Raw genomic sequence first — 143,045 nt, forward strand, 5'->3', positions numbered from 1 at the left:
GTAGCAACGGGGTTCACATGAAGGGAGCACCTAGAGCTAGCTCTACCATCCACCCTTAACCCTCTGTCGCCCTGTCGCTTAGGTCTTAAACATGGCTACTCCAGCAGTCCTCCGAACCCCAGTTAAACCTCTCCTTCTTCCAGGGAACAGTTCTACCTACAGCTACAAGGCCGAAATGTATCAAACTATTGACATGGCTGTTGCTTAGGCTCCAGATAAGTGGATCTAGTGGTAGAATTTCAGATGCTCAGGTTCCAGGAGAGATCTGTAGCTGGATCCTAGAAGGAGCTTCAGAGAGCCAGTGCATTTCCAGTCCTGAGAGACACTTCTCCAGGCTAGACTCATGCTCTCTCCTAAATCTCCGAACGTGTGACAGGAGGGGAATACTCCCTTTTTAGGCAGGGTGCCTGTTGTTCCCTTCAGCCAGGGAGAGCAGCATGTACTGCTTCCTGACTAGAAGGGGCAGGAAGAAGGAAATCCAGAGAACATGACTCTGGCAGCTGCCACTGGGGTCCCAGCCAAGACCCTGAGAGCGCAGGGTACGTCCTGTGCAGGATTGGGTGGGGAGATAGGAGCGTTCCTTACCGTTTTGTGGGCACCTGATCAGGCTGAAGAGCGAGAATGCCTGATTTAAGCACTTGTCTTTCCCCCTTGGCCCGAGCATCTTGTTTGCCTCTCTGACCTGGCCAAGGGTGAGCCGGTGCCGGGTCAGTACCAGGAGAGGCTGGACCAGTGCGTCCCAGTCCCTGTTCGAGAAGACAGAAGTGGTTTGGGCCAGAGTTTCTTCCTCTGCTTTATTATTATTTTCAACCTTTTATTGAGCTTGTTCTCTTCTGCGCCTATGACAGGCATTCTGCTTTCCACGCCCTTCCTATCCTCTTTATTTATTTATTTATTTTAGCTTACTAAGTGGAGGGTTGCCATGACTGACTCTGGGTTTTCTCTTACTCTGTACTTACCTTGAAACAATTTCTAAAATGACATTTTGTTCAAAAGGAAGCCCATATTCTGTGGGGAATTTAGAAAAAAAAATTCTGTTTTATCAGTTTGGGACTAAAAAGAGAAATAGAACCACTTAAAGGTCTCTAGCTCTCCCTCTCTCTCTCTCTCTCTCTCTCTCTCTCTCTCTCTCTCTCTCTCTCTCCTTGTTGGGGTAGTGGGGCAAAGAGAGAGAGAGCACTGAACTGGAGATAGGCCTGACCTTTCACAGCCCTCTCTCACAGCTGCTGGCCTGCTTGGGAATCTCCGTGAAGCTGCTAGCTTGTGTCTAGTGCCTCAGGGAAGACAGCTGGAAAAGCAGATGAAAGAGGCGAAGGTCACTTGTAAGCTCCTGAGGACAGACAAGCTGGTGTCCGTGCCCATTGTTCCCTTCCTTGGTGCCAGTGTCCTGCAGGTGCTGTGGGGACTGAACCCAAGGCTGTGGGGACCGTGGGAAGCTGAGGGGAGATCAGGGGAAGGCAGAACTGTGGGTTCACCATTGCCCCACCCGCTGAGAAAGGCGAGCCCTCAGATGAGGGGCCACAAATCAGCTTCTGTTTCACATCCCTCTTCCAGGCCACACACAAGAAACCCCTTTTGACAAGTCCAACTAGAAATGGATTGCTGGGGATTTACTTGAACTTAGCTAAGCTGACACTTTCACACTTGTAAAGCCACACCTGCCTGTGATTTGGGCAGCGTCCTAAAGGAGTTAGTAAGCTCTGTGTTCTTACAATAGTCCCCGTTTTATACGTGAGGGGAACCAAACAGAGCCACTGCGGTGAGCATGGTGGAGTGGGGGTCTGGGGAGGCATACAGCCTCTTCCCATGGGGACCACATTCTGTGCAGTGTGTAAACCCGCCTACCATTAGTCAAAGTGACAAACACCCAGGCATGGCCAACCAGACACTCACCATCCTCTCAGTCACAACGGTTGGCCATGAAGTCACTCAGAAACTTCTCAAACTCTCTGACCTTCATCTTCTGGGAGCTGTGAGGGCTGGGACTTCTGGTCCTTAACCTGCCCCATAGAGCAGGCTTATTCTGAAAGGCAGAGAGAGCATGATATTTTGAGACCCTGGATTCAGCGTTACCCGAGGTTGTGTGACCCTATAAACCCCATGTTTGCTTAAGTGAGTTTGGGTTGGAATTGTAGGCTGCCACCAAAAGAAACCAATAAACAAATTGGTGTTGGAAGAATGTGTTGAGAGAACCTAGAATGTGGGTTTCTTATACGTGGAGAGCACACCCATTGAATATTACGTTTATATATCAATTTTCAATTTCACACCCATTGAATATTTACGTTTATATATCAATTTTCAATCTCTCTAAGAAAATGTGCTTGCAACCAAATGAGTTATGCCTAATAAAAGATCAAATGGCTTGCCTGAGGAGTTTCAGCTCATAGGAAGGTTCTAGAACTCGAGTCCAGGCCTGTCTGGTCCCGAGATGCAGGCCTTCTGCAAATTTTTCAGCCGTGATCATCTGCTGGGCAGGCCCCACGTCTATAGCTTCCAGGGCACATGGAGAGCCTGAAGGGAGTCTGAAGGCAGCCCTTCTAACTCCCCTTGGGAACACGAGAGAGTGTAGGGTGAGGCACTGAGTCTGACTCTGAGACTATTTAGGATCATACAACACAACATTTCATTTCAGCAACTCCAACAGAAGCCTCTGGAATTCACATGGCAGTCCTCACTTGTGTAATTTCCACGAAGGACTTGGACAGATCAAAGCAAGTTGGTAATTAGAGTCCTCTGTTCTAGTTAATCTCCTAATGCTAAATCACAAATATCAAGTTGCCGCCCTGTGGTGGTATAAAGGAGAATGGCCCTCATAGGCTCTTATGTTTGGATGCTCAGTTCCCAGTTTGTTGAAACCTTTGGTAAAAATTAGGGCAGGGCGTGGTGGCACATGCCTGTAATCACAGCGCTCAGGGAGGCAGAGGCAGGCGGATCTCTGTGAGTTCGGGGCCGGCCTGGTCTACAAAGCAAGAGGAGGACAGACAAGGCTACACAGAAAAACACTGTCTTGAAAAAAAAAAAAGACAAAAAAAAAAAAAGTAAAATTAGGAGGTGTAGCCTTGTTGAGGAGATGCTGTTGTGCACAGATCTGAGACCACCAGGAGCTGGACCACTATGCAAGAGCAAAGAGCTTTATTCGGGCTTAAGCTCTGTCTCTCCACCGTCACCAACGCAGTGGATCAGAGAGGACAGCCCTGAGCAGCTGCATGGCAGGGTTTTTATGTGGGGTTTGAGTAAGAACCCAGAATTCCCTGCTTAGCAGTTACAGGATTGGATGACATTCAGCAAGGGCAGGTTTGTTACAGAGTGACTGGTTAACTAATAACTAACATTGAGCGGCTATCTGTAGACCTCAGGTCTCTAAGACCATCAGTGGGCTGCCCAGCACAGGTGCCCCATGCTGAGATAAGATTCCTTCCCATTCTTGTTACCTCCAGGCTGTTCCTTGGGTAGGACATTTTATGGCCTTGTTTCTGGGGCTGATGACCTTTGGGGAGGAGTGTCAGGCCTGATCCTTTCAGTGTGTCACTGAGGGGAGGCTTGAGGTTCAAATGACTTGTGTGAGTCCTAGTTCTCTCTCTGTGTCTGTCTCTCTATCATTCTCTGTCTGTCTTTCTGTCTGTCTGTCTCTTTCTTTCTCTCTGCCTCATGGTTATAGATCCAGATGTGAACTTACTGCTCTCCTTTGTTCTACCATCATATATTCCAACAGGATGTCATAAGCCAAATTAAATGCTTTCTTTTACCAGTTGCCTTGGTCTTGATGTTCTATCACTGCAACAAAAAGTAACTAAGATAGAAATTGATACCAGGAGTGGGGTATTGCTGTGACAGACTTGACCCTATGGTCTTTGGAGGAATGTGGAAGACTCTGGGACTTTGGACTAAGAAAACAGTGTAACACTGTAAATGGGTCTTTTTTTCTCATTCTAGTAGGAGCCTGGAAGACAGTATTGCTCAGAGCAATGTGAGCGATGGAGGTCCAGATCAGGAGATTTCAGAGGGGAACAATATTACCAATGGGGTGGGTTAGAGACCTCCTTTTGGTGATATTTGGCAAAGAATGTGGCTGCTTTGGCCCAGTATTTCCTCACTATACCTCATTCCCCCCTTTTGTAATGGTCATGTATATTCCGTGCTATTGTATGTTGGAAGTTTATGATTTGGAAAGGTGGGTGGTTTGAGACACAATATCTCTGTGTAGCCCTGGCTTTCCTGGAACTTTCCCTGTAGACCAGGCTGTCCTCAAACTCAGTGATAGGCCTGCCTCTGTCACTTCAGCGCTGGGACTGAAGGCAGGCACCACCATACCTGGCAGGAATATGTAATTTGTTTTTTGATTTTACAGACGTTTACACAGCCTTGGGTCTGTGAAGACACTGTAGTATTACATTGTAAAAGACTATGAGGTCTTTTGAAATTGGACTAAATGTATTTTGCATTATGATATGGCCATGAACCTATGGAAGCCAGGGAGTAAAATGTGATGTTTTGAATAAAATGGCCCTCATAGGCTTATTAGTTTGAATATTCAGTCTCCAGTTGGTGGAAATGTTTGGTAAAGATTAGGAGGCGTGGCCTTGTTGGCGTAGGTGTGTCATTGAGGACGGACTGAGAGGCTTCAAAAGACTCCTGATTCCAGTTCTATGTCTCTGTCTCATGGTTGTGGATAAAGATGTGAGCTCTCTGTTCCTTTACCTCCATTATGGACTCTAACCCCCTAATACCATAAGCAAAATGAAACACCTTCTTTTATAAGTTGCCTTGATCATAGTGTTTTATCATAGCATTAGAAAAGTAACTAAGACATAACACTTTTTTAAAAACTTTGTCAGCAAGTATATTTAACAGTATTCTTTCCCTGTTTCAGTATAGTCATTCAGTACAGTACAATGAAAGGGTCTTTATAACCTACTTGTAAACTTCTGGCTTTATCTTTTCAGCAAATAGAAACCATCTATACTTTACCTAGATGTTATCATTGTTTTGTTTTGAGAAAGTCTTTCCATGTAGCCAAGGGTTGTTCCAGAACTGCCTATGTAGACCAGGCTGATCTTGAGATTGCAATCTTCCTGCCTCCAGAGTGCTGGAATTAGAGTGCATGCTGCCATGCCCAAAAGTTATCAAACATTCAACTCTAAAGCTATTCTTCAGCCTTTTCTAAGGTTAATGTTATGGTTTGAGTGTGACATGGCCTCCCTGACTCGTGTGTTTAAATAGCTGGTCCCTATGTGACACCCCAGCTGGTGACAGTGCTCTGGGAGGATGGTAATCCTTTGGACATGGAGCATGACCAGCATAGGTAGGACCATTAGAGCCTGAGGGTTCTATTGACCACACCTGAAATCTCCTCCTGCTTTTTCATCCTCAGAGGTCTAATAAGCTATGATGCCAGCTCGTGTTACCACAGACCCCGTCTGCCCCAGACCCTATGTCCTTCCTGCAATGATGGAGCGAAATTGTGAGCCATATTAACTCTTTCCTCTCTCCCTTAAGTTGATTTTGTCATGGTGGTAAGGAAGGTAACTACTAAACTTAGGTAAGCCCTGGGCCTCCTTCCAAGGTCCCATTCTCCAATGATCCTATGGACACTTCTGGAGACAGTTTGGGGCAGCACCATCCAATAAACTTTCCACAAAGATGGGACCCCACCAGCAGCCACGGGGGGGGGGAAGGGACATGGGGCTTGAAATTTGGCCATTGTGGGATTTAACTTTAAGAAAATCAATGTTACTGGATTTTACTCTGGCTTCCCCTGGCTCCCTGGTGCTTGTGATCTCTGACTGAGTTCAGATGAGACACAGAATTTAGTGTAAAAGACAGTTTATCACAACGTGAGGTACTCCAAAGGGTGAGAGTGGGCAATGCCCAGAGGGGCCACCGCGGAGGAATCCACTCTGTTGACACGAGAGTGACAATGGCTAGAGATACCATTGTGGAGAAAAACCCTCTCCCAAGGTAAGAAGGGGCAGTGGAAAATGGACATGAATCAGCCTTTGGGTTTAGATAGGGTGTAGTATTATTTCTGAAGTCTCTGGAATAAACAAGCGTGCTGAGGGGCATTTTCTCATCCAGGTGATTGACAGGCACATTTGGACATCTTTGGTAGGGCACAATAGTTCATCTTTGTTCTCTACCGGAAGCCTCCTGCTTTAGCCTCATGACCTTTCTTGTAGCTCAGAAAGCTGTGTCTCCACCAAGGCCAAAGAGAGAACTCAAACACCCTTCTGACTAGAAAATCTTTGGGTTTTTTTTTTTTTTTTTTTTTTTTTTTTTGTTTCTTTGTTTTTTGAGACAGGGTTTTTCTGTGTAGCCCTGGCTGTCCTATAAACTCCCTTTGTAGACTAGTCTACAAAAGCTGGCCTTGAACTCACAGAGCTCCACCTGCCCCTGCCACCCTAGTGCTGGGAGCACAGGTGTGTGCCATCATTGCCAGGCTGTTAAAACTCATGTAACAGAGCAGATTTAAAATAAGTGAAGGAAAAAAAGTATACAAAAATAATCACACTTTTCCAAGAGCTACCCTCTCTCTCTTTCAATTTGTGTGTGTGGTGAACGTACCCGGGGTGGGTGCCTGTGAGTACCTGAGTGGAAGACAAGTCAGTTTTAGGGATCCTCCTCTGTTATGCTCCACCTTATTTTTAAAATTACATGGGGTTGGGGCAGGAGTACCTGTGTGGAAGTCAGAGGGTGGCTTTTGGTCCTTGTGGTGATTTGAGTGATAATGGCCCCCATAGATGCATAGATTTGAACGCTTGGCCACCAGGGAGTGACACTATTGGAAAGTGAGGGGACCCTGCAGGTGTCAAGACAGGGAAGTAAATAAAAACTTGGTTCAGACTGACTTCATCAACCTGGATCAGAGTTGGGGAGTCTGACGCCAGGTGGTTCATTACAGCACATTTAGACACAGTGAAGTTGGGAAGAGGTTTCCAGGCAATGATCGTTCCAGTTCAGGGCACACAATAAAGCTTAAGGTGTGACCACAGAAACTCCTTTGCAAGGTACATGTGATCATGAAGATGGGCTCTCTAGCTCAAAGGCCAAGAACCTAGTATGGCCTCTGACTGAGACAGCATAGAGGTCAGCAAGCTGCAAAATAGATGTGACACCCCCCCCTGAAGGTAGGTTCTAGTCACTGGGAGCTAAAGATAAAGATCTAGGAAGAGTGTGGGATAAGCATTCTGGGTGAGGTCTGCCTCTGTGGCACAAGGTGAGTGAGGTAGCTTCCTCAGATAGCAGGAAGTCACAGAGTCCTAACACCCACTCCAGCCTCTGGGCGGAAGGCGTTTCCTCCTCTGAGGGAGGCCCCTGTGGGTTTAACATTCCTGGGTGTCTGGTGCTCTGTGGATGCAAGGACCTTTGTGTCCCCAACAGGAAAGGAGCAGGAGGTGTGGCCTTGTTGGAGGAAGTGTGTCACTGGAGGTGGTCTTTGAGGTTTCAAAAGCCCTTGCCAAGCCCACAGCATCTTTCTCAGCCGATGGATCAGGACTGTAGCTCTTGGGTACCTCTGCAACACCATTATTGCCTGTGTGCCACCATGCTTCCCGCCATGATGATAATGGACTAAACCTCGGACACTATAAGCCAGCCCCAACTAAATGCTGTCCTTTATAAGAGTTGCCCTGGTCATGGTGTCGATTACGCTCACTAAGACAGTTCTCCTTCCTCCGTGTAGGACTTAGAGATAGAACTCAGGTGCTGTGATGGGCCTTCTTGGTGGTCAACTTGACTATGTCTAAAACCTCCAGCAGGTGGCCACTCCTGTGGGGGATTTTCGGTTAATTGGATGATCTGAGGTAAAAGATCCACCTTAACTCTGGCAGCTAATATAAGGGCATGAGAGAAAGCAGCGTTTACTTTTTGCCTACTTGCCTTTACTCTCACCATTCATGTGTCCTGTTGCTGAGACATTCCTTCCCTGGCGTTAGAGCTGACTTTGGCATTCCGGTATATACTGAAGACCACCTGAGACTCCCAGCCTCATAAACTGAACAACTACTGGGTTCTTAGACTTTCCCTTGGAGACAGCCATTGTTGGACCATCCAGCATAATAAATCTCATATCTTACACACACTCACCATACTCACACAAACACACTTACACATGCACCACACGCATGCACACACATAGACACATTTGTTCTATCAGTTCTTTCCCTTAGAGAATCCTGACTAATATAGGTGGTCAGCATGGACACTGAACCATCTTGTGGTCTGTCCAGTTGTTGACAGGATCTTTCCATGAACTTAGGGCTCACTGTTTTGGTTAGGGTGGCTGTCCACTGAGCCTTTGAGACCTGCCTGTCTCTGCAGCATTCCCTAGTGGTGGGGTCTGGGCCGTCACACTTGGCTTTTATTCAGATCTGATTATCCAAGCCCAAGTCCTCATGCTTACAGGACAAGGGCTTTACTCACTGAGCCGTTTCCCCATCTCCAGATGACCCTCTCTCCATGGCCTCAACAAAGCTTCCTAACTCCAAACTCCTCCCTTTCTTGTAGCTTTTAAATAGATGCTTTCTCTCTTCTGTATGTATTTTAAATTCTAGAGAGGTGCTATCATGAAGCTTTACCCGTACCTTTATCCACAACTGTTTTTCACTTATGAAATTAATGTGTTATGTAGGGAAATAGAAAGTGGGGCCTGGAGGGGTCTATGCCCAGTGGCTTTCAAGCCTGCTAATTTCTAACAAGGTGGAGCCTGCAGCTAACTCCCACAGTGGAGAACCCATGCTCCAGTCTCATTTCTAGATTCTGTGTGTGTGTGTGTGTGTGTGTGTGTGTGTGTGTACAAAAGTGCAGGTATCTGAAGAGACCAGAAGAAGGCATCAAATCCTGTGGAGTTGGAGTTACAAGATGCTGTGTGTTGTATTTAAACAAAACCCCAAACTTTTGATTTTACCAATACAGACTCAGGAGCCAGATGACAGAGTGAAAGCCTACTAGCTCAGAGAGGCAGGGACAGCACCCACCTGACCTTCCTCCTCAGCTTTTTCCCAGAAGGAAAAAGCCCCTTCTCCAGGCTGTCTAAAAAAACCCTCAAACTGAATGTCCCTTCTTTCTGCCTCTTGTCCCTCTCTCTATCCTCTCTCTGGACTTCCTATCACTGTCTATGGTTTTCTTTCCCTACGTTCATTTCCTGTCAACTGGTTCCTTGCTCTGCCTTTTGACCCATGGTTGCCTTTATTTAATCCTGTTGGATTAAAGGTGTATGCTAAAACAGGTGTGGTGGTGCAGGCCTGTAATCCCAGCACTCAGGGAGGCCGAGACAGGTGTGGATCTCTGAGTTCAAGACCAGCCTGGTCTACAAAGGGAGTCCAGGACAGTCAAGGCTACACAGAAAAACCCAGTCTCAAAAAAAAAAAAAAAAAGTTAAAAAAAAGGTGTGTGCTAGGGCTAAACCTCACCACAACTACCTATTTACAATAAACACTAAGGTTTTGGATTAAAGGCGTGTGCTAGAGCCGAGCCACACCACAACTAGAAACACGCTTTTCCAGTAGACAGTTTTGGGGTTGGGTGGTGGTGGGTTTCACATGTGATCAAATATCCTGCAGCAGCTGTGGGTGACCTGCTGTGAGTGCTAGGAACTGGGAAGAGCAGTGTATGTTCCCTGCTCTTTACAGATGTGTTTAACGTGTGTGCGTGCGCGTGAATGTGCCCGCTGTACCATTTATCTTATGTAACTCTTTGTTCTTCTCACTGTCTGCATGACACACTGATGTTTTTTCTTGTCCCTGATTTACCACCCCTGAATCCCCTATTCACCTCTGCTTGTCACTCTGTTTGGACTGCTATGACTTTGCAAGGACGGCCATAGCACAGACCACTGAATGAGAGTGACATAGGACGCTTCAGACCAACAGAAGAAAGGATGAAAAGCGGCCACAATTTGCCTCAGTTACCCCAGGGGCTGCCTATTGCGGCAGATATCTGGAACTATGATGGGAATTCTGTGGTTTCCTAATTCCTTTCCTTGAAAAGTACTTCATGGATCTTTCTGCTTTGGGTACAATATCTTATTCCGCTGTCTGGAAAAGTCATATCAAAAACTGGATTTTGTGGTTCTCAGAGGCAAGTTAAAAATCTTCAAGTAGCGCCATGAAAAAGAAGCAGCAGAAAGTCTTTTTCAGCCTCTTCGTCATCACACCCCTTTCCCTTTCTATTTGTCCTTGGCCTATGCTTTTTGAAACAGAGACATGTGCTCCTTCTAACCACTTTGATGTTTAAAACAAGATGGGAAGAGTTGCTGAAAATGCTTGTGTATGCCTCCCTTCTCCCTGTCAGCGGTTGGTCCTCTGAAATATCCCCACCAACCCTAGACCCCCGTCCTCTGAGGGCCAGGGCCTTTGTGCCATCCCCAACAGGTCTGCATGAAATTAACCTACCGAGTTAATGCTTAATCTTGAATGTTGGAGTTTTTCTTTCTACATTGACTTTTAGTCGCCAAACCAATTGCTTCCCCAGATCCACTCCCAGATAATTAACATGGTTTAGTGTCCTGAAATGTGCCCCTGTTGGTTAAAACCTGTTGATTTGTGAAATTGTTCCAGAGTGCGGGTCGGAGCAGACATAGCGAAAAGGCTGAAATGCTCAGCAATGATCCTGCCAGCCTGGCCGGGGTACTCCAGAGCTGGAGAAACTGCAGGAAGAGGGGACTGGCGGGGCAGGACTCCCCCCGCCCCCCTGCCCCAGGACCATGATGGCCGTGGTGGAGAGCTGGGACCTGGAAATCATGGTCAAAATCAGTTTGGTTTTGGTACAGTATTGGAAATTTCTCAAGCTTTTCCTCTTGAACAGACTTTGGGCCAAGACTGAAATAAAACATTAATGCATTAGCCAGAGGAAAACAATTTTAAGAGCTGGCATTTGCCCTGCCTCTCTCCAGAGGCCTTCTGGTGAGACAGATGAAGCAGGAACGATTGTCTCTCATCAGGAAAGAGTAAGGGGGAAGTTTTTGCTTCCTCTCTGCTGCGCCAGACTCAGGAACAGCAGAGAGGAGACTTGCCCTGGCTGCGGACAGCACAGCACTCTTGGCTTCCTGCAGCCCTCATTACCAGGAGAATGAGCTTGGAGCAGGCTGGAAAAGAAGGTAGAGTTACCCAGAGAGGCAAAGTGGGAGCTGCTTGGGGTGGGGGTGGGACAGGGAGGATGCAGGGCCTCACTTTGGTGATAGTGGGGCACTGTAGCAATGAGCCTCTTACTGTTGTCACCACCAAGTTCAGCTTGGGATTCTGGAAGCAGGAACTGTGCCACCCTGCTTGGTCTGGCCCTCTTCTTCTCAGATACTGGAGAAATGCTCCTTGTATGTCACATCATACATGCACAGCATGCCTCACTCCTGGAAGCTCAGTCATTCTAACAATTGTATTATCCCCCAACAGTCATCGACAGACGGTGCAGCCGTTCTTCACATTTGCGGTAGTTCTGGAGACCAGAGGTCCCAAATGTGTGGGGAAATCGCTTAGGTGGCTGCTGCCTCCCCTCCTGGAGCTCCAAGGGAGAAACTACACAGGCAGAGAGCGCACGGCGCAGCCAGGTCAAGCCTGAGGCCTGTGCAAAGCCGTCCAGACTGCAGTGTGCTTTCCTGCTGGGTCAGGCTCTAAAGGAGTCACATTCCTTTGATCATGGTCACAGCTGGTGAGTCTTCCTCACCTCACTTTGTTTTGTCACCCACTCTCCCTCTCCCTCGTTTCAGACCCCTGTAATTGCCCAAATCAGCGACCTTTCATCTTCCCCGGCATTCCGCTTTGCCAGGTAACTTGACATATTCACAGGGTCTGGAGACTGGGATGTGGTATCTCTGGTGTATCATTACCTGGTTTACCACGATAACAAATGCTCGTCTTCCTCCAAGTCTTTTTACAGACTCCTATGACTCTAAAACTGCCTGTGAGGTAGGAGAAGGGAACTTGCTCAGGTCCTACCTACCCTAAGCTACTTTGAAATGGAAGGCAGAACATAGTTGAGATGGAACAGGATTGTGTGTGTGTATGCACGGACACACTAGTTTACACTGTTGGAGCCCTTGTTTATCTTCCAGTCAGCAATAGTAGGAGTGGACTGTTAAGCCAGGAGAGAAACTTGGAACTAACGATGTTTTCCATAGCAGGTTTAGCAGGAGCGGAGGCTGGCAGCGCTAACTGCCACCCCCACGCCGCCCCCAGGTGCCCCCAAGCAGCTTGGCCTCCAGGAGAACACATGAAATGAAGTACACTCGGGGCAGGTTTCTCTCAGGATGAGTGATGACTCTGAGTCTTCCTGCTCCAGCCCCTGAGCATTGCTGCCTCAAATGATCAAAATGACAGGGAGGAATGTTGTTGTTGGAGCGCGGGGCCTTGTTTCCAGCCCATTTTCCACTTGCATAACTTTGCTCTTGGCCCTGAGCAGAGCAGAGGTGGAGTGTTCTCTGCTGAAGTCATAAAAAATCTCTTTCCTGCCGTGTGTATTCAGATCTGCTCCCGATACCGCTTGTGTTATTAACTACAGTTCGGTTTGCTGTGAGCTGAACGTGTTTGTCTTTGGTGAATCTGTGATTGCTGCTCGCTTGACCCCCAAGGGTGGAGTGAGCATTGCTTCTGCTTTTGTTGGGCATTTTTTTTCTTTTTCTTTCTTTCTTCTTTTTTTTTTTTCCCTTTCACTTTTAAATCCATTTGTTGATTTGGGCTTATTTGTAAAAAGGTTTACTCTATCCAGGGGTCTGTTTTTGTAGCCTCACAGAGTGAAGTTTTCAAAATAAGTCTGACACACCTTTGGGGATGGTGAAAATTTGCACGCTACGGAGGCGTGCAGAAACACTAGTAAATGTATTAATGTGTTAACCTCATAAGCAAATATCAGAAACGAAGAGGAAAAGAAAACAAGTCAAGACTTGCTTTAAGATGCAGTTAAAGGATGGAGAGATGGTGGGCGCAGCGGGCAAGAGTGTGCGCTGTGCACTCCTGAAGAGCTGCGTTTAGCTTCCACACCCATAAAAAAGCCTGACGTGCACAGGGCCTGCTCCCCAGGCACTGTGCGGGACAGAGACAGGACAACCACCCAGGCATGCTAGGCCCTAACTGAGCTCTAGGTGGAGAGACCCTGTCTCTAAGGAATAAGGCAAGCAGGACAGCTGATGCCCTCCTATGGCCTTGCCAGGTAAACACAAGGTTCACCCCCCTGCACATGAACCATGGGTGTTCGTGTGCGTGCACACACACACACACACACACACACACACGTACTAAGCAGCCTGTACATTTGAGCTCCATGGTTTTCCAATCCATGAAATGCTGAATCAGTGAGCTTCTTGTTTCTCCAGGACCAAAGACAGATTTCAGAAAATATTTGTCTGGTATTTTGCAAAACTTTATCGTAGACACTGATGAAGACTGGAAGCCTCTCATCTAAGCTTTCCAAATGTAGAAACCCTGAGTCATGGCTTTGTAGGGCTGCGACAGAGCGAAGAAGCTATGAGTATGCGCTAAAACAACTCTCTTATTCTAAACGTCCCAATCCCGTCCTTTGCTGGAGATTTAGGGCGGTGTGTGGGCACCTGAGGTGGCTCAGAGCCGGCGAGGAACTGCTTTCTTCCTTCCCGCTGGCCTGGGCCCTCGTCTTCTCGGCTTGCACTAAGTCAGTGTACATCTGCCGGATTTCTGCTTTATAAAAACCAGCTTTCAGTTTTATTCCAAAGGAGAAGGCAGGTGTGCATGTCAGCTTATTTATTGCAAAAGCCCATCTGCTTCCCGGCTCCAGCAGTGGCCTCATGCTCCAGGCCTCTTGGCTGTTTGAAATAGAAAGAGGTTGGTCCAGGCAGCTCTGGAGTTCCCCACACCCAGCACTCTTCATTTGTTCTGCATTCCAGGTTTAGGCTCATGAGGGCATAAGCACCTTTCTCATCCTAGAATCTCCTGGGCCTGCCAGGGAGCAGGACCTCAATTCTTCTGTAGAACAGAGCTATAGGCAAGTCACTGAATGTCTCAGTTTGGATCCCAGTTCGAGTAGGAACGATGAGTCTTCTTAGGCCTCCCTCCCACTCAGTTTTCTCACTTGCAAAGCAGGAAGCAGCACTGTGATTACAACAGTGACATAACACAATACCGTCAGTCATGTGCTGCACAGTGGCACTCAGTCAGCGGCAGGCAAACACAAAAATCCTGACCGCAGCTGCTCGTGGGAGGGCAGGAGGGAGGGGTTTCAGGTTCTTGTCCTCAAGGACCTGAGCAGATACACAGTGGTAGCAGAAGCAGATAGTTTGTGAAGAGGTGGTGTGCTTCTAAGGAGGAAGTAGGCTAGAGCAGGGAAGAGGGTTGGCAGCACGCTACTGAGAGTGAAGGCTTTTGGGTCACACAGTGGGGGCTTTTTGGGTCATTTGCATAACATGGACTTCTCTGTCCATGCTCTGTCACCTATAATTCTACACATAGCTTCATTCGTATTTCTGACTGGCATCTTAAATCCCTACTCAGGGCTGTCTGTTTTGGAATTTAAAAACTTTTAAAGTTTGTGTGCATATGTGTGTCTATAGATGGGCATGTGGGCGTGTCTAAAGGTCCGAGGGCAACTTTTGTGGTTGGCTCTCACCGTCTACCTTGGTGAGGCAGTTTCTCTCTTTTTGGTTCTTCTACTTTGAAATGTACTGTGGGCTAGCTGTCCTGTGTGTTTCTGGCTGAGTTTCCTAACTCTACCTCTTATTTCACTGGGATTATTTGTGTGTGCCACCACATATAGCTTTTGGAGATTTCTGTGTCTGGAACTCAGGTCATCAGCCATTCTGCCCCCCTCCTGTCCTTCTCCCTGGCCTGTTTACTATTTTACTTTTTTTGTTTTTTTTTTTTTAAATAATACTTTTATATGTGTTTTGCCTACACAGCTGTCAGAGGAGGCCCCAGAGAGCATGTCAGAGCCCCAGAGCTGCAGTTACAGATGTGAGTTGCTGTGTGGGTTCTAGGAACTGAACCCACATTTTCTGCAAGAGCAGCAAGTGCTCTTAACTGCTGAACATCTGCCTCGCGAGCCCCCTGTTTAATATTTTAAAGAGCCATAGGTCACCTTTAGACATTCTGGAGCCCCTCTGTATTTGCCAATGGCTGCTTTTAGTCAGCCTTGCCAAGGATTTTCCAGCCTTCGTCTTTGCCAACTTTTTTAAAGTGCTCATTTTTTAATGCTTTGTGCAAGGCTTTCTGGACCCCTCTCTTCACCCTGTTCTTTCACCTCAGGACTTAAGGCTATATTACCTCGTGATGCTCCAGCTCTCTTGGCTTGATTGGTGTAGCCTATAGTGCCTGCATGCTTCCAAGGTCGCGTTTCTCGGGTATCTTCCCTTCTTGTAACAACCTGGAGCAGTAAATAAGGTTGATAAGAGAACTTAGCATTTCACAAGCACCTGCTTCAGCAAAGGGCAGTCCTTTTACTTAGTCTACCGAAGGGTTTTCCCATTGGCAAACATTAATCAAATATGCATCTCTTTAACTGCCAATCTCCTTTGATCAACATGCAATGGCCCAGGGCGATGCGCCGAGTCAGTGTAGTTCTAACCTAGAGCAAAGCACCCGAGAGTTTGGGTTTGCTTCCTCAGCGTTTGCTTAGGCAAATGTGTTATTAGATGAAAACTAGAGAAACCAACAATGGCGGTGGCTTGTGGACCCATTTTTAACTGCTTTCACTGACACTGGTCTGGGGTCAAGGCTCGTTTCAGTCTACCTGCTTTGGTTTCCGGACCGCATAGACCTACGCCAACCTAAATACATTCTGAGTGCATGTGTGGGGCCAGTGAGGAGGGCGGGGTCAAAGCCACACAGGGTGGCCTTAAATCTCCACTCCCATTTACTTCTGTGGGCCCCAGGCCCCAGTTTGGGCTTTAGAGAAACGGGAATGCCGTGAAAGTCCAGATGCTGAGTAAGTCCCAGCACAGCGTCGGCCGCACGACAGGGTCGGATTATATGGAGGCTGTTATTTATATTGGCATGGGGTACACCATCTACTTGGCATAAGAGGGGCCACTAGGCCTAATATGATGTTTCTTTTTTTATTCCATAGCAGATTCATATGTGAATTCAAGCCACTTGCTTATTCCTTATGCGCGTTCAGCCAGCATTATTAGTGCTTGGGTGTCAACATGACTGAGTGAATACTCTGTCTCCCATGCCAGGGACACCAGGCACTGCAGGGGAGATGGTGACTCAAACTTGCCTTCCGTTTCATCCATGGCCCGCCCTTCAGCGGACCACTCTCCTTTCTGCCCTCCAGTTCCCCATGGTTCTTTGCTCCAGCTGCTCTGTTGATAACCCCTGCACCCTCCATCTTGTTCTCTCTCATGGAATTCTCAATTTGGAATAACAATTGTCCCTCGTCTGAGGGTCCCCAGACCTCAGTTGCACAGCGTGGGGTCCTTGCCACATTCCCGCCCTCCAGCCTAGAGCTGCAATTCACTTCAGTAACTCTTTACCCATCCTTGCTCGCCCTCCCCTTCTCCACAGCTCACGGCCTGAGATGTGTCTCTTGAGCTCCATACTCCATTCTCTACCTATCGGCTCTTGAGCATAGCGTACCCTGCTGGGATCCTGGACACACACATTCCGGCCTTTCTGAAGTTTTCCATGATACTCCCTTGGTCCTAGGCACATTAGAGTCCTTCCTTCCTTCCTTCCTTCCTTCCTTCCTTCCTTCCTTCCTTCTTTCCTTCCTTCCTTCCTTCCTTCTTTTCATGTACATTGGTTTTATTACCTACATGTTTGTCTGTGTGAGGGTGTCAGATCTTGGAGTTACAGAGAGTTTTGAGCTGCCATGTGGGTGTATGGGATTTGAACCTGGGTCCTCAGGAAGAACAGTCAGTGTTCTTAACTGCTGTGCCATCTCTCCAGCCTCCTACAGCCAGTTTCTTAGCAGACACGTGTCTAGAGTAGAGGTGAGTGGCTCAGGTTCCCTTAGGTAGGTGGCAAGATTATCCACTTTACTAAGCAGCTTTAATGATTTTTAAAACTTTTGTCTTTTAAAGCAGACATCCTGCAGGAATGTGGGAAAGGTCATTGTGCTTTGGATTATAAACGGATACATTTGTATTTGGACTGCATATGGGTTAGGTTGTTGTTTTAACAAAAAACCTCAAATGTTTGCTTTTACCAATAAAGACTCAGGAGCCAGATGCTTGGGTGAAAATCTGCTACCTCAGTGAGGCAGAGCAAGTACCCAGCTGACCTTCCTCTTTAGCTGACATCCCAAAAGGCAATCAATTGCTCCTTCCCCATGCTAAAACCCCCAAACTGAATATCCCTCCCTTCTACTTCCTATGCCTCTCTCCATCTGTCTTCCTGACCTCCTCTCACTCTTAATGTTTTATTTTTCACATTCACTCCCTGTCAACTGGTTGCTTGCTCTGCCTCTTGATCTGTGACCCATAGTTGACTTTATTTAATCCTGTTTACAATGTTCAAGCCAAAAGCTCTTGGATTAAAGGTATGTGCTAGGGCTGAGCCACACCACAACTAGAAAGAGATTTTACCAATAAATAATACAATCTCCGTGTTCACAGTGTGATCAAATATCCTGCCACACTGGTCACTGCTGTCACTCCTATTGAGTCTATCGGACAAAACTGAGTTTCTGGAAAAGCTAAGAACCAAACTGTATTAAACCCATGTAGGCAAAGCTCAAAGTAATTAGCTGCCCCTGACATGTGTTCTCTCATGTTCTTCCCCACACGAGTAGTGAGTTCCCAAAGTTTCACACATATGAAGATCAAGACTTTCAAGAAAAAGGGTTAAACTTTGATGTGATAGATTCTAGAAGGAAATGTTCCTGGTGCTTATTTATTTATGTTTTAGCTTGTTAAAAACACCCCCACACCAAGACCTAATCTTGTTCTGCAGCTTCTGTTTTCCACAGTCGTGTCTTGGGATCACCAATGTCACCGTCAGGCACGCCCTTTGCCGTGTCCTCCACCAGCTGTAGCTGCTCTTTTGTAGAATGAGTCTCTAATAACCATTTTGGATGAACAGAATCGAAACCTGACTTAATCAAGCCTCAATCAAGCAAGTTTCTGAGCCCTAAGTGCTAAAGGTGAGTTGAAGGGCTTGGAAGGAAATGAATTGCGTGGAAAATCCAGGATATAAAATTAGAGTAAAAATATCATTTATGGGTGCGCACCGTTCCACGCTAACTCTGCCTTATCCCTGCAAAGCTGTGCTGGCACCCATCTTTAAGGATGAGGAAATTAAAGGTTTGATAATTTGGCCAGACTGATATTACTTGAAACTAGGTCTATCTGCTCCCGAGTCCATACACTGTAGCTCATTGTGGTGCAGTGATTCATTTTTAATAAAGTTCATTTACTCACTCCAAGTTTATCAGTTAAATTGTGTGTCAAGCACTGGAAATATAAGAATAAGTAAGACATTTGTCATGAAGGCCTTATAATTAACGAGTAGGAGTCTGTGGTAAAGAGGTAAAGCACAAGCATAGCAAGCTGTTACGGGTGTTTCATCACAGCTTATCGTAACAATGGTGTGGTCAGAGAAGGGGACGGGTAAGTTCAGGCGGGAAATAAAGAGGGGTTTTTCCAAAGGCTGCGTCAGTTGCCAGCTCTTATGGAAAAAGCAGCCTTACGGGGTGAAGAGGATTCTTTGATGTGGAAAGAGCAGTACAGAGAGAGAAAGTCTTGGGGGAAGGACTCAGAACATGGAGTTGAGCGAGGAGGACTGTGTCACATTGGAGGGGGATGACATCAAGATGACACCAGCTGGGCACAGAGGCCTCCTGAACCGTGCTGGGAATGTGTTCTTACCTCCGGGGAGCGAGCCTGACAGACTTCCAGGGAGTGGTCTCAGACCGGGTTTGACTTCAGCAGCTGATGCGCATGGCGCTGAAGAGACATTCCCAGTGAGACTGTCCACCGTTATCCAGTGCTCATACGTCTGTTAGTACATGCTTGTCATCTCCCCAAACTGCCCGGAGACTGCCCCAGCAGTGTGTGTGTGTGGGGGAGTCACAGAATCATGAAACAATAATGAACTATTTGAAAAACACATGTGTGGATATGTATGGAGGAGGAACATGTATGTTTATACATGCATGCATGTGCACGTTAAGTGTATTTGGACTTAGCAGTTCAGGCTTGTGTCAGTTCTGTGTGTGTGTGTGTGTGTGTGTGTGTGTGTGTGTGTGTGTGTGTGCGTGTGCGTGCGTGTGCACAGCATGCACGTACTGAGGGCCAGAGGTTAAACTCCAGTGTTTTCCTCTATTGCTCTCTTATATTTTGAGGCAGGGTCTCCCACTGAACTTGGAGCTTACTGGTTCAGCTAAACTGGCTGGCCAGCAAGCCAGGGAGCTCTCTGCCCTGACTCACAGCTTTGGGATTATAGGCTCACCCCAACTGTCTTTTACACAGGGCCTGGGGCTCTGAACTCAGGTCTTCACATTTGCACAGCAGGCGTTTTTCTGACCCAATCAACTCCTCAGCCATGAGATTCTTTTGAAATGTGATAATTTCATCTATCAAATCAGCTTTCCCTTGCAACTTTTATTTTCAAAGAGGTCATCAATGCTGTCTAATTCTGTTGAAATATAGGCTTACTGTCCACTGCTTTTGTCCAAATTATTATAGCATGCTGTACATATGACTAGTAACGTTTTGACGCCAATCTTTTGAGTTCATCTTAACCCTTCCTCATCTACATCACCTATGGAACTTTCACGGAATTCCTTTTGCTCTTGCTTTGGCTTTTTATTTTCAGAGGTCTGCTGTTTTGCTTCACTGGTCCTGAAGTCTGTCCTGTCCTGACTGACTTTTCACCCAGGTAATTACCAGAATATCGTAAACTCCAGGCATGAGGCTCTTCCCTGCAGCCCAGCACTGTGAAGGGTGAAGGGTCTCAAGTTTGGGAGTTCAAGGCCGCTCAATCCCGATTATGGTTTTAGTGCTGGTGTGTGACTATGGATACAATGGGACCAACCACGTGAGGTTTACTTTGCAGAACAAGGTTGTAGCTTAGTGAAAATACGAAGACTCCTTAGCAGAAGTGGCTTACTGAGCAGCAGCTAACATTCTACCCTACCTAGGATCACAGACCACTGCTCAACCTTACCTTCAGAAAAGATAAACCATGTTGATTTATTGACCTTTTGGGAGCAGTAATTGTAGAATAGCAAAAATCTTAATTTTGTTTTGTTTGTTTATTTGTTTTGAGAAAGGGACTTACTGTGTGGCCTGGGCTGGCTTGGAAATCTTATATCCCCCAGGTAGCCTTGTACTCACGACTTTTTCTGGATAGTGGAGAGTTTCAGCACAGTAAGCTCTTGTTCCTTTTAGAAAAACCGTTAAGCTCCTAAACATCCACTCCTGTGACCATTTTGGCGCTTTCGGCACTGATGAATCAAGAATCTGTACAATAATTATCAGCTGTGTGTGCACTGAGCGCTGAGCACTCTTCTCTTTGAGGCTGCACTGTTGAGCCGAGCATCTAGCCTCCTCCAATTAGAGTATAAATAACCCAAGACCAGGAACTAAAGAGCCTTTAAAGATGAATCGATAATATCACTCTCCTGTTAGCCGAATGCAGGGCTGTTGCCGTTCTGAAAAATTAAAGACAAGGGCCCTCGTGGCTGCCTGCTTTTAAACGGCTACACTTTTAATGTCTTTGAGTGCTAGCCTGGTGTCCGCCCGGTGCAGGAAGGACAGCGGGGACGTGAACCTGGTGACCGCGTGTGTCAGCGCTCAGCAGCCCCCCCAGACGAGGCTTCAGGGGTGGCGTGCTCGCTTTACATTGGGCATGCTGCAAAGAACAATTTCTTGTCTCTTCGGCTGTCACGGAATGTGTGTTCCAGGCTATCCTCTGGGTTTTATCCTTCTTCAAAGAGCCCTGTCCTTCCTTGACTTTGCTTTAGAACGATCACACACTGATGCCTAACCTCATTTTCAGGAAAACAGAAATCCATTTGTGCTTAACCGGTCTCCTAGGGCCTGAATATTTAAAATGCTTACAGTTGAGGGGTGTGTGGGGGTGTTTTGAAATAATTTTTATAATGCCCAGCATTTTTTTTTTAGGACATAAAGCCTCCAAATAAGAGTCTTTTAAACCTAGAATGAAGATTCACATCCACAACAAGTTAGAGTTAGATGAACTTGAACACAGCAGTGCAGTCTTCTCTGACCTGAGACCCTCACTTTGGGCTAACCTAGGGAGCACGGAGACTTCACAGGTGGCCACTGTTGGCTGTATCATCTCCATCTACTTGGCTATGCAAAAGCTTTATGTCAATTTGCTTTTTGAGCCGTTTAAGACCAAACCAAACATTCCTTCAGCACATTTTAAACAATCCCTTAAAGACCTCTTTTTCTTGGCTCTGTTTCCAATCTAGGCTTATCACAATAATATTTCATGCTCTGTGCTTCTGAAAAAATTCAATATTCAAGAACAAAGTAATCCAGAGCTTTGCTTCATTTCAGGCTTTCTATGTCCTAGGGCCGTCTCGACTCGATGACCCAGTTTTCATTGCCACATCTCACTGTCTGTTGCTGTGCCTGCTTGCCTAATCCTTTTCTCATCCCTTATCAGTTTCCCCTTAATTCAAAAATCTTTTTCTTTTTTAATTCTTTGCGTTTCTCTTTTCTCAGCTTTTAGATTTTCCCCTCCCCAGGAGACCCAGTATTCCTGTGCCAGATCCTCAACAGTACAAAAACAAACACATAACTAAAGTTCTTAAGTCTGTTGTCAAAATCTCATTTACTGTTTTTAAAATTGTGTGTGAATGATGGAAAGTAAACATTAGAAATTGATAACTGTAATGGTTTGTACCTATGGCAAAATGAGTCTAGAGTTAGCAATCTATCTATGAAAGATACAATGCAATATTTTGATGTAGATACATGTGCACCCACCCACCCACACCCACACACACACGGAAGTTGAAAGGGGACTTTTTGGTGGGAAGAGACCTGTGTGAAGAAATCATGGGAAAAATGTTTGAGGGACAAGTGCTAGCAAAGTTCAGGAATTTATATGTTTGAAGATACCAAAATGAAAGTATTATGTGGCAACTAAACAAACTGTTTAAAGAAGATATTTTAAAATGTGCATAATTCTGGAGAAAATAATATTGCTTTTGAGAATCTGGCCTATTAATTACAAAGAACGACCTAATATAAGTAAAAATCTGTTCAGGTAAGATGTTTGTTGTAAGGGTACACAAACACAAGAAAACAATATAAATGTCCAATAGTAGGAAAGAAATGCAATCACAGCCCACTTACTTGATGCAATAGTGTGTAATTATTGGAGGTGTTTGTGAAGTGACTTAGTAATGAGGGTTTCTACTTTTCAGAAGAACAGGGTGCAGGGTTATAAGCTCTTCTTAGTACAACTATTATTTTCCAAGTTAGCAGACGGTGTTTGTTTTTGTGAAAGTGTCTCCCAGGCTGGCTTAGAACTTTCAGTCCTGCTCTGTCTCCCCAATGCGATAGTTTGCAGGCATAACAACCTAGCTTACTTTCTTTTTATCTCTCGAGACAGGGTCTCACTGTATAGCCTGGAAGGCTGAAATTCACAGAGGCCCACCTGTCTCTGTTCTCCTGAGTGCTGGGATTGAAGGCATGCACCATGCTTTTAATCACTTTTATTCCCCCCTGATGTGGAGACTCTCCTCATAAAGCTCAGGTCCTGCAAAGTACTGCGATTGTAGTTACATGCTGCCATGCCTTCTTCACAACCACACTTTTAAATGAAAGAAATTTAAATTGCGTGTCTCTCTCTATCTCTCTCTTTCTCTCTCTGTCTCTGTCTGTCTCTGTGTCTGTGTGTCTGTGTATGTATGTTCCAATTTGTTTGTGACCAAGGCAGAGGACAATCTGGGGAGTCAGTTCGTCAGTTCTCCCCTTCCACCATGTAGGTCCCGGATCTCTCTCTCTCTCTCTCTCTCTCTCTCTCTCTCTCTCTCTCTCTCTCTCTCTCTCTCTCTCTCTCTCTTTCTCTCTCTGTCTCTCTCTCTCTCTCTCTGTCTCTCTCTCTCTGTGTGTGCGTGCGTGCGTGCGTGCGTGCGTGCGTGTGTAGGGCAGGACGTGGATCCTAGGGCTCAAACTCAGGTTGTCCGCCTCAGCTTTGTCTACTGAGTCATCTTTCCCACCCACAACTGCTTCAAAATAGCATTAAAAAACAAAACAAAACAAAAAACAAAACTCAAGGAAACAAGACATTTGGCAACATTTGCTATTTTAGGTTGGGAGAACTGTAGGTAAGTTTTCTTAATTCTCAAACTCTCACAACTCTAAGTTTTAGAAACTTATAGTCTTAAGTAATTCAAATAAGGGATCACTTGGGCGGAAGTTGGAGACAAGGACGCACGCCTCCTTCCTTCTGAATCCGTCCGGGGGCTGGAGGGTGACTTGGCCGCCGTGTGGACACCACCCACGTGTAGCACCACCCCGGAAGAAGACTGGGAGCCAGCTTCTCCTGGGAGTGGGAAGGGTGCCACCTTATAAGGTTGTTTGGGGGCGACTTAGGGTTCCATTGCTGAAAAGAGACACCGCGACCAAGCAACTCTCAGAGCGGAAAACATTCCACTGGGGCTGGCTTCCGGTTCCAGCGGAAGCGCGGCCACGTGCAGGCCAACGAGGCGCTGGAGAGGAGCTGAGGATCCTGATCCCGAGGCAGCCCAGAGGAGACTGTTTTACCTGATGCTCCTGTGGAGGACTGACGGGCAGGCAACTCCCAACCATCCCAGGGCTTCAGCTCCTTTCCGGCCGCCAGTGTGTTTCATCAGCTGCTGTCCGCCTGCCCTGTGTGCCCATGGACCTGCCATGGACCCCTCATCCCGCTGCTTCATCTAGATCTAGTGCGGACGTTCTGCTTCTCCAGCTGACCCGCAGCCGCAGCAGCCTTGCCTGCAGGCCCTCCACTCTCGGTGGCTGCTTTCCGGCTGTGGAGAATTATCAGTTACCTTCTTCCTTGTAGCTCAGTTCATTATTTTATCAACGGGGATTCTATTTGCATTATCATCAGCTTCTCTGGATTTCTTGAAACCTCTAAACCTCTGCCGTGGCTGCTTAACCCTTACAGGCGTAAGTAAACAGATATATTTGCTGTGATGTGAGAGCTGCTGTTAGTATTGTAAAGAGAGAGCCTGAGTTTGCTTTGGAGGGCACTGGGGCGTTTTCAGGGGAAGAGGGTGTGTTAGGCAAATTGCTGCCAGTGAAGCCACTGTATCCTGTGGGTTTATTGTTATTCAATAAATCCTGATTTTGTAGAACAATGTTAAAATGTTCATTTATATTTCTGACATAGTGTTCTCAGAGTGTAAAAGACCATAAAAGATAGAGTTCTCTTTAAATGTAACAACAGCGAGGACACAATACAGCAGTTTGCCATTTTGGTTATCATTGTCATCCTCTCTGAAAAGGTAAATTAGGGTATTATTTTTCTTGAGGCGATATGAACAAATGTCCATTCACCCAGACAGGGAACTCCAGTAAACCAAAGAAATAGTTCTACTCAAGTCCACCTTGGGGAACCAGTAAGCTTACGGGGCGTAGTTACAGGGGCATGGGTGAGGGGTATGAGCTTGTGTGCGTGCGTGCGTATGTGGTGTGAGAGTGTGTGTGCGCGTGTGTGTTGCTGAGGAGTAAACGTAGCATACGCTACCCTGCATTCAGATAACGCAACTCTCTGATGTGAACCACACCACTGCCTTAGTGGCTGGAAGCAGTCTCACCAGCTGAGGCCTGGAAATCAGTATGTAGCCTAGGCTGCTCTCAAATTCTCTGCCTTCCTATGGGTGCTGGGATTATAGCCCTGCACCACCATCCTGCCTTAACATAAAGTTTTAATTATCATTTTAAGATTTATTTATTAACTTTAGTTTTTGTATATGGGTATTTGCCACACTGTCTGCATGTGTAATACACACACGCACACACACAGTCACATACACACTCAGTCACAGACACACACAGTCACACACACACACACACACACAGTCACACACAGAGAATAAAAGCCCTCCAACTGTGTAAACTTTCCTTTATTTTCAAGTTTATTAGCACTTTCCAAGCTTCCCTATCCTGTGCCATTCCTCTTTCTTCCACCACGTTCATCAAACTGTGTCTACAGGCTCATAGGGCAAAGAGCAGAACGCAGGAGCCCCAACAGTCTAGGCTTGACTGCTTGTCCCAGGACCTACTGAGAAGATAAATGACCACGAGAAGCAGAGAGACGCAGTCAATGCAACCAAACCGAGAAGAGGAAGAGATGATGGGAGTTAGCCCATGAGGTACTGACATGGGTGTTGGGGTAAACAGAAGGCGACAGGTGTGCCCAGTGAAGCAGTCTTGGTGAGAGTGCCGTCTCTCCCATCACTGTCTCAGCTCATCTGCAAGGTGGTCCAAGACTCTGCTGCTGTTACTGAATTTAGATAAGTACTTGGAAGAGCCGCTCCTCCCTGAAATGACTGTAAATGCTTCATAGACGGACCCAAGAGCTATGGAATGCAAAAGACTTAGAATAGCTGTGGTTAAAAATGTGAAGGAGATCTAGCAATTGGCAAACAGTCTTAATTATTTTCATTTCACAGGGCACTTTAGATAATTATTATGATCGACAGCATGATGTCCAGACCATCAACCTGTCGTAGTTTTCTTTTCAAATAACAATTGATTTTTGTTTCAGCTTAAAGTATGAAGCAATTTGTCAGTGATGTGTTTATATACACATTCCCATTTAATTTTGTCTTTTAAAATAAGATGTTTTTTAAATAAAGCAGGATACACTTTTGTACATATGCTCCCTGGAAGAGTAATGTCTAATGCCTTTGAACTATTACTGAGGCACGCTTAGGTACCCCGTGTCCGGCATGTCTAATTATCTTTGTGTAAGATAAAAGGCCTGGGAAAGGTTAGGACCACTAACAACTCTAGTTTTGGAGAATAACAGCTTGGAGAAGTGGTTTTCCTAAGTTTTGTGTTTTAGTAGGCTTGTATACTTGAGGAACGTGACTATTTGAGGTATAAATGAGCCCACAACAATTAGTATTCAAGCTACACAGAAGGACTTTATGTATTAATTCAGCTTCTACCTTAGAAACAAAACAGAATCTTTGGCTTGGTAGGATGTTTGGTTACAGCACTACAAAAGAAAGAAAGAAAGAAAGAAAGAAAGAAAGAAAGAAAGAAAGAAAGAAGGAAGGAAAGAAGGAAAGAAGGAAAGAAAGAAAGAGTAATTAGGAAACCATACTAGGGAGGAGGTCCATATAGTGTCATCGCTTGCCAAAGCACGAAAGAAAAAGTAATTAGGAAACCATACTAGGGAGGAGGTCCATATAGTGTCATCGCTTGCCAAAGCACAACTACGTTTCAAGTGTATCACAAGATTCTTAACGAGATTTTAAATGTTGAAAATCCAGACGTAAGCCAGGTGTGGTGTGCTCCCCTTTAGTCCCAGCATTTGGCAGGCAGAGGCAGGCAGATCTCTGTGAATTCATGGCTAGCCTGGTCTACAAAGTGAGATCCTAGACAGCCAGGGTTACACAGAGAAACCCTGTCTCAAAACAAAATGAAGGAAAGGAAGGAAGGAAAGAAAGAAGAAAACCCGGATGTAGTATGAATAGTGAAAAGACAGCATTTACTGGCCACTTTGCATGTGGCTCACAGGCCACAATGAGGTTTTTAATAAGCCAGGTTTTTAATGAGCCAGTCTGACAGTCTGACAGGCTTCAAGATTTGGCTTCAGACTGAACAGGCCTGAGTTTCTGTTTCTCAGAACATGGAACTACAATCCTTGGAAACCAATATAATAATTCAATAATATCCCTGAAAACAAGAAACAGTAACTTTGTAAAGTCCCCCAGCACTTGACCAATCAAATTAAAGGTCAGTTAGAAACGCTTTGTCTCGCTAGTCAAAATGATTCTGTGTTACCTGCGCCCTCTTGTTAACTTTGCTACCTGGACACTAAAGTTTACCTAACTACACTGGGAAATCCCATCTTTAAACTGAGCCTGCCTGTTCACTTCAGGGTCACCATTCTATGGAATGGTGCCTCCTGCATGCTGGAAATTTTTGCAGAATAAACCCTACTTGCTTTTGCATACTACCTGAGTCTGAGGTCTTTCTTCAGCTTTTTCCAGTCCTAACAACATAAACAGATATGTAAATGAACCAGGACTAGATTTCCTTAGTAGTCACATGCATGAGAAAATCAGCAGGGAGTGTGAGAACCTATGTTAATAAGACAAAATCCTTGTCCATTAAGCCAGACTTCTTGTAAATGGTGCTTAGAGAGGACCAGGATTTGGAGAGAGAACTTGCTGCTTTATGTAGACCAGGCTGTCCTCAAACCTGAAAGATAAGATCTGCCTGCCTCTGCTAGGCTTAAAGACCTGTGCCACCATGCCAGCCTGACCTTTCTCCTTTAAACCTAAGAGCAAGGCTTAGAGACCTAAGCTCCAATTTTTCATCAGTGCATTCACTGTGGCATAAATTTACATTTGAAACACTGACAAAATATTTTTAGACAAAAGTATTTTTAAATAAAATACCTCAAAAATTTCCCCCTACAATCTTCTTTATCAGAGTCCCTTCAGATCTTTTATTTTTGTTGTAGCCCTGGCTAGCCTGGGATTTGCTGTGTGGAAGAGGCTGGCCTCAAACTCATAGAGAAGCAGGACCTGAGTTTGGGTTTCCAGAACTCACACAGAAAGCCAGGAATAGTGCTGAGTGCCTGTGACCCAGCCTTGGGGTGTAGGTAGAGACGGGTGGGTGCCTGAAGCTCGTTGGCCAGCCAGACTGGGCAAATGGGAGAGCTACAGGTTCAGTGAGAGAGCCTGTCCCCAAAAGCAGTGATAGAGCGTGATCAAGGATGTTGAATCAGGCCTCAAGCACTCACTTGCACCCGCCCTACACATACAGCAAAACAAAGATAAAACATAAATAACAAAGAAAAAAGAAGCAGTTGAAAGAAAGAAAAAGATAACGAACAGAAGGACTAGAAACTTAAATTCCAAAATGTCCTGCAAATGCTCACATTAGGGTACGCTTTAAGTTAAACACGTCAAAATTGAGAGGGCCAGAGAGATTCTGTTTTTTTGTGTCTAGACTCCATCTTAGACAGAGATAACCTTGGCCTGTAGATATGCCCTAGCTCCTGGAAAAGCCAGAGAAAGGTCCTGGCTGAAGCGTGGAGAGCATTGTTTGAGCTGGAGGGCCACCTGGCCCTGACCAACTTATGCCTCATGTAACTGCTCCTTAGCCGCCTCCCCGCTGCTCCCACCCCCATCAGAACAGGGCTCAGCTTATCACTTCTGGAGATTCTCAGTTCCCTGTAAAAGACCTTCGTGCCGTTGCCTTGGGTCACCATTTTCTAGGTTGACCCCTGCATGCCAGAATGAATCACCTAAAAATCTGCTCTGGTCTTTGTTTACTCCTAGAGTATGAGTCGCCTAAGTCATTTTCGGACCCTTCGAAAATAGCAGTTTTGCCACAAAATAAATTTCAGAAAATGTGAAAAATGAAGCTGCCCCAGATTTTATATTCAGTTATTTTCGAAGTTCTGTGTGCAGCTTTTCTTTGGCTATCTTAAGACACTAGTGATTAGAGACTTATCTTGAAGGCTGAAACACGAGTCAACGTTAGAGCGGTGTTTTGGGGTTAGCTCTGTGGCTGGCGTTAGCTACCCTGTGGGTTCTTCTTTCTTCCACCCTTCTCCACCTCTTTTCCCCTTCCCCTGCAACCCTCTAACTCTAGATAGGAGAGAAAAAAGGGGGTACTTTATTATTAGACTTCTTCCTGCTGATGACAGTCATTGAGCTCCTTGGGGCAAGTTTGCTCTTTTGCCATCAGGACAGCTAACTTCTTCTTGTTTCTTCTTTGTGTGTGACTCCTTAACAAGCCACACTCAACTGCAACCAACAATCCAACAACAACCCACCTGCCTCTGGAGCCCTAGCATTTATGCACCTTCTGAAGAATCTTCAGAATTCCAAACACCGCACAATCGCAGAAGCTATCTGCAGCTGGCAAAATCGTGCCTCTGCCAGAGCATGAGGCAAATCACAGTCAGCTGCTGAAGCACTGTCAACTCCCACACCTGGAATTAGAACAAAATATATTCTTACAACATTGCTGTGTTTATCTTTTCATTAATGTATTTATTTACCTTACATCTCAGTAGGAAGTTCCCTCCCCTCCTCTCCTCCCAGCCCTCCCTCTTACCTTCCCTCCCTTCCCCTGTAGGATAGACCTCCCATGAGTATCAGCACTCCTTGGCATATCAAATAGGAGTGGGCACATCTTCTACTGAGGCTAGACAAGGTTGTCTAGGTAAGGGATAGGGATCCAAAAGCAGTCAATGGAGCCAGAGACAGCCCCTGATCCTGTTGTTAAATATTTGGGGGTGGGGGGCTTGAACCATCCCACGGATCCTCTCTGGTTGGTGATTCAGTCTCTGTGTGGATTTAGGTTAGTTGTTTTTGTAGGTTTTCTTGTGGTGTCCCGACCTCTCTGGCTTTTTGAATCCTTCTTCCCACTCTTCCTTAAGATTCTTCAAGCTTTGCCTAATGTTTGGCTGTTGGTCTCTGCCTTTGTTTCCATCAGCTGCTGGGTGAAGCCTCTCGGATGACAGTTATGCTAGCCTCCTGTCTGCAAGTATAGCAGAGTATCATTAAAAGTGTTAGGGCTGGGTGCTCTCTCGTGGCAGTCGTTAACTGGTTGGGTCACAGGCTTTGTGTGTGGGTTGGTGTCCTCCTCCCTCTGCTGGAGGTCCCACCTGGCTACAGGAGGTGGCTACTTCAGGCTCCATGTCCCCCGCTGCTAGGAGTCTCAGCTAGGGTCACCCCATAGTCTCCGGGTGCTTCCCCTGTTCCAGAGATGCCTCCCCGTCCACTGATTTTAGTTTATTTCTTCTTCTGAATGAGGTTTAAGAGTCCTCCTTTGGTCCCTCCTTGTTACTTGGGTCTGTGGATCGTAGCCTGTCACCCTTCACTTTATGGCTAATATCTGCATAGAGCTGAGCACATACCAGGTATATCTTTTTGGGTCTGGGTTACCTCACTCAGGATGATTTTTTTTTTTCTAGTTCCATTCATTTGCCTGCAAATTTCATGATGCCCTTGTTTTTAATAGCTGACTTGTATTCCATTGTACCACATTTTTCTTATCCATTCTTTAGTGAAGGGACATCTGGGTTGTTTCCAGATTCTGTCTATTATGAATAAAGCTGCTACGAACATAGTTGAGCAAGTGTCCTTGTATGGTGGAGCATCTTTCGGTTATATGCCCAGGAGTGCTATATTGATTTCCAAAGTGATTGTACAAGTTTGCACTCCCACCAGAAATGGAAGATTGTTTCCTTTGCTCTGCATCCTTGACAGCATGTGCTGTCACTTGGGTTTTTGCTCTTAGCCTTTCTTATGGGTGTAAGATGGAATCTCAGAGTCATTTTGAATTCCCTGATGACTAATGATGTTGAACATTTCTTTCTCTCTCTCTCTCCCTTTCTTTCTTTCTTTCTTTCTTTCTTTCTTTCTTTCTTTCTTTCTTTCTTTCTTTCTTTTCTTTTTCTTTTTCTTTTTTTTTTTTTGAGATAGGGTTCCTCTGTGCAGTCTTGGCTGTTCTGGACTCCCTTTGTGGACCAGGCTGGCCTCAAACTCACAGAGATCCACCTGCCTCTGCCTCCCTGAGTGCTGGGATTAAAGGCATGAGTCACCATGTCTTGACTTGATGTTGAACATTTCTTTAAGTGCATCTGGGACATTAGAGATTCCTCTGTTGAGAATTCTGTTTAGCTCAGCACCCCATTTTTTAATTGGGCTATTTGGTTTGTTGGTGTTTAATTTCTTGAATTCTTCATATATTTCAGATATTAGCCCTCTGTCAGTTGTAGGGTTGGTGAAGAACTTTCCCCAGTCTGTGAACTGCTGTTTTGTCCTATTGACAGTGTCCTTTGCCTTGCAGAAACTTTTCAGTTTCATGAGATACCATTTTTTAATTGTTGATCTTAGTGCTTAAGCTGTTGGTGTTCTGTTCATGAAGTTGTCTCCTGTACCAACACATTCAAGGCTATTTTTCCTCACTTTCTCTTCTGTTAGATTTAGTGTATCCCAGTTTTATGTTGAGGTCTTTGATCCACTTGGGCTTGAGTTTTGTGCAGAGTGATAAATATGAATATATTCTACATGCAGACATCCAGTTAGATAAGAATCATTTTAGAAAATACTTTCTTCATTTCATTGTATGGTATTGGATTCTTGGTAAAAAATCATAGGAGAGTGGGTATATTTCTGGGTCTTCAATTCTATTTTATTAATCAACCTGTCTGTTTTTATGCCAACACCATGCTGTTTTTATTAATATCGCCCTGTATTAGAGCTTGAAAACAGTGTTATAGCTACCTCCAGTTCTTTTATTGTACAGGACTGTTTTACCTATCCTGGGTTTTTAACTTTTCCATATGAAGTCGAGGATTTCTTTTTCAAGGTCTGTAAAAGATTGTGTTGGAATTTTGATGGGGTTTGTATTGAATCTGTTGATTGCTTTTTTGGTAATATGGGCATTTTTACAATGTTAATCCTACCAATCCATGATCATGGGAGATCTTTCCATCTTCTGATATCTTCTTTGGTTTCTTTCTTCAGAGACTTGAAGTTCTTGTTACACAGGTCTTTCACTTGCTTGGTCAGAGTTACACCAAGATAATTTATATTATTTGTGACTATTGTGAAGGGTGTTGTTTCCCTAATTGCTTTCTCAGCCTATTTGTCACTTGTATAAAGGAGGGCTACTGATTTTTTTGAGTTAACTTTGTATCTAGCCACTTTGCTTAAGGTGTTTATTAGTTGGAGGATTTTTCTGGTTGAATTTTGGGGGTCACTTATGTATACTATCATATCATCTTTGAAAAGTGATATTTTGACTTCTTCCTTTCCAACTTGTATCCCCTTGATCTCTTTTAATTGTCTTATTGCTCTAGCTAGAACTTCAAGTATTATGTTGAATAGATACAGAGTGGACAGCCTTGTCTTATCCCTGAGTTTTGTTGAGTAGCTTTAAGTTTCTCTCCATTTAATTTGATGTTGGCTATTGGCTTGCTGTATAGTGCCTTGATTGTGCTTAGGTATGCACATTGTATTCCTGATCTCTCAAAGACTTTTAACATGAAGGTCATTGGATTTTTTTAAAAGGCATTTTTTAGCATCTAATCAGATGATCATGTTTTCTTCTCCTTTTTCAGTTTGTTTATATGGTATATTACATTGATGGTCATATATTCAACCATCCCTGCATCCTTGGAATGAAACCTACTGGATTATGGCAAGTGGTATCTATGAAGAAAATCATCCATTTTGTTTCGATTTTCCAATTTTGTGGACTACAGGCTTTTGAAGTAAGACCTAATGATTCTTTGGATTTCTTCAGTGTCTGTTGTTATGTCTCCTTTTTCATCTCTAATTTTGTTAATTTGGGTATTGTCACTCTGCCTTTTAGTTAGTTTGGCTAAAGGATTGTCTATCTTGTTGATTTTCTCAAAGAACCAGATCGTAGTTTTGGTGATTGTTTATGTAGTTCTCTTTGTTTCTAATTTTTTTATTTTAGCCCTGAGTTGATTATTTCCTGCTGTTTACTCTTCTTGGGTGTGTTTGCTTCTTTTTGTTCTAGAGCTTTCAAGTGTGCTTTTAAATTGCTAATATGAGATCTCTCCAAGTTCTTTATGAATGTCCTCAGTGCTATGGACTTTCCTCTAAGCACAGCTTTCATTATGTCCCATTAAGTTTGGGTATGTTGTGCATTCATTTTCATTGAATTCTAGAGAGCCTTTAATTCCCTCTTTATTTCTTTCTTGACTCATTAGTAATTGAATATAGAGTTGTTCAGTTTACATGAGTTTGTAGGCTTTTTGTTGTTTCTGTTGTTGTTGAAGTTAACTTTAATCCATGGTGGCTTGATAAGATATGGGGCGAGGGGGCTATTTCAATTTTGTTTTGTTTTGTTTCTGTTGAGACTTGCTTTGTGTCTGAGTATATGGCCAATTTTGGAGGAGGTTCCATGAGGTGCTGAGAAGAAGGTACATACTTTTGTGTTTGGATGAAATGTTATGTAAATATCTGTTAGTTCCGTTTGATTCATAAGTTAGTTTCATTATTTTTCTGTTTAGTTTCTATCTGGATAACCTGCCCATTCATGAGAGTAGGGTGTTGAAATCTCCTACTATTGACATATATGGTTTAAGCTTTAGTAATGTTTCTCTTAAAAATGTAGGTATCCTCACATTTGGAACTTAGATATTTAAAACTGACATATCATTTTGATGGATTTTTCCTTTGATAAATATGAGTATCCTTCCCCATCTTTTTTGAATAATTTTGGTTGAAACTATTTTGTTAGAAATTAGAATGGCTACTCCATGTTGCTTCTTGGGTCCATTTACTTGGGAAATCTTTTTCCAACCATTTACTCTGAGGTAATGTCTCTCTTTGTTGCTGAGGTGTATTTCTTATAAGCAGCTGAATGATGGATCTTGTTTTCACATCCATTCTGTTAGGTTGTGTATTTTTATGGGGAAATGGAGTCCATTGATATTGAGAGATATTAATCGCCAATGATTGCTGATTCCTATAATTTTGATGTTGGTGGTGGTAGAGTGTATGTGTGTCTTGTACACTTCCCATTTTTGGTTTCGCTGGTATGAAATTATTTTCTATTTATTCTTCGCTATAGTTAACTGCCTTGTGTTGGAGTTTTCCTTCCAGTATCCTTGGTAGGGCTAGACTTGTGGAAAGAAATTGTTTACATTTGGCTTTGTCATGAACTATCTTGTTTTCTTCATCGATGTTGATTGAAAGTTTTGCTGGGTATACCAATCTAGGCTGCATCTGTGGTCTCTTAGAGATTGCAAGACATCTGCCTAGGCCCGTCTCATTTTCAAAGTCTCCACTGAGAAGTCTGATGTAATTGTAATATGTCTGCCTTTATATGTGTCTTGGCCTTTTTTTTCTTTGCAGCTTTTATTTATTTATTTTTCTTTGTTCTGTATATCTGGTGTTCTGGTTATTATGTGGCAGGAGGACTTTCTTTTTTGGTTCAATCTATTTGGTGTTCTGTAAGCTTCTGGTACATTTATAAGGATCTTTTTCTTTAGGTTAAGAAAATTTTCTTTTGTGATTTTTGTTGAAAATATTTTTTGGGCCTTCGAGCAGGAATCTTCTCCTTCTATTCCTATTGTTTGGTCTTTTCATAGTGTCCCTAATTACCTGGATGTTTTGTGTTAGAAACTTTTTAGATTTGATATTTTCTCCGATTGATGTTCTTCTATTGTATCTTCTATGCCTGAGACTCTCTCTTTTATCTCTTGTATTCTGTTGGTGATGCTTGTGTCTGTAGTTTCCTTTCTCTTACCTAGGATGCCTTTCTCTAGGATCCCCTCAGTTTGTGTTTTCTTTATTACTTCTATTTCCATTTTCAGGGCTTGAACTGTTTTATTAATTTCCATTACCTTCTTGATTGTATTTTCCTGTATTTCTTTAAGGTGCTTATTCATTTCTTCTTTAAAGGCCCCTGTCATCTTCACAGGATTGGATTTGAGGTCATTTTCTTGTGCGTCAGCTGTGTTAGGCTGTACTGGGCCTGTTGTAGTAGGATGGTTGGGTGTCAGTGGTGCGGTGTTGCCCTGGCTCTTGTTGACTGTGTTCACACAACGACTTTCAGCCTTCTGGTTATCTTTGGTGTTGGTAGACCTCTGGTAATGTTGCCCAAGCTGCAGTCCAGAAAGTGGAGTTCTAGGGAACAGGTGAGGCTTACTTCTGTTGAGGATGTTTCAGGGGTGCTAGGGGTGGGGGAGAGTCTTACCCAGTGGTCCCTGCTGGCAGTAGCCCCCAGGGATTCAGGCAGAGCTGTGTGCCAGGAATGGAGCTCAGAGGGCATAGCTTGTCACTGTTGGGTTACCCAGGGGCACCCAGCAGGCAGGAGGCTGCAGGTGTCACCTGTCTGTCTCTCCTGGCTGGCAGCAGGCCTCCAGGAATGGGGGCTGAACTGTGGACCAGGAATGGGGTGCACAGGGACATGTTTTATTTTATTTTTTGTTGTTGTTATGTTTGGTTTTGCAAGATACCAAAATTGACATTACTAGCTCCTTTCTTAGAAGGTCCCAGTGGACAGATAGCTCCTCTTATCTTGTAGAAAGCCCCATCCCAAGGCATATACAGTAGCTCAAGGTTGGGGGGACCGACCTTATGTGGACTTCTTGGATGGTCTACCGGAGTTTCCACCAATTCAGGGCAGAGTGTGGTCTTACATGATTGCTCAGGTGGCTTCTGGATGTTGTGGGGCCACATACCCATGATACCTCTGTTAAAACCCTAGTCTAGTCACCCTGAGTCATCCAGAGAGGGCCAGAGGGAACATTTCCCTCTTTGCTTAGAGTCCAAGAACCGTCAGGCAGCTAAATCACTGTTTGGAATCGTTACTGTAGCTTTCAGATTTTCTGCCTCTCTTAAGCCACCATCATCGACACAGACCAATAGACTGATACACAAAAGTGTCATATAAAATGATTCTGTTGGTTCAGAATGCATGCTTAGCTAGATGTGTTCAGATTGTACAGGTAGCTTCCCCATGCTTACACAAATACAGGGGACATCTTCTAGACACCCTGGTCGGTACCTTATATCCCTTCCCTAATTACCAATATAAAATTAAAAGAATTTGAGCTTCCCTGAAAAACTGCCTGAAAGTTCAGGTGAATCCAGATTTGCTCAAAAGAGTTCCCTAACACAGACTTTTCAGAGAAATGTCAGAGGAATGGAAAGTTTAACAGAATCCCCATTGGCTAAAAAGGGTGCCATCAGAGAAATAGCAGTCACCCAAATGGCTCAAAAGAGCCCCAAACATAAAGAACCTGGACATATTGTCAGACAAACCTCAGAAATGTGAATTAGTTAAAAAAAAAAAAAAAAAAAAAAAAAAAACCCAAACAGCTCAAAAAAGCCTCAAGGCTGGCAAGGAAAAGGCAAGGCCAAAAGTAACTGATTGGGGTGAAGTTACCAAGGGCAGAAGAGTCTAAACACATCTGCCTCACCAAATGTGACAGAAGAATTTGAGTCCTGGTCAAAAGGAAAGATGAGTCTCCAGAGGCCACGCGAGACCATCCATTCCATCCTCGCCCTCATTCTCCAACTGGCTACTAGTGGCTACTGCTCAAAGGCCCCCTTCCACCTGGTTGTTTGCTAACCTTGGTGAGAGAGTTTTTAGCACAAAAGCCTGGGCCCCCACAGTCCTAACAGGTCTGCCTAGCTACTGATCCCCACGTTCTGGCACTGTGAAAAGATGCATTCAATGGGCCCCCTACTGGGAAGGAGAGATAAAGGGGTCAGTGACCCCAAGTCCATCTTGCGGGTATTGCCATGCACTGGATTTAGGTAGAGGGTGAGAGGTTTGCATAATCCAGCAGTCCTGGCCAAGGCACCATCCTGCCTGCCTGATGCACCATTCAGCTGCAGTCCTGCAGGGTGCTCCACGATCTCTTAATCTATTAACCGGTCGCCCTCAAGGGACCAGGGTGCTTGCTGCAGGCCTGTGCGCAGGAAGCAGTCTCACCCTGAGGATGATGGTCCCGTGGTGGGAGAGGTGGGTCTGTCCTGTGGAGCTACAGGGTGAGGACAATGACAGCTCTGTGCTGTTAGCCCTGTGGTGCAAGTGAGGAGGCAATGCTTTTTAGCAAAAGCAGCATCTAGATGTCCATTTCAAAGCTACTTCCCTGAAGCCATGGAAAAAAGCCACAGAACAATGCTATTATTAGCCCTTTTCTTGATGCTGAATACAGTATCCCCTAGTCTCCAGATTCCTACCCCTTGGGGCATGGCTCCTCCATAAACCGTGGTGCCCCGCCCACGGTGTCAGAGCACTGATTTGCTTATCAGTGCTTCCCAGCAGATAGTAAGCTTCCTGCCTGTACAGACAAGGGGAGTGTGCAGTGCCTCTCATGTCACATCTACCCCTCCCTCCAGGGTGTGGGAGTGAATGCTACAGCAGGAAGACGCAGGTGTGAAGGCTTGGACACAGAGGGGAGGTCGCAAGGACTCACCATGAAGCACGTGAAGGCTCGCTGCACTTCCCTAATAATTACGTTTTCTGACTTTGTCTGTGGGTTATTGTGCAAACGTTTGACCTCCCAGATCATACCCCTGAAGACTGAGAAGCCATCTTGTCTATGAACTCTTGTATTTGAGGAGTTGTAGTTTGGCCAGGCAAAATAAGGTCAGACATTTTTTTAAAAAGTAAGCAGCATAAGAATTAATAAGGAAAATCAAGGAAATCCTATGATGAGCATGAACTGAAGTAACATAACTAGAGGCTGGCGTAGAGAGGCACACCTTTAATCCCAGCTCTCAAGAGGCGGGGGCAGGTGGATCTCTGAGTTTGAAGCCAGCCTGGTCCACACAGGGAGTTCCAGGCCAGCTAGGGCTGCCAGGTAAGACCTTGTCTAAAAACAGGAAAGAACTGTTAATGTAGTATAGCTATTCTCTCAGTGAGACGCGTATTACCTATAAAGGCCTATTTCCTTATAGGACAGAAAAAAGCCTGAAGGGAAAACTATCTTTAAGATAATTCAAATAAATATTTAAAAATAATGTGTGTATATACCCAGGAAATCTATGTTTTTTAACCAAATTTCCTTCAATAGGTTCCTTTTCTTCCCAAGGGAACATGCTCAGGCAGGATCACGAGCGGCCCCTGCTGTCTCAGCCCTCAATCTCAGCTGTCACTGTGTGAAAACAGGGAACCACTGTCTGCAAACCAGACTTCACATGCGAGTCTAAGAGCTGCGTGATGTTAGTGAGTACAAATGACCTAGTAATGAGAGCCTACCGCTGCCCGCTCACGCTAGGGTCTTTCAGGTTACAGCTCCAATTAAAACCAACTCACGGGGCTGGAGAGGTGGCTCGGGGGAGAGCACTGGCTGTTTTTCTGAGAACCCAACTCTGACCCACACCCCTCACTGGTGGCTCACAACCTTCGGTAACTAGTTTCAGGGGACCGAACACCTCCTTCTGGCTTCCATGGGCACCAGGCATGCGTGTGGCACACAGGCATACATGCAGGCAAAACACCCGTGCACATAACTCAAACATTCCCACAAACCTCATAGCTCAAAAAACTGCACAGACATGTATGACAGGTTGCTGATATTTTAATATAAATAGTTTAAGATTTATGGTAAAAAATAGTTTATGTGCCACCAAATACTGAACATGGTTTAATAACACTTAAAAGATCTTCATGAGAAAATATCCCTTAAATACCATACTATTTCTGCCTGCCTCATCTCAGCAGAAACTCCCTGAGTACCACAGCATACCTCCTTCTCGCAAGCACAACTGAAGAGATTAAAATTGAGTACTAGCATACCCCAAATTTCATCTCGCTTAAAAATACCACCTAATGCATGAGCACGCTGATCATCAAGCACTGCTATGTGCTCCAAGAAACCCAGAACAGCCATAAAGAATGGACGAGTTTAAAAGAAGTTACACTTTACTTTTTTAATTAATTTTTCTTTATACCACATTATTTTGCATGCTTTGTCTTCTTTCCCAACTCCTTCCCACCTTCTTATTCTATAACAATAGGACAACAATGCCAAAACAAGTGCAAAATGAAACAGAGTTCACAAGAATACCAGGGAGTTTGATTTCTGTTGGCCTGGGCTGGGCAATGTCCTGGAGTGCCGAGACACCCAGTGAGTCCGCGGGACAGAGCTGACTTTCCCTGAAATGCCGCACATTTCTAGCTGCAGATTATAACTCCGAACATTACAGAAAAGGCGGTGGATTACAGCTTCTAACAGACTTACGGACACGCACCTGCAAAGTCAATGTTAAGCGAGGTCTGCTGGACACTGCCTCAGCCTCAGTCTCGGCATCGCCTCCATGGAAATTCCTGAGCCAGAGGGTCAGCCCAGAGCAACTGTTCCATTTCTCAGGCCTGACCTCAGACGTCCTGTCAGTCTCTTGGTGTCTCAGATGTTACTCATCAGTGCCGGCTCAGAGATCTTCGGTATTCCGCCTCATCCTCCTCGCAGTGGAACTGTTAGCAGACAGTCGATCAAAGTCCTGGAGGTGGAAACGCGCTGCCAGCTGATTGACCATTTTCTTCAGGGTCAGAAATGCTGAGATGACTTGGAAAGTAAGGAAGACAGTGAAGATGATATGTATTGCTTTTTCCAAGGGCAGATTCTTTAGGCCCTCATTAAGGAGCAAGAAAAGGATTAAGGGCAACTGTAGTAGAAGGCTCAGAAGCCAAAAGCCAGCCAACTCCGGAACCTGCAGTGACAGACATCAAGATTTGTAAGATGAGTAAAATACACTTTTATTTTTGGTATACATCTGACAGGCATTTAGCACTCCATAAAGCCAACAGTATGGGCTCTATGAGTAACTCAAGAGTAAGCCATAGTCCTTGTCCTTAGAGACGTCCAGATGAGAAAACTAATTCAGAGTGAAGCGGCTCAGACTGGAGAATGACGGAATGCAACACTGAGAGGTACAGTCACTGCTGCAGACATCGAGTGAAAGGGAGGCGTCAAGGGTGTCCACAAGGGAGCCAGCCCACCTGGCTGCTCCTGCATGGCAGGAGTCAGCACATCAGCCTGGCGTGGCTGGCTGGCTTAAGAAATGGCAAGGAAAACAATAAGATGTGCTGGGCAGGGCCTATTATGAAGGGCCTCGCAAACCACAGAACTATTTATACTTTGGCAAAATGATGAAAACACGGAGCTGGCACTGAACACGAATTTATAATTCTTCTTAAGGCTCCAAACAGACATTATATTGACCCTTGTTTACAACTACATCCATGTACAGAATGTACTGTGATCATGTTCGCCCCTATGACCCTCACTTGTCCTCTCCCACTCTTGTTGACTCTCCTCTGCTGTTGACCAGATACTGTCAAGACCAATCAGTAAGAGTCTATTATGTTTAGATACTTCATAGGACTCATTTCCTTCATCTCAGTAAACACGTCAAGGTTTGATTTCCTCATCTAGTATATGAAGGCACCAGAGCTCAAAAAAAATCAGCCCTGACAGAAATCTTCAAGTTGGAGCTGACCCTTAAAGCCAGGCTGCTGCCCCTTCCAGACCGGCCATTGCTTTACTTGCACGAAGACCTTAACTCTCTTTGGCAGAGCCCTGAAAGGAAGGGGGAGCCCACCTTCTCCTGCAGGTTACCCATGCAGCCCAGGTACAACCGGATAGCTTCAATCAAGGTGATGAGGATGACGACAGTGATCACAATGAATTTGTAGTAATCGGGCAGGACTGAGTACTAGAAAGAAAAGGCAAAGCATGTGTTAAGCCTTTCGTCAAGTCATATGTACAGGGGTGGGGGTGCAGGAGAGGGTCTTGAGAGCCTTCCCTGGGGATGTGCAGAAGGGAGAAAGGGCAGGGGAATGACGTGGACTCACCTTCAGGTGAAGCATCGTAATGCAGCTCACCCACCACAGCGGGAAGAAGTAAGAGTTAAAATAGAGTGACATCTGCAGCGGCAAGCTGGAGACCATTTCATTATCTGCAGAGGAAGTAGGAGAGCGACACAGTTCAATCCTAGCCAGTGCCGTCAAAGCTGGTACTCCTGAGCACCAACACTGGATCACTAAGGCTCCACATTTTAGGCCTATTTATACTTATTAGCAGTACAAAGTATATTCATTCAAATACCTTTTACCTCAAAGGTTACCTGGGGCTATCCTTCATATTCTCCAATTATTTGTCTGCTGACATTTTTTTCAAACTAGAGGTTTGGATTAAGTATGGGCTATCAAGCAGGACATGGTGGCACATGCCTTTAGTTATGACACTTGGAGATGGTGGATCGCTGTGAGCTTGGGGCTAGCCTGTCTACATAGCAAGACAAGAAAAAAGAGGGAGAGAAAGGAACAATCAGCTGGCATGGTGGTGCAGTCTTGTGATCTCCTCAGAGGCCGAGGCAGGGAAATAGTCAATTTGAGGCCAGTCAGACCTACATATCTGACCTTGTCTTAAACACACAAACAAAAACAAACAAACAAAAAACCCAAAAAAGGAATGTGAATATGAAATTTTATTGAACAATTATTGTTGCCTCTTTTAGGGTCTCCATAAAAAAATTATAAAATGAATACAAATGAATCTCTTATAGGTTAGCTCTTTAAAACGCCCCCTTCAGCAAATCCTAACCCTATACATTCCCGTTACACAACCTCCCCCATTCCCTACAACCTCTCCTTGACCGCATTCTCCCAGTGCAGTAGAAATCTTCCCCTCTACGCTCAGCTGTGTAGAAGTGCTGGTTAGGGCTGGACAGATGGCTCAGTGGTCAAGAGCACTTCCTGTTCTTGCAGAAGACTGAGTTCAGTTCCCGGCACCTACACAGAGGCTCATAACCACTGCACCTCCAGTTCCAGGAGATCTGGTGCCCTCTTGTGGCCTCTGTGGGCATGAGCCATTCATGTAGTACACATACATACGTGCAGGGACACATTCACACACACCAAATTAAAAACACAAAAGAAGCGCTGGCAAAGAACCAGATGCTTTTCATCTAAGATACAGCATGATGTGCGGAAGAGAGCCCGAGCTTTAGAAGCTGTGGCGGTTTGAATGAAGATGCCCCCCCAGGCTCACAGGAGGTGTGGCCTGTGGGAGGAAGTGTGTCAGTGGGGGTGGGCTGTGGGGTGTTAAGGACTCAAGCCAGGCCGCGTGTCACTTTCTCTTCCTGCTGCCGGCTAATCCGGATGTGGAATTTTCAGCCACCTCCCCAGCACCATGTTTGCCTACAGACTGCCATACTTCCCACCATGAAGAGAATGGGCTAAACCCTGAACCCGAAAAACAGTCCACTTAAATGCTTTCTGTTGTAAGAGTTGCTGAGGTAATGGTGTCACCTCACAGCAATAGAAACCCCAACTAAGGCAGAAGCCAAGAGCTTCCCGGTGCCAGGGTTGGGACACATGATTTCATCTTTCCAAGCACTCATTTATCATCCCTGGAGCCATGATTGTGGGAGGTCCTTCACTCTCACTGGTGTGCCTTGATCGCTCAATGGGTACAACAAACAGTGCCATTTCCTTTTCTTACTCGTAGACACAGTCTCAGTGTAGGAACAGATTTACACTCTATTTCCATTCAGAATCTTGCTTTATACCTGGTGATTACCAAGCGCATGAGCAGAGAGAACACATTTTCAGAAGCAAGCTGTCAGACATGTAGCCATTTGTGACACACAAGTTCCGTTTATCAGGTGGATTACCCAATATCTTTTGCTTTTGTATAAGAAAAAGGTCCCTCAAAAAGAATTTGATTTTAAATTTTGAGCCCTAAAAAATAATTATACATTTAACTACATTCTCATTTTAAGTTGCTCTAAATGTAAGAGTTTAGAAAGATATTAACATAAATTATTTGGAATCTTTTGTTTTTCTCTGCTTAGTTTTTTTTTTTTTTTTTTTAATTGACAGTTAATGCTTTTAAAACAATCGTGGTCTCTAGAAGCAAACATTTCCTTTAAGTTTTCTATTGTGGTCTGCTTTTGCTTGCCTTATTTCTTAAATTATCCCTGAGATATGGACCACATAGCAAATTTAAGGACGATCCAAGCACTTCTGGATTGCACTGTGACAAAATTAACGTTGTTGTTTGTTTAAAAGCTATGGGGATACAGCTCAGGCATAATAACTGCTTTTTCATTTCATGTAGTATTATGTCCATACTTCAACACATCAAACTCACACAGCTAAAAAATATGGCCAAAATGTAAATGAAATATGAGGCGCAAGGTGTGAATTCATTAAAATTTACAAAAAGTTCCAGTTGAGTTCTATAATGACATAAAATTAAAGCATTATATAATTGGTCAAACGAGTTTTACTGACCACTAATTACCTGTCTTGTAGAGTCAGTGAACTTAAATCAGCTTTTCTCACGTTTGAACGGTTGGGAAAGCTGTATGAAAACGCTATGAGGTCCTAGCTCCAGTGTTTTTACAAGTTCTACCGGTGTCCATGCTATTACTAAGGCCGCCCCCGGGGCTCTGCAGCATATAGAACTACAGAAAAAAAGTCCATCCTTTTCGGGAACTGCCCTCTGACTCCATGGCCCTGGATCATCAGATTTTAGCGCCTGATAAGGCTCTCTCTTCAAAAGCGGGAACCGGCAGGGGAAGGCCTTAGGAGTTTGGCAGCGGCCAGTCCAGTGGACAGTGGCTTTAAAAAGACTCATTCAGTGAGGAAGGAACAAACCAACCAACCAACCCCCTCAACTTGTGTTTTGTTGTGTTTTTTCAATACTCTGGCTGGTGCGGACCACGCTTGCTCTGCTAGGAGGGGTTTTGACCCGGTAAAGCTGTTGCGCAGGGCGGGAGCGGGGAAGGCGCGGCCTTGCAGGCTCTCCCCAGGCTGGAAGGCCGGGCGGCCATCCCGAAGGGAAGGCGGAGGAGGCCGGTGGCGGGCAGACAGAGATCCTGCTCTACAAGCCAATCCGCTCGGCGACAGCGCCACCGGCTGCGGCGGCCGAGGCTCCCGGCCGCCCGGGCCCGCCGCAGGGCCGCAGCCTTCTTCCCCGGGACGCAGCCGCGGCGGCAGCCGAAGCCGAAGGCGCCATTTTTCTCCCGGGCAAGGCCTGAGGCCGCCCGCGGCCACACCCCCGCGAGGGCCTGCGCGGCCTCGCCACTCACCCGCCGCCTCGATGGACTCCGGCCCGGTGCGGATGGCGTCGCCGAACATCGTAAGGCTCAAGTTACTCAGGCGCTGACGAAGAGGGTCCGGCAGCTCCATGGCTGGGCTGCCCGGGCCTGGTCCCTCACAACCCGGCTGGTTTGCGGGCGCAGCGATGCGTCGCGGTTACCCCGGCAACCGGCCTGCGCCAGCCGCTAGGGAGCTGGGCGGGAGCTAGCGCGTGAGCGTTCCGGCCGGTGCCCAAGCCTCCCCAGGCTTCTTCCCCTGGTGAGCACAGCAGAGGCAACTGGGCCCGCAGCAGAATGTGGCCTAGTGGTGCTGCAAATGGCAGTATCGTTAGCCTTGCCTTTAAACCGCTCCGTCTTAAAAGAATCCTGAGCAATAAGCCGTTGAGCAATAAGCCTTGTGGCCGAGCCACAAGAAGTTCTCAAACAGGGCAGTTTGTCTGTAGGTTGGTGTGCGATTTCTAGAGGGAAATGAAAAAGGAACACAGATCTTGAACCAGTAGCTTCTTTTCTATGGGTGTATAAAGTCTGGAGCAAGGCGAGGGTAGATGAACCAAGGGTATCTGTTTCAGAAGAGAAGAAAATAACTCGAGGTATTGAGAGCAGTTCTTTCTGGAATATGGGAGAGTGAAAAACTTCAAAACCAGCCTTTTCCTGCTTTCTCTTAAGCTGTATCATTTTTAATACTGAGGCAGAGACAGGAGGATCTCCAGTTTGAGGTCAGCTTGGGTTACTTTGCCAAATCTTCCAAAAACATAAAACAAAACCAGACCAACCAACCAAACAAAACCATGAAGTGTACTAAACATATAAAGTATAGAGGAATGTTAATTCAGAACATGGCTGTTCTGGCAAGAGAGCCTATCCAAAGACCTAGGTGTTAAGACCAATGAAATGATGATATGCACAGATTTTACAAGAGGTTTATGAGATGGAGATGAAGAGAGGAGTGAGGCATGATAGGGGGAAGGGAGGGGATGTCCAGGCAGAGAGAGGAGAGGGAGAGAGTAAGAGGGCAAGAAAGCTACAAGGTGGTAGGTTGATCTTTTTTTAATTCAATTTTTATTTTTGATATTATTACAGTTTATTCACTTTGTATCCAGCTATAGCCCCCTCCCTCCCTCATCTCCTCCCATTCCTCTCTCCAAGTCCACTGATAGGGGAGGTCCTCCTCCCCTTCCATCTGACCCTAACCTATCAGGTCTCACCAGGACGGGCTGCATTGTGGTGGGATCTAGAAAAGATCATCCTGAGTGAGGTATCCCAGAAGCAGAAAGACACACACGGTGTAAGTGGATACTAGACCTATAATATATGATAAACATAGTAAAATCTGTACATCTAAAGAAGATAAACAAGGAGATTCCTGGGTAAGATGATCAATCCTCACTCACAAAGACAAATGGGACGGATATTGGAAGAAGGAGAAAACAGAAACAGGTTGATCCTTCTAAGGAGCAGCTTAACCACGCCTCCCAGGTAGCCAAAGGTGACACATGATGACATCATATGTTGCTAGGCAACCCAGAAGCAACATAGAACACTAGGTCTGTGCAATCTCTGTGCGATCTGCCTGGCAAAAGCCCACACCCAAGGAAGGCAGCAGTTTTTTACGAGGACATTAATAGATCGGTTGCAGAGAGAACTCAGGTGAAGAACAAATGAACCAGAGATTGAGGAGCCTGGAGGTTAGAGCAGACTGCTTGAGTTAGTTTGAGGCCAAGCAGAGCAATTCAGAGGCCAAGAGAAAAGCATGATTCTCCCTCGGCTGGGAGAGGAGTTTGAGTCGGAAGAGCTGAGTTGAACCAGCCAGCTGAGCTCAGTAAGAACAAGAAAGGGTGAGCTTATTCAGCAGTAGGTCTCAGAGCTGAAAACACTCTAGGGTAGAAGCTTCCAGGACTAGGCCTAGGTTAGCAGACAGGCAGTAAGCCTCCGGGACCACAAGTGCAACAGGCGAACGAAAGTTCCTTTTACAATAAAGAAGAGCCCAGCCTGGATGTGTTAGGACCAGCTGGCTCAGCCTTACCAGCATCTGCTGGAGTTCCGCCTTCGCCGCCGCAGTCAGTGGCCAACGGAGCAGTGGCCTGCCCTACACTTTAGAGTAGGTGACGGCACAGTACAAGTTTAAAAAGAAATCCGATTCTTTACCGACAACATTTCTTATGAATTTTCTTCCATTTATGATCGTATCAAGCTTCTCTGGTGCTGATGGGCATCTGCGTGCTTTCTACTTGGGAGCAGGCACGGCTGGTGTGACGCTTGGTGAAAATGCCTGTTGGTGACGCACGCACACGTTTCTGTCGAGCGTGACCCGGGGAGTGGAGGCGCTCAGTCAGTCAGAGCTGAGGTTTATTAGGCTCTGCCAACACTTTCCCAGACTTTACCAAATTCACCAGCTGACCGTGGACTCCGCCTGCTTTACCTACATGTTCGCTCCATTCTTCTAGTGATTCTTTCTTTGAAATGTAAGTGTGGTGATCTTTGTGGTAAAGGTGGTGGGCCGGGACGTCTCAGCAGTTACCAGCCCTCACTGCTGCAGAGGACCCAGGTTCCGGGTGTGACCCACAACCACCCATAGCTCTACCACATACCCTTTTCTGGCCTCCGAGCGCACCAAGCACATATGTAGTAAACAAGCAAAAATTCAGGCTCAATACACATAAAATGAATAAGTCCAATTTCAAAAATTTAAAAGCATGAAAAGCAGTTTAGTGTTTACAATTTTCATCATTAAACACAGCTGTGATTCCCAAGGGAGTGAGAAAGAATTTATTCTGAGGTAAATATGAGTGCCTATAGCCTGGGAACATGGATTCAGGTCATCCTAGTGATGTGTGGCATCCGAGTGGCAATATGAATTTGTATTAGGGGAGAAGGCAGGAGAGCCGTAAATCGATGCATTTACTAAATACACTAGTGGGGCTGTCAGCTAGGCAGGCTACAGCAAAGCAGGGTCAAAGGGTCAACTCCACCACAGTCTCAACTGCTGTCTGAGGGCATTCTCAGCTGGTGGGCTGGTGGATTGGTGAAAGCCAGTCGGCTAAACTGACAGGTTCCAAAGGCTTTTCCTGGTAGTTAAAAGAATGTTAGCTCAGATACAGAGGCGAGTGGCTAGTGGACACAGACACAGGGAGACTAAAGCTAGCCCAAGTTAATTTTGGCTTTTAATCTGCAACAACCCACCTCACAATCACACAGGTTCACAATCCTTAACCAAAGCATGGCTTTTCCAGGAGCTCCAGGTCACACAATCAAAAGGAAAAGTAACGTATATGAATGTAAAGAGGAAGAAATGGAAGGAAGCAGCTTTGTAGTTAGTTTTTAAAAGTAATTTTAAAAAGCTCCAAAAGGAGACCAACAGAGCTCCCTCCCCCAAAAACAAAAACAAAAACAAAACTGGAACCTGCAGAGACTGATACCCCAACCAACAACCATGAATGGACCTAAAACCTCGGCTCAGTTGTAGCCCATAAACTCAGTCTCCAAGTGGGTTCCCTGGTAAGGGGAACAGAGGCTGTCTCTGCCATGAACTCAGAGGCAGGTTCTCTGATCACCTCCCCTTGGGAGGTGCAGCCTTGCCAGGCCACAGAGGAAGACATACAGGAGACCTAATAGGCTAGAGTCAGATAGAAGGGGAAGAGGACCTCCCCTATGAGTGGACCAGGGGAGGGGCATGGGAGGAGATGAGGGAGAAGCCACAGCCAGGATAAAAAATGAATAAATTGTAATAAATAATAATAATGATAATAATAAAAGAAAAAAATTTTTTTCAAGACACAGCCCCATGAGACACGTGGAGGTAAAGGAGACATAAAACTATGGTTTCTCTTATCATAGTCCTCAGATAAATTCTAGTCAGGGGTGGCTGGGAGCAGCTGGCTAAATTTTGTTTCAGTTCAAGGTGGAGCTCAGGCCCCAGCACCTTCAGCCTGGCTTGGAGGCCCTCCTTAAGGTTACTTAGCTGCTCCCCTCTGTGCTTGAGAAAATCTCCCATCTGCTTTACTCATAGCGCTGCCTGTCCGTCCTGGAACTGTGTGTTTGTGTGTCTGTCTCTCTTACCTACTATTCTTGAAAGTCTTTCCTCTTACAGTGTTTGGCTTAGAGTTTGGGACAGATAACTACCAAATGAGTAAAGGGATGTAAAGGCCCAATCGCTTCCCCACAGCTCCCATCCCTAGTGCAAAACTGTGGCCAGCTCACGTGTAAATTCATTTTGTAGAATAGACAACCCATAAATAAAACAGGTGAAATAAAAATAAATGTGAACAAGCAAGAATCACTTTTCATCTCTTAAGTAAACAAAGGTTTTTATAGAGGGGACGCTGAAACTCAAGGCCAGATGTGCTGCTGATTGGATTGTATTTGGGACAGAGATAGGCAATTGATAATGTGTAGAAATAGCCTTGAAAGTGTTTCTGCCTTGGGACTGGAGAGGTGGTGCAGAGGAGAAGAGTCCAGGCTACTCTTTCAGAGGATCTGGGTTCATTTCCAGCACACACCTTTCTAAGTCCAGTTCCAGGGGATCTGACAGCTTTTTCTGGCTCCAGGAATGGCTCCCACATAGTGCTCAGACATATATGCAGACAAACCAACCATACCCATAAACAAATTTTAAAAAGTGTTTCTATCCTTAAAGAAATAAGCCAAAAATTAAGGCTCTGCCTGTACAAAATAATCACAGAAATAAAGCTCAATACACCTACATGTCACCGCCAACATTATTGACATGAATTTTGTAAGAGGAAGGATTGACAGTTTCAAGAGCTCTACCACATCACTGGGGTAAGCAGATGGTGACACAGGTGGCCTGGCTGCCGGTTGTGGAAAGAATGTCCTAGAAGCAGAGAAGACAAGGTTCAAGGCCATTAACCTCCCAGGACCACCTAAGAGCTGTGGATGACCTTCAGCCCTTGTCTGACAGGGAGTGCTGACCTCTTACTATCGCGGTTGAGACAAAGGTTGCGTACCTGAACATGTTCTACACACTCGCTAGTTTTCATCTGCATCTCTGTTTACTAAGAAACGAACTCCCAATGTGGGGGAAAGTAATGCTGGTGCTGGTTTCTGAACTAACCCGTTCCCTGCTAAGCCCCATGTCTGTTGCTTTCCTAGTAAAGACCTTGTATGCAATCAGCCATTAAAGCAGTTCCTGTATATTAACCAAATTTATGCAAAGTCTAAATGATTTTCTTAAATATGTTTTCCTTCTAACATTGAAAAAAGATGTAAAATACCTTGTTCAGTTTGTAATTATTTAGTCAAAATCCCAGAGGAAGAAATTCATAAAGTTATGGGTGTTTTCCTTCTATTTTTATTACTCAAATTTCCTATGATGAACATATATTTCATAGGCTAGAAATCTTATTTAAAAGTTGAGAGAAAGGAGTAAAGGTGAAGCAAGGGGCAGGGTTTGAGAGGACAGCAGTATGGGCTGGGAAATTGACGTCACAAATGATGCGAAGGCTCAAAACCTCCTCAAATAATTGTTTTGTCGGTTGATGCTCACAGCATCTTATAGGTGATCATTTCTGTGAGTACTGAGCTATACAAGAAGACATCCACTTTCGGCGAATCAAGGGACTTGTGGAATTTGGGTTTCCTATCATGTAAGCCAACTGCTCACTTAAAATTTGAAAACAAGTGTGAAGTCTTCTTAAAACCGTGGAGTAATATGAGCAGGATGAATTAAGTCTCAAGTCATAAAGTGAAGCGGTTCTTTAAATTTTTATTTATTTAATGTGTATGGGTGTTTTGTTCACATGTATGTCTGTTCATCGCATGTATGCCCGGTGCCTTTAGTGGTCAGAAGAGTACCTCAGATCTCCTGAGACTGGAGTAACAGATGGTTGTGAGCCAGCATGTAAGTGCTGGGAACTGAACCTGGGTCTTCTGGAAGAGCAGCCAGTGCTCTAAACCCCAGAGATATCTCTCTGTCGTCCCCAGTTTAGTAGCTCTTACACCAGTGTTGTTCAGAGAAATGCTTCCTCTGCAGTCATTGCTTCATGTATTTCACCGAGGTTTAATAACATGCATTGTTTCCTTCTTTTCATTAAAATGTCCGCCTGATATGATTCTTTGTTTCTCTTTACAGGGGACAGTGTTGCTTGGTAGTACCTTTTGTGACAAGAAGCTGGTTTTAGAATTGCTCCTACTCATAAGAAAGATATGAATTCTCTCTACTTGATTCTAAGTTTAGCAGTTAATATCTTAGGTGACTTTGTCACTCAGCGTTTTGCTTTAAAGTGAACTGTGAAGACATTTTCAAGAACATAGATAAACGTAAAAGATCAGTTCAATGTTGGACTCAGGACCTTCAGGTATGATTCCTCATGAGCACCCACATTAAAAAATGTTGCTCTAAATTATATGAAATCTAATTTTATAATCTCCCATTGTTAATGGATAATAAAAGCCTTTTGAATCCATCAATCTATTTACAGGACTTTTCAAAGGTTTATAAAAAGAGCCCCCATGAATTACAGAGAAAGCAAGATCTCTTAGAGGAAATTTAGGCTATATTAAGTGATATTTCAAGGCCAGCTAACATTTTGCCTTCAGTGCCATCCCTGTTGACTATTAGAAGAAAATCCCTTTCCAATGCTGTTTCTGGCCGTGTGTGTGTGTGTGTGGGGGGGCTTCTTTGTGTCAGCCTACCACACCATTGGCCTGTCTTCTCAGACAGTAGCTGCTGCCTGGGCAACTTCGTGAGAGACAGGAAATCTCAAGACAAGGGAAACCATCAGAAAAGCAAAGCAAAGCTCAGATCTGTCAAGTGGGATTGTGACTCTGGGAGAAGCAAATGGTCATTTTATTGACTGTGTCCTGTTATTGATCATAATACAATATTGCTTTCCCACTAAATAGGGATATATTGCTCCCTGCTCCCAGGCTTGTTTTTCATTGTGGTTCTGTTTTAGTTATTTTAACAGTTTACTTTGCTTTCAACAGCCTATTTTGCTGTGCTTGACTTGTTTCGTTTTGATTGTCAATGCCACCACGGCTGTGAGAGTGGGAATGTTGAAATGGACAAGTGAATATTATTGAGAGGCTCAAACACAGTCGCGTTCAGGTGAGCTTCCGTTATTTACTGTGTTTCCATGGCCGAGTAACACAACTCTCTTGATCTTTAAGATGTTTGCTTTGCAAAATAGAAGATCATGGTCCCCCTTCCCACTGAGGTTTGTTTTCAGTTAGTACAGAATTGTCCGTTCCCCCTTTTTCAACATATGAGGGTTCATCAGTAGGGTGTCAGCAGGGATGCCCCTTGGGCCTGGGCTAAGGTCCAGCCTGTGGCGAGTATGCAGACCACCCACAGTCCCAGCATTCTCCCGAGAAATGCCAGTTCAGGGAAACTGCCCTGCCACAGCCCTGCCGTGGACAGTGTGGAAGAGAGGAAGTCAGCCTTTCCAGTAAACACTCCTTAGGAAAGTGGGTGTGGCCAACACTGCCTGTTGCCCTGTGCAGTGATCTGAAATATTAACCATTTCATATTCATATCCAATACACTGGGGCGGTCCTCAGAGACACAGCGGCAGAGTTCTGACCTGTAGAAGGCAATGGTGGGTTCTGATACCAACCCAAACAACAACAGCTTTAATTCATTGGTTAATTAGAGACAGGTTCTCCTGTAGCCTAAGCTAAAACATGTTACAAAGCTGAGGATGACCTTGTTGTGTTTCTGATGCTCCTGCCTACTCCTCCTGAGTACCGGGATTACAGGTGTATGCCAGCATGCCCAGTTTTATGTGGTGTGAGGAATCAAACCTAGGGCTTCCTGCTTGGAGCCAAGCATCCCAGCGTTCAGACACAAGAATGTGCAAGTCCAAATAGAACTCTGCGGCTTTAACCAAGTTTGAATTGAATGTTACACACGTGTAGGTTTAAGGCGATTGCGTAATTCACATGCTGATTTCTGTGCCCGATATCTGATTGCAGTCCTGGTTCTGAGAATCCCGTCTCTATGTTGTGTAAACCACTGCCCCCCACTTGTCTCCTGATATGCCAATAAAGAGTCTTGACAACCAATGTCTGAGCAGGGGCGAGAACAGGGCTGGACTTCCTGCCCTCCAGGGGAGGAGTTGGAAGAGGAAGCAGAGGACCGAGCCACAGAAGGGGTCCAGGTGACATCAGGAGAGGAGCTGGTCAGGAAAAGCTACAAAGCGCAGGTATCTCTGGGATGCGCACTGGGAGGCAGCCAGGTTAGTTTAGAGGGTTAAAAACAGAAATTACTGCTCTGTTATTGTGTTATGAATCTTATTATTAAACAAATATAAGAGAGTCAAATATTTGTGGGTTAGCTGGGATAAAAAAAAAAACGAAGACAAACAAACCCATACTCATAAAACAAATCAAAGAGCGCTACTGAACTTGATGATTAATGTTTCATTTGGATTTTTACATCTGTTTTGCTGAGAGAGACTGGGCTGTCTGTGTGTGTGTGATATTTTTGTAGCAGTGTTGCACTGACCTGATAGAAAGTTTGGAAATTTTTTTTTTTTTTTTTTTTTTCTGTACTCCGGATAACTTAGTGTAAGACTGGTAATTTTCTTGTTAGAAAGAACTTAAAAGAATTTGCTGTAGAACCGATCTGTGCCTGCGGTTTTCTTTGTGGGAAAACTATTTTTGTTTGTGAATGCAGGACTATTCACATTTCTGTTTCCTTCTTTCCCACTCTGGTACGGCTGTGTCCGTCTAGGAGTCTGTGTATGTTGCTGGTGTGTAGTTATTTGTCATTTCCCCTTATTATCATACCTTTAATGCTGAAAGGCTCTGAATTGGTTCTCTCCATTTCTTTCTTCATAGTAGTTATTTGTTCATTCTCTTCCCCTCTCTGTCTCTGCCTCCCTGTCTCTGTCTCTGTGTGTGTGTCTCTCCAGTATTAACAGAATTTTAGAAATTGTGTTTATTCTTTTAAGGAATCGATGGTTGGCCTTTTTCCGTTTTCTAAATATATTTTTTCATAGATTTCTAACTTTCTGTTGTATGTGAGAATAATTATCCATTTTCTCCCTTTTGTATATGACTTTTCAGCTGAATCACTGGCTTTTTGACTTTTTTTAACTCAAGGAATATTATAATTGTGTGTGCTTCGTATGTGAATACATGCCTTACTGCATCAGCAGCTTCTGGAGCCACTTACCTCCTTCCACTGTGTGGTCAACCTCATGTTCTCAGCTTCAGCAGGTGTGTCTGCTGTCCGAGCCATGACGCTGGCCCATTACAAATTTTTTCATGATTTATTTCTTTACTGTGTGTGCATGTGTGCTAAGGAGCTTTTGGCTACTTGGTTTCTAGTTTAATTCAACTAGATCTGAGAACATATGCTATAGGGCTTTGGTATTTGTTGAAGCTTCCCAGATAGGACCAATTTTTTAAATGTCCATATTTTCTTGAAAATAATAGATTTGCTTGTTGGCGTGCTTTTTAAAAAACTCTTTTATTCATGTTTCTTATCTTTTTCTCTCTCTCCACCCCACCCCTTCCCACACCCCAACACCAGGTAGGAGAGAGAGAGGGTTAGTAGGAGAGGGGGCTCAGTTCTCTTAGCTGCTTCCTGCTGGTCAGGGTCATCGGGTGCCTTGGAGCCAGTCCAGTCCTCATTTCAGGAGATCTCCACTTTCTTGTCTCCCAACAGCAATCAGAATCAGCCAGGGGGAAGCAGGAGCAGCCTTGTTCTTTCTCTGATCTCCACACTCTCTGCGCTCTGGTGTTTATTCTCTCTCCAGAGTCCTCAGATTGAAACTCTGTGCAGCTGGCAAAGAGCCCTCATGAGGCACACAGTCTGCTCCTGTGACCGTCTGAATCAGCCCCACATCCCACACCTGGGACCCAAACAAAAACATGTTTATATCCACAACATTTGCTTCAGTTGTCAGGTGTAATTTCTGTAAGTTTAATTCAGTTATGTTGTTCAGTCTCTTGTATTCTGATTATATATATTATATCTGTAATACTGCATTCTACATGTATGAATTCTTATACAAGTATTTTTGCCTGCTTGTTTGATTGGCCACAGAGGTCTACCAAATCTTCCATTCTGATCATGAATAGGTTCATTTCCTCTATCAATATTATTTGTGATAGTCTTTTGGAACTAAGTTATTTGAAATTGTCCCTTCCTAATCAGTTGGCCCTTTATATCATTATGAAACATCTTGCTCATCTCTTGAGCTGGAGGTGTAGCTTAATGGCAGTGTTTGTCCAGCATTCTTGAGGCAAAGTGTCCATAGATCAGTGCTGCTAGCAATGCATAATACACTCCCATGTTAATGCTTCTCCTTGTGTTTTACAACTACTCAGTCTTTCCTCTTTTTACTTTTAAGTCCCTGTTTCTTTAAGATATCTTTTTCTTTTCTTTTTTCTTTCTTTATATTTTTATTTTTGAGGCAGGGTTTCTTTGTGTAGCCTCGGCTGTCTTGGACTCACTTTGTAGACGAGGCTGGCCTTGAGCTCACAGCGATCCGCCTGCCTCTGCCTCCCTGAGGGCTGGGATCACAGGCGTGTGCCTCTGAGCCTGGCTTGAGCAGTGTGTTTTTAGTTACTGTGACAGTTTAGTGCATTTACACTTTTAAGATTGCTTAGATATTTGGACCATTTTACTGCACATTTCCTACCTCTCCAGCTTTTATGTCTGTTACTCAGCTTTCCCTTTTTCTTTCCAATTTATTTTAATTATTTCATATTCCTTGTATTTCTTGTCATGGAATGTTATTCTTTGTAGGTTCTCTAGACTCTGTCTACAATCTGACATCGTTGCACTCCAGGACGCGCAGCGGCGGTTGGATGTGCCGTGTGCCCTGCTCTTCCTCTGTGCCAGTGATGTATGCTCTGATTCCATCCAGGGTCAAAACACTGCGACATGCCACCATTACTGTAGGAACCATTTACATTTGCTCTGATTTCTATTCTTTTCCTTGCTTTTAGAATAGTCCTGCGTTTCTGGGCCTTTATTTGAGATTCTGTTCCCCTTTGTTTCAGGACCTACTTATCAGCAACAGACCCTCTCAGATTCTTTTATGTCACTTACTTATTGTCTAAGATGTCACCATTCCACTTTCACTCTTGAAGGATACTTCACGGGGCCTGAAATTCTAGGTTTGCAGGCGTTTATTTCTCTTTTACTAAAAGAAGATAGTCCATTACAATGCTTACATGTTGAGATTGTTCTGATGCTTTATTTTGATGTGAATTGCTGTCCCTCAAGATCTGGTTACTGCCTGGATATTCCTATCCTTGTTTTATAAACCTGCCGAAGACATTATACCTAACTGGTTGATTAAAGGCTTTTACCTGGGCAGGGCAGAATGGGGTAGGTTAAAGTTCCCCAGGCTTTGGGGACAGGAGAATCATGGGAAAGAGACAGGTGAGAAAAGAGGAGGAAGGAGGATGCCACGATGGATTAGCGTGGAGAAGAAACCATGTGGGCCAGGAGGAAGGTCTCCAATAATGTCGTGAAAAGGCCCAGATGAAGAACACAAGCTCATATCTTGGGATTATGGATGGCAGGTAGCACAGATGGGAATGATTAAGGAGGATGGCATTGGATGGGGGCTGGGAGGTGATGGTGAGGTTATTGAGACAGTATAGTTAGAAAAATCTGCCCAGGGTAATAAGGCAATTATAAGATCCAACAGGTGTCTTTGTCTTATTATTTGTGTACTGGGTCAAGTACTGCCGCAGGGACTGTAGGGCTAATGTGAACGTTATATAATCCAGCACATTTTTACTTTCTACAACATTTCTGTGGTTCTTGTTTCTTTGGAGGTAATGAATCTTTTCTTGACTGGGCCTTTGGGTTCCAGTGTTCAGCTTTGACATCTTCAATGAGTTTTACTGTTACGTAGGCCAGAGGGCACCTCCACCCCAGGTGCCCCTCCCCAGATGCTGTTTCGTTTTTTGTTTTTAAAGGACAGACAAGTGGGCTAGGCTGGCCGGTCTGTGAGCTTCAGGGACCTGCCTGTCTCTGCCTTCTCACTGCTGGGATTACAAGGGTGTCACCACACTTTTTTTTAAACATGGATTTTTGGGATTAAACGTGCATTTTCATGCTTATAAGGCAGGCACTGTACTGACTGAGCTGTCTTCCCAGCGCTGGTGGGTGTGTATCTGTGTGTATTTATTTGTTTTTATTTTTAATACAAATCTCTTGATCTACATTGTATATCTTGTGTTTTGAGATATTTTGAGTTTTTAGAAAAAATCCCCAAATTAAAATACTGCTTCTTTCTCTATGCTCTGTTTCTCTTTTTTTATTTTTGGAACTCCTGATATATTTAAAATTAAATATAACATTTTGCTGCATTAACTATGTCTCCTAGACTTTAAGAATGTATTTTCTATCTTTTTCTCCATCCTTGCTTTGGCAGATTGTATGCTTAGACCAAACCTGTCACTCTAACCTCACTCTCTGCCTCATCAGCCGCAGTGCCTACTGTACTCAGTGTTTCATTTAGGTAAAAATACCTGCCCAAAGTCCTCTAGAGAGGAAGCAGTTGGGTAGTCTTTGTAAGATGGAAGTCTAGCTTTCTATAATTTGGAGCAGGATAACATAAGATTCTCCAGCCAGTGACAAAGAAAGCGCAGGAAACTCCAAAGCACAGCAGGTACCAAGTCGGCAATGAGCGACAGAGCAATGTTCTTCTCTGCCCAGGGTTCCCAGGAGCTGCTCCGTGCTGATGCAGGGTGTAATCCTGTGGAAAACCATTATTTAAGGTGGGCTTAATGAGCCCTTCTTTAGAATCCAAGTAGGCTAATCCACCCAGAAGAGTATATCTGAGCCTCAGAAAAGCAGTTCATTAAATTACGTAGTGCTGTGAATGTGATTGAGAAGCCTCTCTCAATGTGTGATAGAGCAAATCCATGAATGGAGAAGCCATCTCTCAGTGTGATAGAGCAAATCCATGAATTAAAAGTGGAGGAAAGGCTGGTGATCATGGTCTCTCTTTGGTCTTGTTCTGTTTAACACTTTTATCATAAATTTTACACAAGTTTATATTACTTACCAAATTCACAGAGGAAAAATTTATGGTTTAACTGGATCCCATTAGATGTTAAGTTCAGAGAGATAACATTTACAAAACAACTTGATATAAAATAATACCTTCTCGTTGCTAATGTAAAATATTATTTAAAATGCTCTACAGTTGTAATTGGCTCATTTGGGCGCTCTACCAGGGCCGTACTACAGTATTGTGTTCTCATTTTGCTTTGCTTAGAAAGTGTAAACATTTTTCCAAATCAAACATTATTCTCTCAATTATTAGCATATCTTGTGATTTTCAATTCTCAGCCAAATTTTATAAGCATAAATTAGAATCTTGTTTTATCATAATTCCTTGTAAATGAAGGTGAAGAGAAACATTTTTCTGTATGTATATTGGACATTTGGGATTTGGTTTGGAAAATCTGTTTATGTGTTTTGTTTTTCCAGATAGGGTGTGGATCTGAGTGTTTCTTAAGAACTTTCATAGATTAAACATCCCAGCCATTTGCTGAAACACATGTTGCAAATATTTCTTCCAAGTTTGAAATTTGCTTTTTGGTTATATAATTTATTGTTTTGATGTATATCTGTATTCATTTCTAAGGACTGAATTTTTCAGTTGTTTTGCCTTTCATGTCATACTTGAGGATCACCTCCAATTATGTAACTATTTACTAATGTCTTGTAGCAGGGAGAATTAATACTTAATATAAATAGACTGAAGACTAAGCCTATGAATACCAGATGTATCATGCCTTACAAAACACACAAATAGGTTCAGAATGGCAATTAGCTGGCCCTCAGACAAGGGCGCCTGCCGTTGGCAGCGTCAGGGTGCTCTGCCTAAACCATGAAGGTCGCAGGCATCAGTAACACGGGACGTGGCCAGAAGCAGGGAAACTGGTTCTTCACCACTCACAAAAACGCAAGCTCCACAGTACGTTTGATTTTGTCTGTTTCTATTTATTTTATCGGCTAATCATTGTTGAACAATTATCAGGTCAAGTTTGTCTAATGAAAATACTTCAGCCTCAAGATAAGGCACCTATCGCGAAACCCCGAACATGGGAGCCACAGCAGCGGCTGTCTCTTTTTACACAGCTAAGGGAGCTGGAGGCTGTCTGCTATTAATACCGCCCGTGTGCTACACCCCGCCGAACCCCCTGTGTGTCTCAGGGGCACGTCTGTTTCCGATAAGGATATCCGCCCCTGGGCTGCTCTTCGACTTAGTTCCTCAACAGGCAAGAAAAGAAAAAGAGCTAAAAGGTGTGAAGGTAGGAAATGAGGCCGTGGAAGAGTCATTACTCGGATTTGGGGTTTCATTGGGGCCTACCTGTGGGCCCTTGGAGAGTTCATGGGCTGTGCCCACCACTTTTTAGGAATATTGTGGAAATAAACTGTAAGAGCTACGTGGAGAAGAGTTGGCTGGGTAATACGGGTGCTTTGTAAACATTGCATCTCAGGGAAAAATTTGGAAATAGTTGACCCTGGAGAAAGGGGGAGGTGGGGAGAGCCACGTTAGCCTGTTTGGTCTGCTTTAGAACCGTGGTGTGGACCAGGGCTTGTCCCCAGCCTCCTCATGCTCAAGGGCTGGCAAGCAGAAGAAGAGTCAACAGAAGGACGCAAGAAGAGAACAGATGAATTTCTGCGGGACGCCAGTGTGATTGCAACAAAGTGTCTAAAGAAGTAGTGAGTTCATTGTCTCTGGAGGCTTTCAACCGAAGGCTGAGCACAGGCTGGCAGCGCTGTGGGGTCCCCGAGGCTGGAAGAGTAAATCCTGTCTTGAGAACTCACTGGGTGTTCCTAACAAGGAAGGCACTGAGTCACAGCAGCATTGTTCTGTCTCATTCTCCTTTAGCAAGTCAGAAAGGTTAGAGAAACCTAGAGGACTGCCTGCTACCACAGAGGTGTTAAGTAGGGAAGGCCGAGTTCAGGCCCAAGTGTTCTGCTTCTAGAATGCTGACCGTTAGCCTTTCCTCTGACTCTGAGGCTCTCTGGAGGAGTCAGGACTAAAGGGTATACATTGTCGTGTTTGGCAGGTCTTCGACAATCTAATCGCTAAGTTACCTACAAACGCTGCTGAAAATCTACCTATCATTTCAAATCAGAAAAGTGTTGGATAGTCACACGTCTAGTAAGTTAGACAGTGGCAGAGCTCGCAGCCAGACGCTCCTGGGGCTTTGGCGATAAGACTGAGCCTGTTAATACCAGCTGTAGTACGTCTTACAAAACAAAAGCAGCGCTTCTGAAGCATCCTGTTTTGTCTTGGTTTTGTTGCTGCTGTTTTTCTTCTACGCAGAACAAGCAGTTGGTTAGGCCACTTTAATATGATATTGTAGGAAAGTATTTGACTTAGCAGCTTGCATTTATGTGACTGAGTTGCAAATTATTTCACAGTAGTCACAGGACGTGCTTCAAATCTAAAGCTGTGTGCATATGTAGTTTGCACGTGCATTTTCTTTAAATATAAAAATTAGATGAAATATACATAGAAGTAATGTGTGTGCAAGAGATAAGTACGAGATTGGACATATGCCTTTGTTATGAGGAAGGAAGACACACAGACTGAGAGTTTAACAAATCACAAATGCCAAGGAAGAAAGTAATGTGTCTGTGTTTGAAAAGACCATGCTATTTACTTGACAAGCTGTGCCAGGGCGAAGTTACAGCTGTGGCCCTGCTTCAGATCATTTAAACAGGCTTTTCTTATGTCACTGACACTTGGGTCACATCCGCTGAGCATTGCTATCAGTAAATAATAATTACCATGTGTGAGAAGCTAGCATGCAAACAGGGCCTGTGTTAATACTACACAACACTGTCAGACTTCCTGGAAGAAAAACCCTGCACATTATAACTTAAAATTAGGGTCGTATGCAAAGACAAGCATGTGTCTGTGTGCGCCTTAGGAAGTATGGGCTTTATAATCTTCTAAATATTTCTATATTCTTCACATCTGCATATCTTATATTACATCCTTTGTATTCTGCCACATTTGCTTTCATCTCTCTCAGGAAACATGGGGGCAAAAAGAATCTGAGTTTGGCTTAATTATTCTTACCTCCTGGCTGTGTTGTGTGGCTGAGACTATGAGCACTATGAGACTGTGAGTTGCTGTTGTGTCAATAGAAGGACATCGTGACTGCCAAGATGTCGTCACGGTGTGTCACGCTGGAGTCAAATCCAAAGATGTGGTTCTTTTAGCCTGGTGTCTGATGAAAATCAAAAGCTCTTTGACCAGCCTGTCCTTAAGTACAGTCGGCCTTCAAGTCCATGAGCTCCGTGGCGCTGCAGTCAGTCAGAGGTGACGGAAAGTGTCGCAGTTACATGCAGCTACCGGGACATTTTAGGGAGGGGGCGTGAGCGTTCTGGGGTCTGGGTCTGCATCATGAGGTGCCGCCCTGACTCCAGCCTCCCTGGGGTGATGGCCACTATAACTAGCAGAGGAATAAGGACGAGAATGAACCACCATAGGAATCAAGGACCATTTCTTTTAACTACTTGTAAACTTTTTTTTATTTTAGCTTTTATGGTACACTGTGAGCATGAATAACCGTTGTGTTTGCCATCTACGTGTCAATGTGACCAAAACAGCTGAGACAGTAACTTCAGAAGAAGTTAGTTATTTTGACTCTTGGTTTTTGAAATTTCACTCCATCATGGCAGGACAGCTTACCTTATGGTGGTCGTAATGCAGAGAAAGAGAGAGAATGCCCATTCTTTGGCTCTCTTAGTTATTTTTCTATTATTGTGATAAAACACCATGACCAAAGCATCTTGTAAAAGAAGGTGTTTAATTTGGTGTTTTGTTTTTTTTTTCCTTCGGAACATTAGCTTTCATGATGGTGGAACAGGGCATGGCAGTAGGAGCGGCTAGAAGCTCATAGCTCGATCTACAGTAGGAGGCAGAGATAGAGGTGCAGACCCTGGGACAAAGCCTGCGCAGTGACACGCCTCCTCCGACAAGGCCACACCTCACAATTCTTCCCAAACAGTGCCACCAGCTGGTGACCAGTTCTTCCACCACGTGAGCCAATAGAGTGTAATTCTCATTTAAACTACCACAGTGGCCTTTCTTCTTATCTCCCTTTGATTCCATCCTGACCCTCAGGTGATGGATGCTACCAGCCATGCTCGGGAAAGGTCTTACCCGTCTTAGTGAATCCTGTCTGGAAATGCCCACACAGCCGTAGTCAGAAGTATGTACTTAATCTTGAAGGAACTTTTCAGTCCAGCCAGATTGGTAATCAGGGCTAACTGTCTTAGTTGTGTTTGTTCTGGGGAAACCCCCTGTGGTTATTACTGTAGTTGTTTAAGTCATGTAAGAAATGCCAGAGGCAAATCGCTTTAGTGTGTATTTGTTCGGGGAGGTGGGGTTCTCTCTTGGCATCATGGCTGACATCTGTATACTGGAAAGGCATTTGAAAGAGGAAAGCAAAGCAGGTCTGCTTGATTATAATTTCACAGGAGACATGAGTGTTCTGACTGAAGACTTAAAGAGGACTCTTTATATTTGTTTACATTTGACATCTTACAGACAGCCGTGTAGAGCTCTGACTGGCCCACAGGAGTGCAGTGTCCTGCTAGCAGACGGGAAAGGCCTGCTGTCCAGATTCTTCTTGGCCTCTCTGTGAGGAGTCTTCCCTCTGGGTATGGAGCAAGAGGCCTTCTGAAATGAGAGTCATGTGACTTACTTTCAGGTAAATAGATCACAGAATCATCTTATGATCTCTACCACCCAGAAAGAAAGGTAGGAGAGACTCAGGGTTAGGCCTTGTGTCAGACTTTGGGGGAAAGGATTATAGTTTGGGTTATCTGCTTGAGGAAGAGAAATTAAAAGTAAAAAGCAGGTCTATTTGGGAACAGCTCCTGGGTGAGTTCATGGGTCCCAAAGAATGGGGCCAGGGAAATTACCATGGAGATAAAGAGAGCCTGTGAGAAAGAAATGGAGAGGAAAGGGAAGGGGAGAGGGAGAAGAAGGTGGATGGGGAGAGCTCTCCGGGCCAGAAAGTTCAGGTAGAGCTCAGGGTGTGCCAGCCACACCCTGTAGTGGGGGCTGAGGGTGCTAGCGGAACCTGGAGGCCAGGTCCGCTTTCTCTGATAGGTTAAATAGGTACCTCAGCCGCTTGTCCTAGGTCTGAAACCCCACAGTGCACACTTCCCATCACCATCGTATGCAATCTGCAGAAAGAAAGGGCTTGGTGTTTTAAGTGGCGAGTTCTCAGAGTCTCTGGCACGAGGCCCTCCTGGAGTCGCCAGGTCAGCAAAGCATGAACAGAGCTCATGAAGCCTTTACTGCCTGTAAGCTTCACACAAGGCCCTGGGAGTAGAGGTGGGTGGGGTGTGGAGCTGTGGGCGGGTCCTGTGGGGAAATGATCTCTTGATTTTTCAAGATGTAGCTAGAATTTCAAATTGCTTGGTTATAGCAAGACATTTGGGTTTTACTTTCTTTTATTCTTAAGTAAAAGAAATGCTGGTCCTTTAAGGCTTTGGGTAGGACAAACTTTATTTGAAGGTTGTCACTTGGGGTGGAAAACTGGCTCAAATTTGAATGCTACAGTGCCGTTCTATGCTTTCACGGGTATTTGCCAGACTTTTCGGGGTCTGAACGCTCCAAAGGGAAGAGCTGTCATTCCCCAAGTGGTAGGCACTTGTCCCAACAGCATCTCACAGGGGCAGCGTGGAGAGATGGAGGCTGCTGGAAAAAGGACGAGTTTTCCGGTCTTGGAGTGAACCTTTTGCTTTGTGTTCCTCACCAGAATCTCTTTAATTCAGTCTGTGACTTTAAAGAAAAACGCCTCCAGGCTGTAACTTCACAGCTGCTGAGCAAATCATCAGTGTTGTTTGGTGCTTTGTATGCATTTTCATAGATTTGGATTATAATAAGTCCTCCCATTTGTAAGAGGTTTTCCCATTTTAAAGCACCTTATGTTTTAAGCCTCACAATAAACACTGGTATGAGGGTCCAGATGGCTCCTCAACTCACAATGACTTGACACCTCTGCTTTTTATGACTTTAATTATAAAAGTGACTTGGTGTTGGCCAAATCCTACCCTAGTGACTGACTGACTCTCAGAGCTGATAGGGGTGTGGGGAGCTCCTTGATGTCAGTGCTAGGAGTAAAGAGGAAAAACTTTGGGTTCCTGGATGCAGAGGAAAGTGAAGTGAATCCACAAACCCTCTGCTCCGGAACACTCTGCAAAGGGCTGGTGTGCAGCCCCGTGGGAGAAGTGCTGTCCGTGTCGAGCAGAGGAAGGCCTTCCCAAGCAGACCTGGGGGTCACTTTGTGAAGAAAGCTGGCGAAGTAGAGATGGGAAGAAGCCACGGGAACCAACAACATTTCACCACGTAATTTGCCGTCACAATAGTCTATCTGCATACTATGTGCTGTGGGTATAAAATGAAACATACTAAGCACTGTATATATGCAACATTGATAAAATCAAGAGCAGAGGTGGGGAGGGGATCAGGAGTATCAGGAGGAGGAGGAAAGGGAAACACAGCAACGGGGAAGCCAGCTTTCAGGGAGTTTTCTCCTTCCTGTGTGTACAATGGTGTTTTTACATTGATGCTCCTACTTTTGATCATAATTTGAAAATATTTAGAGCACAACATTTTCTTGCTCCAGGGAGCTTCATCAGGAAAAAAAATCTTTAATTAGAATTCCTTTGGATTGGCATTTTTACAAGCCTTAACCAGTTGGTGAGGAATCAACCACTACAAGGGTCCTGCACCACAGTGGCCTTTTCTTTTCTTTTCTTTTCTTTTCTTTTCTTTTCTTTTCTTTTCTTTTCTTTTCTTTTCTTTTCTTTTCTTTTCTTTTCTTTTCTTTTCTTCTCTTCTCTTCTCTTCTCTTCTCTTTTCTCTTTTCTCTTCTCTTCTCTTCTCTTCTCTTCTCTTCTCTTCTCTTCTCTTCTTTTCAATTCTTTATTAATTACACTTTATTCACTTTGTATCCCCCTGTGGTTCCCTCCCTCCTGTCCCAATCCCTCCCTTCCTCCCCCCTCTGCATGCATGCCCCTCCCCAAGTCCACTGATAGGGGAGGTCTTCTTTTCCTTCCTTCTGATCCTAGTCACTTAGGTCTCATTAGGAGTGGCTGCATTGTCTTCCTCTGTGGCCTGGTAATGCTGCGTCCTCCTAGTCCTCCTCGGGGAGGTAATTAAAGAGCAGGTCAACCAGTTCCTGTCTGAAGGTCATTGTAAAGCACATCGCCCCTCCCCACTGCCAGTTGATCTGCATTTGGTAATATAGAATGTTTTGCCTTCAGGAACATTATCTTCGATTTGGCTTTGTAGGTAATAAAAGTTTAACCTGTGGAGGCTCACCTTGTAACTAAAGTGAGGAGCACGTTAGGTCCTAAATGCCTGTAGTTTTAGTACCAGTCCACAAGCGAAGAAGAGACCACAGTGCTACAGAACGGTCTTCGATGCTGACTGTAGCATTCCCTTCTCTCCCTAACCTGAAAAGCACACGTCTTCCTCCCACCATTGAACGAATGCCCTGATAGCAGCTGATGGGTCTAAGCTGACTCTCACAGCGATTCATACTGTGCCGCCTATCGAGTTTTATTGCTGTAAGTTTTATGAAGTAAGTTGAAGCCTACAGAGGAAGGCAGTTCAGTGCAGCCGGAGCACACAGTTGTTCCCTGAGGCCATCTTTGAAAACAAGGAGGCTGTGGGATCATTTCCATGAAAGATGAGACGTCATCAGGCTGTGTCTCTTGTGCTCACCGAGAACCCACATTTCTGACCTGTTTTAGGTGTTCCTTCTCATCGCTTTCTCCTCCCTCCCCCTTGCAACCTTTCTCTACCTAGATGCCAAGAAAAAGAGGGTTTTCTCTTTCTCTTCCCTTTATAGCAGAGTCAGCAAAGAAGAGCCCTACTTGTGCTCCCCCACTTTATGCTCAACCCACTGTAACCTACCATCAGCTTTCTGTTTCTGTTAGTCCCTTTTTCTTCACCCTGACCTGCATTGCTAAAAATGCCTTCTTTCTATTGCTTTCTTTCCTTTTTTAAAATTATCTCAGTAACATCTGGCACAACCAACTATTCTCCTTCTGTCATCTTTTTTTTCTGCCTGAGAAACAATTTCTTAGTATTCTTTTTAATTGGCTAAAAAGAGAAAAGCCTTGACAGCAGTATTCACAGGGCAGGCGGTAGAGTCCACACTCAAGTGTTCGGCTCTCCATGCAGGAAGCACTGGGTGTCCTCAGGCACTTCTCCGGAAGTCTTCCACCCAATCTGAGTCACTTCATCCTCTAACAGTTTCCTGTGGAAGCAGCTGCCACGCTCAGCCCTCTTCCCTGACCCCTACGAAAGAACTCGGGTCTTTCAGGTCTCAGAGAAAGCTAGCCCTCAATGAGAAAGATTGCCTTGCCAGCTACTTTCAAATCTGCCTTTAAAATCTCTGTGGCCAACCTCGGGGCTGGGAGGCTTCCAGCGTGGGCCGCTCTGACTCTAGATTGCTCGTGTTAACTAGTCCAGTTCAAAAGCTGTAAATATTTCCTGTCTGGGACTGTTGAGGAATGTTAGTACTTGCTCAGTACCGATGTATTTGGAAACGATATGGTCCATGGTTGGTAGCATCCCCGCATGTGGAGCCTGCTAGACACAGTGGCTGTGGGCTCTCCAGTCGGTCCAGAGGAAAATTCTTCGGAGAGCTCAGGCCTCACTTAGAATTCGGTCACTTTCATGCCTACTGTTTGCAGCTTTCTGAACGCGGCTGGCAGCAGGGAGGGTTTCAACATTTATACATTCCTGAGATTTGTATGTAAATGGTCACATGCAACTTGTGAATAACACGTTTTTGTTCCAGAAAGACCTAGTCCCCCTGTGTGAGGGTGCCCTGAAAAGTGCCGTAACGCCAGAGGCAGACAGTCCAGGTGTACTAGAGAAAGCACTTACCGGCAGGAGCCTGCAGTAGCAAGACCCGTGGGTCCTCCGCCCGCGTCAGGAGGGGCTTTGCAAGCTCAGCGAAGCGAAGGGTCCTGCCAGCCAGAGTGTACCTGGCCGTTCTCAAAAACCATTAACATGTGCAACAGGGTGGCTGGCAACATGCCCGGTCCCTGTCTTAGCAACTTTGTTTCCCTATGGGGTTGGGGTGTGTGCCTGGGAACCTGGCATTCAAAGTGGTGCTGTGACCAACATGGAGGTGGTCGTGTCCAACGGGATCCCCGGTTTTGTACCTGTCTGTGCACCTGTATTCGCCAGGCTTATGCTGACTTGCTTGAACTGGCCAGGTCCTCCGGAGCAGTGGCGAGCGACAGTTGTACTCACAGCTACTCCTGTCTCTTTCCAGGCCGGAAGGGCGGCTTCCCTGTGCTTCACGCGTGAGCGTGATGCTCGCTGTGTGTCACGGGAGACATTCTTTGGTGGTTTAAAACACCCTTCTAAGTCCGTGTGATCGGAATGGACGCAGAAGTCTAACATTTCCCATGTGTTGAAATGATTTTGTATTTTTCTCCTTTAACACATTAACTCATTTCATTAATAGATTTTCTAATACTAACCCTTTTCTCTCCTTTCTGAATAACCCTGAGAACAGATCTAGGGAGGAGGGAGCACTGCGGGAGGAGGGGCACTGTGGGAGGAGGGGAGCACTGTGGGAGGAGGAGGAGGGAGCACTGCGGGAGGAGGGAGCACTGTGGGAGGAGGGAGCACTGTGGGAGGAGGGAGCACTGTGGGAGGAGGAGGAGGGAGCACTGCGGGAGGAGGGAGCACTGTGGGAGGAGGGAGCACTGCGGGAGGAGGGAGCACTGTGGGAGGAGGAGGAGGGAGCACTGCGGGAGGAGGGAGCACTGTGGGAGGAGGGAGCACTGTGGGAGGAGGGAGCACTGTGGGAGGAGGAGGAGGGAGCACTGCGGGAGGAGGGAGCACTGTGGGAGGAGGGAGCACTGCGGGAGGAGGGAGCACTGTGGGAGGAGGGAGCACTGTGGGAGGAGGGAGCACTGTGGGAGGAGGGAGCACTGTGGCTCATGGTTGAGAGGTTTCAGTCCATGGACACTGGCTCCATTGCGTCTGAGACCATGTGGGATGAGGCGGAACGTCATAGCGTGTGGCATGTGCTAAAGCACAGGAAGGATGAGCATATCCCCAAGGACACGCCCCATCTCTGAAAAGTCTCCAACCATCACTCCCACGATGTCACTAACTTGCAACTTCGTGGATGGCTTGCACCATTGATGCAATCAGAGCCCCTGTTATCCAGTCATTGCTCAAAAGCCTATCAGCTGGCAGCCAAGCCCTTAACTCATGAGCATTTTGTAGGACATTTTGTATACAAACCAGAACTCCAGGATGGAGGAAATTCACATGCAGTCTGAGAAACAAGAAATCCCATCAGCTAAAGTTTATTTGTTCATTTTAATAGCCCCTCTCCTTCCTTTTGTTACCTTTCCTGTGGTGGTTTGAATAAGAATGGCCCCCATAGACACATGTCTGAATCATTGGTCACCAAAGACTGGCACTACCTGAGAAGGAGAGGAGGCCTTGTTGGAGGAAGTGTGTCACTGGGGCTGGGCTCTGAGGTTCCAAAAGCCCAAGCCAGGCCTAGTCTCTCTCCATCTGCCAACTGCCTATGGATCTTTCTGAGACTGGTTTACTTCACCCAACATGACTTATCTCCAGTTGTCTCCATTGTCCTATAAATGACATCACTTCATTCTTTATGGCTGAAATAAAACTCTACTGTGCTCACACATCCCATTCGTCCACCCATTCTTCTGCTGGTGGACACCCCTTAGCTACTATGGATGGTTCTGCAGTAAACGCTGATGTGCAAGTATCTCTGTGATGTCACCTGGAGTCCTTTGGCTCAACACTAGGAGTGCAGAGCTGGTTCGTGTGGAAGATCTGACTTTAGTTTTGGGGTGCTCCATATAGACTTTTGTAGTGGCTGGGTCACTACTTTGTACCCCGCCAGCAGGGTATAGGGGTTTCCTGCCCCACATCCTCACCAGCATTTGTTTTAATGACTGCCATTTTGGCTGAGGTAAGATAGGCCAGAGTTTTGATCTGCATTTTTCTGGTGGCTACTGAGGTTGAACATTCTTTTCTCATGTTTGTTGGCCATCTGTATTTCATCTCTGGAGAAATATCTAACCATTCCATTAGTACACTTGTTCACTGGCTTGTTTGATTTCTTGCCTTTGCTACTCTGTGGGTTCTTTTCCCTACCCTCCCTCTCCCTCCCCCTGGCACACACCTGGTTTCACCCCCTATCACCAGATAGGAGAAAAAGTAGGATAGCGAGAGGAGAAATAAAGATCCCTGAATATAACCTTATTATTATTATTCATTGAGCATGACTGCTAGCAAGTTCAACAACCTCCCTGAACAACCAACAGCCACTGACCCTGCACATCAGAGCTGTAGCATTTATACATCCTCTGAAAAGTTCCCAGAATTCCAAACATCACACAATCGCAGGAACTATATGCTGCTGGCAAAACCACGCCTATGCTGGAGCACGAGGCAGATCATAGCTGCTGCAGACAGCCCAAAGCAGCCTGATACCCCACACCTGGGATTAACAAAAACATATTCTTATATTCCTGTATTTTTAAAGAAACTGAAATTCTAGAATTCTTACTACATTTAGGTTTGTTGTTTTTTTTTTTTTTAATGTTCTTTGCTTAGTCTATGTTCTGTCATTGTAAAGACAGCAAAGATTTTCTCCATTCTGTCAGCTTGATTCTCTTCACTTGATTGTTTCCTTGGTGGTACAAAGCTTTTTAGTTTCAGGAGGCCTCGTTTGTCAATTGTTAGTATTATTACCTGAGCATTGGAAACCCATTGAGAAAGTCCTTGCCTGTGCCTATACTTTAAAGTATTTTTTCTCTATTTTCTATCAATTTCAGGCTTTTAGGTTATACTTTAATATATTTGACCCATTTGAGGATGTATTTTATACAGGCTGAGAAACAGAACTTTTATTCTTCCCCTCCTGAATATCCAGTTTTCCAGAATTTGTGAAATGTCTGTCATTTCTTCTATCTGCATTTTTACATCTTGGTCAAAAATCGTGTGGCTATAGATATATGAGTTGATATCTGGGTCTTCTATTCCACTGATCTATATGTCTGTCTGTGTCTAGTACCGTGCTGTTTTTGTTACTATGGCTTTGTAGGATAACTTGAAATCAGGTGTGGTGATTCCTACAACAGCATTCCTTTTGCTCTGAATTGCTGTGGTGATTGGCCAGGGTCTTTGGTGGTCCACGTAAACTTTGTGATTATTTTTATATTTCTATGAATAGTGGCATTGAAATCTCAATATTTAATTGAGATTTCCCTGTGTTTTTTTTTTTTTTTTTTTTTTCAGTATGTGTGTATGCACAGGAGTATGTAAACATGTGTGCTAATGTGTTTAGAGGCCAGAGGACATGTCTGGTATTATTCTTCTGGAGTTCTTACTTGTATTTTGAGAGGGGGATTTCCCGTAGGCCTGTGGTTCACTAGTTTGCCTACGCCGCATGGCAGGGAGCCCAAGGGATCCGGTGTCTCTGCCTCTACAGCACTGGGATTATAGCTGCTCAGTGACCCTCCTGCTAAGTGTGACTGAGGAGACGTGCAGACGATCTTCCTCACGCCTGCACAGCAAGCACTGCATCACCTGAGCCCTGTCCTCAGCGCCTTGCCTGGGACTGCATGGAAGCTGGAGAGTGCTCGAGATAGGGACATCGCACAGCATTAATCCTTCCAATTTTTTTAATCTTTGAAATACATTTCTATTATGGCAAAGTAAAGAGTCTTTTAAGGTCAAACATTAATGCAAGTGAAACCGGGGAGAAGAGCAGGTACTTGAGAAAGCTTTTTCTGCAGAGTGTTTGTCTCTGAACATAGGAGCCAAAGTGGATTCCAAGCCAGGGGTGGCAGGAACTCATCTGCCCTTGCCTGAAGCTGAGTCTGCAAAAACGCACCCCTGTGCACCGCAAATAATGTCCTGCCTTTCCTCTGTCCTGGGAACAAGTGCAAGAGAATCGCCTGAGAGCGGGAACGTTTCCCCGAGATCGCAGCTAGCCAGCGCTCCCAGGATTACCCCAAGTTATACCATACCCGGGTCTCCAAAAAGCTGAAGTCAAGAAATGCTTTTAAAGGAAACCTTAGCTTGTGGTTTCCAGGCAAGTGGCAGGGACAAATGCAAATCTATCTGAGGGTGCCATTCTCAACAGAAGATTCTGCACTCACCATTGATACATTCTAAGGAAACAAGAGCACACAGTCCAAATCGGCAAAAGGAGAGGAAATAACACACCACGTGCAGGGCCTAGCAACAACAAGACTGCAGCCAGGCTGGAAGGCAGTAGCTATTGGAATGGGAGGCACTGGATATAAGTTAACTACATTGAGAGAAATAAACGAACAATTTAAAAATATCCAGAAAGCCTGAGCAGAGATTTGACAGGCCCAAGAAAAACAAAAATCGCATCAGAAATTTATGATCTCGTGTGAATTTAGACAGATAACAAAATGCTAGAAAGGTGGCTTGTTGGTTAAGAGGTCTGGCTGCTCTTACAGAGGAGCTGGGTTTGATTCCCAGCACCCACATGTTGGCTCACAGACACCTATAACTCAGTTCCAGGAGATCCATCCTCCTTTTCTGGCCTCTGCAGCTACCGGGCACGGGAATGGTACACAGGCATGCATGCAGGCAAAACACACATGCACATGAAATAAGATAATAATAATAATAATAATAATAATAATAAAAACAGTGGAAGCATGACACATGGATTTAACAGTAGAATAACCACAACAGGAGTATAGATGGAAGGGAAGGACCAAGAAAATGTTTAGAATGTAGCCCAAAAAGATGGAAAATAGCAAAGAGATTATCTAGCATGAGACACTGTGAGAATCATCTGATGGCAACCGAGAGGAGGGGAAAAGGAAGGCGCCGATTCAAGTAATGACTGGGAAAAAGAAAACCTGAGGTGTGTTCATGTAGAAGTCTGGGGCTAAAGGCATCTGAGGCCTTCTTCTGGCCCCTGCTGGCACCAGGTGTTCGCAAGGTGCAGACATACAGGCTGGCAACACACACACACACACACACACACACACACGCATGCGTGCACATGCGCACATTTAAGGTGTAGAGCTTCTTTAAAGGAAAGGAAAACGTTTAAAAGTAGATGAGAACAGAGCAAAATGAAACATGAAAGGTTCCTGACCCATTTAAAAAAATCCCACAGAAACAAGGGGGTTATGCTTTCAGTTTTCGATCACTTGGCTTCATGGTTTCTGGAACTGTGATGAGGCAGGTTTAGTTTAGGGACATAAACTAGAGCACAGCTGTCAGCTCATAGCATCTAAGAGGGAGGGAGAGAGATAGGAAGGAAGAGGAGGAAAAAAGAGAAGAGGAAGAAGAGGGGGAGAGGAAATGGGAAGAGAGGAGAGGAGAGAAAGGAAGAGAAGGGGAGGGGAGAAGGGAAAGGGAAGGGAAGGGAACGGGGAGGAAAGGGAAGGGAAAGGGGAAGGGAAGAGGAAAAGGGAAGGGAAAAAGGGAAGGGAAGGGAACGGAGAGGAAAGGGAAGGGAAAGGGAAGAGAAGGGAAGGGAAGAAAAGGAAGGAAAGCTTATCATTTGAGAGCATGCCTCCAGGGACCTACTTCTAAGTAAGCATTACCTCCTAAAGTCTGTGCTTGCTTATAACAGCCCACTGAGCTACACATTACTTAATGGGTCATCCTATTGATGTGGGTAATCGTCTCTTAAAGGAGCCGCTGTGAATCAGGGTCAGTGACTGAGTTTTTGGGAGACACCAGATCTAAAACAGCTTGCAGACTCGGGCCGTCCCAGATAAGTACCTTAAGTTGCGTCTATTCTGCGCGTGGATGTCACCCGGAAGAGGGTGGGATAGCAACTATTTACAGAGCGTTCAGGTTGCTCTGTGACTCTATGACACTCCAGGAGGTCATAGCTAAGCGGGATGCAAGTGCTACAGCCCTGTATGAAAGGAACGTGAGCATCTTGCGACCTGAGGTCGTGGAACCAATCCCCAGCAGATACCAAAGGGCAACTTTAGATGTTTCTATAATTTAATTTGTTTTTATCGACAAATCACAATCCTTCACATTGTTCCATACATGCTGTTTTGTGATTTTTTTTTTTTTTTATGAAATGACCCTTATGGACAGAGATCTCATAAAAATATTTGCTTACGGTCCCACACATCTGAAGGGCAGTACTAGATATTTGGCTGCTTTTGCATTATTCTTCAACTTGTTCTCAAAATTTAATTTTTTTTTTTTTTTGCTACATATTTACTATTTGGTGAAAAGCTATTTTCAGTGTAGAAAAACACCAGACGTAGAGGAGGAGGAGCTAGCAGGGGAGGCACAGATAAGCAGAGTCAGCTGTGCTCCGTGGAGGAGCAGAGCAAATGTTTCTGAGTTGACTGGATGGATGACCTGCTGGACACTGCGAGAGCTTTGGTGCAAGAGAGGCCAATGCATCTGTAACCACAGTGTAACAGCCACACTGTGTCCTGTGGGTTCCTGGCAATCTGAAACCTGAGCTAATTTAGATAATCCTGTTCCCAAAGCATTTAACACCATCCACAGTGTAACAGCCCAAGGTGTCACATTCCAAACCAGAGTAATCTCATAATCCCTTTGCAGGCAGAGTTTCTGTGAAAAGCATCTACTTACACGTAGGTCATGAGAAGTCTGTGGGTGTCTGCTACATGAGAGCACCATTACTCAGGAGCTAGCTACAGTCTCACTTCTGTGGTGGATTCTTTTTAAAACATGTATCCTAATTTAAAGCGAGACCATGAAAACAGACATGAATTGATGATGGGATCATATTGCCCCTTCGCTTAATTATTTTATTTCTCTGGTTGACTGATGAAGCTGGGCGTGGTGGTATGTGTCCATAATCCCAGTACTCAGGGAGGCAGAGGCAGGCAGATCTCTGTGAGTTCGAGACCAGCCTGGTCTACAGAGTGAGTCCAGGACAGTCAAGGCTACGCAGAAAAGCCCTGTCTTGGAAATAAAAAAAAAAAAAAAAAAAAAAAAGAATTAACCACTCATTTACACCCACACCCTCGCCAACTTCCTGAAAAATCCCCCAGTTTTCCCACTAGCAAATTGTCTTCTCCCTCTTTTCTCACCATCTTACCATAAGCAGAACTTTTCATTCTGTTCATGAATAAATCCTTGCATGTTCTGATCCAGTCTACCCGGAAACAACCTGCTCTCCCCCCCACACCCTATAGCCTCTCTCTGCCTTATGACTTTTTCCTATCAATATATAAGTAAGCTAAATCCTTCTCAGAAGGAACCAAACACAATGTCCGGTTGTATAAACAAGTATATATATATATAAATGATGTATAAATGATGTATAAACAAGTCTTCCTCTCTGCTGCTGTCACCTCTCGCCGTGAACTACATGCTCCTGGCAGGCGCCACATAAACTCTTGTAGGGTTGAGGGTATCACCCCTGAGACACTTCTTGTAGAAGCGCTCTCACGTTACCCACTTTGTCTCTTTCCCTTTATGGTGACTGGAAAAGACAGGAGTCCCTGCAATGAACTGGAAAAACAGCAGCAGAGAGGCTGGGAAAAAAATGTTTCTAGCTTCAATTAGAGTTACAGTGTCTGCCGAGGCCCTCCTGCTTTCAGAGCTGTGGGTGTTTTACTGTTCCGCTGAAAAGAAGAACAGAGTGCAGACTTACTTCTTTGACAACCAGTACTACAGTAGGTTTTTGTGACTGTTCCCAAGTTCTTTAATTGTGCTTTGGTGCAAGGGCACACTAGGTATTGATTAGGATGTGTTCCCAGCTGGTAATCTCCAAAAAGCTTTGCTCGGCACCTGGCAACTTCTGAACAGCTTCCCTTGTGACAGCATTCCGTTATCTGTGGAGGCCCTGGTGCTTCCCAGATGCCCGTGACCTTCCAAGGAGCTCATCCCGAGTTCACCAGCCTTGTTAAGAAAACTTTCTCCGGCAACTATTGGCTCCTCTGGCACTGCCAATGCAGAAGGGAATATTCATCTCGCTTCTAGCTCAGAATCCCACTTGATACACGTACAATCCTTGACAATGATCAGTGGTGTCACAAGCTCTTCCTTTACTTTGATGAAAGGAGCTAAGCATGTGCCAAAGCTATTAATCTACTCCAGGGCCAAGTTCACAACACACATGCTAAAACAGGTTTTTGAGGCCCAGGCAGTTGCTTCCAGCGTATTTTGTATTCCAGGCCCCGGGACCACTCGGGGAAGCCCAGCAGACGGAGCTGACGAGCAGTGTTGGCGCTGCAGTGCAGCCAGTGTTCTGCGTGCCAGCGAAGATCACGGCAATCTTGGAAGCATCCGCTGGCTCGGAGAGCTTCAGGCTGCACCAGCGCTTGCTGCCTTGACAGCAGCTGTAGTGTCCAGTGGAACAGCACCGCCCAGAGAAGAGCTGAGTTGAGATTTCAGGGGCCTAGACATGGGGTTTTCATATCACTCCCAAACTTGGAGGAGATCAGAGTCACAAACCCAAACATCTTAGCTTTTTCTACAGCTCTAGTTGGCCAAGCTCCCATTGTCATGCAGTGAGCAGTCTTCCTGCTTTGAGGTCCCGTTTAAGAAGACCGTACTGAATAGGCCAAAGCTGTGTCCTTGTGTAAAAACCGCCCTGTTTGCCTGAAATGTCAAACAGTTCCTCTGCATTGTTGCTGGTCTGATTGGACGACTTGTTCGCTTCCAGAACACTGATGCCAGCGCCGCCTCTGTAGTCATAATTCTGTTCACCGCTAACAAACAGTGAGCATGGCAGCCTGGCGGGAGTCCGCGGGGTTCACTGAGCAGTGGGGTTGGCAAGCCGCTCAGGGAGGGCTCCTCACGGGCAGAGCCTGTCTCAAGCCTCGGCGATTCTGCCAGCCAGAGTCCGCTCTAGGTTAGAAAGAGATGTGTGGGCATTTTTATTTTTTGCTAATGCTTTCTAAACAGTTTGGCTAAAATTAATTTTTTAATTTATTTTGTGCATGTGAACATGTATCACAGCACACATGTGGGGTTCAGAGGACAACTTCCTGGAGTTAGTTCTCACTTTCCACCATGTGGGCTCCGGGAATCGGACTCAGGCCGTTAGCCCAGGCCTCTGCTTGTGCCTCTTTCAGCACACGTGTAGGGTACTTGCTGCTTATCTTCAGGGTCCTGAATTATTACTACTTTTACGTCAGCACAACTGGTGATTTGAATGAGAACAGGCCCCCTAGGCTCATATGTTTGAATACTTGGTCCCCGGTTATTAAAACGGTTTGGGAAGGATTAGAAGTTGTTGAAGGAGGTGCGTCACTGCTGATTGGAGGTTTCAAAGCCCATGCCATCCCCCCTCCCAGTTCTCTCTCTCTCCCTCTCTCCTTTCCTCCCTCTCCCTCTCTCTCCCTCCTTCTCTCTCTCTCTCTCTCTCTTTCTCTCTCTCTCTCTCTCTCCCTTTCTCCCGCGCTCTCTGCTTTGTGGTGTGGATCAAGATGTGAATTCTCGGCTGCTGGTCCAGTGCCATGCCTGCCTGTTGCTGTGCTCCCTACTAAGAGGGTCGCAGACTCTAACTCTCCGGAACTCTAAGATCCCAATAAACTTTCTTCTATAACTTGCCTTGGTCATGGTGTCTTATCACATCAGTAGAAAAATAACCAACACAACTTATAAAGTAATGGATTTCATCGTATCTGTCACATTTTTAATTCTGACAACGAAATGCTAATGCATTATTTCTAACTTGCTTATTATCTTTTTTTTTCCTTTTCTGCTTGTGTCCCCTTAGCGGCTCTGTGTAATGTTCTACAGAGATGTTCACAGAATCTTCACACTCATATCCTCGGTGGCCTTAGTCTGGCCGCTGTGCTAGCTAACCCTGCCACGCCCTGAAAACACTTCACATCACAGCCATGTGGTGCTGAAGGTGAACAGGAGCATGCCCTGTCTTACCCAGAGCTCTCCGGCTCTCTTCCAGCATCGTTCTTTCTCTTTCCTCATTTCAGTCTCATTTACCCTTAGGCTCAGGCCTAGCGTGACCTGCCCAGAAGCGTCCGCTCAGGGCACTGCCTGGCTTAAGGCGTTGCTCCCCTGTGTTGGCTACTGTAGCAACCCACATCCTTCTCCACATCAGTCTCCTTTTTCTCGCTAATCTGAAACCAAAAGTTAGGTTGTAAATGTCTCTGTGCGGAACTGAATGAATCTGTCTTATAAATTCTTACAGCGTGGCTGTGCTGATGGTTAAGGAGGTAGGCAGAGAGCTGCTTCATCTGTCTTTGTAAAATCTCAATTTTTATAACAAATAATGTTGAGTTTATTAGGTGTCACAATGGGTTAAGTATAAGCCAAGTTAGTAGCTCTTTCCTAAAGGCCCTAGCACCAAAATTCCGCTGTCATTCCATGAGCTCTTTTCCTTGTTCTTTCTTAATATTGCAGTCAGTGAAGGAAGATACATTTTTAATTACACTCTTGTCAAATCATGCTGTTGTTGCATGCTCCTGTCAGAAGGTTATTAATATACCAGGTATTTTAGTCACACTGCAAGCTTTGCCTATAGTCAAAATAAACATATTTATAAACTTCAAACACATTCTAATTTTCCTCATTAAATGTGGAGGAAGCAGTTGCTTGATGGCTTTCCGGCCAACTCTTCCACTGGTTCAGAACCCTGAGGACCATAACTCTCAGGTTCATGTCCCAATGTAGATGGCACAGCCTCCCCCAGCACTGTACAGATCCCTAATGTACTTTCCTCCCCACCACGTTCAAGCTTGGAGGTTCCCTTATGTGGTTCCCTGGCGACAAGTGTCCTTTTGTGTCTGCTTTTCTACACACTGTTCTGTCTGGAGCAAGTTGGTTCCCCTTGGCAGGAAACACGGTTCATGAGAGAGTAAGGCAAAGAATCCTGGGCTTCAGTGCCCAGTAGGTAAGGGGCTGGACTCTAGCACGGGGCTTAGAACTCCCCAAGAGTTGCTGGAGACACAGCTGTGGCAGGGTGCTTGCCTAGCGCGCTCTGGGGTCTGTTTTCCTGTCCGTCCATCCCACCACCGCCACTCCAAGAAGAATCTTCACATGCATCAGACCCTTGGGCTCCCAGCAAAGCAGAGAGCCTCAGAGTGAATCCTCGGATGCTTTTCCTCATGCAGAATCTTCTCCGGTGCCAACCGTGCCCTTACAGAACTGGAGTCTTTAAATCTTTGAGAAAGTGTCTTTTCCCACTCCCGGCTGGAAGCACCACTGTCAGGACCGTGAGAAGAGCCAGGAAGAGGCGCGGCTGTCTGTGCCACAGCTCTCGGTGCAAAGGACGTTCTAGGTGTTCTCAGGGTAGCTCAGGGCTAGCCGCAAGCCCCACTTCCCACGTGAGCCGCTCTCTTCTGGGGCGCTTTACACAAACTGTTATAAAATAAAACCCAACCGCCGCTTTCATTTGGAAATGAGTCTATTGCTTAAGAGAAGCTTAAGAAAAGGAAGTGACGTCTGAGGCTGTGGGGCAGTAGAGACTTGGTTAGCAGAAAACGAATTGCGTAAAGTCAGCACACAAAGTTAGGAATGGGGTGTCCACACTGCTGTTGTTTAAAGTGGAGAGATTTTTCTTTTTCTTTTTTTCTTCACAATTTATTCATTATACATCTTGATTGAAGCCTCCTCCCTCAACTCTCCCCAGTCCCACTCTCACTCCCTCTTCCCCTCATCCCTTTCCACTGAAGGGGGGGGGGTTCTCTTCCTTTGCCATCTCCCCATAGCTTATCAAGTCTCATCAGGACTGCCTGGGTCCCCTTCCTCTGTGGGCAGGTAAGCCTGCATCACCAGGGGCAAGTGATCAAAGAGCAGACAACTGAGTTCATGACAGAGGCAGCTCCTGCTCCTGGTACTCGGAGATCCACGTGGAGACTGAGTTGCCAATCGGCTACATCTAAGAAACTAAACAAAGAAACAATGATACTAATAGATATCATGAGTCAAATGGACCTGACATCTAAAGAACCTTTCACCCAAACACAAAAGAATTTACCTTCTTCTCAGCACCTCATGGAACTTTCTTCAAAATAGACCATGTGGTTGGTCACAAAGCAAGCCTCAACAGATACAATAAGGTTGAAATAATCCCTTGTATCCTTTCAGACCACCATGGACTAAAGCCAGACCTCAACAACAACAGGAAAAGCAAAAAGCCTTCATCTCTACTCAATGACAGCTGGGTCAGGGAAGTAATAAAGAAAGAAATTAAAGACTCCCTAGAATTCAAAGAAAATGGAGGCACAACACATCTAAACTTATGGGACACAATGAAAGTAATGCTAAGAGGAAAGTTCACAGCACTAAGTGCCTTCATAAAAAATTTTGAAACATGGCATACAAGTGGAGATACATTTAAAAATATTATTTGTTCTGCAAGTCTGTACGGAGCTCCTGTTTGCTCTGCGCTGTGCTGGGCGCTGAGATGGAATACTGTATGTCTTCTCACAGACAGTCCCTGAGAGTGGAAATGGGCAGCTGAGTGAAACCTACCCAGCACACTGTACCGATCCGAGGCTAGCCTTGTCTGTGTGAGGGGAAGGGAGCTAGGATGGATTTCTGGGTGACAGTGAGGCAGAATCAGGGAAGCAGCATTATTCAGCAGGTAGGACGTATTGATGGAGAAGCCTATGAATGGAGAGACGATGGCTCTTTTGAAGAACTGAAGAAAAGCATATTAAGCCTGGAATACAGACACAAGTCAGAAACAAGTCTGGATTTTGTGTCAATTAGGGATTATGTTGTCAATACATATTTTTAAAACAAATATGCTCTGCCATCTAATTTGTAAATGGCAAAGTAAAAATGTCACCCATCCTGTGATTCCATTTCATAAATGTATGTTTGTTGTTCTAAAATAAACATCAAATGCTACTAGTTGCTTTTTTATGTAACAAGCTATGCTTGACTTACACTTTCTTTTAAAAATTGATTATTTTTACACTTTTACACATGTAAACCCTTCACACTGGCCACTCTCACCTCCCACCTCACTCCCACCCTCCCCAATTCCCACAAATCTCTCTCTCTCACTTTCACATCTGTTCATTTTGTTTTGTGGCCCAGCAAGGTGAACCAGGACCATCTATGTGACGTGGGTTTGAAGCTATCCTGTGGAACCCGGGGCCTCAGAGTCTGGAATTGTTTTAATCTCAAGAGCCATAGAAGTGGCAGGGGGAAAAGCCAACCTTCTGCTGGGCGGGAAACATCCTACTCCTCTACTTAGAAAAGGGGGTTAAAGAAGGAAACTTCTGGAGTTTTTCAAGTGCTATAGGAGATGTCTGCTAAGGGAGCAGACATGAACAAGAAGGTGCCTGGGCAAATCCCAGTGACAGTATAGGGATGGATTCAGCTGAGTCTGATGATTGATGGGCTGGTGTTGGTGTTGAGGAAAGAGGACCCCAGATATAACTCAGCTCTCTGGCTCAGGCAGCCAGGCGGGTAGTGGAGTTACTAGTGGGAACTCACGATGAAATGAGCTTTATTTTTACATGCTGAGTTGGAGGCCCTGTGGGGTATCCAGGTATATGCTGAGAAGGCATGGTGTTGCAGAAGCCGAGAGAAGGAAGCTGTTCCAGGACGGCTGAGTGAGAAATAGGTTCAGTATTATAGAAGTCAAAATCTGAAAAATCTCTCTAGAACACATGCCTACACTTTCTCAGCAGCAATGGTCATATGCTCTCCGAGTGTCTGTGGTCTAGCAGAAAAGTTTCACTTGTAAGTCTCGGGAACTGTCTACCACCTACTTCATAGCTGGTGCTAGATATGGCGGCTCACACCTGTGACCCCAGCACTCGGGGGTTAGTATGAGTTCAAAGTCAGCCTGGGCCAACGGACAAGTAAATAAGCAACAACAGCAAAATAACTAGGACACAGTGCACCCTCCATTCCCAGTAGACGCCTGTGCCAGTGTTTAGTTCCTATAAATATCGGAGTTTTAAAGGTCAAACAGCCAAAAATTGCTATATCCCTACTCATATATATGTACTGGTGGGTAGCAGAGGCGTTGTTACTAAAAACTCAGGAAACAAGATCCAGAGTCTCTCATGGACTGCTTTTTAGCTGAGTATAATTGAGGCAAAGTCAGTACAACTTGGAAGGACACAAGCAGAGGAACCAGGCATTAACTCACCACATTTTCCCTAGAGGCGCATTCATCTTCCGGCCGGCTCTACCTAGCCTCTGGGCTTTGCCCCCCTTACCCTTCTCTTTTTGCATTCATCTCATTGGCGGTGGAATTGCTGGAGGCATGGGATGCCTCCATGGAGGCATGGAGGCGCCTGGGATGGTTCCAGAATGGAAGGATGGCCGCTTACGGCTGTTTCCCACGCTGTTGCCACATGGCTGCAGGGACCCAGGAGGACCTGTCTAGTCCACTCGCTCCCTCTTACACCTGGAGAAACTGGGGTGCAAAGAACTCAGTAACCTGAGGAAGGATCCTTCGGGCGCCATGTGGGCAGTGGAAGGAGGTCCATGTGCAGCCTGCCCTGTGTGGATAAAAACAACGCGTCCTGCAGAAAACAGAGAGAATTAAATACGTTCTGTCTTATTGTAGATTCCAAGAGTGAATCTGTTCGCACCAAGTTGCTAAATCATCTAGATAAAAAAAATAATAATAAAATTTAGTTTTCTATGTTTGGGAGACACTGTGGGAGCTGACCCACAGCAGGAATTCCCTTTCTTTTCCTATTATGCTACACTTTGTATAAACTTTGTCTCTAAAGAGATTAAAGATGGAAAGCTGGACACTGATTTATTTTGTGCTTATTAAATTCTGTCTTGACTGAAGGTCTGTGGTCCTTTCTACTATACCATTTGACCCCTTGATCATGGCACTGCCTTGGCTCTCCTCTGAGAATTCAGGAATTCATGTGGCTGTTTCGAAAAGGCTGGCAAAGAGATGGGAGACGTTCAGCCGGGAAGAGCTGGTAAATCTAGCTATCTCTGTGCCAGGCTACAGTAAGAAAGGAAAGGGCCTCTTGTCAATAGTGTAGCTCTGAGCTGACAAGAAGTTTGGCAGGATGGTAGATGGATGGGTGGGAACCCAAATTCACTGAAGGGGATAGAGCATAAAGAAAGGCCTTGGACTCTGAATTCCCGGGGCCTGGCTTAGGAGCCTGGCTGCGCCTTTTAGATTTATTTTCACTTCTCTAGAGAGCCCTTTATTTTCTCCTCTGTGGACTCTGAAGATGCAGGAAGAGATGAACAGAAGGTCCTCACACAACGTTCCACACATTTTTCTTTATCTTTTCTTTAGCCTAAATTCCCTGGTTTCTTCCCACCTCAGGCCCTTTCTTCAGACCCACGTGAAACAATTCTGCTAAAGAAAGATTCAAGCCTTTTGCTGAACCGTCCTTGAAGAAAACGTCCTTGGAATCTGGACTTAGAATTTCAGCAGGACTTGGCATGCTAAACCAACTGTACTGTGACAAGTGAAAAGATTATTTGTGACTGAGAAAAATTACTTGCAATATATAATACCCAGCTGGCTCTGAAAGAAGGCCCTTTGTTTGCTGAGTGGAGTGGAGGGTCTGAGGTACAGAGTTAGATTCACTGGATTTGCATGTTAGAAAAATTGGGTTTATTGAGCGACTGATTAAGAGGGTGCTGAAGGAAGGCTGGGTCAGCGGGCGAGTGAGGAAGATGCAGAAGAATCGGGGACAGCTTGGACCCTTTGTGTGGACTGGAGTGAGGCGCCGGTGGTAGCTTAGGGCATTCCCCATGGAGATCCCAGATTCTAACTTCTATAAAAGTTTGCCACGCGGTGCTGGATCCCAGCCTTGCCTGCATCTCTCTGTGAGATAATCTACGGTAAAAACTCACGTTTCTTTTTTATGTTTTGGAGAAAGTGCATTTGTTCTTGTTCAGGAGACTGAGTTCTACTTGAAGGTACCCGCGAGTGCAGGATGGTGCTGGCCACGAGGCCGAGACACAACAGGGTCCCACGACTCAGATCCGCTTCTCCAGCTGCAGACACGCAGTGTTTTTAAAAGTAGGAAGAAGCGCCCAGAAGCCGTTGTCATTGGGCCTAGGACAACAGCTCAGTCTGAAGGTCGAAGGTCGCGTCTTACCCGGCAATATCAAACCACGTCCAAAGTATCCGTGCATCCTCAGCCACGGCCACAGCACCTCTGCTCCGAGCCCTGTTGGTTCTGGATGTGTGGCCGCAGCTGGATCATTTGTGTGAAGAGGCAGAGAGGGAACGCGTTTCTGTAAGGCCGCCAGCGCCTGGGAATTCTTTCCGTGAAGCCGCCGCAGGCTCTCTGCGAGGTGACGGTGATGGCTTAGATTTTCGGAGCCTCCAGCCGAGCCTGCGCCCGTCAGCTCGGCTCTCCACAGGCTTCTTGCCTTGTCGCCGCGGAAGAGGGCCTATGAGCGAGTGAGAAGCCGCTTCTCAGAAAAAGGTTAGCAAAAACCACAGCCCCTGAAAAACTGGCAGGAGCGAACACTGGATCTGGAGAAGAGTTCTGGAGTCGGAGAGAACCCGAGAGGCGGTTAAGGCCCGAGAGGGGACGCAGTGCGCCCCCTTGACATCTGGCTTCTCAGACAAACGCAGTTGCAGGAATTTGTGGCTGGAGCTTAATCGCGTCAAGCCTTTGGTGCTACCTCCGTAACGGTTACCATTTTAATCAGAAAACCAGGTTTAAACGAGTGGGTGATGCTTTGCCACGAAGGGACCTAAGCGAGCCTCGGGCCTGAAGATGCTCCGCTGAGCGCCCTGGAAACCAGCCCTGAGAACCAGGCCTGGTACGGTGGAGAGCGAGGAAGGTTACCCGGGGGTCTGCGGGGCCGCGCACCTGGCCCCTGAGCACCCAGAGGCCGGACCTAGCAGCGCACACCTCAACCCCTGCTCGGCGAGGCAGGGACCAGCGAATCTCCGGAGCCTGCTGCCCAGCCGGCCTAGCCCAACAGGGAGCTCCAAGTTTGCTTCACCCCAAATCCGCCAACCACCGCCACCAAAACAGACCAGAAACAAAGAAAAAATAAAACCCAAAACGGCAAAGTGAAACAACCACCACAAAAGACAAGAAAAAATACAAAGAAAGAAGCGACAGGGATCCAAAGAGGAAGATCCCCACACTGACCCCTGGCCTCCATGGCACACACATTCTCGAACCCGCCTGCACATGGGAGCGCACACGCGAACGGGTATGGCATACACGGGAAAGAGTTGCAGACGACCTGAAAGACTGGTCACTCTCCCGCCGTAGGACAGACAGGTCTTCTGAACCCCAGGACCCTCGTCCAGAAAGTGAGGTGTTGTCCCTCACATAGTTGTGAGGCTCACTAGAAAAACAAAACGGCTGAAACCACTCTACACTTTTTTCCTGATGACAAAGGCACAAATATGTAATGCAAGAAGCTTGGAAAACAGACAGAAGCTTGGTGATCTCATCAACCAAGGATGCCAAAGGGCACATCATAGTCTTTTTAATGTTTCTTCTATGTATGTTCAACGTGTACCCATGTGCACACACACACACACACACACACACACACACCTGCATAGGCATGCCCATTGTCAAGCATGTGTGTGCATGCAAAATAACATTCTAACTGTGCAGATTATTTTCTGTGCCGCCTGCATGTCTGCTCAGTGATATACTAGAAAATATCTCTTGTGAAAAGGTGTCTGTCCTGTAGAAATGCACTCTCTGCCTCTGTAAAGCGCCCTTCACATATTGTCAGATCACCGAGGAATACTCCCCTATGTATGAAACTCCAAGGGTCCCAAAGTCACCCTGCACCATCTACCTGCAAATCTTCAAGTGAAATGTAAGGGGAACAAGATGACTTTCGTGTGCCTTTTCTTACTCATCTTTTGTTCTCGTTTCTTTCTGACGGTCAGAAGGACAAGAGTTACAAAGTGAGACGTTGGGCCAGCATGTTTGGCCTTCTGTGCTTCTGGTTTATTCTCTTCAAGCTTGTTTTGGCCTTGACACAGCACTTCTCTGATTCCTATGTCCAGTATCTTTTGCTCTTATGTAGAATATAAATGTTTTTTTCTTTTTTAAAAATTTAAACATTTACCTTTATTGATAAAATAGCCTCCTATCCAGTTTATACTCTTAGGTATAGGTTTGAAGTTTAAAATTATTATTTTTATTAAATCTTACTTATTTTATTTGTGTGTGTGAGAGAGAGTGAACGCGATGTGTATTCGGGTGCCTTCAAAGGTGAGAAGAGGGCATCAGATCCCTTGGAAGCATACTTCCAGCATGCCGGGAACTGCTGTGTGGGTGCTGGGAACTGAATCCAGGTCCTTTGCAAGAGCAGCGAGTGCTTTTAACTGCTGAGCCATCTCTCCAGTCCCAAAGTGTTTGTTTTTAAGTGATGGAAAGATGTCACTAAAAACAAAGAAAACATCTTTTAACACCCATGATCTTAAAAATATATCCAAGCAAGAAGACCAAAAGTAAATGAACTTATTTGCTTGTAAGATAATATTTATCAAGTTATGTTCTCTAAGAGAGCTGCCTCAAAGGTTGGCCTCAGAGTTAGCCTCAATGGAGAAGCTTACATTCTTTTTTTTTTTTTTTTGAGTCCTTCCAACATTTATTATAATGGGTCAGCAGCACGACAGCCAGAGGAATAGGGTTCCAGGCTTATTTGTTCTTCATGTAGATCTTTGGGGTTTGCCAGTTCCCAGGGGCTTCCTTTAGGCCTGCCTTCATCCAGATGCGCTTCAAGTCTTTCTCAAACTTGATCTGCTTCTTTCTCAGCCGTCCTTCCCGGACTTTACGCCGTTGAAACCGCGTCCTCTTGACCAGTTTACGGTACTTGTGGTGGTTCATCTTCCGCCTTCGGATCAGGGAGGGAGGCAGCCCGACTTGGGCTTGCAGGCTGCGAACTGTAAAGGGGTCGAAAAGCATGGCTGCCAATCACCCCTGATCCAGGCCAGGAACGACTCAAACCTGTCCGGGGCACAGCCCTGAGAAGCTGTGAAGTCAGGCGAGTGAGGAACATGGCAAGTTGACGGCCAGGCCACAGTGCTCAAAGCAAACAGACGCAGACCAACAGAGTCCCCAAGTGTCTCATCTTTCAAGCGCCCCTACAGCTTCCGACCGGTTGACTCCACTCGAAGCTTACATGCTTACCTGGGATAAAACTGTCTGTGTGGGTGTGCTGTTGAGTTAACTCAGAAACAACAACAGCAAAACCAGACAGTCCTAAAACAAAAAGAACTCAATTATTTATAAATATTAGTGACAGATTCTGAAGGAGAAATCTGTTAAATGTCCTAGCCAGCCTCACCAATCCCCCTCACCCTAAACCTAATACAGAAATGCTCTGAAGTTAAAAGTAGTTTGAATCTTGTCAACATGTGAAATTATATATAAAATTACAATATGAAGAATTAGTAACTTACTTTATACTTAAAAGTAAAACTTTCTATTTGTGCTAATTTTAATATAATATAAATAAGTACAATATACTGTTATATTTAATACTCTGTATCTTTTTATTATAATCACAACAAGATAAAAAATAGGTTTCAATTGGCATTAAAGCACATTTCCACATCTTAAATTTTAAAAATCCATATATCAGACATATGATTGTAAGAACAAAAGAAAACACATACTTGAAAGTCTATGGATTTCATATATAACCTTTTTTTCTGACTAGAAGATTATAAGAAAAATGTTACAGATTATGAGGATCCGATTAAGCTTAAATGGTTCCAAAATTTTTTAAATTTGTATTTACTTTCTCTAAATCCTAAGAGTGACTATTTAAAATAAGTACTTGTGTTGGGGTAGATATTCTAAAGACTAGAAGAATTTCAAACTAATTTAAGTGTTCCTAAAATAATTATTTAATTGATGTCGAATAACCATCTCTATCTTGCCATACCACCTTTTCATCCTTGTCAGCTAAATAGTAACCTTTAAACTTCGACCTGGGTGTGTGTGGGGGGGGCTTGTTTGCATTAACCAAAAACATGATTTATTCTTTGAAGAGAGGAGTTTGTCTCTTAAAGTGTGTCCTGTAAGATTGCCTTTCTTCAAAAGCGATAGTCTTTTGTTTTATTTCTGACCTGATATTCCTAATATTTAAACAAGTTGTGGCAATTGGTTGCTAAATATTGGTTAGGGTAAGTTTGCTTTAATTAGATCACCTCTTTCACTGGTGGCACAGTGAAAGCTCTTAAACCAGAATTGTCTCTGACAATTTAAATTAATGGAAAAGTAAACAGTCAATCATTAGAGCTGAAATGTCATGGTACTTAAGCTATTTGTTAACTCCGACACCAAACAGGAAGGATAAAATTTAGAATGAGGCTCTTTAATTCATAAAACCATGGCAAAACTTACATCTTGAAACTGGCATAACTCAGTGAATTTCCAAATATGTGTTGGTAATGTCCAAGCCTATCAGACATCCAGTGTCACTGCTGAACCTCTTGCTATGACTCACAGTCACTGAAAACTTTTTTTTTTTTTTTTGCGTACCAATTAACACTTGTTCAGCTTCCAATTTTTAATTGTTGTTTTGGAATAGACTATTAGCTACACATTAGCTACACATTCTATTCGCAAATATTAGCTAAAAAGTAGCAGAACAATGTGTAGTTAATTTGATTTTTTTACATTCATTTATTTATGAGTTTGTGTGTGTGTGTGTGTACACACACGTATGCTGTGACATGCATGTAGAGGCTGTAGGACAACTTGCCACCGTGGAAAGCCAGGTGTGCACCCTTCCAGAGCACAGGAGGTAAACGGCCAGCTAGAACAGCTCTTCCCACTTGCTGATATACTGAGATTGTCTTCACAACCTTTAAAAAGATAGTTGTTTTATTTTATGTGTGAGTGCCCACATGCACCTGTGTTTACTGTGGGTATACCTGGCCCTGTCCAGGCCAGCAGACAGTTATATTTCCTGGAGCTGCAGATGATTGTAAGCCACCATGCTGGGAGCCAAATCTGGGTCCTCTGCAAGAGCAGCAAGCGCTCTGAACTGCAGAGCCGTCTCTCCAGCCTCCTCAGGAAGCTTCCTAGCCTGCCTGCCCCTGGCCTTTCCTCTGTTTCCCAGGTGCTTCCAGTTTCCTGCAACGAAGGGACCTCTAGTTGGCATCTCTTCCAATGGCTAGATGCTCAGCTACATCGCCAGCTGAAAAGACCTCGAGAATCCCTCTGTTTACAGAGTGCTCCCAGTTCCCCCCTGCAGGACACCTCCTGCTCATCACGAAGGCCACAACGCCATGTCTTCCGAGTGGACCCTCTAGGGTTCATAAGACTGGAAACACCTCACAGGCAACTGTCTGCTTTGTTTTAAATCTGTAATTACTTAGGGAATGAACTTAGGGAAGTTTGGTTTACGACTTTAAAACAGCAAGTCATATAAATTTATCTTCCTGTTGTTTGTTTGGGACAGCCTCATTCTGTAGCTCTGGATCTCACTGCCCAGGCTAGCTTTGAACTTGCTTACAGTGATGCTCCTGCCTTGGTCTCCTGAGTGCTGGGATTATAGCTATGGTCAGGATGTAGCTTTTTTAAATATTTATTTATTTATTTATTTATTTATTTATTTATTATTTATACCACTGCTGCTATTATTTGTGTGTGTGTGTGAGTGTGTGTGTGTGTGTGTGTGTGTGTGTGTGTGTGTGTGTCATGGCGTGCACTCAGTGGTCAAAGGACAACTTTCAGGAGTCAGTTTTCTCTGTCAACCATGGGTTTTTGGGATCCTGAGCCATCTCTCCAGCTCTAAAGCTTCTTTGTTGAGGTATAAATCAGATGCCATAAAATCCACTCATTTCAAATGCACAATTCAACGGGCTTTAGTTTACTGACAGAGTTTTACAAGCATTCTTCCAATCCAGTTTGGAACGTTTTTATCATACCAAAAGCCCCGTCAGCATTCAGACATGTTCGCTGTACTCCATCTTTGCAGAATGGCCTTTTCTGGTCCTTGACTAACATGGCCTTATGTGGCACATGGCCTTTGACCAGCTGCTTTTACTTCACATTTTGTCCTAAAGGTTAGGAGTTCATGTCTGATGTTTAAATCAAGTTGACAGCAGAAGTAATACCAGGGAAATGTTGGCTGGAGAGGATCCTGAACCCAGGAGTACACTCTGGGGGGAGCTCAAGGGGCTTCTAGTGAAGTTCCTCCTTCTGTGGGTGCTGGACAGCTAGTGAGGGCTCTGAGTGGAGACGGGGAGATGGGAAGGAGGGCAGCGCGGTCAGAGAGTGGACGATTGTTCCTGAATATGAGGATAAGACACAGGCTCTGGCTTCACCTCCCCAAGTGCTGGATAACTGACTCAGCGCCCTGATGCTTCCAGTCCCTGGATTCCTAATGAGGTTAGTTAGGATGTGGGGTTTGTGGTGCAGTGGCTAGCAGTGTTTGCTGCTCTTTCAGAGGACCTGAGTCCAGTTCGCAGCTCCATGGGATCCAGGGATGTCTTCTGACCGCTACAGGCACCTGCACACACATCTCACATGTCACACACATGCAGGCATGCACACACACACGCATGTGACACACATAAATAAAAATCAGCCTATTAGCTTCTGAATCCATAGTTGTTGTGAAGCTCAGTTAAATGATGGGTAAGGCAATGTTTAAGTTCAGGGGGCGATGAATGCAGAAGGTTAAATTTGGATGCTAAAGAACTTTATAGCAAGACTTATGTGATGCTGAATACAACAGAATGGCCACTGTTTAGTAAACACATGCTCTTTTTTCATTCCTTTTTTTTTGAGATTATTATTATTATATCATTTCTTTCTTCCCTCCAGGCCTTCCCACATACCCTCCTTGCTCTCTTTAAAGTTCATGGCCAGTTTTTTTTTTTTATAAATTGTTGCTACATGCACACACACACACACACACACACACACACACACACACTTCCTAAATAGAGTCATCTGATCAATCTATGTAATGTTACTTGTATGTATACTTTCAGGGATGACCATTCGGTATTGATAACCGATTGTGTGTTATTCCGCAGGGAAGACTCTTTCTCCCACGCTCAGCATCCATTAGTTGCCTGTGGCTCTTTGTGTAGGACCGAAGCCTCGCCGTCTTCCCCCACCTGCTTTGGCATGTCTACCGTTGTCCTTGTTCAGTCCATATTGGGCGGTCACACTGGTGAGACTTTGCAGGTGTGAGTTTTGCCATCACTAGGATACATTATCTCATAGCAAACTCCCTAATCCTCTGGCTCTTGCCCCCTCTGCCCCTCCTTCCACAATGTTCCCGAGCCTTAGGTACAGCAGTTAAACACAGATTTTCTTGCAGTTAGTCCTTAGAGAAACAGTGAGATAAGTGTCTCTGACCCCAGTATAGAACTGAGCAGATTTAGGAAGTACCTAATCCGCTAGAGCCACAGTGTTTGGTTTTAAGGGTTCAAATTGGTATGGCTGATACACTGAAATGACCTCAGCGTGGGTGCTGGGAACTGAACCCAGGTCCTCTGCAAGAACAGCACCTGCTCTTAGCCACTGAGTCACAGCTGAGATCACCCTTCTTACACTTTATTTATCATGTTTCTGATAAGAACCACAGACAACGCTAACTGCCTAAGGTAAACCCTGGTTCATTTTGTCCGTGCACCCTCGTGTAGGCATGACCTGCCCGGATGATTGTGGTGGCCAGACAGCAAGTCAGTAGGTCAAATGTTTTAGCTCCCGGGGAAGAGCTGCATAACAGTTGGGCAGTGAAACATTTGGGTGTGCTATTCTGTTTTTCTCTTGGCAAGTACGTTTGATTAAATAGATTTTTTTCTTTCATCTGGATTTTTGGCAAAAATCAGAGAAGCAGAATAGGAAAGGTTTATATGCAAATGTTTTAAAGGTGGAATTGCAATTGGTGTCTCTAACCAGAACAGAATTTGGCTTATGAACTTTGAACTGCATGAGCTTAAACTTACACAGCAAAGAGTCAAATATTAGAAGTGATAAATTGTTAAGTTTTTCTACTTCTTTACACCAAACCTAAGCCAGTTTTGATGAAAAAAATTGTATAATGTAGAAGAACAAACAGACTTCTTTTAATAACATGAGATTTAGGAATTAAACATAGCAAGCAGAAGATCCAGTAGGAATTCCAAGTGATATTTTCCAGTGGTTCACCAGAGTGTCTTAAGCCTTGGCTTTTATAGCATGCTGTCGTGTTCTTTGTTCTTGAGATCTCTGCAGGAAAAGATATCATATTGATGCACACAGTCATCTCCACTTCCTTCCCAGCTGGACACGTGGGAAAGGTATAAGCAAAAATAGTGTCCAGCTCATGAAAGAGGTGAGAAAAAAAATTTAAAAGGTGAAATTTTAAAGCATGAGAGGGAAATGGGAAATAGTGATCTATGATGGATACCCTAACTGATAAATACAAGCCAAAAATACACCAACATGCTTTAACTTTTAAGGAGTTTAAAATCGTATGCTCTTTTCAAGGAGACGTCTACCACATTTTATAAAGCTTTGCAGAGTCTTATATTAATTTATACTGCATTTTAAAAAGGCACATAATTAGTGATTATTCATTATGTATATGCTAAAGACTCAGGGCATGAAGAGTGATAAAAAGAGAGAGTTCTTACCCTCACATTACTCACCTTGGGCCTGGCTGGAGGGGCCAGAAGGACAAAAGCAGTACAATGACAGTGATTCCCAGAGGAGGCTCTGCCAGGGGCACAGCGGGGGAAGGAGCATTTCCACAGAACTCCGTAGAGGTGGAGTCCACTGTGGAAATCCCCTCACCAGGACAAGCACTACGAAGAGTTCGCAAAATCTGGGGAGGGTTGAGGGACAAGCCTAATGGCAGAAAGTAGTGAGACGCTCTTGTTTAGCGCAGGCGGAAGTACGTGGAGATGAGGAGCTGAAGGGAGGCGGCCAGTGCGGTAAGGTAAAGACGTTGCAGTAATGTCCACCCTGTCCTCTGAAATTGTTTGCCCCCTGGAACCCAGATCTGAACGCTTCCAGAACGGCTTTGCACACTCTCCACCCCGAGTCCCATTACTTGGCGCAATGGCAAAGTTAGCTGTTGGCATGTGAAACTGCGAAGGGAGGACGCGGACTGCGTGGAGGGCTCCAGAGAAGGTACGCGGAGAGCAGGAGGCAGGGAAATGACGTGAGCTCCCTGCAGTCTTAAAGGACCAGGAGATTTTATTCAGGGTCCAGGGCAAGGAGGCCCAGTTTACACACATAAAGCAGAGCTAGACAGAGTGCCTTGGTTACTCTTCTGTTGCCGTGATTAAACACCGGACCCAGGTAACTCGTAGAAGGACGGGTTTATCCAGAGGGTAAGAAGAGGCCGCAGGTAGGCGGCCGTGGCGATGGGGCAGCGGGAGCCGTTCTCCTCCACACCACACACAGAGTATGGGTGTTCCAAGACGAAAGAGAGCTGAGGGGGCGAGCGCTCTTCAAAATCTGGGAGGAAATGACCCTCTAAGGTACCAGGTGAGCAGAGGCCTGGGGCGAATGAACAGTGGTGCGCATGCCCGCACCCAGCCGCACGCTCAGCGTGCCCACGAGAACACTGTCCACAGCTGGAGACCCACTCTTTGCTCTTTCCTTTGCCTGAAAGATTTTCTTCACGTCTATAATGGTTTGGTAAGAAACAAGGCCCCATACCAGTTTTGAACAGCAGCACCTCATTTGATTAAAGATGGAAACAGCTTTTTAAAGCCTCAGTTGGTCTGGTCAAGATTGGGCAGGTCTTGCTCTCTGTCCCTCAGACCCTCCTCAGAACTCTTAGGAGTCCACAGAACACAACCTAAACCCCACCAACCTGAGGCGCAGGGTGCCTCACTGGTCTGTGTTCTTGATTGACGTATGTTGACCTTGCGAGGGGCATTTCATTTGAAGTTTGTGCCAGAAGAGGAAGAAGGTTGCTAATGTCTAGGGCTGGCGAGAGACCGGGGCCCTGATCTTCAGACCCTGAGGATGAGATGCTGAATGCACGGAGTCTTTGGAAGTGGATTCACTACCTTTAAGTGTATGACCCTTGTAGCTCCCCTTCTGGGAACCAATTATACAGAGACATTGCATATCTGCTCAAAAGCCTCTTACAGCATGCTCACCGTAAGACTGGAAACGCAGGAACAGCCTAAAAGGAAAATGGCCACTACCTCCATGAAATGAAAGGCCAAAGAGACATTAAAAGGAAATGTGCAGATTGTGTTTATAGTGACATCCTTGGTGCCATGTCAGAGAAAATGGAGGTCACAAAAGAACACGGTTTGGTATTTTTAGAAATCAAACAGGTAAAGCCAGACTCCATCACAGCTGTGTGATAATTCTAATTGCCTGGGAGAAGAATAAAAATCTAGAAACAAATAATTTAGTATAGAGATTTTATCTCCTGGAAAAGAGGAAATAGATTTAGGATTCATTTTGCTCTGTAGATATTTATGCTGTTTGATTTTCCTAACAAAAGATACGTAATAATTTTACAATTAGAAAAATGAAGAAGATAAAATAGTACCATAAAATATTGAGCATGTTTTACAAGACTTGGTAGGTTTTATCAAAGTGCAGATAATCCCTCCCTTCCCCCCCCCCAGCTACCAGGAAATTCTCAGCCAACTTTAAGTCATGAAACCTAGTGGTGACACTGACCTTTAGCTCTAGAATATCTACATTTTCCTTTGTTCTGTTTTTTAATCTCAATTAATTTTGTTGTTGTTGTTTTGTTTTTCCCCAAAGCTTCTCAGACTTCTTTCTCAGCAGAGATAGGCTATAAAGAGACAAACTTTGAACACTGAGCAGTCTACGCTTCTCTGTCAAAAGGTAAGGAGGGATCAGTTACTATCCGCATTTTCTCCTCCAGGTATTTGCACATACAGGGCAGGAAGGAATCTCTACTCTATCAAAACAAATACAGCTATGCCTTGGCGCTTTGGTTTACCGCTAGTCCAGAGCTGCATGGACGGACTTGAGTGACAAGCCTGGTCTCCATCGCTAATGCAGGCACTAGAGCTGACTCACACTGGGAAAACCCCACCCGTGTGGTGGAATAGACGCTAGGCTGGCACAGGGGAAGGTGCTCATTAAACACCCGCAGGCTGACTGGATAACCTTGGCAGAAGCGTAGACTGCTGCCTGTCAGTCACACATAGCTGCATGGCTTCTCAACAGGGGCCAGCTGGGTCTGTATCGATGGCCAGCGAAATTCCAAACAGAAAAAACAATCAGTTCACAAACAGAGCAATCCATGGCATAGGGGACAGTGGTAGAAAAGAAGTGACAGCGGTCACCTACATGGGCGACACCTTCGTTTATGTGGGGGGGGCTCTTTACTAAGACTGTGGGAGGCACGCTTGCCTCACCCCTGAGAAGGAAATGAAGCACCAAGAAAGGCTAGTGGCTTAGGGTCAGACCTAGTTGGGTGATTCTTGTCACTTATTAACCGGATTAGCCTTGAGCAACCCCCAAGAGCCAATTTCTTCATTGGTGAGAGAGGATGAAGACCCATTTCCAGGCACGGGAGAGCAACATAAGAGAAAGCTGTGCATTCCAAGGACTAAGTGTGACTTTCATTTTTATGATTCCACTTTGTATGCCCTCCCCCCCCCCCCCCGCCAAAAGAAAAATATCTAAAAGATGCCATTGTTATATGTTCTAGGCCTTTTACAGCTTTGAGGAGCGGGAATAGGAGCAGGAATCCCCAGTCTGTGCTCTCCCGTTAACTCTAAGAATGGGGGTTACAAAGACCTCCCAGCTTAGCTGCTAACCGGTGAACAAACGCGGCCTGGCCGCCTCCACACCTGTGCCGTTCTTTGGGTTCCTGGGGTGTCTCCGGTGGGCTGCCTGGTGGCAGCCCCAGCTCACGACGTTTGTGAAACAGCTGCCACAGGGATCAGCTGCTCAAAAACTGTTGCGGAACTAATATCGGCCGTGTGTGCGCGTTGTATTTGCAGAGCGCTGGCGGCCAGGGACCTGCCGGTCAAAGCCCCCGCTAACCTTTCCTCCGTCACGCTTGAGAACTCCGAGGGGCGTCAGCTGCTAAGCCCACCCACCCTCAGCACCCCCAGATTAGGCGTGGTGGGAGACTTCTCACGGAGGAAGGAGACGCTGTCCTGGCTGACGACGATCCTTCCTGGAAGACCAGTGGCTGTCAACGGGCGGGTTTCTAAAATGGTGGTTGCCTTGTTCCCACGCTGTTCCGGCGTCCTCTCTCCAGCAGGCGGTGGAGTGGAGCCCGGGAGGCCTGGCTGCCCCAGGCGTGCTCTGCAGGCAGGCCTCTGCTCTGTAACTCGCCCGGCTGCCTCTGGCCTGCGGCTGCACAAACACAAGGGGATGCCAGAATACTCCATGCTTTCTCCACAGTTTCCCTCATCAGACAAACAAAAAACTCGTGCTGTCTGCATATAGAACTGCTAATGTCAGCTGCGATTTTAGCTCTTAATCACGTTCTTCTTAGCAAAGACCCAGGAGGAAAACCCTAAACTGTTTCTTCGTTCATTAGTGATCTATGAGAACAAGTTTGAGAACAAGTTTGTTAACGGTGCCAAACATCACAGTCGAGAGCTGAGTCCGAGAGCTTAAGATGAATGAAACACACGCATACCACATGCCCACAAACTAAACTGCAGGAGCCCCAGCCAGACCTCTGAGGGGACAGCAGCTGGGCTTTAAAACGACCTTTTGTCTTTTTCCTCTAATCGCCACTTCTAGAATTAATTTTGAAATGCCTGGATATCGGGTATCAGATAGGGAGCCCCAATAACCGATTTTGTTCCAAAAAGGCAGCAGCAGCAGCAGCGGGCTGATAATGTGGCTCATTCGGTAAGTGCTTGCAGTCCGAGTGCCAGGACCTGAGTTCGGGTCCCTAGAACCCACACAGAAAGGGAGGCATGGTACTGAGCGTTTGTGATCCAGCCTTGGGGTGTGGGTTCCTGGAGCTTACTGGCCGTCCAGACTGAGCAAACGGGAGAGCTACGGCTTCAGTGAGAGCCTGTCCCCAAAGACAGTGGTAGAGAGCGGCCACCTGCTGTCGACCTCGGGCCTCATCTCTCTCTCTCATACACACACACTCTCTCGAATACACATGTACATGCACAATAAAATAAAAAGAAAAAAATAATTTTAAAAAGTCAGCAGCTAAGTAGGAAGTAAAAGCAAAAGGGAAAAGAGAGAAGAAACAGCCAGACAAAAATGTTAGAGTCCAAAAATGTCCCCCAAATGTTCACACTCACACATTTCAAATTAAGCATTTCAAAAATAGTGATTTTACCAAAAATAAGTTCTTTTAAAAAATGTAAAAATGAAGTAGCTACAGGTTTGTTACTCAGTTTCTTCAGAAAGTCTGGATAGCTGTTTTTGTTTGGGCCCTGCTGTCTTTAGGCTCATTTGGCTAGAGACCTGACTTGGGGGCTGATACAGGGGTCAGTGCTGGAGGAAAGTTTGGGTTTCTTCTTAGAGCACCACCAGCAGGACAGATAGCCACACCCAAAGGGATATGGGGTACCTGCCGCTCTTAAGTACCAGCCTGATACAGTGGAGAATCATGGGGGAAGGGAGCTCTAGGGGAGGAGGGAGAGTAGGTCAGGTTGGCCTTTGTTTGTGGGGGATGGTCTGGAGTACATTAACTGATGTGTGAGCACCAGCCTAAAAGTGGGAGCACCAACCCCGGGGTTAGGTTCTGAGGAGCACACACACACACACACACACACACACACTTCCATTCCTCTCTGCCCTTGGTTGTGGATATGATGTAATCCACTGGTTTCCATTCCCGCTGCTGTGAGTTCCCACAGTGATGAGCTACACAGCATGTGAAAGGACACTAAGACAGTTCTTCAGGTGTGGAATAAGTAGCTGATGTGAACCTTTTGCATGAGCAAGCCAGGAACACATCGTAGGCGGTTCCTAATCAGAGTTCTGCATGTCACAGGGTCATGCATGATCTCTCTGTTAGGCCCTAGTTACCCTGAGTCATCCAGAGAGGACCTGAAGGATCATTGCCCTCTTTGCTCAGAGTCCCAAGAACCCTCATGCAACTAGCTCTCCGGTAGCACTGCCGAGATGGTGTTCGGATTTTCCTGCCTCTGTGAGGCCCCCATCAAATACTTCTCTTCCTTACAAAATGTGGTGGAAAGCAGGGGCAGGGGCAGCCATCCGGCTCCATCCATTCCATCCTCGCCCTCATTCTCCAACTGGCTACTAGTGGCTACTGCTCAAAGGCCCCCTTCCACCTGGTTGTTTGCTAACCTTGGTGAGAGAGTTTTTAGCACAAAAGCCTGGGCCTCCACAGTCCTAACAGGCCTACCTAGCTACTGATCCCCACATTCTGGCACTGTGAAAAGATGCATTCAATGGGCCCCCCCGCTGGGAAGGAGAGATAAAGAGGTCAGTGACCCCAGTCCATCTTTGGGGTATTGCCATGCACTGGATTTAGGTAGAGGGTGAGAGGTTTGCATAATCCAGCAGTCCTGGCCAAGGCACCATCCTGCCTGCCACTGTTTCAGCTGCAGTCCTGCAGGGTGCTCCACGATCTCTTAATCTATTAACCGGTCGCCCTCAAGGGACCAGGGTGCTTGCTGCAGGCCTGTGCGCAGGAAGCAGTCTCACCCTGAGGATGATGGTCCTGTGGTGGGAGAGGTGCGTCTGTCCTGTGGAGCTACAGGGTGAGGACAATGACAGCTCTGTGCTGTTAGCCCTGTGGTGCAAGTGAGGAGGCAATGCTTTTTAGCAAAAGCAGCGTCTAGACATCCATTTCAAAGCTACTCAATCCATGACATTATTATCATTAGTGACCTGGTCCTATCTCACGTGGGTATTCCTTCTTTATAAGCCCATGATGACCCACATTGTCTTTTTTTCTTGGCTTTTCCACCAGATAGTAAAAATGTCAGCTAGCAAGTGGGGGTTAGCATCCCAGCTAATCTTTTCTTTGCTGTGGAATAGGGTGTGTGCCAAGTGAGGCTGATGAAGGACTAGTGTGCGAATCACAGCGCTAAGTGCTCAGAAAACGAAGGTAAATGGAAGAGAAATGAAAAAGGAAGGGCCTGGCTGTTGCTGGGTATGGCGGAGGAGAACATTTATTGTAGATAAAAGGGAGAGCATAGTCAGAGAACCTTTGGAGAGCCCAGAGTGAACATTGCCAAACTGAGAGGAGGGGGAAGGGCCCAGGGGGGAGAAGCCATCAACCAAGAAGGGTGGCCTGGGCCAAGGGACTGGACAAGAGAGTAAAGGGTAGATCAAAGAGGCCAGGTAACAAAAATGGCTGGATATACAGGGAAGGGCAGCTGCAGAAAGGATAGCCCCACCCCTGGTCTGGAGGAGTTCAGGGCAGGGACCCAGGTATGCTAGCCATGCCCTGTACCAGCTAGAGATGGAGGGATGCTGGGAGAGCCTGGCAGCCAGGCCTACTTTGATATGTTAAACAGGCACTTCAGCCAGTTTGTCTCTGGTTTGAGGCCTAACAACAGGGTGTACTTGGATACCATGACTTATTATCTGTCATTAGTTGAGGGGTTCACTGAGTCTGGGAAAGGGGTCCTTTTGAGAAACCTTTTAGGAGACGGCACCATAGGAAAGGGCAATTAAGTCAAGCTTGACCTTGACCTTGTAACAAAATCTGAGCAGTCGACGTGGAGGCATTTACATTTGAGAATTTGCCACCAGGGAGAAACTCCTTGACCCCAATTCAAAACAACCTATATTATAACATAGGATCCTGCAATACGAAGGTCCTATTCTTTGTTTAACGGTCTGCTGTCACCATCTTAAAATGCTTAAAATGTAAGCAAAGGGACCCTGCATTTTCAGTTTGCAAGTTATGGAGCCTCTGCCCTGATACAGGATCCAACACAGGAGAGAGACCCGGCATTCCCACGGCGGCAAGAGGGAGGTTTTCAGAGAGCTTTCAGTGGATCTAGAAGGCGGTTGGAGCCACAGCGGGCGGAGGCCTGCACAGCAGACATGTTAGCCTTCAGGCGACGTTTTCCGCTGTTTACCCTTCTCTTCAGTCCTGAAGACGGATGCTTGACTGAGCCTGTGTGGGTCGAATCTGTGGCATGATAAATATCTGATGAGGTTCTTCATGGTCACGAGGATACTCATTTCGTCTCACCTTTCTTTCCTTTAAGTTTGCGTCTGAGAGCGGGAGACCAGCCGGGAAGTAAAGAGCACCCTACGCTCTGAGCATATTTTCAGCTGATCCCACACCAGTCTCTCTGGGGCGTTGCCTTGTGACCTGTCTGTAGAGTCGTGTGTTCAAAAGTAAAAAATACATGGTTTACATATAGAAACATAGGCGGCAAAACCAAATTGAGGGCAGACAATGTTTAACACGCAGGTGTGAATTTAACCGAAGGTTAATAACTAAGGGGTACAATGGGACCTACATGACAGCTAATATTTGGAGCTGGAGATAGCTTGGAAGTTAAGAGTGCTTGCTGCCCTTCGAGAATTCTGTTCCCAGCACCCGTGTTTCATAACCTCCTGTAACTCTAGCTCTAAGAGACCCAATGTCCTCTGCTGGCCTCCGCAGGTACCTGCACACATGTGACATACATACACATGAATCTTAAAAATCCTTCAGAAGAAAGATAGATAATATTTTATTTTAAAAATGTTTTGAAAGCATAAATTATATGTAATAATGGACTCCATTATGACATTTTAATAATGTATATAAAGTACTTTTATTATAATATTTTATTCTCGTACTAGGCTAAAGGTAAACACATAGGCATTGGACTTTTATCCTTTAAGGTATGCCTATATTTGAATAATCCCTCTTGAATGCAATAATAATTAAAATAATAGATGGCAATTTAGTCAGGGGCCATGGCTAGTCTTTTAGCCACATGGGTCTCTAGTTATTTGGCCATGGAGTTTGGGGTAAAGATGTTGGCCTTTCCAGTACAGCTTCCTTTCTATTTATAGCCTGTTAATCAGACTTTAATATGTCTTCTTACAACATAAGTGGTAATATACGTTTGCAAGTTTATATTGTTTTACATATTTGGTGAGTTATTGGATTCATTTTCTTACTTGGTAATGCTTTGAGTGTTTCCTTCCTCTTTTCTCTCTGTCTCTCCTTTCCTCCCTCCCTCCTTCCCTTCCCTGTTTCCTCCCCTCCCTTCTCCCCCTCACCTCTTTTTCTAAATAGGGTTTCTCTGTGTAGTCCTGGCTGTCCTGGAATTTGCTCTGTAGACCAGGCTGGTCTTGAGCTCAGGGATCTGCCTTGTTTGTTTCTGCCATTTTTGAAGGGTGAGCTCAAGATTTTTCTGTATATGTGCATGTTAGTGTCTGCACAGGTGCACGTGTGTGCAGGTAGAGGCTGGAGGGTGACATCAGGGGTTGTTTCTTAGGCATCACGCATGTGTGTGTGTGTGTGTGTGTGTGTGTGTGTGTGTGTGTGGTATGTACGGTGTGTGTATGTGTGCATGTGGTATGCATGTGTGTGGGAGTGTGTATGGTATATGTGTATGATGTGTGTGTGTGTGTGTGTGTGTGTGTGTGTGTGTGTGTGAATGCCAGAAGACAAGCTTAGGTATCATTCTTTTGGTGCTATTTTGCTGCTACCTTTTGTTGCTGAGACATTATCTCTTGCTGGCTGGAACTTGTCAAGCGGGCTGGGAGGCTTGCCAGGGAGCCCTGGAGTGTCAGCGCCCGCCTGCCTCTCTTTTTTCGGCACTGGGGTTACAAGCTCACAGAACCGTGCCATCCTTTCTTGTGTGAGTTGTGGGAATCAGTTCAGATCCTTGTGCTTGGAAGGAAAGAACTTTATTGACTGAGCTACTTCCTCATCCCTCAAGTTGCTCTTGGAGACAAGACCTTGATGCGCAGTTCAGGCTAACCTCAAATGCCTGATCCTGCTGGCCCTGCCTCCCAAGGACTGCTAACCACGCATCCTCATTCTGGGCTCAAATTGCTCTTCATTGATCTTGACGTCTTCACTCTGCTTAGGGTTAGGGTTGAGATAGTAAGCAAGGAGATTGAAGGAGGCAACTTACCTCTTGCTCTCAAAGCCCTCTTGCCTTTACCCCGTACACCTCTAGAATGTATCCTGTTTGTGGCTACTCAATTCAGAGCAATAGGCTTGAGCTGAACTGGCTATGTTTGGACTCACCCACATATTTCCCAGTGAGCCACTGGTGCAGTGAGTAACATCCGGGGAGAAACCTAAGTTATGTTGCTCATAATTATCCCTTCACCTTTTTTGGAGTGCCTTTGAAGGCACCAGGCATCGGCAATGTCTGTCATCAAAAACTCTTTTGTCTGCAGTTTCTGTGATTGCATTCCACTTATTCACAGCACAGAGAGTGTTTCCGCCTAAGATGATGGTTTTCCCTCTGTGAAAGGCACCCTACCTGCAGAAAGGAAGTTGGCACAGGTTCTGAGCAGCCAATCAATTCCTGAGCTATTCTTCTTGAACAAGTAACCCTTTCCTGATAACGCAAGGCTTTCACCCTACAGTTAAAAAATGGAGTCATTTGTCAGCCAGCAGTTTGTCACAATAAACCAAAAGATTAAATGCCTGTACTTAAAATTAGGTCGAATGGATAAGATCAAAAGTTTGGAATCATGTCTTGAGAGCTATACCATGGGGTTTCATCTGGACGAGGTTTGTTATATATATTAATGTCCCTGGGTGGCGTAAAAGGCACGAGGGGACTAGAAAGCAAAGACAAACCCTCATTTACTAGGTAGCTCTCTCTCTTGGTATAATAAAGCTTAGGTGAGCAAAGACAAACCCTCATTTACTAGCTAGCTCTCTTGGTATAATAAAGCTTAGGTGAGCTACTGAAGTGCCAGGCAAATTAGTCATGACTTTTTTTTTCCTTCTCTTTTTCTCCCTGTCTCTTGTTTTTGAAAAGGATAGAAACTGTTAGGTATAAACTTAATAAAAACAAAAAGCTTCCTGTAATAAGGATATAGAAGTCATAAAAGCCAAAGGGGGGGGGGGGCATGTAGTCAGCCCTAAAATGGTATAGGAATCAAGTATTAGTAGGACACAGGGACTCTGCCCTGCCCCAGGTTTGTTGCACTCTGGGTATTTCATCTTCTGTACTATTCTCCTTTGAAAATTTTACATTTATTCTCTCTCTCTCTCTCTCTCTCTCTCTCTCTCTCTCTCTCTCTCTCTGTGTGTGTGTGTGTGTTGGACAGTTTATAGCAGCCGGTCCTCTAATTTCTTCATATGAGTTCCTGGATTCAAGTACAGGTCATCAGGCTTGTTGACAAGTGCCTTTACCGGTTGAACCATCCTTGCCAGCCAGAGGGTTGGACACAGACACTTCTGTGCACATCGTACATCAGTCACGAGAGTCTGGTAATGCTGACGTGAGAAGTGAATCCCAAACACGAAGAGTCTTTTCCTCCTTCATGACACAAAGTTCTTTGGGCTCTGCACTTCTCTTCCATAATTATGTGTTGAATGTGTGGCCTCCAAGGTGACTATGGTGGAGAGACGGGCAGGGGAGAGAGAGATGTTTCCAGCATCTGAGCCTAGATGTGGTCTGTGTAACCTCTGGCCCGCTGGCTGGAACTTAGTTATGCCTCTCTCAGCTGACTGTGGGCCAACTGGAGAGTGTAGAGAATCAAATGGAAGGTGGTGAGCACCAGGGAATTCGGTTGCGTTGCCATCAAAAGCGGCCCCGAGGCAATCAGTCCAAACTTTTGTTCCAAGTATCTCAGTCCAAACCTCAAACCCCTAAGGAGTAGGCCTTGGCCAGCCTCGGTCAGCTATCCACCCTTATCCTCTCTCCTGTGTGTTGGAAAGGAGTCAGGCTGAGAGGAATGGCAGCCATCTTCCCACCTTTGAACACATGACTCAAACGTGGACAGCGCTGATGGCACTGGAGACAGAAGCATCTTTGGATAATCGATGTCCTGAACCCACAGGTAGAACCTCCAAGACATCAGATCTCTCTCAGGTTATTTCTCAGTACCACTTTTAGGGAAACAATTTTAAAAATGAAAAATCTCGTGACCTCCCAGACAGGGCTCCTTTTGCTATGTCTAGATAATCACACGCACGTGACCTCCCTCTGGAAATGAGGTGTCCAAGCTGTGATGGTGGCTGCTGGACATATGACTGTGGATGCCATTTCTCCTGGTCTCAGCTGAAACCTCTACTCTACTCGAGGTGGCGGTCCTCTGCGGACCTGGGGTGGCAAAGGGGCCCTGAGTAATCGTCACTGGGTTTCTCTTCTTCTGACTGTGTGGAGTCTACTCCTTTGCTCCTTTACAGTTGGGAGTGGGGATGGGACTTGCTTTGGCCAATGACAAGGAAGCAGGAGGGCCAAATGCTATCGCAGAAGCTTCCATAGCTGACATAAGCTCAGGGGCTCCTCACTGAGATGGAATGGTTAAGCCTGACTCTCCCAGCTCAACACAAGACAGACATTTAGTACGCACAAAGGGCTTTTATCTCGTTGAACCACTGAGACGAGGACAGAGTGTGGATAAACTGATCCAGTCTAACTACCAAATACTCATGTGCAGCTCTCCACACCACAGAAGACGCTGAACAGTAGGCACAAGCCCACAGGGCAAAGCGGAGGGCCCGTCCTTTCAGAGCACTTCTGGGCAGTGCTCGGAACACCTGCGTGCACTTACATGTCCTTATCTCGGAGGTCGTGTGAAGCATGGACCCGCCGATATTTTAAGCTGGAAAATCTTTGGATGGGGAGGTTAGAGAATAGTAAGTGATAATGAATCCTTAGACTCTCCCCACTGCTGTCACCTGCAGAAAGAGAAGACCGAGTCCCGGTGCTCACCACAGCCTCTGCTTCCTTAGACATCAAAAGATAAAGTGTTAGATAAGGAGCAAGGGAGGTCTCCAGACCCTGGGTTGGGGGCTTCTGTTTGGAAGACTGTTTGTCTTGCTGTCTATTCTTCACAGCTAGAACAGTCTCCTGACAGTCTTCCCGGGCTCCTGACTAATAAACCACACTTAACTCACTCTCCAACAAGTTCAGCCTAAGGCTGTCCTCAGGTCAAATCAAGAATCGGGCAAATCTGATTACTTATTGGGCATCACATTTTACCTTCATTCTTAAGGCTAAGAGAATTAAAGAGAAATAAAGAAGTAAGGCGGGAAATCAAAGAGTCAATTTAAATAGGCAGGACCAGGAGCCAATCACACTGGATTTCTATAAGCCTCGGGTACAGGGTCAGTGGCACGAGGTAGAGACTGACTGGGAGACGCCAGGGCCTCGAGGGTTTTCACTGAAAGCTTCCCAGCGGTGGTCTGACCAAGAAGCCCAGCGCCAAGTCCTCAACCCGAGGCCTCCATTCTATGTTTCCTCAATGTCCCCAGCCTAGCTGCAAAACTTCCAAATCCTGGCTTTGGAACTGTCCCAAAGGACCTGGTGTCAGCTTGTTCATATTAGTCCTGATGCCGGGAATCTGCCTCTGGAGTAAGAAATGGACCGATTGTAGCTCAGGGCCAGTCAGCCTGCAGCTTGTGTGAGCATGGGCAGATATGTCCTGTCTTCGTCACTGACACAGGCCTGAGCCCAGGTGTGCAGTTCTGGAAAGCAAACCAGACTTTAGTCTGCTCACCCTCTTGGCTGACCCTGAGGTACAGGACCCAACATGTGTTCCTGTGCTCAAAAGTCCTGCCAATTGGCCTGGTTCCCTGGATTCTCATATGGTCTAGCCTAGGAGCCATAGTGTACCACAGTTTAGAATTTGCTATGCAAGTCACCAAAGGAGCTTTAATGATGAGGAGATGAAAGATGGCAATAATGATAATAATTATTGTTAACCATTAGTAATATTATTATAATTGTTCATTATTATTGCAGTGGAGTTTCGAGTAGACTCCCAGAGAAGCCTGTTTAGTGATTCATGTTGCTAAAACCCTCCTGCTGATGATACCAGCTTCAATTTCTATTCCTAGGAGCATGGGATGCAGGCTTGAACTACAGTAGTGTGTGAGGAAGATGAGAGGAGGAGGAAGAACAGAATAGTAACATCAGCTTTATGACACATTTAGAGATTCGTTATGTTTGTCTGACTATGTCATTTGCTTCTTCCCTTCTTCCTCTTCCTCTTTCTCCTTCCTTCCTTCCTTCCTTCCTTCCTTCCTTCCTTCCTCCCTCCCTCCCTCCCTCCCTCCCTTCCTTCCTTCTTTCCTTTCTCACCTCCTCTTCTTCCTCCCTGCCCCTCCAGAGTATACGGTCCTCACGTGCTGGGATGACAGGGGTGCACCATCATGGCTGGTCTGAGGGAAACCCTCGCCTCCCTCTTCCGCTAGTGCTGTCCTGCGTTCCTGAGGGAAACGCTTGCCTCCCTCTTCCGCTAGTGCCGTCCTGCGTTCTTGTCTGTACACACGCACCCCCCAGTGCAATCCCTTTCCCAGCAGATGAAAGGCCACCATCTCGGTGCAGCTGGGCGGAAGCAATCAGGCTGAACCGACTGTGTTAAGATGGGAAAGATGATCGTCTTCTTTTCCTAGAGGCCTCCCACCACACCCCTTCGGCTTTTATTTGTAAATTTGTTTGCTTTCAGGAGGCTGTTTTTCCAGGAAGAGTCCATGCCTGGTTGCTGCTTGCTGCTGGACGCAGCCTGCCAGAGCTGTTCCCATTTGCTGTCATATCTTCCCTTTAAAACTTTGATTTTTCTGAGTCTCTAATTTTCATCTAGCAGTTCTCTAGTGGGAGAAGCCGGATTCAGCATCGGGGTGGACTTAGGGAGGGTGGGTGGAGTGGAGGTTGCCCCCATGTTTTAGTTGGGAAACACAAGTGTTAAATTCAAGGTTTTCTCCCACATTCATACCTGATGGCAGCACACACCAGGCACTAAAGTCTCTGCGGAGGAGGGTGTTTTCTGTCGTGAGACATGCCCAATTAGACTCAAGTCAAACATGAATCAACTTAGGAAATGAGAGTCGTACAGAGCGCATAACATTACTGTCAGCGCACTGCTCAGTTGATCCTGAATTGCCTGAGATTTCATATTACAGGAAATTAGCTTTTAATTAAATGGCTCTGTGGTGAATTACGTTGTTGTAAAGTGAACACGCAGTGACCCAAGAATGCTCTACTTCAGCAGTGAAGAGCCGTGTGTGGTGGAGAGAGTTGTACTTTAATGGGTTCTCAGCTTCAGAGTCACTATTACCAGAGGCTGATAAAGGCACTCTTTCTTCTCTATTTATTTTTAAATTTTATGTACATTGTTGTCTTTCCTGCACGTGTGAGGGAGTCGGATCCTCTAGAACAGGAGCTACAGACAGTTGTGAGCTGGAAATTGAACCCGGGTCCTGTGGAAGAGCAGCCAGTGGACTGCTGGCTGCTGGAGACCACTGAGCCACACTGATTGTCAGACCATCAAGCTCACAGTCCATAGAAAGTACCAAGAATGTGATCTTGAAATCCAGACACAAGTAAATGCAGTGGGCTTGTAACCTTCCTGGCAGAATGACTATCTTAAGAAATCTTCATGGCCTCTGTAGCCATCACACTATTGAGAGGATATGCACCAAGGAATTGGAATCTCCCGAAAGTCTCACTGGGGAGAAGGAAAGGCTACCACATGGGTGCCAGTCCGAGGAGAAATTTGAGTCTGGGAAGAGATTTCACACAGTTCTAACCACCTGTCAGACCACCTTGCGGGAGAGCCGGGAGCCCAGACAACCGTGGGCCAAAGTCACCGTAGCACTGATAGGCCGCACCTTGGTGGGGTGCTTAGGCGTGCATGCCTCTTGCCTTCCATCCGGACCAGACTCTCCCTTCTGGGTGCCAAAGCTGGGTTCAGGTGGGGCGGAACCAGTGAGGTCTTTGTTTGTCTTTTCAGCTTGGCCACACTGAGTAACTGCTTTCTTCTTTTCACATCTGTTTGTCAAGCTTCATGGACCTATTGCGGATGGGTGGGCAAGCCTAGGCATCAAGGCTGGGGCAGGGACCCCAACAACAGTGACAGGTTCTCTGCATCCAGCCAACCATGGGTCTAAATGTTCAGCACAACTACGTCTCCTCTGAACGTGGACAGATGCTTTTCCTGTCTTTATTCCCTGAGATACAGTATAGCTGTTAGGTACTTAGTATTTACACGGCATTAGGTATCAGTTAATCTAGAGATTGTTTATGTAAGAGCATGCCCATAGGTTATATGCAAATGCCGTGCCTTTTATATAAGAGACTTGAGGGTCTGGCCTGGAGCCAACGTGCCCAGGAGACAGAGGAACAATTGTGTGTTATGTTCATTCATGTCTCAGGACTTCAGTGGGAAATCAGCTGAGTTACATATCAAAGGGCTCTTTCTGGTGTTTTCCCCAGCTTCTTGCCTCTGTTTCATTTGCACAAACAAAAAAGGAATGTGTTGGTCTTTTAAATTTTTATTCCAAAAACAGAACTTGGAAGCTCTTGTTGAACACATTTGCTATGACACCACTTGGGAACAATCAGAAGAATTGTCCCTTTGGAGTCAGGTTTGGGCTGAGGGCAAGCTTGCTCAGCAGCCTCCTGCCACCCTGGGAGGAGACCAGTATCTGTGGCCTTCAGTGGGAGGGGTGAGCAACTGGTCCCTGGGTCTAAACAAGGGAGCCCACAATGGCTACTTTGTTCTCTGCTCTGCCCAAGAAGGCTGAAGAATATGGTACTCGTGGTTAATTCTGAAGGGGAAAAAATCATGCATCTAGATTTCTTTTTTCTAAGAATTAAAACAGAACAAACAATATTTTCATCCCATATGTAAAACATTCTTGGGATAGCTGCTGCTGTGCCATATGGAGGGTGCACGGTAGAATGTTCTGTTTGTTCTCATATTTTCCAGGCCTAATGGTCATGGCAAATTCCAAAGCTGACAAAAGATGAGAGCTGGGGCAGGGCTGGCCCTGCCCCAGAAGGGGCTGAGCAGCTCTGGCAGAACACGAGAGACCTGAGGGACGGAGGAGGGGAGCACACCTCTTCTCACCGGGAGACTCTGCCTCAGGACTTTACCTCTGGGTCAAGGGACCTGGCATTCCCCGTGAGGGTCTCTGGTCCCCAGGCACCAGGTCTTAGATCAGATCTGCTTTATCTCCTTTAAAGCACCACTCTAAACTCGATGACCACGATATTCTCTTAGTCATTACTTTTTAATTTTTAAAGATTTTTTATTTTATTATGCGTGCAAGTGCTTTTCCTGCATGCGTGTCAGAACTTCATTCCTAATACTCTCAGAGGTCAGACGGGGGCGCTAGAACCCCTGGCACTGATGTCAAGGATGGCTGTGAGCCGCCGAGGGCATGCTGGGAAGCAAACCTGGGCCCTCTGCAGGAGCAGGGAGTGCTCTTAAGCACTGAGCCATCTGTCCAGCTTTGTCTCAGTCATAATTCTTAAATCAATACACATGGATTTACATTTTTATCGCCAACTGTAAAATTTCAGTCAGTCCTTGTATGGATAAGTTGCCTGTCACGCCTGCTGTGGATAGCGACGAAAGGAGAGAAGTGGAGGTTGAAAACACAAAAGTAACTAAAGCAGAAACACAGTTGATATTTTTGAATGGAGGCAGGCAGGAGCAGAGAAGCTGGGCAGCGCGACCCTGGGCTGGGGAAGCCCTTCCGGTACACCCGTGGGGAGGAAAGAGGAAAGAAGCACGTGCTTCTCTCCTGAACTCAGGGAAGTCCGCCCACGCATTTGAAGAAGTCTCTGGGCAGATTCATGGATGGTACAAGAGGCCCTTGGCATACGAAGGACACAGACAGGGCAAAAGTCAGCCTGATGGAGACTACCAAGTCATAAAATGGGAGAGAGTTCGGCAGCTCTGAGGACCACTCCTGGACAGAGGTCTTACTCTGTTTATTTTTAGCAATCCCACAAGACACTGATAAGCATTTTATTCCAACTGTGGAAATGAAGATCCAGGAAAACATCTTACCACTGGATATTTTGGTAATAATGGGTTTAATATCCAGGCCATGATCTTAATAAGGTACATAAAACTCATACTCATTTTAGCATGAAAAGAGTTAATTCTAAATGTGATGTGGCGGGCCTAGCCTTTTACTCCAGCAGAAGAAGGAGCTTAAGGCCAGCCTGGGTTATATGAGACTATATGAGCCCAGTACACACTAACAACAGCAGCAGCAGCAGCAACAACACACACACACACACACACACACACAGAGAGAGAGAGAGAGAGAGAGAGAGAGAGAGGACATTCAAACCAAATAACCACTTCTCCAACCTGCAGAATAATTTCAGATTTAGAATTAGAATTCAGGGAGAAAGAGACCAAGGAGACATGTGAGTCAATAAACCTCCTACCCCCAAAGTATGAAGACGAAAGGGCAACCTTGACTGTCATTTCTCAGGAGACATCTACCTTGGTTTTTAGAGACAGGGTCTCTCTTTTGGCCTGGGGCTCATGAACACTAGGATGGCAGTGAGCCAAAGGAACTGCCTCTCTCTGTCTCTGCTCCAATGAGATTAGCATAACCAACAACTAGGAAAAAAACCTACATGGACAACATCAATGAAACAGGTAGACAACAAAAACAGCATATGAACACAATAAAGCATCACATTGCTGGTAAAATGAGAAATATGAGAAACACCAATAAAAAAAGCTATAGAGAACAATAGCAGACAAGGAACATGCAATGTAGAATCATCAAATACTGATTCAAAAAACTACATGCAATGGTTTAGGTGCAACGGGTAGAATGGAGAAAGTCTTGAGGTTTGTGAAAACATGGAAAGTTGGGGTATGTTTTCTTCATTAATCTCATTTTCTGTTGCTACTTAGATGTTCCTATTTAAATAATTTGTTTTTTTATTTTATGTGCATTGGTGTGAGGATTTCAAATCCCTTAGAATTTGGGTTACAAACAGTTGTGAGCTGCCATGTGGGTGCTGGGAATTGAACCCATGTCCTTTGGAAGAGCAGACAGTGCTCTTAACCACTGAGCCATTTCTCCAGCCCCAGATGCAACTATTCAACTCTCTCTGTAAAGTCATGTAAAGATTGAGGTGCATGTTCATTCAATAGAGAATATGTGAGGTTGAGGATTCTTTAAATTAGGGAAACCTCGTTGAAGACTATAAATTAAAACAGGAAGGATTATAAAAGGTGCTGTGATAGTTAACTTTAGCTGTCAATATTTCAAGGTTGGGGTTACCAAGATCGTAGATTAAGCATTGTTTCTGTGAGAGTTTTCAGAAGTGATAAGCATTTGAATCAGTAAGCCAAAGAAGATTTCTCTCTACCTGGATGGACAAACTCACTCGAGTCCTTGAGGCCCCCCCAAGAGGGCAGACAGAGGGAAGGCGCCTTCACCCTCTTCTTGATTCAGAATCCCCACCTTTCCACTCTCAGATACTTGGTGCCTGGGTCTCAGGCCTCTGGAGTCAGGAACTTACACAGTCCTCTGCCAAGAGCATCATCGTCAGCCTCAGTACATCTCAGGCCTTTGGCTGGGATTGAAGTGCACTGCCTTTGTGTGTGTGTGTGTGTGTGTGTGTGTGTGTGTGTACCAGGGATTGAATATAGGGCTTTTTATACTTATATACTTTGGCTAAGCACATGCTGTATCTCAGCCCAACAGGGTCTTTTCATGGCTGTTTAATTTTGAAACAAACAAACAACAGTTTTAAAGCTAGCTTTCCTATTTGCATCACTTTGATCATGGTGAATTTTTTGGAATGTCCAAAGTAGATGGGACATTCTAAAAACAAAGCAGTGACTACACTGGTTCTTTACCAAATAGGAAAGAAGGCACAGTATCAACTTGCATGATTTTTAGCAATAACTTGAAAAATTTAATTGTAAGCTTTTTGAGTCTTAGGAGCAAGGTCATGAATATATAATGTATACGCAATGCTAAGGTAGCCAGCTGCTGGTTATGATATTTTAAAAAAAACTATTAAAAAATAGTCACAAAATCCTATGTGCTCCCAGTGCTCTTCTGTAATCAGATAATTTCTCTGTTTTGCTCATTAAGTACAAACGTTATTAAGGAAATCACTTTTGGGTGGTTTTTAGGTTATTGTCTACCTTCCCTCTCTCATTGAAACACAAGCTCCATGAGAACAAAGGCATTTTCTGTTCCATTCGTCATTGCTTGGTATTCAGTAAGCACTACCTGTTGAGTGTGTGACTAAATGCATGGGTGAGTGGTGTGGCTTTGAAGCCTCTGTACGTACTAAGCCAAACATCTTGCATGCACACATACAGGCATGGCTTGCCTGTGACTTTCACCCCTTCGCCCTTCTTTACCAGTTCTTCGTTTAAACTATGAAATTGTTGGCTGTCAAGAAGGATCCGTTTCACTAAGTAGAAAGTGAAAATGCTGGCACCAGAGAAATGGCTCAGCAATGAAGAGCACTTAATGCTTTTGCAGAGAACGTGGGTTCAATCCCTCCAACCCACCCGGCAGCTTACGACCTCTCTGCGACTTATATGCAGACTCATATACCCAGATATATACACATACACAAAAACTAAATAAATAGAGCATTTTAAAAAGAAAGTGAAAATGCTTTGCTTCTATAAAACTTTTTGTGGGGAGCTTGCATCTGAAAAGATATTTTGTAATTCCAACACGTATTTTGCTTTATTAAATCCAGGCCCTTGGGTGGAGTCCCTCAGCTGAAAGTGACTCTCAAGCAAAATAAATTGCTTGTTCTTTTCACAAAGAATTTACAGGAAGCATTTTAAAGGTTGCTGTCAGCCTGCAGTCATTGTTGGCACTAGGAGCCAGTGCGTCATCAACCTTGCAATAACCATTTACCGTGGGCCTGCTCGGAGGGATTTCCATCACACAAGGAAAATTGAATTCTGCTGCCTCAGATTTTAATCGCATTTGATATTATTCCAATTTGATCATAGAGGTTGAATATTTGACATATCAGTATCTCTTATCCACCCATCATGTTAAAATACCTGTTTTACATGTACTTCACGCCGGTCCTGTCATTATCAGCTATTTCACAAATAGGTTTTTAGAAACCTGACTTTCTTTGTCTCAGAAAGTTGCAGTAGACCTAGCTAAGAAGTAAATGGTTTGCATCCTATCCAGTAGTCTGTCTGATACTTACATAATAATAGCCAAAAAATCTGCTCATCCTGGACAAACTATCTTTCTACATGGCTGGTAGGCAGGAAAGTTACTCCAGGTAGATACATGAGGACATCACAAACCCTGGATCTAGGCATGGAATAATGATGGGTGACTGTGTTCCCGGCTGCCCCAGAAGTACTTATTTCTGAATTCTTGCGAAAACAGGGCTTTAAAAGATGGCAGCCTTTAGATTCCTATCATTAGCAAGTATCAGGCCAGCCTCCTATGTTTCCAAAGCCAGTTTCTAGGTTGAAAACAAGGTCTTGACAAAATCCAAATGACTGTTCTTAGCCTTGTCCAAATAAATGCTACTCAATTCATTTATTGATTTCTTAAAAAAAAGAAAAGAAAGAAAAAAAATTTGTAGGATGATGCGAGCAGTCTGCACAGAGCTGACTGAAAATAAGTCAGAAACATACTGCATAGACTCTCCTGCTCTTCAAGGCCTCGAAGTGAATATTTCCCTCCACTGCCTGAGAACAGTTGCACACAGTCTGTGGGGTCTTTTTGCTTGCCTTATTTTGAAGACACAGTTGCATCAAGTGAAGTGCTCATGGATACTGCCATTACCTGGAAAACCACTGATGAGCAGGATGTGGTCCTCTCTGGATGACGCACTGATTCCCAGGGCCTGCAAATGACTTCAAGTTGATGGCAACGCTTAGCCGTCGTTTCCTAGAAGTTCTGTGTGAAAATAACAAGCACGCTCAGCTGTGCCTCTGCTCAGTGACCTTCCAGCCAGTCTTCAGCGTTTCCAAACTTCACAGATTTTGTTTTTTGACTGAGTCAAGCCATGTATCAAGTCGGTGTAGCCTGCTAGCTTATGTCCCTATACCACAAGTATGCCTGGCGTGGCTTTGCCGTGGCCTCCTAGCACTTCTGTAGCCCCTGGATGCTCTTAGCACAGGCCTGCTCAGACAACTTGGTCCATGGGTCATATGCACCTGTTGTTTTTGCAGGTGTCTATCTGGACCGTAGGTTCCCCTTGCTTTGTTCCACCGTATACATGAACTCTGTTTATGTCGCTGTAACTAAACACAAGTAGTTACCTGAGGGAATGAGGGCTTATTTTGGCTCAGGGCTGCAGAGAGATTGCAGTCCGTTGTGGCAGAGAAGGGTCGGCTGTTGGCTGTGATGGGAGAAGGAGATGAGGTGAATGCTCACGTTGGGCTGACCAGCACGGAGAAAGCAGGCTGGGGCCAAGGGTGGCTTAGTCTTTCAAAGCACTACCTTCTAAAGACCCCACAACCTTCAAAACAGAACTACAGGCCAGGGACCAAGACCTCAAAAAACTGTGAGAGTGGTTCTGTATTCAGACCATAACACTGTAGAATTAGTCAGCATCTCCTTAATGTGAAAGGAAAGGTACCTACTGCACTCGCTACACACCCAGCAAAATACCGCAGAGCCAACAGGCCATGCAGATTCCAGGGCCAGAGAGCATATGTACTGCTCTACTTTCTCTAAAGTTTGGTAATTTTAAAGCTGCACAAAACCCACATTTCTGAAGACATATGCCCACGTTTAGTACTTCCAGGCCCTGAAACATAAATGGCGATTTCCTCTAGAGGTCTGATGAAAACCCACTCACTATTGTTCATTCTCGAGAGATGATATTTTGCTATGTATCCCAGGCTGACCTGAAACTTGCAATCCTTATGACACGTGCTGCTTTTACAGATCTGCACCACTGTGTCTCGTTGGTTTTCATATTGTAACCCTCTGCTTCCAGAAGTCTGTAAGAAACAGTCACCACGGAAAAGCATGACATCGAAAATTCTGCACAATCTTACTTAAAGACATATATTAGTACTTAGTATACTTTTTTCTTATATGTCATCCTGGTCGGTGTTCTGTTGTTGCGAAGAGACACCGCGGCCACGGCAGCTCGTGGCAACACTTAGAAAAGAAGCCTTTAAATGGGGTTTTGCTTACAGTTTCAGAGGTTTAGTCCGTCAGCTTGGCAGGACACAGGAAGGCACACAAACATACATGGCGCTGGGAGGTAGCTGAGCATTTACATGAGGATCTGCAGGCAGCAGTGGGGGAGGGGGAGAGAGGGAGAGAGGTTGATTAATACCTGGCCTGAGCGTTTACATGAGGATCTGCAGGCAGCAGGAAGGGGGGAGCTAGGGAGAGAGGGAGAGAGGGAGAGAGGGACAGAGGGAGAGAAGGAGAGAGGGAGAGAGAGAGAGAGGGAGAGAGGGAGAGAGAGAGAGAGAGGGAGAGAGGTTGATTAATGCCTGGCCTGAGGGTTTGAAACCCCAAAGCCCACCCCCAGTGATACACTTCCTCCAACAAAACCACACCCGCCTCACAAGGTCACACCTCCTAATGACCAAGCATTCAAATATATGGGTCTAATGTATTCGTGTGTGTGTGTGTGTGTGTGTATGTGTGTGTGATGCAATAGTGTACATCACAGGGCAACATCGTGGAGTTGAGGCTCTCTGTCCAGCTTTATGTGGGTTCAAACTCAGATCCCAGGTGTGGGCAGAAAGCTTGCTCCCTGCTGAGTGACCTCACTGGCCTCCAGTCTTAAAGGATGAATCCCAGGACACGGGTCCTTTATACATTTTGATATCCGTGTAATTCTTCTCCCTTCAAAGGGGTCCAAACAGTATATGCTCCCACCAATCATATGAGGTTTGCCTATCTCTCTTTGAGGAGAATTAATGCTAGTTGAAACGTTTTGGAAGAGTGATTTTCTTACTAGGTCAAAATTTGCTGTTATTAATCAGGACTTCCAAATTAAACAAAAATGAACAAACAAAAAAACCAGAGGCCACCAGGTTTGTGTCATAAGTAAAATCTTTTGGCTGTAAAGAATCTACTTAAGTTATTAAAAAAAAAAGTCTTTGAAGACATATATGAACTGGAAGTAGAACGAGGGTCAGCTGGTCACTACCCTCCTTCCTCCCGAGAACACATCACAGATTCACGGTCTACCTGCCTCTCTTCCGCATCAGACGAGCAGCCCCCTCCCCCCCCGACTGGCCAGCCTGCAGCTAAGCCTTATGGTAACCACAGTTTCAGCTGCTGCTTGTGAATCCCAGGTCTTGAAAGAGGAGTCTAATGGACTCAACCTATCTTCTTCTGAGCCAGCAGTCCATGTCAGTGGACACAGAATGCCTGTGGGAAGACGCAGAAGGTGGAGGGGCCATTCTTAGCTCCATCCAGAGGACAAAACCATGTAAAACACCATTACAGCACCAGGAGTTAGGAACAGGAAGGGCACTGAGAGGGCAGGTATGCCTGGACATTCTGAGATCCTTTCTGGGCATAAGCAATAGTCTAATAAATGTAATCTTGATAGTCCAAGTGTTCATAGCCAGAGTCACATAAAACGCAAGATGTGAGTTACACTATTTGAAATTTGAATTACCTCCCCAACAGTTCAATGGGGCTGATGCATGGATTGGAGTTATTCCTAGTGCGAGGCTGAGGTTGTCAGGGACTTAACTGCAATCTCTTTTGGAGCTCTGTGTTTGAGGTGGAGAACGCTGCAGGGGCCGGTGCACACGGTCAGATGAAGGCGGTTTGTGCTCATTTTTATTGTTAACTTTACTAGAAAAGTCACTCAGTGTTGGATTAATGTAGGATATACATTAATACAAGCAGAAAGTGAAACATCTAACTACTCACACATATTTCCCCATACTCAATCTCCATGCCCACACCCTGGAAGTGGACTCTGCCGTGGTTAGAATCTTTCTAGACTATCTCAGAAAGCTTTCAGCCCAAGTATTTTTCATGCGAAGGAAACCACACTCCACATATCCTTTCATTCTTTCAAACAGTGTTTCCATTTCCTGACTACTTCGGTATCCATTCGTAACATTGCTTATTGACAATGTCCGGTCATTCAGAATGTTTTAGATAATATATTGGATAATTATTTTAAAATACTGTTCTTTGGGTCAGTATATAAGATATACGTCTGAAAGTGAGTTTAAAACAACCTGCTTGACATCAGAAGCATGGAAACTTATCTCCCACGTGCCCTATTCATTTAAAGACAATATACTCTTCTGAGTAACATTTTTTGTCATATTTATAGTTTTCTTCGCTATTTAAGTTATTAAAGTAGAATTTTCATGCCATCAGTTCTCTCATCTACAGTACAGAATCTAATAATTTGTAGAATTTGTAGTACATTCAGCAAGCTAGTAAGCTATAATTCCAATCAGCTTTTAGAGCATTCTAAAGAGAAAACTTTTATCCCTTTGCAATTATCTGCATCCTTCAAGGACTTGGTAAAAAAAATAAATAAATAAAACCCACCCCAGTTCTACTGAAGAGCACATGCATAGGTACGTGTGCCAGGAGAGAATATTCTGTGTATTCTAGAGGAGCCTTGGGTCACTTTACCTTGGCCAGGCTGAAGAACCACCTTCGTAAGACCAGTGCTTGATGAAAAATAAATCAGGGAGAGTTGCAAAGGTAAATAATTCATTGGAACATAATTTAAGAATCAAAAGTTCTTCAAATTACCTTGGAAACACAAGATCCCTGAGTCCAGAGGCTGCAGGAGCAATTCATTTATATTTCTCAAGATGCCAAGTACAGTGATTTGCATAAAGACGATGCTTCAAATATACTTTTAATGTAGGCTCTACAGTGTAAAGATGGCAAATCTACAAAGATTATTCCATAAGGGAGTTCTTGATTCAACATTAAAATTTATTTAGAAAATTCATGTTTTTCATGTAAAGCTCCCAAGTTTATAACTTTAGGTCTAACACAGAATAAAGCGTCATAAGTGCTGTTCTCCCGAACTAACACCTTCCTGTTCTTAGACAAAGCCAGCTGAGTTCATCGTAATTAATGCTACATGGCAAACAGCACACAGCGAGAACCACATATTGTTAACCGCTTTAAGATGTGTCAGATTTAATTAGCCAGAAAAAGCATCATATGTAGATCATGAAATGGCTTTTGTTGTTGTTGTTGTTGTTTTTCCAATGGAGATGGCAGGCTAGCTCCTGGGAGCCGCTGCCTTCTCCTTCTGTCTCCACATAGGAGAGCTGGGCAGCAAGTGCCTTTTCCCACATCTCACTGGCCCGGGGGTTTTATTAACCGCGGCTCAGTTTGCAAATAGGAATGATTTCTCTGCTATTTGTAGTCCCTTTGTTTCTTGCTCTTGTCTTATTGCTGAACCTAAAAAACTTTAAGCAATTTATTGAATAAACGCAGAGAGAGCAGATGCCCTCTCTTCATTCCTGGTTTGTGGGGATACTTACATCTTTTCTCCATTTAGTAGAATGCGGGCTATGGGTTTGTTACATGCAGCCTTTGTTATGTTGAGATATGTTTCTTCTGTGCCTGGTTTCTTAGGCTATTTATTATGAAGTGACAGTAGACGTTATCTAAGGACTCACCTGCACTTAACTAGGGTGATTCCTGTCCTAGAATCCCCTTATATGCTCCATCAAGTGTATTGGTTTATGTGTGTTTAACCGGTTATCCTTACGTCTCTGCTCAATGAATAAAGCCAATCTGGTCATGATAAATGATAGTTTTAGTATGTTGTTTAATCTGGTTTGCAAGTATTTTAAAATATGTTTCATTAGTTCTTTGGGAATTTCCTACATGTATACAATGTAATTTGGTAATATTTACCCCTTATTCCTCCCAAATCCACCACACCCACTCTCAACTTTATTCTTTTCTTTTTTTAAATAACCCATCAAATCTAATTTGTGCAGTCTAACTATTCAGAGGTGTGACGTCATCCACACGACCATGCTCAACCTATCAGGTACCACATCCATAAGAAAACTACCCCACAACCAGTAGCCACCAACCACCAATAGCGCCTCAGCTAGGCTGGAGGCTCCTGAGCTCTTCCTGGCCCAAACCTGAGAGCTGACAAGACTAATCTTTTGCAAATCTTGTGCAGGCAACAACAGCTGCTGTGAGTTCTGGCCTATCATGTCCAGAAGCTACTGTTTCACTCTGGTTCTCCTTGACCTCTGGCTCTTACCGTCTTTCTCCCCTTCTGCATTGGTCCCTGAGCTTTGAGGGGAGAGGCAAGATATACATACAGACTTTCAAACATGTATATATAAATGCACATATACTTGTGGCCAAGCACTTGACAAACATTTAGTCCCTGTGCTTTTGGCCCCTTGTGAGCTTTTGTGTTAACTGCTATCAAAAGCATTACATTTTTTTCTTTGATAAGGTCTGAGAACTGCAGTTATCTATGTGTATAAAAATATGAATTTAAAGGGCTGTTTGATATTATATTTGTTTAACAAAATAGTATCAGTAGAGGCAGCCCTGGGCCTATGAGCCCCAGAATTCTTGGCTAGATCTACAGTGCCAGCATTTTGTCTCTGGAGTGGCCCTTACATTTGTGCCACTGTTGCATCCGGGAGACCATCTTGCCACCTCGGTCGTTTGTTGCAGTTCACCGGTCTTGGCGATGGTTTCCAGCAGCCTGCAGAGCCGCCTCTGGCGCTATGCAAGCCAGCAAGCTGGGAGGAGGCTTCCCAGTCAGTTCCAACTTTATTTCTCTGTGTGCGCTGACCAATGTGTGTGGTATTTTCAGCAAGAGGACTATCCCATCGAGTTCTCAGGGCAACAAGGAGCAACAGCAATAGTTGGGTTGTTCTTGGAACTCTGGGATACTCCTGACCATCACTTTGAGAGAAGGCACTCCACGCCTACCACTGAGCTTTTTATTTGGCAACCTATGACTTCTGGGAGGGGGACTATTTTATGTGTAGGATAACCCCTAATTCTATCTAGCTGTCTATCTATCTATCTATCTATCTATCTATCTATCGCCTATCTATCAATTTTAGGAAGCTTGTAAATAGTATGTTTCCATACTTTAAAAAAAAAAATCCTTAGTGTTACAGGATATTTGATGCCATTGTGAACCCCAAATTTGTGAACCGTAAAATCCTGTTTATTGTTTGGTTTGGTTGAGCCCTATCACACACCTTTCATCCAAGAACTGGATTCTACAGGCATTCCTAGTTAAACACACAAACTTAAAGATGCAATGCTGTAATACATACATGACAGAAAACGTGTAACATTGGTCTTTCTCACTTAGTATGCTTCATAGTTCCACCTACGTAAGCACAATTTCGTTTTTCTTTACAGTTGAATAAAATTCCTTTGTGTGTACGCACCACGTTTTCATTATCCGCTCGTCGGCTTATGGAAATCTAAGTTGTTTCTTTGTCCTAGCTATTGTAAATAGAGCAGCAATGAACACAGGTGACCATGTGTGTGCCCAGCAGAGGTAGAGCCAGGTCACGTGATAGATACGTTTCCAGTTTTCCGTTTGTTTTGATTTTTCCAGCTGAGGAGCTAGGAGCCCTCGGCGGTGGCTCCCGCTCTCTCTGGCCTATGCTGCGGAGCTGCTGACCAGTCCCGGGTGGCTGGCTGGCTCCGGGTGGGTTCAGAGGGCGTCGGCACCCCTCGGACCAGTCCGCCACCAAGGGCCGAGCGGCGTGAACTCGGGAGCTGGCACGGCCCTCTGCTTCTCAGTGTCCTCTCAAGTAGAAGTAGCTCTCAGGCGTGCCCTCCCACGGGTGCTCACGGTGGTGACACGCCTGCGGAGGTCCGGGGCCAGCATCTACCTCAGCAGACGGCGGCGGGAGCGCCTTGTCGCGGGGAATGGCCGCGTCCACGTGGTGCAGTCTGTTACCCAGAGCCGCGCAGGGCAGGCTGACGGAAGTCGCCTCCCTGAGGGCTGGTGGTCAGCCCTGGCGTCAGTCATCCCGAGCGCGGGGCGCGTGGAGACGGTTAGGAGGCAGCGAGCAGCCGCAGTGGCTCACGGGGCAGCCGCCTCAGCGCGGCCTGGCCTGGAGGGGATGGAGGTCACGTGGCAGCGATAGCCCGCGCTGCTTCCGGGTCCTCCTCAGATTTAAGGCGTGGACTCCGGCTGTCTTCCTTTCCTGGATGTCTTGCTCCTTCCCGCCAGCGACGGGAATCGGCAACACCGGCCGGACCGTCCCTGCAGCGTGGAGACGGGTCTTGGTTAGTTTTCAAGGAGGCCCCACACTGACTTCCCCGCTGGCTGCAGCTCTGCGCTCCCACCGGCGGCGCCTGAGGGCTCCCCAATCTTACCAGCCTTTGTTGTCTTCTGTTTTCTTCATCTCGGTCTGTCTGACTGGGGGAAGATAAACTGCAAAGTAGTTTAATTTGCGTTTCTCTGCTGGCTAAGATGGTGAACCCTCTCAGGAATATTTCTTCTCCTAAGAACTCTCTGTTCGGATCTACCGTCCATTACTAATTTACGTGGCTTTCCTGGCATTTAGCTTTCTGAGTTCTTTTTATATTCTAGATGCTAGTCCTCTGTCAGATTTATAGCAGCCAAAGATGTTTTTCTTTTATTTAATTTTTTTCCCATTCTGAAGGAGGCCTCTTCAGTCAGACAAGCTTCCTTTGCAATGCAGAAGCCTTTTACGTTCATGAAGGCCCACTTGTTCCCACTTCCTGGGCTACCGGGGTCCTATTGAGAAAGACCTTGTCTGAGCCTGTATCTTGAAGTATACACCCTACTCTTTTAGAAGTTTCGGCACTGAGGGTCTATCGCTTGGCTCCTTGATCCATTTGGAATTGATTGCTGCACAGCATGAGAAGGTTGGCAGGTATTTTATTGAGAATTTTTGCTTCTACGTTTCATCAGAGACCTTGACATACAGTTTTCCTTTGTGTTGGTAGCCCTATTTGGCTTTTGTGTCAAGGCTGTGTTGGTTCTGTAGACTGATTCTGCTAGCTCCCCATTCTTTTACTGTTTGGGGGAATAATTTGAGAAGTAGAATTCAGCAATGACTCTACCCCTTCTCCCCTTTGTGGGAGACTTTATTACTGCTTCCATCTCATTGCTCATTGTGGCTTTATTTAAGTCTTGGTTGGATTTTGGTGGAGCATATATGTCTAGAAATTAACCATTAATTTATATTTTTTCCAATTTATTAGAACACAGGTTTTGAAAGGTACTTTTTATTGATTTTCTGTATTTTATTGATGTCTGTTGTAATGTCTTCTTTTTCATCTCCTAAATTTATTAGTGTGAAATTCTCTCACTTTTGATTAGTTTGGGTTTGTTGATCTTGTTATCTTTTCAAAAACCGTCTCTGTTTCATTGGTTCTCTGTATGATTCTTTTCATTTCTTGTTCTATTATTTTCTGCTTTGATCTTTTTCATTTCTTTCTATCTGTTGATTTGATATTTGTCTTCTTACTCTCCTAAAATTTTGAAGTACATCATTAAGCTATTTATTTGAAAATTTTCTGATTTTCAAAACTATCTGTTTCATTTTTAATTATGTGTGTGTGCATGTGTGTGTGCAAAGGTGCCTGAGGAGGCACCAGATTCACCTGAAGTTGGAGTTATAGTGATTGTAAGCTACCTGATGTGGGTACTGAGAACTGAACACTGGTTCTCTGCAAGAGAAATACAAGCCCTTATCTGCTGAGCCATCTTCCAGCCTCTCTGATTATTTATTTATTTGAGACAGTTTCACTAGCCCTGGTTGTCCTGGAACTCCCTATGTAGACCAGGCTGACCTGGAACTCAAAGAGGTTTGCCTGCCTCTGCCTCCTGAGTGATGGGATTAAAGGCGTGCACCACCATGCCTAGCTTTCTGATTGTTTTAAAGTAGGAATTTGTAACTATAAATTTCCCTCTTGAAATCACTTTGATTGTATTCCACAGTTCCCAGTATGTTGTGTTTTTGTCTCACTTTATTTTTAAAAATATATTCTTGACAACCCCTGCCTGGTACCACAAAGAAGACACCCAGAGGCCCAGGGCACCATTAAGACGATCAAGTAAGTGGTGGAAAGATGGAAGGAAAAGAGAAGCAGAATGGTGTGTGCACAATGGAGAGCTGCAGAACTGGAGACTCCTGGGTGACAAGGAACAGCCTGATGTCAGTAGCCAGCAACACCACCTGAGGCCATGGTGAGGTCCTGGCAAGGACCATGCCTGGGTCGGCGGCCCTGAAGCAGCAGGGGTCTGTGTTGATGTCCATAGCCCATGTTACCCCATGGCCATGTGGGCATCCCTAGCTGGCCTTGTGGCATGGTGCCGGCACAGTAGAGATGGCAGTGCTGCTTACCTGGGTTGTGTGAGAGCTGGCCCTGAGGGCATGAGAGCGGGAGATCTGGCTCTGCCCCGTGCCGGCTGTGGCACTGGATGAGCTAGCTGGGGCAGTGCTGGAGAGCTGGCCTGGTGGTGTGGGTGCAGGAGAGCTGGCAGGCTGACCAGCTCAGCTTCTACCCAGGCCCAGATCCAGGGCTTGGAGTTGGCCCACCCCAACATCCACCCCATCAGTGAGCTGCTGGAGCACATGAAGGGGCCGGTCCTCCAGAACCAAAGCTGCAGGATCTCCATGACACAGTCAACAACAGGATATCCGAGAGGAGTCCCAAGAGGACCCAGTATTGACAGAGCAGCAGAAGCCAGAGGCCTCGAACCAGACCAATGACTCACTGCGCTGAACATTTACAAGCAAAGAAGTGTGCACTAAAGGGTGTACTGTGGGGCACGCTGTAGCCTCCGTGGTGAGATTTGTTAGTTTTCTTCTGGGGAAAGGTTGCAGTGGTAGAGGGCAGATATGGAGAGATGGGGAGATGAGTAGGATTGGGATGCATGATGTGAAATTCACAAAGAATAAATATAAAGTGTTTTAAAAAGAGGAAGAGATCCTTAATTACATTATTTATTTATTTGTTCAGTGGGTGCCTGTGTGAGTGTGGGTGCCTGTGTGTGAGTGTGGGTGCCTGTGTGAATGTGCATGTGTGTGAGTGTGGGTGCCTGTGTGAATGTGCATGTGTGTGAGTGTGTGTGCATGTGTGTGAGTGTGGGTGCATGTGTGTGAGTGCGTGTGCATGTGTGTGAGTGCGTGTGCCTGTGTGTGAGTGTGGGTGCCTGTGTGAGTGTGTGTGCATGTGTGTGAGTGTGTGTGCATGTGTGTGAGTGTGGGTGCATGTGTGTGAGTGTGGGTGCCTGTGTGTGAGTGTGTGCATGTGTGTGAGTGTGTGCCTGTGTGAGTGTGGGTGCCTGTGTGAGTGTGGGTGCATGTATGTGTGTGTGAGTGTGCATGTGCATGTGTGTGAATGTGCGTGTGCCTGTGTGTGAGTGTGGGTGCATGTGTGTGAGTGTGGGTGTGCATGTGTGTGAGTGTGGGTGCATGTGTGTGTGTGTGAGTGTGCGTGTGCGTGTGTGTGAATGTGCGTGTGCCTGTGTGTGAGTGTGGGTGCGCCTGTGTGTGAGTGTGGGTGCATGTGTGTGAGTGTGGGTGCATGTGTGTGAGTGTGGGTGCCTGTGTGTGAGTGTGGGTGCCTGTGTGAGTGTGGGTGCCTGTGTGTGAGTGTGGGTGCCTGTGTGAGTGTGGGTGCCTGTGTGTGAGTGTGGGTGCCTGTGTGAGTGTGCGTGTGTGGAACTGTGCCTCTCACCAGCACTTGTGTGGTAAGACAGCCTGCAGAAGTCAGTTCTCTTCAACCATGTAGATCCTGCGGTTCAAACTCGGGTTGCAACAAGTTTCTATACCTTCTGAGCCATCTTGACATTCTATTACTTGCTTTTAACTCACTGTTTTAATCAGATAGAATTTAAGAAACTTTCAGTTTTATTGTATTCGATAAGATTTTCATAAATCACATATTTGGCCCTTTCAAGATGACTCAGAGATAGCACATATTGGGTCATAAGTTCCTATTATTTTACTTTTGTCATTCTCTGCTCATCCTAAATGAACCTGTCTTGTTTTTGGGCTGTGGTAGGTATGTCTCCTACTTAATCCATTCTACTGATAAGGTTCTCACTGAGCTTTCTATTTGATAGTTTTCACTTCCAAGCACTTTAAGTTAGATTTTCCCCATCTGTGTATTTACCTCGATAAGGAATATACATACAGGAAAAAGTTAATCCTCCATACCCTGTGCTGATAGCCTAACCTCATTCAGCTATTTATTTATGAATTAACTGAATTAATTTTAATTTTCTGAATTAACTCAGAAATTTGTATCATCTTTCATTTTATTGAGCATTCTTAAAAATATTCTTCTGAAGTCTTTGTCCAGGATTTCATCTAATTTGCTTTCATTAGGTAGTGTTTGGAGGAATTATGTTGTCATTTAAAATTTTTTTTCATTTTTTAAAATATTATTTAAGTTTATTTACTTTACATCAAAAGGGTGCCCCTCCCTTCTCTCCTTTTAGTCGCCCTCTCCCCCCTTCTCTTTCCTCTCTCTGTTTCTCCACAGAAAAGGGGAGTCCCCTCCTCCCCATCAACCCTCCCCAGCACATCAAGTCACATCAGGACTGAGCATCTCCTCATCCCCTGAAGCCAGCAAGGCAGCGCTGCCAGGGGGTGGTATTCCAAAGGCAGGCAATAGAGTCCATGTTAGAAACAGCCCCCCCCTCCACTTGCCAGGTGACCCAAATGAAGACCAAGCCACCTGTTGGCCACATATGTGCAGGGGCCTAGGTCCAGACCACGCATGCTCCTTAGCTGATGTCTCAGTCTCTGGAAGCCCCCATGGGACTGGGTTAATTGTCTCTGTGAGGTGTGGGGTTTTTAAAAGAGGGTCTCATAGATCTCAGGCTAGACCCAAATTTTCTATAGCCAGAATCTGGAAACAACCTAGATATCCCTCAACAGAGGAATGGATACAGAAATTGTGGTACATTTACACAATGGAATACTCCTAAGCTATTTAAACAAAGGAAATCATGAAATCTGCAGGCAAATGGATAGAACTAGGAAAGATCATCCTGAGTGAGGTAGCCCAGACCCAGGAAGACACACCTGGCACGGGCTCACTTATACGCAGATATTAGACGTACGGCACGGGATAACCACAGCACAATCCACAGCCCCAAAGAAGCCAAGTACCAAGGAGGGCCCAAGGGAGGGTGTCAGAATGTCACTCAGAAGGGGAAATAGAACAGAAAGCAGAACTGGATGAAGAGAGGGAACTGGGCAGGAATACGGAATGGGGAGGGAAACAAGGATGGGGGTCATTTATTTTTTAATTTTTGTATTTTGTATGCTTCTGCAACTTCAACAACTGGGACTCGGCCATGAGTTGGTTATTTTGGTTACCTATATTATTTTCTTTTTTAATTTTATTTTTTTCACAATCTATTCATTATATATCCTGATTGAAGCCTCCCCTCAACTCCTCCCAGTCCCACCCTCACTCCCTCTTCACCCCCCATCCCCTTCCCCTAGTCCATTGAAAGGGGGAGTTCTCCACCATTTCCATCTGACCCTAGCTTATCAAGTCTCATCAGGACTGCTTGGATCCTCTTCCTCCATGGCCTGGCAAGTGATCAAAGAGCAGGCAGCTGAGTCCACGATAGAGGCAGCCCGTGCTCCCCTCACTCGGAGATCCACATGGAGACTGAGGTGCCAATTGGCCACATCTGAGCAGGGGTCTAGGTCCTCTCGTGCATGGTCCTTGGTTGGTGCATCAGTCTGTGCAGGACCACCAGGGCTCAGATCCTATAGCTTTGTTGGTCTCCTTGTGGGGTTCCTGTCCCCTCCATGTCCCTCTATCCCCAGACCCCTCCCCTTCTTCCATTAGATACCCTGTACTCTGCCCAAAGTTTGGCCATGAGTCTCAGCATCTGCTTCGATCCCCTGCTGGGTGAATCCTTTCAGAGGACCCTCTGTAGCAGGCCGCAACCTGTATTATTTTCTTTGCTGTGTTGTTTTTGAGACAGGGTTTGCTATGTGGTTTTGGCTTTTCTGGACTCTCTTTTGTAGACAGGCTGTCCTCAAACTCACAGTGATCCTCCTGCCTCTGCCTCCCTGAGTGCTGGGATTATAGGCATATGCCAGCATGCCTGGCTCTTCCTCACTTGTTAATACCACAGTTTCTTTATGGATTAATCAGTTGATGGGCATTTAAATTGCTTTTACCTCTCGGCTATTGGGGATGATACTGTGATAATACGGGTTGCGCATAGCTCTCTGAGACTGCTCTAACTACTTTTGGGTACAGTCTACCCAGAACATGCTTTGTTAGTCATATTAAGTCTGTTTTTCTTTAGGAAAACAGAATTATTTTAGTTTTTCCCCCTTTTTTCTTTGAATGTCCCTTATTTCTTTTTCTTGCTTGATTGCTTTGGCTAGGACTCCTAGTATTCTATGGAATATAAAACATTACAGTAGGCACTTTTGCCTTGTTCCTTATTACTTTAGGGAAAGGCTTTCAGTTTTCATCATTGAAGTTTTAATGCTTTAGTATTAAATGGGAATATTATATATAATTAAAGATGTTTGTTGTATAAGCATCAATTCCCTAAAAATGGGGAGCACGCATTTTTTTTTTTTTTTAAGTTGCCTCGTCCAACTTTTATTTAACTGAAAAGCGCTGGCAACATGGCTGCATATCTTCTTGTAGTCTGAGCTGCAGATGGGAAACCAGGGCAAAAAGGCAGAAAGTGGAGGAATTCAGGGAGGGATGAGGAAGAGGGCAGAACAGAGCACATGACAGGTAAGCGCCATTGCCCGTGACCGCATCCCTGCACAGGGCAAGGACCCGAACCACAAGCAACTGGCGTCTGCGCTAGGGGCTGTGCGCACAGTCGGACAACCTCGCATGCCTATTTTTAATTGAGATTATGAAAGACAGGTATAAAAAAGCTAGTATAAAAGGTAGGAGCTCAGATCAATAAGCTTGTGTTTTCTTCCAGATCAGTCACTAATTGCTGACTCTCCTGTAGACAAGCGTTCTTACTCCTTCTCTAATTATTTATTTTTCTCTTCCATAAAGTGAGGTAATGTTAGGTTCATTTTGCCTCCTGACACTCCTATGAGTCTGAATTAGACTAAAGTTTGTATGTAAACTACTTTATGTTAATTAGTGATCAGAATAACATTAGTAAAATGCAGGCTTATATCAAGTCTTTTTATAGGAAAAGATTATTGAGATCTTCACTTTTATCTGAAGAGAAAAGAAAATTTTGTAAAGCTGGTAATTTAAATTTGCATATATGCTAATCTTTTACAGTAGCTACTACCCACACATAAATAACTATGTATTTACATATAGTGCTTTGAATAAGTATGCAAATGTTCATTGACTATAAAGATAATTATTTTCAATAATGTTTTTTTATTTTTTGAAAGATCCGTATGTTTATGAAATGTATATTGTCCCTGGCTTTCCACCACCACCTAACTGTAACTCTCCCAAATGCCTGAACCCTATCTCCCTCCTATGTCCTCTTCTCATTTTATTTCTTATTAATAAACCGCTGAATCTAATTAGTGATGTCCATGGGTATGTGGCCACCCCCTGGGCACAAAAAGTCTCCAAGCAGCTACATCCCCCAAGGAAAGTGACCCTCTCACCCTCGGCGGCCCCAGGCTGACAAGCTCGGGGAGCCCCTCCACCACCTGGGCTGGAATTTTAGCTGTCGTAAGGTAGTGCAGGAAACCAGCTGTGTGGATTGTAAACATCAGTGTGAAGCAGCCATGCCATGTCCAGAGGACACTCCTCCTCAGCTCTGGCAGTCTTTCTGGCCCCTCGTCTTCAAAGTTCCCTGAGCCTTGGATAGTGAGAGGTTGATGCAGAGGTCCTAACCAGAGCAGAGCACTGGGGTCTTTATTCTCAGCACTTTGACCAGTTCTGTATCTCTGCATTAACCACTACCCACTGCAAAAAGACATTTCTCTAATCAACGTGGAAGATTTCCTGAGACAGGGTCTCCCTATGTCTTTCTGGCTGGCCTAGAACTACCTATATAGACTAGGTTGGCTTTGAACTTGGGACTTTTTCCTGTCTCTGCTTCCCAAGGGCTGGGATTACAGGCATGAACTACTACTGCCTAGAAAAAAATGTAAATTTTAGTTGTAGATTTTATTCCTTTTTCCCTTACCCGTTGTATTTCTTTTCCTTTTTAATCTAGATCGTCTAAGCCAGATTTGGGTGAGGTCCTGATTGTAATTCATGCTAAAGTACACCTCTGTAGACCTGAAAAACTAGAAAACAAGTTATTTACTCTGAAAATACAACAGTGAGGTAAGCATAGGACAATAACAGATATTGCAGTTCAAAAAGGAAGACAATGGACAGAGGGAGAAAAGGCGCAGGCAGATGTGAAATGCAACAAGGAAACCCCATTAGACCTCACGGCCTGGGAATTATCATCACCAATACATGGTTTCTAAAGATCTTCTTCCCTGTCTTACTGAAAAGAAAACTATGTTTTGCAACTATGCAATCTTAGCCCATTTCCTGTCTCTGAAGCTTGGGAGCTGTTTGCTTTTTCTTTTCATGCTGTTCCTTTTGGCCTAGGTTGTCAGTGTTCTGCTGGGGCAAAATTCTCGAGAACCTTGTGCGTCTTTCAGATGAGCCATGCAGAAAAGGCTCGCCCAGGATTTCTCCTAGGTGTTCTTGTAAATGTTATTTGATTTTGTTGAGGTAGCTGAGAGCTGGTTTTTGGCTTTCCCACTGTGATAGACTGTATCCCCTCAAACAGTAAGCCAAAATAAACCCTTTCTTCCCCAAGTTGGGGTTTGTTTTATTTTTTTTGTGGGGGGCAATCAGGTATTTGGCCACAGCAATGGGAAAAGTAGATAATACTTCATTGATTTCCAAATGCTCTTTGATCTCATAATTTTTTTTCCCTTTTTAATCTAAACATCATTGTCAGAACACAATCCAAGAATGGAATCATAGGCTGGAAAGATGGTTCAGTGGTTAAGAGCTCTGGCTGCCCTTTGAGGACTTAGGTTCAATTCCCAGCACCTACATGACAGCTCACGACTGTCTGTAACTACAGTTCCAAGCGATCTTATACAGACATACATTCAGGCAAAACACCAATGTGTGTGCACACACACATACAAATAATAATAATAATAATAATAATAATAATAATAATAATAATGTAGTCATGTGAGAAAGCTCCAAGAAAGCAAGACGAGTCTTGTGACCTCAGTTTCTTCAAAACACAGAATTGTTTTGGGGATGTGAGGAGTACACTTAACTTAGGTGAGTCTTCTTAACCCCAGTATAAACTGTCCGACGCTCTGAACAAAGCTACCTATTGCACGAGACCTTAGTCTGCCTCATTTTTAGGCTTCATTCTCCCAGGTCCCACCGGTTTTAGTGGTAAACGAGTGGAGCCACGTATCAGGGACTGAAGCCAGTTATGAGATAAAAGAGTGGGGGCCCTCCGGGAAGGGAGGGTGAGCATAGTGGGGCAGAAGCCCTCGCCTTACGTCCAGCTTGTACATCACCATTTAAAGAAAGGAGGGGCACAAATATAATCCCTGGTTTCCATGAGAAGAAACATTAGATGAAGGATTATGGCACAGAGTCCGAAAGAACCTTGAAAAGACATATAAACAAAGGGGGGGATTCCTGTTCGGGTTGGGGTCACTTGGGCATTAATTTGGACTGTTATCAAAATACTTAAGGAAGATAAGGAGGATAATCATAAGGGAGGGAGGGATAATTCTTTGATTGAATTGACTATAGTTTGATGATCAAACTTTAAAGTTGGTAAATAATAGAAAAAGAGATTTTCCCTGTTCATGAAAAACCAGAAGTAGGTTGCTTTGTGGTGGGAGCAGAAGAGGAGGATGGCGGCCACCTTAGCTGTTCCTGGAATGGTTGCTGCACCGACTTTAGGGCTGAAGGCTCTCACTGCAGACTGAGGAGACCGAGGAATCTCCCCAGGGTCCATGATCACGTCTGTGTGATTTGGTGGGAATGTGATTCCAGGAGCAGACTCCAGAACAACCACTGGGTCCTACATCGCTGATTGACTGGCAAGCTGACCCCCATCCTTGACCACGTCCTGTGCTGCTGCTCAGGCTCTGCAGCTGATACCCAAGGGCATGAGGTGTGCTTGGCATTTCAGCGAAATCAAAGTGTGCTTATGCACTAACCAATCTATTTAAAACTCTAGGAGGAGAGGCGGTATTGGATAGTCCTTGCATGTTATCTTGAGAAAAAAAGAAAGAAAGAACTACAGCTATTTGAATCCAGACTACATGAGGCATTTGTGTATCCTGTGAATCCTTTATTGCCTTTAAATTTACTTATATTTCCATTTTAATGGATTTATTTATACCGTAAGGACCATAAAATACCAATGCTTACCTTACTCTTGCTCAATCAGTAAATCAGGGGAGGACAATTATATGGGTTTCATCCTGGCTGTATTATATTAACCTGAACTGGCGATTTTTAAAAGTGTTGAAGAACTTCATAGACTTTCAAATTTCATTTGTAGATTACTATGAAGGGATAGGAAATCATTATATGTCTAGTTCTAAGTCTGGAGTCTATGTTAGAATTTAAATTATTCTAAAATTTTCTGGAGGAAAAAATTAATAGAGGCCTAAGATTTTACATACAAAAGCCAGCCTTCTTGAACAGTGCTGTAGCTCATTTAAATGAAGAAACCTGTCCACATGAGACCTCGGAAGCATCTCCAGAGCTTTTTTGCCATTTGTCTCCTTGCATATCAGGTAGGGCATGACACTGACAGTAAGCTACGAACTGGGTTTCTCTTTCTCGTCAGCGTTTCCGGGGGTCACCACTCTAGAACCTTTGAGAGAAAAAGAAAAGTGCAGGTGAAGTAATGCCCCCAGTCCAGAAAGAAAAGCTCTGAGAGGAAGAAGTTCCGAGCGTCAGGTGTGTTCTGCAGCAGACAGCAGACCTCAGAGGTCGCTTCTGGGGCAGACAGCACTTAGGTTCCCTCTGGGTGAATGAAGCTGGTAAGTTTGTTGCTTATTTTGTTTTAGTTTTGTATCTTTCAGGTTACTCTAGTGACTCCTGGAAAAAAGAACTATACTATATACCTTTTGCATGATCCATTAATATCCCAAGTGCTACCTTAAAAGAAACTGGAGAGAAATATAAATCTCATAATCCCATATTAAATATAGAACTCTGCATTCCTACATGAGAGTACATCCAGAAAGAATTGCTTCCATTTTTTTTCAAATGAAAAAAAAAAAAAGCATCCTTTAAGACTTATAAGTTTCCATTCTTAACTTAATCTTAAGAGCCTTAAGCGCCCTGCCCTTAAATGCGTTTAGCTTGGAGAGCTAAGAACATGTAAAAACCTATTTTAAGAAACACACTTTGCTAACTTGCGCTGGGAGAGCAAATTCAACAGGGTCCTGGTGATAATGGGCCGGCGAAGATTGACTGTCTTAGCCATTGCAACGGCGGAACCGTTACATTCGCTGTTCTTCACTGAACTAGTTACTCTGCTGAACTCTGAATTAACAAAATAAAAACCATGCACAGCACAAAAGAAAAGCAGCCGCAGGATCCTCTTATCGAAAGAGACAAGGCATAAAATCTTCTGCTTTAGGGACAAATAGTAAATCATTTATGCAAGAGAGATTTGGGAGAGGAAGCGCGGTGGGAGGACAAATTATAAAGTCCTGACCGTGCAGTATTGAAATGAAGCTAGCGTTTGGCCAAGGCTCGGAGGAGCCCGGCGTGAGCCTGGTGGGGAGTGCCGGCTTCGGGGCTCAGGCAGACCCGCAAACGGGATCTCACTGTCCGTTCCCGAGCCAAGAAACACACGGTTAGAGCTTAGATTCACCCAGAGCTTGGCTGGACACGGCGGGGAACGCGCCTCTGCAGATCCGGGCAGCCTCTCGCTGGTACCTGAGCCAAAACCTTAGAGATCTCGCGAGAGCCCAAACCTTCAGCTTTCACACAAGCGGCCCTCGCTTGGCTAGAAGTGGCCTTGCTCACCGACTTTTGAAAATTTGCACCAGTCGGCGTCCATTTATCTGTTTGTTTTTCAAAACAGCGTGCTAACGTGTGCATTTTCTGTTACTGACTTTTAAACATTTTTCCCCTGTCACTGACTTACGAATGTTGAGGTCAGAGTCCGCGCACTGCTCTCAGCTGGTTGAGAGGTAAAGGCAGGGCAGGCGGGAATGTCCGCCGGGGAAGGGCCTCGCTGCCAGGCCTGAAGGTCCGCCCTCAGTCCCTGAAGTCCTACACTGGAAGAGAACTGCCTCTTGCAAGTTGCCTTTTGGTTTCCGCCGTGCGCTCCGGCATTTCGCACATGCCGCCATCACAAATACAGGTGTTTAAACTTTATTTTTTAATAAAAGAAGTTAAGAAAAGAGAATACACAGTGGCTACCTCCGCCTGCCCTGAGGCATTGCAAACCCAGACTCCCAGTCCTCCTGCCTCAGCCCGCCCCGTTCTGGATGCGGTGTGTGCCACCACCCAGGCGTCGATTCTAAGGACGGCGCACAGCGCTCGGCCGGGCCGGCTGGGGCAACGTGGTCATCGTTGAGTTACCACCCACTGGAGACCCTACTGGTGTTTGTCACAGGTGCCCTGTCGGCATACCTCGTGGGGGGCTCAGGAGGGGAATTCGCAAAGGCTGTGAGGCCTGCACGAGGCTCTGGGCTCAATCAAAAGCTGGGGGAGGGGGATCAGGGAAAGGACAGAGAGGCCATCGAGGATGGGAGGCAGGTCAGGGACTAGCTAGTCAGGCGATGAGAAGAGGGTTAGGGAACATCAGGACAGGAGCAGGCTCAGCGTCTGTCCCCTGCAGAGGGCGTGTGCTCCTCTGAACCCAGGCACCGTGTGGGAGTCTGAGCGAAGGCCCTTTTGCTGCTCCTCTTCCTCCGCGCTCGCCCGCAGCCTGCTGGCCTGTCTCGCTCCTATCAATACCTCCTTCCATGAGGTGTCTCCAATCAGACCATCAGCTTTATCTGAGCGCCTCTTCCTGCGCGTCCCCCGCATTCCGGCCGCCAGGGTGAATTCCCGGGCTGGGGGCTGGGCATCCGCGGGGAGGCGGTATACCGTGAGGCTCCTGCGCTCTCAGGGCCTGAGTTCGCAGAACATGCAGTGCCAGGCCCCCACGCTGACTTCTATTATGCCAATCCTTCGGGCCATTCTAAAGAGCTTTATCTGTCCCTCCCACTTCCTTAGCATTAGCCCTGTGCCCATTTCTCCTGGCTATTTATTTAAGTCCAGTGTACCTGTTTGGTCTGTTTAGTCAGGAATTAGAAAGTCCTGTTGATGGTAGCTTACAGGGTTACTTGGGGTCTGTACAGACTTGCTATTTCCCAGATTATTTATACAATTTATTTGTCTGCATTTTCTTACCCTTGTATCTCTAAAATTCATCTTAATGCAACACAGCCCTTAGTGCCAAGCCAATTTTTTTCTAATACATGTTTTCCCTAAAGCCCCAATATCTTCATTTCTTTGTTCTGATTTATTGCTGCTGCCTAACCACAGCTACAAGGCAGAAAATAATAATAATAATAAAAATGTTAAAACCCTAGTAGCAAGCACATCGGGATTAACATGCTAGTTCTATGTTAAACCAACAATGAGCTAACTCATCTTTAATTTATTAGCTCGATTCTGGTATAAGTTCTGAATGAAAAGTAAAAGGTTGTGTAGATTAATAACATTAAAGTTTCAAAACAAACCTCTGAAAAATAGGAAACGTTAAGCAAGGGAGCTGTGCCATCTTTAATTCATTTCTCTGTTCCTGGGCAATTCCTTGCCTGTAGGACGAAAACTCAGAAGCATTTTTCAAAGACTTTACAGAACCCAAACTCTCAGTGCAGGGATGACCAGAAGAGCATATTGCTCTAAACTTTAGGGCCCAATTTGTATGTATTCTATATGACATTGGCAGAAAAAAGACTTCTTCAGAAATAGGTCTGTTATTCTGGAAGCAAAAATTGCAGGTCAAGTGTTAAAAGAAGACAACAGTGGGTTTTGCCTGGCATCCTAGTCAGCATTAGACCTGCATCCAAGAGATTAGGCGCTGGAGAGCTGAAAACCTCTCAGAACACTGACCAAAAATTACTATCAGCTGATTTTGGCTTCTCAAAACGTTAAGTACTTAGTACTTACTTTATTTAACCCAACTGGAGAAACTGGTCCAAATCTGCGAAGTGGATGCAAGACAAAAAAAAAAAAAAAAAAAAAAGAACCTTCTAGATAATGGAAATAATTTATCAGTTTTCAGTGTCTCTGCTTACTCCAGTTCACTCTTGGCGCTATCTCTTGTTCAAACTGACAAGAAAACCCTAAATTGATAATAGTAATTATAAAACCATTAGAGAGCTCTTCTAAATTTAGTTAATAATTAGCACAAACATTCTCCTTTCAGGATTTACATCTCAATAGGACACACTGATATTTTGCAACCAACCTAATCTTAATCACAGTAGAATAATCAACATTTGCAAATGGTTCACTTTAAGAACTAGATCAGAGAAAATGTAAGGTTACTGTGGGAGCACCGCGGCACTCCATTTCCATGTGTTTTCCTAAGGGAAATTTTAAAAGCGTGGGTGAGTGACAGCACCAGGGCCAGCAACTGCGTTGGCCCTCCTGCTCCAGCCACCTGTCTCTTGGACCATCGCAGAAGAGAACAGGATGATTCGGTCTTTACCTCATTTGTTTGCTCGACAAACACGTTTATCCTGCAGGAGCTGAGGCTTCCTCAACTCTCTAATTACAATTAGTTAGGTTTCGTTTAGCGTCCAAACATGCACACTTGCAAAGAAGGCAGGTCTTGGCGATCCCACCAGTAGTGGGTGACTGCGTATTGTTCCAAGATGTCCTGGCAGAGAGGAGGAGAGCCGTCTAGAGAAGTGGTAGTGAACTCAAAGGCCGCGCCACCCTAATGAGCTCACCTCGGCCAGCCTCTCAGCAAGGACAAGCAGCCCCTGCCAGGGAACACTGTAAACTCCCGCCACACTGAGACCGTGGCTCTGGGCTGGCTGCACAGCTGCACAGTTCCCGCACACCTTCAGACTGATTAAATTTCCAGGAGCAGCACAGCCTCCTCTAAAGAGCGCTGGATAAATGAGAGGATTTTGAATTCTTTGGTTTTCCTCTCAGAGCTCTGACCTCAGTCTCTTCTGTTCAGACATTTGGTTCAGTCTCAATACACTGATGCAATGGTTATGATTCTATGGCCACATATACTGGGAAGTGACTTCAGCTAACAAAACTGTAATTTATTGGAAGGAGATGAGAACTGCCAGAAAAACGAAATAAAAACCTGAAGTCCCTGCTCTTTAAAAGAATCCATACAGCTGCCTGAAGGCTGCTTGCCACTTGGCAGCAGAAACAGACATTTACATTCAAAAAGAAACATGAGGGCTGGAGAGATGACTCAAGAGTTAAGAGCACTGGCTGCTCTTCCAGAGGACCCAGGTTCAGTTCCCAGCCCCCACATGGCAGCTCACAACCATCTGTATTTCCAGTCCCAGGAGATCTGATGACCCCTTCTGACCCCTGCAGGTGTCAGGCACACATGTTGGTGCCTAGACATATATGCAGACAAATAGTCATGCACATGAAATAAAAACAAATCATTAAAAAGAAGCCCGCAGCATGGCAGTGTGGCTAAAGAGTATGTTCAGAATAGGAATTGCAATGGCCAGCTGTCCCTGCAAGGGGGGGAATATTAGTCAAGGTGAGGAAAAGCCACACGGGAGGTGTGGTCGCCAAACTGACCCCTGAAATAGGTCAGTTTCAGCTATCTTTTAAGAAGAGTAGATGTTTGACTGGTGAGCAAAGACAGAAAAAAGTTCCCAAGGCCCTGAAGGCTTAGCCAGAGGCGAAGGAGCACGGTGTGGTTGTCGCTATGAACCTTCAGCAAGAGTTGGTAAGTGAAGTGTAGCGAGCAAAATGGGGCCAGCGGGAAGGCAAACAGTTCACTGTTCTCCATCAGTGAACTATGACCACAGAGGGGTGGAACCAGATCCAAAAGGTAGCGTGTGTGTGCAACTTTTCCACGGCTCAAAGAAAGAAAAACAGTCAGCAAATCTGTACTGCCGTGATAGCCCATGCTATTAGCTGTTTTTCTTTATTTTTTATTTTGTTGTTATTTATGTATGTTTTGCCACGTGTGTGCAGGTCTGGTACAGGCCAGAAGAGGGTGTCAGAGTCCCCTGGGTCTTGAGTTAAAGACAGTTGTGAGTCACTTTGTGGGTGCTGGGAATCAAACTTGGGTCCTCTGGAAGAGCAGCCTGTTAAGAGCAGTGTATTCTTAACCACTAAGCCATCTCACCGGGCCCCCAGAGTTGTTCTTAAGTATTAAAATTAGGCCAATTTTACATTATAATCTCATCAGGACTGACTAGAGATCATCTCTTTGAGGCTCAGTCTCTGAAAATGCTGCCCTGTTAGCAGGAGATTTTGCCAATAGTGAATCAAGCCATTTCCAGGATAATTTGTTTGGGGGGGGGGATATTGAACCTCTTTTTTTAATCCATACCTGGTTACCAAGTTTGTTCAAACTAGTTATTTCCATGGTAAACTCAGAGGGTAGGTCAAAGAGCCACACGGATCTTCAGACAGGGGTAGTTTAGATCCTTAATGTCCCTTGGAGTCAGTGAGCAGAGGCATGGTCCACAGGGAAGCACTAAGGTCTCTGAAGACCCTTGTCAGGTGACCAATGATAGGCCCCTAAGGGAACCGTGGAACCCTGGCTCCAGCATTCCCTTTTGCTTCCTGACCATAAGACAAGTGACTTTAATCAGTCACACACTCTTCTGCTGTCATCTAGCACCTCTGCTAATGCCTCAAAGCCCCGTCATGTGCTGACCTCTGAAACCATGGGCCCCATAAACCTTTTCTCTTTATAAGTTTATTGTCACCAGTATTTCACTATAGTGATAGAAAACTAAGTAACATTGGACTATTCTAGACTCTCTTTCTGTCATCTTTATGGATATGTTAATATTACATGTGATGTAACTAGACATAAACAAACTTGAAAAAGGCTAAATCCTGAAAGATTTTGTTTATTCTGGGCATGAGATTTTTTTTTTTTAATATAGGGTCATAGTATGTAGCCCAGCTTGGCCTCAAATGTCATCTTCCTGTCTCCATCTCTGGTTAGACATAAGAAGCTTTTCCATAATGTTCAACTGTTACATTATTCTCAGATACCTTCAAAGTAAACGAAGGTATCCTTTACTTCCGGAAGTTGTGAAGACAACCAAAAAATTTCCATAGCAGCTGAATCTTCCTTCTGAAATAGATGTTAGTACTTAAACATTTTATCAGATATAGTTGCATATAGTAGAGGGAAATTGTATTTAACATACTCATCATAGATCTACTTTGTGTTTCCCTTCTCTTCTAGCTGAAGAACCAGGGTAGATCCCTAGTAAGTGGGGCCCAAGGACTGTTCTGATTCTCCCGGGCTCTGACCTTGAGAGAGTGCATCTCTTTCAGGGCCCCTATTCTAATGGTAAGTTCATAGGCTTTTCTTAAAAATCCATCAAAGTTTCCTGCACTCTGCCCAAAGGTTGGCCATAAGTCTCAGCATCTGCTTTGATACCTGCAGGGTAGAGCCTTTCAGAGGTCCTCTGTGGCAGGCTCCTGTCCTGTTCCCTGTTTTCTCCCTCTTCTGATGTCCATCCTGATGTCAATCCCCAAATGCTCAATGGAGATTGAGCATTTTAGTCAGAGTCCTCATTCTTGATTAGTTTCTTTAGGTGTACAGATTTTAGCAGGTTTATCCTATATTATATGTCTAATATCCACTTATGAGTAAGTATATACCCTGTGTGTCTTTCTACTTCTGGGACACCTCACTCAGGATGATCTTTTCCAGTTCCCACCATTTGCCTGCAAATTTCATGATTTCCTTGTTTTTTTGTTTTGTTTTGTTTTATTTCTGAGTAATATTCCATTGTGTAGATGTACCACAATTTCTGTATCCATTCCTTTAACTGAGGGGCATCTGGGCTTTTTCCAACTTCTGGCTATAGTAAGATCTGGAGAGGACAGGAGCTCCACAAGGAGAGCATCAGAACCAAAAAATCTGGGCACAGGGGTCTTTCCTGATACTCCAACAAAGGACCATTAAGGGAGATAACCTAAGACCCCTGCACAGATGTAGCCCAGGGCAGTTCAGTATCCAAGTGGGTCCCAGAATAATGGTAACAGGGACTGTCTCTGACATGAATTGATTGGCCTGTTCTTTGATCACCTCCCCATGAGGGGGGAGCATCCTTACTAGGACACAGAGGAGGACAATGCAACCAGTCCTGATGAGACCTGATTGACTAGGATCAGAAGGAAGGAGAAGAAGACCTCCCCCATCAGCGGACTTGGGGAGGGGCATGCAAGGAGAATGTCAGATGCCTGTTTTACTGAGAGGATGAATAGCTGCAGCTTTCCTTGTTGCTGTAGCTTTCTATTTCTCTGTGCTGGCTCTAGGTATATCAGCTTGCTACAAGGCAGGGTTACCTGGAAAAAAAGGACCCTTTAATTGAGAAAATGCTTCTGTGGGATTGGCCTGTAGGCAAGTTTAAATGTCATTTTCTTGATTGATGATTGGTGGGCAGTGTCGCCCATGGACAGATGGTCCTAGGGTATATATAAGAAAGCAGACTGAATAGGCCATGGGAAGAAAACCAGTAAACAGAATTCCTCCACGGCCTCTGCATCAGTTTCTGCTGCTAGGTCCCTGCCTTGAGTTCCTTTCCTAATTTCCCCTGTTGATAGACTACAAGACATAAGAGGAAATAAACCCTTTCTCTCCTAGTTACTTTTCTCTGTGGTGTTTTAGCACAGCAATAGAAACTCTAAGGCGGTGTCTCTCAACCCCTTCACAAAGGTCACCTAAGGCCATCAGAAAATACAGATATTTGCGTTAAGATTCATAGCAGTAGTAAAGTTACATTTGTGAAGTAGTAACAAAAATGATTTAATGATGGTGGGCGGTTGTCACACATGAGAAACTGTATTAAAGGGTCTCAACATTAGAAAAGTTGAGAACCACTGCTTTAAGACAACCTGAATGTTTTGGGGTCCCATGACACATGTGCTATTCATGATCTGTGTTAGGGAATACAGCAGAAGGTTTATTAACTGTTTTGGCATACATCAATATCTCTACATCCCCTCTTTCACACTCTCTTCCCACAGAAAATAATAGATCAGAGCATCTTACCCAATATCATGCAACATTAACATCTCCCCCAGCACAGAAGATCCAAAACGAAAACCAAACTTACTGTTTTCAGTTTTGTTCAGGGTCACAATTACGATCTCTAATAAGAAATGTATTTTAAGGGGAACCCTAAGATTACTTATAAATTTCAATTTTCTATTCCATCTCAAATTCTCATTACCGTTGTGTAGCTGTTCTCTTTGAATTGAAATATTCCATTCTGGAGGGAAAACTCACAAGACTCGGGAAATTCATAAACCCTAGAAGACACCAGAGACTCATGAAACTTACAAGACTGATGAGCTCCTCCCCGAAGTCATATCAGGGGATGAAAGACTCTTCTGTGGAACAGCTGCCTACAACTTGGACTTGGACTCCGTGATAAAGCCTTGTGTTTGTCACTCACGCTGAGGAGGACTTTTCAGTGATAGCTGTTGAGTCGCTTGTGCGTTTGCAAGGAACACCAATAAACTTATTCATTCACCGAGCTGGACTTGGGTGGAATCGTTATCCATTCAGGTGAGCAGGTACTGGTTCAAGTGTCCCCAGGAAAGTTATACGTTACAGTTGATGCCTAAACAGGGATAACAGAACCAAATCTTCGTCTGGGAGGAGTGGCTGCGAGTCCTCTGATCTGAATGATAATGTTGTATGTCTGTACAACAGAGGCTGAGGGTGGGACAGCCACAGCCCCGCCACCTTTTCCCACGCGGTAAGGCGTGCCTCTTTGCCACAGTGGCAGTCGTGTGGCCCCTGCTGTGGATAAACTATAACCTCAGAGGGTGCAGCATCCCTGGGGGAATCTGGGGTGTAGGGTAACATGCCCCCTTGATAAATGGGGTCTGCCCATGAGCACGGGGATGTCCCCCAAACTGCTGATGGACTAGAGAGTATATTACAAGCCCCGAAAGTCGCCTGTGTTTAAGAAGACTTTGGTGGCAGTTGTCTAGCTTCTGCCCCGAGCGATAAGACATGCAAGTGAAACCAAACTGTCTGGAAAGAGCTAGCCTGTGGAAGGAGGAATTCCAGTGTTTAAAGGGCATGCAGATGATATCCTTGGCAGTAGTTTCTGATTTGGCAGGAAAAGTGGGAAAGGGGGGAGGATGAAATGGAGGTGTTGGCTTGGCATTTATTATAACTGGCAGGAGGCAAGGAAAAGAGAGCTCTAGCTAGATCTCTGCTAAAGAGCCCTTCTTGGGATCCAAAAACTTGGACCTCATGGGAAGAATTAGACTGTGAAAAAAAAATGTGGTAGAATATATCCCCAGATCTCGCCTTTAATACAGAGGAAGGATGAATCAATGATTCAGCACACAGGCAGGGGCTTTAATAATAGCTCTGTACAGGAAACTATGATAATCAGGAAATAGTCTGCCTCTGAACAGCTTGAAATAGGAAAGACTTTTAAACAAGTAAGAAATAACCTAGCTTGTGAAGCCATGGGACTCTGGGTGGATGGGATCACTGTTGGTACTATAGAAAAGGAGAAAATCAGCAGGACAGAAAAATCAGAGGCCATGCAAGGAAAATCAGTCTCGGACGGATTAACAGGTGCAGTTTGTTATCACCAGCTGAGGTCTCCCTTAAAATAAGGGACCTGAAGCAAAGTGTACAAACATTATTGAGGGATTTGCTCACAAGAGAGGCAGTGTTTGATGTCTAGTTCATTGAGCTGGACAGGACTGTTTACTGGAGAGCTATGAAAGGGATTAACTCAATAGAGACCTTGAAATTGTTATGGTGTTTCAGTGGCTTGGAAGAGCTGGTGCCAGGACAAGATCTTTCTATCCGGCCTCTGATTTAACCTAACACAGAAATCACATTCTTATATGTGAAAGCACTCAGCAGGGAATAAAATTGGAAACACTTGGAAGCAAACTTGGCAAGATTTGTGTCAAGATAGAGTTCCTGGCAAGGGAGCCTCTGGAAGGTTTAAAGCCTCGACAAAAGTTCATCAAAGAGGTGAGGCAGGAGCAAAGGACAGGGTAGCAGAGTGGCAAAGTTTAAGCTTGTCTGAAGGGAAGCACCTATCTTCCAGGGCATGCTTTGCATTCCCGAAGTAGTCATCCCCTATGGCTGGAGATCACCGGTCCTGGAGACCAGGATGTGCAGTCTCTGCACAGCCTGGAGGGGCAGTCTCGGTCAGACCAAGGGAGGCAACTCAAGTAGCATGTATTCCTGCCTTGGAGTAGGAAGAGCGGCCACATGGCGGCACGTCAGGATGAGGAGGCTGGGTGGCTCGTGAAGCGCAAGCGTGCGTTAGGGTAAACGGAATCAGGCCCAGGCTCTCAGCGCGTCAGTTTCCTACCATTCTGAGGAGACCACGGGAGTAAGGCAACCCAGAAAGGGAGGACTTTAGTTGGGTTTAGTCCATGATGGCACGGTCGTAGGCAGCTGAGCAGCAGCTGAGAGGTCACATCTTGATCCTCGACAGGCAGGGAAAGGCGCAGGAAAGACGGGGAGAGTTTTTAAAACCCTAGGTCCCCCAGCCACCAGCTCACACTTTCTCCAGCCAGGCAATCCCTCCTGATCTTTCCCAAACACTTCTACCAACAAGAGACCAAGTATTCAAATATATGAACATATGGGGGCCGTTCTCAAATCACCACCCCTACCCATGCTCTGACCGAGCTGTTCACCTCGGGAAACACTGACCCAGAAGATGGACTCTTCTGTGTGTTTCACTTGACCCTGACCATGCTCTACCACCCACCACTGGACTCTGATATCAACTGGCCTGACAATCAGGAGTGGGCCTTCCGAGAGCTTTCCACTCGCTGTAAAAACGGTTCGTTACCATATTAGTTTCTTTTCTCATTTCTGTGAAAAATGCCTGGCAAACACAACTTAAGGGAGAAAGAGTTCATTTTTGCTCACAGTCGGGGGCCTAGACCATCGCAGCAGGGAAAGTGTGGCAGAGAGAGCAGATGTACTTGTGTCAGCAGGAGTATGAGGCAATGGTCAGTCACACTGTGTCTATAGAAGACAGCAGAGAACAGTGAACGCTGCCCCTCAGCTCACTCTTCTGCCTTTCATTCAGCCTAGGACCTCAGCTCATAGGATTGGGTCTTCCCCCTCAGCTAATCTACTTCAGAATCACCCTCACAGACATGTTCAGAGGTGTGTCTCCTGGGTGACTCCAAATCCAGTCAGGTTGACCATGAAGATTAGTCATCAGAAGTTCACACTTGGATGCCTAAATATATTATTTTCGTTTTATATAAAAATAATTTTTTTGTTATATACAATCATATATCATATTTTGTCTTTGTTTAGGTATATATGCCATCATGTATCCCTGCCTGGCCTGGGAATTTGCGATGTAAACCAAGCTGGTCTTGAAGTTATAAGGTCCTTCTGCCTCCCCAACCCAAGTGTTAGAATTACAGTGCAATGGCAACAAGGAGATTGAACTTCTTTGACCAACAACTTAGAAGTTTTCCTATGTCTAGTACTGAGGTTTTTGTTAGCTAGTCTATGGCTCTTGGTTGGGGAACATTATTACCCCAAGTAGTGTAACTTCATTTAAATTATTTTTACACGCACACATAAACACTTTCATATATCATATATATTAACTAAATATAAAATTAATATGTTTCCCTGTGGCTTCTTAAATCACCCTTAGTGCTCTTTATCCCTCCTCCCTCTCTCCGTCTGTTTTGCCTTCTCCTCCCATGCCTGGATAAAGTCCTCCCACAGTTTCCTCATCATAACATGTGTCCCACTGCCCCCTCCTCCCCACCTCACTAGATCTCTCTCCATCCACCCCACGGTCCCTTTCTACTTTCCTGGTTTCTGTGGTTACTCCAGGTCATAATCTCACATCTAAAGATTCAGAACTAGGATCCACAAAGTCTTTCTGGGTTACCTCATTCAGCATAATGTCTTTTAGTTTCATCCATTTACATGCAAATTCCATGATTTATTTTTCCTTTATGGTGGGGTAAAGTTTTTGTTGTGTATTTGTACCACATCCTCATCATCCCTTCGTCAGCGGAGGGGCATTTAGGCTGTTTGCCTGTCCTGCCTATTGTGAACAGGGCACAGTGATGGTGGCTGAGCACTAGGCTGTGGAGTAGGATGTCAAGTCTTTTGGGCATATACCTAGGGGTGGTTTGGGTGGGTCATCTGGTAGGTCTGCTTTTAGCTTTTTGAGAATTCCCTTCACTGACTTCAGGGTGGCTGGGACAGTTTACAGTTCCACCGACAGTAAATGAGGTCCTCCTTTCCTCACTTTCATGCCAGCCTTTGTTGTCAGTTGTTTTTTGTTGTTGTTGTTTTGTTTTGTTTTTTGTTTCGTTTTGTTTTGTCATCTTTAAAAAATTTTTAACCATTCAGACTGGGGTAAGACAAAAATCTCAAAGTAATTTTATTTGCATTTTCTTAATTTCTAAGGATGTTGATCAACTTTAAAGATTTTTAAACCATATTTTTGGTTTCTCCTTAAACAGAAGACCCAAACACAAGAGCACATAATTATGCCATTTTCTGTATGACAAAGATGCCAGAAAAATCCACTAGATAGAGACTGGCCTTCAACAAATAATGCTGGAAAAACTGATGTTAACATGTAGAAGAATGAAATTAAATCTACCACCCTACATAAAACAAACAAAAACTCCAGTGGTTGGAAGACCCCACTGTGAAGCTTGAAATGATGGATTTGCTGGAAGAAAACATAAGGACCCTCTTACAAGATTTAGGACTTTTCGGACGGGACTCTATTTGCTCAGGAATTAAAGCCAACGATTAACAAATAGGAACTCATTAAACTTTGCTTCTGTAAAGCGAAGGAAAGAATCAGGTGAAGAGGAGGACCACGTGGTATGAGAGTACCTTTGGCAGCTGCAGTCAGACAGAGGATTAATATCCAGAAAATACAAAGAGCTCAACAACCAAGAAAACAACCCAGTTAAAGAATGAGCTGTGAGTCTAGATCTTTAAAAATATTTATTTTTAATTTTATGTGCGTGATGTTTTGCCTGCATGTATGTAAGTGTGTCACATGTGTATCTGGCGCCTGTGGAGGACAGAAGAGGGTGGTGGATCCTCTGGACCTGGAGTTATGGTTCGCTGTGAGCCTGCGTATGGTGCTGGCCATGGCCCCTAGTCCTCTGCAAGAGCAGAAAGTTCTCTGTGCTGAGGAGCCATCTCTTCAGTTCCCACACATAACTTTTAAAAATCATAAAACTCTGCCCCTGATACTTGAAGTTTCACAGATATATCAATACAAAAGCCATCAAGTTCATCCCTCACAGTCTCCCAAATCTTAACAGTTCCAACACTGTTCAAAATTCCAACGTCTCTTCCGAGACTCAAAACAAAACCTTAAACGTGCAAAACTATAGAAAAACATTCACGTGTCGGCATTTTTATGTGGGTTCTTATACCTCTACCTCCCTTCCAGCCCTTATTCTAACCCCCAACACTAGGTATAAGACAAAAAAGGTTAGAGGGGAAAGGGAGCGTAGAACCCTTTAGACTACTTCCTGATGATCAGGGTCACCAGA

General features: G+C 45.1%; 2 protein-coding genes and 4 long non-coding RNA genes across 7 annotated transcripts in view; 3 read left to right on the forward strand and 3 right to left on the reverse strand.

Annotated features, from left to right (window-relative positions):
• The first annotated feature begins 10,957 nt into the window (after positions 1-10,957).
• LOC132646688 (uncharacterized) lies at positions 10,958-26,095 on the forward strand. The gene is made up of 4 exons (XR_009584938.1): positions 10,958-11,095; positions 11,388-11,643; positions 17,853-18,042; positions 25,083-26,095. It is a non-coding gene; the product is annotated as an uncharacterized LOC132646688 (long non-coding RNA).
• Positions 26,096-26,119: 24 nt separating this feature from the next.
• On the forward strand, positions 26,120-26,554 carry LOC132646689 (uncharacterized). Its single transcript, XR_009584939.1, has 2 exons — positions 26,120-26,211; positions 26,281-26,554. It is a non-coding gene; the product is annotated as an uncharacterized LOC132646689 (long non-coding RNA).
• Positions 26,555-38,470: 11,916 nt separating this feature from the next.
• On the reverse strand, positions 38,471-43,897 carry Tmem17 (transmembrane protein 17). 2 transcript variants are annotated; one of them, XM_021626478.2, is made up of 4 exons: positions 43,666-43,897; positions 40,421-40,524; positions 40,168-40,281; positions 38,471-39,276 (listed from the first exon to the last, which is right to left on the reverse strand). In XM_021626478.2, the coding sequence occupies exons 1-4, from the start codon at positions 43,763-43,765 to the stop codon at positions 38,998-39,000; spliced, it is 597 nt and encodes a 198-aa protein (XP_021482153.1). In that variant the 5' UTR covers positions 43,766-43,897; the 3' UTR covers positions 38,471-38,997. The 2 variants fall into 2 exon arrangements, with proteins under 2 accessions (XP_021482153.1, XP_060221147.1); XM_060365164.1 differs by lacking the exon at positions 43,666-43,897 and adding an exon at positions 42,876-43,355.
• On the forward strand, positions 43,838-97,919 carry LOC132646690 (uncharacterized). Its single transcript, XR_009584940.1, has 7 exons — positions 43,838-43,933; positions 49,763-49,988; positions 50,620-50,740; positions 51,607-51,869; positions 61,191-61,353; positions 92,297-92,380; positions 93,216-97,919. It is a non-coding gene; the product is annotated as an uncharacterized LOC132646690 (long non-coding RNA).
• Positions 84,170-84,652, reverse strand: LOC110539695 (small ribosomal subunit protein mS38-like). Its single transcript, XM_060365162.1, has one exon. The coding sequence runs from the start codon at positions 84,503-84,505 to the stop codon at positions 84,239-84,241; it is 267 nt and encodes an 88-aa protein (XP_060221145.1). The 5' UTR covers positions 84,506-84,652; the 3' UTR covers positions 84,170-84,238.
• A 44,140-nt stretch (positions 97,920-142,059) lies between the features above and the next one.
• The window catches only part of LOC132646691 (uncharacterized), an 11,443-nt gene continuing 10,457 nt past the window's right edge, over positions 142,060-143,045 (reverse strand). Inside the window, exon 3 of the long non-coding RNA XR_009584941.1 lies at positions 142,060-143,045. This exon is cut by the window's right edge and continues 1,062 nt beyond it. This is a non-coding gene — a long non-coding RNA (uncharacterized LOC132646691).

This window comes from Meriones unguiculatus, chromosome 12 (assembly GCF_030254825.1).
Source record: "Meriones unguiculatus strain TT.TT164.6M chromosome 12, Bangor_MerUng_6.1, whole genome shotgun sequence".
Lineage (NCBI taxonomy): Eukaryota > Metazoa > Chordata > Mammalia > Rodentia > Muridae > Meriones > Meriones unguiculatus.

Bases quoted from the DNA above. Each gene is read 5' to 3' on its own strand.
- Tmem17 (XM_021626478.2), bottom strand. From the start codon at position 43,765: ATGGAGCTGCCGGACCCTCTTCGTCAGCGCCTGAGTAACTTGAGCCTT. The intron at 40,525-43,665 runs GTGAGTGGCGAG...CTTCCTCTGCAG, and splicing joins GGAGTCCATCGAGGCGGCGG to ATAATGAAATGGTCTCCAGC. The intron at 40,282-40,420 runs GTGAGTCCACGT...TTTTCTTTCTAG, and splicing joins TTACGATGCTTCACCTGAAG to TACTCAGTCCTGCCCGATTA.
- LOC110539695 (XM_060365162.1), bottom strand. From the start codon at position 84,505: ATGCTTTTCGACCCCTTTACAGTTCGCAGCCTGCAAGCCCAAGTCGGG.